Source organism: Conger conger, chromosome 3 (genome assembly GCF_963514075.1).
Source record: "Conger conger chromosome 3, fConCon1.1, whole genome shotgun sequence".
NCBI lineage: Eukaryota > Metazoa > Chordata > Actinopteri > Anguilliformes > Congridae > Conger > Conger conger.
The window spans coordinates 67,122,386-67,259,537 of record NC_083762.1 but is presented as its reverse complement, the minus strand read 5'-3'; the positions used below and the strand labels follow the sequence as shown (position 1 = coordinate 67,259,537).

At 43.1% G+C, this 137,152-nt stretch overlaps 10 protein-coding genes across 19 annotated transcripts in view; 4 read left to right on the top strand and 6 right to left on the bottom strand.

Moving 5' to 3' along the window:
- Nucleotides 1–5,895: 5,895 nt before the first annotated feature.
- On the bottom strand, nt 5,896–28,691 carry LOC133123916 (moesin-like). Its single transcript, XM_061234639.1, has 13 exons — nt 28,431–28,691; nt 20,676–20,759; nt 14,808–14,903; nt 14,144–14,418; nt 13,603–13,686; nt 13,083–13,229; nt 12,724–12,820; nt 11,514–11,677; nt 10,990–11,120; nt 10,467–10,627; nt 9,172–9,264; nt 7,926–8,147; nt 5,896–7,426 (listed from the first exon to the last, which is right to left on the bottom strand). Exons 1-13 carry the CDS (start codon nt 28,440–28,442, stop codon nt 7,262–7,264), a joined length of 1,731 nt encoding a protein of 576 aa, XP_061090623.1. The 5' UTR covers nt 28,443–28,691; the 3' UTR covers nt 5,896–7,261.
- Nucleotides 28,692–31,654: 2,963 nt separating this feature from the next.
- Nucleotides 31,655–42,365, bottom strand: LOC133124954 (probable ribonuclease ZC3H12B). The gene is made up of 5 exons (XM_061236566.1): nt 41,701–42,365; nt 40,724–40,863; nt 38,915–39,149; nt 38,634–38,740; nt 31,655–38,438 (listed from the first exon to the last, which is right to left on the bottom strand). The coding sequence occupies exons 1-5, from the start codon at nt 42,327–42,329 to the stop codon at nt 36,952–36,954; spliced, it is 2,598 nt and encodes an 865-aa protein (XP_061092550.1). The 5' UTR covers nt 42,330–42,365; the 3' UTR covers nt 31,655–36,951.
- Nucleotides 42,366–49,375: 7,010 nt separating this feature from the next.
- LOC133124053 (H(+)/Cl(-) exchange transporter 5) lies at nt 49,376–69,225 on the top strand. 3 transcript variants are annotated; one of them, XM_061234900.1, is made up of 13 exons: nt 49,376–49,512; nt 50,859–51,011; nt 57,116–57,273; nt 57,608–57,707; nt 58,538–58,725; nt 59,093–59,215; nt 59,408–59,614; nt 60,155–60,235; nt 60,583–61,125; nt 62,497–62,683; nt 63,493–63,891; nt 64,238–64,454; nt 65,593–69,225. In XM_061234900.1, exons 2-13 carry the CDS (start codon nt 50,867–50,869, stop codon nt 65,681–65,683), a joined length of 2,439 nt encoding a protein of 812 aa, XP_061090884.1. In that variant the 5' UTR covers nt 49,376–49,512; nt 50,859–50,866; the 3' UTR covers nt 65,684–69,225. The 3 variants fall into 3 exon arrangements, with proteins under 3 accessions (XP_061090884.1, XP_061090882.1, XP_061090885.1); XM_061234898.1 differs by lacking the exon at nt 49,376–49,512 and adding an exon at nt 50,304–50,586; XM_061234901.1 differs by lacking the exons at nt 49,376–49,512; nt 50,859–51,011 and adding an exon at nt 55,467–55,531.
- Nucleotides 69,226–70,848: 1,623 nt separating this feature from the next.
- LOC133124399 (tumor necrosis factor ligand superfamily member 10-like) lies at nt 70,849–88,158 on the bottom strand. The gene is made up of 5 exons (XM_061235570.1): nt 87,884–88,158; nt 81,537–81,686; nt 76,218–76,254; nt 75,578–75,685; nt 70,849–74,578 (listed from the first exon to the last, which is right to left on the bottom strand). Exons 1-5 carry the CDS (start codon nt 88,076–88,078, stop codon nt 74,139–74,141), a joined length of 930 nt encoding a protein of 309 aa, XP_061091554.1. The 5' UTR covers nt 88,079–88,158; the 3' UTR covers nt 70,849–74,138.
- A 2,990-nt stretch (nt 88,159–91,148) lies between these two features.
- On the top strand, nt 91,149–94,195 carry LOC133124265 (guided entry of tail-anchored proteins factor CAMLG-like). 3 transcript variants are annotated; one of them, XM_061235300.1, is made up of 4 exons: nt 91,149–91,460; nt 92,106–92,527; nt 92,619–92,705; nt 92,926–94,195. In XM_061235300.1, exons 1-4 carry the CDS (start codon nt 91,295–91,297, stop codon nt 93,115–93,117), a joined length of 867 nt encoding a protein of 288 aa, XP_061091284.1. In that variant the 5' UTR covers nt 91,149–91,294; the 3' UTR covers nt 93,118–94,195. The 3 variants fall into 3 exon arrangements, with proteins under 3 accessions (XP_061091284.1, XP_061091285.1, XP_061091283.1); XM_061235301.1 differs by having other exon boundaries at nt 92,103–92,527; nt 92,640–92,705; XM_061235299.1 differs by having other exon boundaries at nt 92,103–92,527.
- A 718-nt stretch (nt 94,196–94,913) lies between these two features.
- Nucleotides 94,914–99,641, top strand: LOC133124213 (UPF0461 protein C5orf24 homolog). The gene is made up of 2 exons (XM_061235203.1): nt 94,914–95,422; nt 96,406–99,641. The coding sequence occupies exons 1-2, from the start codon at nt 95,384–95,386 to the stop codon at nt 97,024–97,026; spliced, it is 660 nt and encodes a 219-aa protein (XP_061091187.1). The 5' UTR covers nt 94,914–95,383; the 3' UTR covers nt 97,027–99,641.
- A 1,178-nt stretch (nt 99,642–100,819) lies between these two features.
- Nucleotides 100,820–104,067, top strand: LOC133124266 (pterin-4-alpha-carbinolamine dehydratase 2-like). 2 transcript variants are annotated; one of them, XM_061235302.1, is made up of 4 exons: nt 100,820–100,987; nt 102,073–102,204; nt 103,436–103,516; nt 103,850–104,067. In XM_061235302.1, exons 1-4 carry the CDS (start codon nt 100,886–100,888, stop codon nt 103,943–103,945), a joined length of 411 nt encoding a protein of 136 aa, XP_061091286.1. In that variant the 5' UTR covers nt 100,820–100,885; the 3' UTR covers nt 103,946–104,067. The 2 variants fall into 2 exon arrangements, with proteins under 2 accessions (XP_061091286.1, XP_061091287.1); XM_061235303.1 differs by having other exon boundaries at nt 102,051–102,204.
- Nucleotides 104,068–105,348: 1,281 nt separating this feature from the next.
- On the bottom strand, nt 105,349–109,310 carry LOC133124986 (pituitary homeobox 1-like). Of its 5 annotated transcripts, none has more exons than XM_061236630.1 (4): nt 109,222–109,310; nt 107,449–107,573; nt 106,301–106,518; nt 105,349–105,812 (listed from the first exon to the last, which is right to left on the bottom strand). In XM_061236630.1, exons 2-4 carry the CDS (start codon nt 107,552–107,554, stop codon nt 105,405–105,407), a joined length of 732 nt encoding a protein of 243 aa, XP_061092614.1. In that variant the 5' UTR covers nt 107,555–107,573; nt 109,222–109,310; the 3' UTR covers nt 105,349–105,404. The 5 variants fall into 5 exon arrangements, with proteins under 5 accessions (XP_061092614.1, XP_061092615.1, XP_061092611.1 ...); XM_061236631.1 differs by having other exon boundaries at nt 106,301–106,503; XM_061236627.1 differs by lacking the exon at nt 109,222–109,310 and having other exon boundaries at nt 107,449–107,690.
- A 4,842-nt stretch (nt 109,311–114,152) lies between these two features.
- Nucleotides 114,153–135,160, bottom strand: LOC133123123 (la-related protein 1-like). The gene is made up of 20 exons (XM_061233416.1): nt 134,718–135,160; nt 134,425–134,562; nt 128,913–128,974; nt 128,385–128,450; nt 128,114–128,252; nt 125,242–125,376; nt 124,735–124,887; nt 124,181–124,364; nt 123,495–123,639; nt 123,054–123,228; nt 122,648–122,805; nt 121,848–122,210; nt 121,183–121,306; nt 120,338–120,543; nt 120,083–120,189; nt 119,682–119,839; nt 118,969–119,113; nt 118,657–118,766; nt 118,446–118,573; nt 114,153–118,261 (listed from the first exon to the last, which is right to left on the bottom strand). Exons 1-20 carry the CDS (start codon nt 134,845–134,847, stop codon nt 118,124–118,126), a joined length of 2,964 nt encoding a protein of 987 aa, XP_061089400.1. The 5' UTR covers nt 134,848–135,160; the 3' UTR covers nt 114,153–118,123.
- Nucleotides 135,161–137,033: 1,873 nt separating this feature from the next.
- The window catches only part of LOC133123124 (histone deacetylase complex subunit SAP30L-like), a 7,264-nt gene continuing 7,145 nt past the window's right edge, over nt 137,034–137,152 (bottom strand). The window contains exon 4 of the mRNA XM_061233417.1: nt 137,034–137,152. This exon is cut by the window's right edge and continues 2,853 nt beyond it. The gene's annotated coding sequence lies outside the window, so the exon portion shown is untranslated.

Here is a 137,152-nt window from a genome sequence, read left to right as displayed (position 1 = left end):
TCGCTGTGCAATTTAATCTGAGGAAATGGTCTTCTGCGTTTTGATGTGGGATTTGTGATGCTAGCTTTGCTGCGGTCCCAGGGCAGGGTCAACTCTATTTCAATTCAGTCAGGTCAGGAAATTGAAAGTAAATGTCTTTTTTTTTTTTTTTCTTCATTGAACATCATGCCAATTTGTCAATCCATGTACTGAGTTTCAATTCATTTCCTAAATTGATTGAAAAGTAATTGACCCCGACCCTGCTTGGTACAGCACCTCAAAGTTTTGCAAAGATATCTTTCTTCCTTTTTATACAAGTCAGTTTACAGTGTTTTACAGTGGTTCCCTTTGTAAGTAAATTTTTTGAACTCAAAAGGTGTCAGCCCTTTGGGCTGTCGAGTGGCTCCACCTTGCCATGAGCACAGCACGGGTCTCCTCTCAGCTGTGTCACCAGCCAGCGTTTAACAGAAAGTTGGATGCAATTAGTTTTTCAGTTAGCTTTCAGGGACCAGGCTCTTTTCCCACCATTCCCCTCCCTCCATCTCACAAAATTGTGGCATATCGAGATGATCTGATCAACATCGTCTCAACGATCAACACCTGCCATTTCTCCCCCAGATATTCTCAGTAGGGTCCATACTTCTACTTCTGGAAGAATGAAAGCAATTTACAAGTGAGAATGTGTGTGTGTGTGTGTGTGTGTGTGTGTGTCCGTGCGTGCGTGCTATCTAGGCCACAATTTGAATTTGAGTGTTGCGTTCATTTGAAACTTTACGCCTCTTCTTTATTCACAGTAAAGCGCATGTGTCTGTTTGTTTTCTAACAAACACAGTTTGGCAGTTATGTTTTGTTGCCACAAAACGGTTTTAACAGAAAAGTTCACGCCTGTGGGCTAACACTTAAGGTGGGTATTGAAATTAAAAGCGTGTTAAAAGCTTCTGAAAAACAAGTGGTAGATTCCAATGCAAGATTTCAACATCATTATTCAGTTAGTCAGTCCTCTGGATAAAAGGGAAGTAATTCACTTCCCAGTCTGTACTGTACTGTGCTGATGAAATAAAGTTGCGTAAGACTCTCGGTTTATTTTAACCTGTAAAACAAAGTTGTCTTGGCTTGTTGCTGGCATTCTGATAATATCTCAATCGAGCTAAGGGGCAAATATGAGGGAAGTCATTGGCCTCAGTTATTATAATGCACGTGACATTAAAACATTTCTGTAGTTACAATTCGAAGTGCCAGTGGCCGCATGATGCAAGTAAGTACTGCACTGCTACTGAAACAGCCTCACCCATTATACGTGCTACAGATGCGTTAGGATTTCTCAATTTTTATCATTGTTGCATGTGTCTGACACTGGTATGTGCATCATGGTGTTCTGCAAACAAACTGTAATCTCCGACTAACACTAACACCCTCCTCCATTAAATCCATACAGTACGCTTTCAGAAAACTGGAATGAAGTAAAAACATTTTATCAATCTGATATAGAAGAGATAGACACTACCCAGAGGATTGTTGTTTATGCTGGTTTCTGCTCCAAGCAGTTATTCAGGTCTCACTTTAATGACTTGTGTATCAGAGCACACTAACATGTTCACCCAGGACACATTCCTGTCCAATCACATTTCCTTATACTTATGTTGACATGTTTTATTTTAACCAAAAAAGGTGTGAAACCTGTTTGTTGAAACAAGTCTGAAAGCCATTGAACCAATGTGGTTTGTTGATTCCCTTACACAGGTTATTCCCCTCTTCTGCATATTTAGAAGATGGTGGCTCCACCATCCTGCATATAATTCTGTTCTATTTATACACACGCACACGCACACACACACACACACACACACACACACACACACACACACACAGACAAGCCGTGTTTGCCCTTACAAATTGTAATGTCTGACTTTCCTAAAAAGAGGTCAGTGTGGTCTTCTGTTCTAGGCCAGCAGACACCTGATTCAATTCATGAAATAATCATGTTTATTCCAGGTCTGGACTTGCTGAATTGGATGTATTTGTGTTCGGCTGGAAGAATAGGCTGCACCCACATTCGGCATTCCCCAAAAATGTTCTTCTGTTTAAGACAGCCATCTCATAATGTAGTCCTGAAGTGCCTGCAGTTTTTTGGCATGTTTCAGCGGGAATAAGTCATTTATAAGTAATTAATTGGCCAATTACTTCACACGTCTTGTTTCCAACTCTAAAACTGCAGCCCATTCTGGACTTATCTAGGTTATCTGGCTTAACAAACCTAATTATAACAATCTGTGGGTATATTAACATGAGTCCTCTTCCGCTGCCTTTAGCACCTCATCTGCTGCTTGTCTTTGTCTTTGCACACAATGTTTCCCATTCGTTACACACAGTAGCATGGAAAATTAACTGCAACTGAAGTCCAACATGAACAAGGAGAGAGACTGTGTGGGCGCGCGTGCATGTGGGGGAGAGAGAGAAATAGAGGAACACAAAAATGAAATTATACAGAATGTTCTATAAAACGTTTATAGAACATTCTGTTTACTATTGATGTGCAAATACGTATGTCACATGTACTTTCCAGCATAAGCAACAAGAGTTGTTGTGTTGTTTTTGCGGTTTTAGTGCGTAATGTTTATTTTTAAAGATGTCTGTCTGTGTATTGTTTGTTTTTTTCTGTTAAGATGTACAAAGTAAATTCCCAATAAAGGGTTCATTCATTCATTCAGAGAGTGAGAGAAGGGACTACAAAATGTATGGCAATTATAAATATATTTTGTTATTACAGTATATTGTGATGCGCACATACACTCAGTGAGCACTTTATTAGGTATTTATGACTTTTTTGAGACTTCTGCTTCTGTAGCCTATCCACTTAGAGGTTTGACACATTGTGTGTTTAGAGATGCTCTTCTGCATACCACTGCTGTAATGCGTGGTTATTTGCGTTACTGTCATCTTCCTATCAGCTTCAACCAGTCTGGCCCTTCTCCTCTGACCTCTCTCATTAACAATACGTTTCTACCCGCAGAACTACTGTTCACTGAAGAATTTTAAGGTTAGAATGAGGACTTGGACAAAGGAGAGGTGATTCACATTAACCTCTTGCAATTAGGCTATGAGACATTTTCTGCAAATTGTATAGCAAGATTTTCATTTTCATTTTATTTTCATTTCTTACTGTTTATGAATTATAAAGAAAGGAAAAGGGCCCTGTGCAAAAGTTTGGGAACCTTTTTGGATTATTCTTTGTTACTTGAAAAAAAGATGACTACTAAGGCCCAGGCCCAGATTACTTGTTAGGGAGTCAGGTGAGTTCATTCCAGGGCTGAACTTTTTATTCTGAAGTAATTTCATGCCTTCTAAAGTATCCAACTGCAGTGGTTGTTCTGTCTGGTGTTAACAACCATGGGTTGTTGTCCCCCTCTAAACAGTTGTCCAAGGATTTCATAATGAAGATCATTCATTTCCGCCAAGAAGGAGGTTACAAAAACTCTCTCAATGTTTCAAACTACCTATTTCCACTGTCAGAAACATTATTAGAAAATGGAAGATAAATGGAACAGTTGAAGTCAAGGCAAGGTCTGGAAGACCAAGGAAGATTAAAATGGCCCAAGACCTGGTGAGAAATGCTCAGAAGAACCCACACCTCAATGCAAAAGAGTTGCAAAAAAAAGTAGCAAAGACGGGCCTAGCTGTTCACAAGACAACATACTTTAAACAACAAATAACTACATGGCGGCGTTGCCTGAAGGAACGACCTCAACACAAAGTTAAGTGTCTGAAGTATGCAAAAGAAAATATTGAGAAGCCTGAAGCCTTTTGAGACAATGTGCTTTGGCTGACGAAACCGAAATGGAACTTTTTCGCCACCACCAAAGAAGGTATGTTTGGAGAAAAAAGGGTGAAGGCTTTGTAGAGAAGAACACCTTGCCAGCTGTGACGCATGGAGGTGGATCCATTATGCTGTTGGGTTGTGTGGGAGCTGGGGGCACAGGAATTATTGTGCATCGCAGGGCACACACACCATTCACTCACACACTCATACCTATGGGCAATTTAGACTCTCCAATCAGCCTAACCTGCATGTCTTTGGACTGTGGGAGGAAACCGGAGTACCCGGAGGAAACCCACGCAAACACGGGGAGAACATGCAAACTCCACACAGAGAGGCCCCGGCCAACGGGGATTCGAACCCAGGACCTCCTTGCTGTGAGGTGGCAATGCAACCCACTGCACCATCCGTGCCACTGATCTCAAACATGCAATTGAAAAATTTTATTGAAAGACTTAGTAGGTGGGCGAGTGAATGGTGTGTGTGCCCTGCAATGGACTGGCGACCTGTCCAGGGTGTATTCCTGCCTTTCGCCCAATGTATGCTGGGATAGGCTCTAGCCCCCCTGTTCAGGATAAGCGGGTTAAGATAATGGATGTATGGATGGATGGACTTAGTTGGCTACAAGAAGCTGTTAGATTTGCCTGAGGAGGAGTTACAAAGTACTAACTGACAGGGTTCCCAAACTTTAGCACAGGCACCTTTTCCCTTTGTTATTATTTTGAAAAAAAATAAAAATAAAAAAAAGTAATCTTGCTTTAAGATTTGGAGAAATATGTCATGTTTAACATTTTACCATTTAGAGGTTAGGTTCACTTCTGTTTAATATTAATTGTAAATGGCTTTTTGACCAGGGGTGCCCAAATGTTTGCACACTACTCCATGATTTACCAGGTCGTTTGTCATTGCTGAGCTGACCAGTGCATTCTTGCTTCTAAAATGTACCAAACAGTTGATTTTTACTGTTCAAATACTTACAGACGGCCCTGTACATTTACACACATACTGTACACACAGAAAAATCTATCTACAGATGCATACCCCTACAAATACCCACACACGTACATACTCTCACACACAAACATAAAAATATCCACACAGAGCTAATCTATTCTACTCCATTGGAATATCACTTTTCATTTTACACATTTATCAGCCACATACATATTGTATATACCACTCTTTATAAGATTTGCTTTATGTATACTATACTAAGCAAAGAGCATTTGTTTCAGAGAAGGAAGCAACAATCATTGTATTTTGCTTTCTTAGACATCTTTGTTGCAATCAATCACAAATTTGATGACAATCACATTTTCTGCACTACCCATTCACAGTATCAGTACAATATCATGTGGTACCATATATTAGTGTTTAAGAAAATTTAGTAGCCTATATTTAGTCTTCATCTACACATGATTAATTTTCAGCTTCTTTAGACCTTGGAGTTACATGCCTTATCACTGGAAAGAAACCAAAGCAAGCTTTGAGTTAGAATAGGAGATGTGGTCCAACATTTCAATGTTTATTTTTAGAAATACAGTGGCTGATGGAGAACGCATCTGCTTTTCGGATCTGACTGTTTCATTTTCAAGACAGTGTTTTCGCTCAGTGTTTTTCCCCATTTCCGGATTGAAATCTGATCGTAGAAACTTTGGTAACTATAGTGCATCTGTCAGATTACCAAGGTGTCTAACTAAACTGCTGCATCTGCAATGTGTTAAAGTAGGCCATTCGCTCTTTCACTGTATGGAGAAACAGAAGTACCAAAAGAAACAGGCCAGAATTCACTTTCTTCAGCAAAAACTCTGAACTTTTGTATCATGATGAGAATGAGGAGGGGTGGGGGGGGGGGGGGGGGTTGATATAAGTGGCACAAAATATCAAGGTCAAACAAGAATACTTCTGTTACAGTATTTAAGGCGACTTTGAGAAACAAACAAAACCTGTTCAAAACCATGGAACTGTGTGAGGAAGAAGAAACAAATAACCACAACTGGGCCATCTAGTGGTTGTATAAACCATTACAGATACTAAAAACTATGTATTGAAGAAAGTTGCTCTTGAAAACATTGACTCAAAAAGGTACTCACATAAACATCTGACTTTATATTTTGTTAACATTTATTAACATTTTAATACATTTTAAAACATTCTTCAGATGGCCATTTTGTTTTGTTTTTCAATGCATTGTATGTTTTATAATTGAAAAAAAGCTCCATGGTTATCTCCAACATTGGTTCGATCAGAAATCTTTGCTCACAGAATCATAGCCTTTTTTTCTGAATGAAGATCAAAAATAAATAAAAATGGAAACCAAAGATATGGTAATATAATGTAATTATACATCTGTAACTTAAAACAGCCATTTTGTACGGCTATTGACTAAACAGTGAATACAAGAATCACAGAAATTAATCTAGGCCTGAACTGTTAAGTCAATTCACTCCCAATACTGAAAATTCTAACAACTGTTTTCTTCTTATGTGTGCCTTCATAATGGAAGAAAATACAGTGCCTGCTTTTAAACAGGACAAAGTTTTTGAAAGCCAATAATCAACATGAGGCAAAGTAAAAATGCATGGGGCATGGGGCCCTCCAATAACAGGGGTCCTCCATGAAGCTTCTGATACGGAAATGGGTAAACATTCCATTCATAACCAAGGGCATGTCTAATCTGTGCACTGTTTCAGAGCAACAGCAAGGTATCCATGCAATCTAATGAACACTTTCTGAATCAACAAGTGTTTTTGCTGTAGTTGTTCAGTACATATTCTTTGAACAACTGACACTGTTGCTGAATAATTTTATATATTTTTTAAACATTGGAATTTCAGAGAATGCTACAATCTGCACAACAACTAACAATAACAAAATGTTATGGAGTAATCTCTCGATAAAATGGGCTAAATGTTAATTATTTAATTTTACTGTAACTAGTTATCTCCTGAGTTTTCGCAATGCTTCCAATAACAACATAAAAAACATACCTGAACCGCAAAACTAGAAGGTTTCTTTCCTTAATATTCGCCTTCCTATTTAAAACAGGAAGTTAAAATTCTGAGAATCCTAAATGATTTGGGTAACTGTTTTCTTCTTACTGTCTTCAGCAGTGTATAAAACACAACCAGAAAAGTCTGGTATAGAAAGCCAGATCCAATTGACTTGTCCTAAGAAATACTGACTGTTTGCAAAAGCTATGTACAAAGGCATACAGTAACTGAGTGTATGTTTCTCACTCGGTACAGCAGTTCTGTTTTTAGCTTTTCCAGACAAGGCTTAAGTTCAAACGGGTATTACCAGAAGGAATATGCACTTACAAATCAGTACCCATCCTTACAAATGGGATGAGTCAATAGAAATGACAAAATATCAGGAGAAAATGTATACAGGCTTGTTCTGTGGATACGCATGTGATGGGTGCAGGGCGCACGTGCCCCGCCCTCTTCCCTGAATGGTCGGAACGGATCACATGGACTCAAACTCGTCGATGCGTTGCTTGGTGTTGCCCTGTCGGATCTGCCTCAGGGTCTTGTACTTGTCCCGGCCGGCCCTCACGTTGTCGGCGTGGATCAGGTCGTTGGCCGTCTTCTTGGTCTCATCCCTGGCGTTCATCAGCTCAGAGCTCAGGGCCTGAGAGGGGACACAGGGACAGAGTCACGTCTCCTGCATTTCCACATTCAGGCATTTAGCTAATGCATTCCTTATCCAAGACAATTTGCAAGCAAGTGCGTCTAGCAAGACTTGTAGTAATATACATGAAGTCACAGACAATGTCCACAGCTGTAGGGAGGACAGCAAAAAGAAGCACAAAGACTATAGTTAACTGTAAAGCTGGATGATCTTTAACGGTTATGAAATCGACCATTTTGTTCTAAGATGGCCCTTTTTTAATGGTTAAAAATCAGCCATTTTGTTATAAGACGGCCCCTTTAGGTACTCCACCAGAGACTTATTGAAGACCTTCAGCACAGCTTTGACTGATTGGGTTCAGCACAGTTTAACTGTGATTGGTCAGTTGCTAAAACTGCAACTATTCACTTTCGGGTCACTAAGCACAGCAGTGATTGGTCAGGTACGTAAAGCTGAGCACAGCTGAGGCGGCACAGGCCTGGCGGCCAACGCTCCTCACCAGCAGATGTTTCTGAAGGCGTTCGTTCTTCTCGGCCTCGGTCATGCGCTCCTCCTCGCTGCGGTCACGGAGGGTTCCGGCAGAGCTGAGCTCAGCGCTGGCCTCGGCACTGCTTTCGTCGTCCTCGTCGTGCTCGTTCTCGGGCTCCGGCACGTGGGCCGCCATGATTTTACTCTTCAGCTCCTCTTTGGTCTTCTCCAGGTCCTCCTGCACCATGGTGGCCTGTAGAAATCGCACACAAAGCAGGAGGTGAGCCACAACCACAGAGATGGTCCACACCCACATTAATGACTGTGGTGGGAACACGGACCTACATCGCTCACCATAGAACACCACACCTACAGCGATCACCAAAGAGACAAATAACACTCACTTATCACCCCCACATCAATCACCATGGACAGAATTACAATGCACACATCTATCACAGCATGGAACAGCCACACCTATGTCAACATAGAGAGAAGCCACATATATGTCAGTCACCAGAGAGAAAGTATACCCAAGCAAAAACCACACAGAAATCACATCCATACCCATTACCAGAGGATCTACTGAGTGGTATTTCCATCACCGGTTAAGTGCCGCTACTGTACATCTCAGAGTAGACACAGCTCTCAAGCTTCAAGTCCCATCTGGGATGAGAACTTTAAAGCTTCTGATTAGTGGCTAAAGACTGCCTGACCCTCTTACTGCATGTGGAGAGACGCTGTGCTACAGCTGGTTATCATGCTGAGTGCAATATTGGTCGCTTGTAACTCTCCCCAGATGCGGAAGAGTATGGGAAATATCACGCCAGCCACACAGCGAAGTGAAAATGGGTCTGTTCTAACCAGCGTAATACACGCTCCGCGGCTGTTTGATAGGCGTCAGTCAAGCCAAGTAAATTGCATTACCGTCGTGCTTTCTTGTTTGCACTCTTTCTGTGGTTTCTATTTAAACTTTTCCATAAGTTTGTTAAACCTGGACAGGGAACTCAGGAGAACGATCAATTTTCGGTATGACATGCATTGCATGACTGGATGCATTTAACAGTTTTATACAGTCTAATAAACATATACGTGAATTCCTTTGTCATATTTTGCAACATTACCGTATGTAATGGTCACGTTGCTCTGGTTTATCAGAAGTCTACACTGTGCTCTCTTATCTACAGTGTGTCCCTGCATTAGCGATGTCACCCTGCTGTCTTCAAGGCTCCAGAAACTCCGCCCCTTTGAGGGATACGACGACGGGGTGTCATTACCTTCCTCTGCCACTGGGTGGCCTCATCTTCCTTCCTCTTCTTAGCATCCTCCAGCAGAGAGATCTTGGAGGTGAGATCAGCCAGCTCTGTGGCCTGTGTGGACAGTGAAGGAAAGCTGGTTTAAACACTGTTGATATCCTGAGTGATTATACATCACAGATCAGCGCATGGCAAGAGACTCGCACTGTCTGAGAATTCTTTGTGATTTTAACTTTAACACTGTCATGAGCTTAAGGAAGACTCACTGGTTTCCTAGGAGTTAATAAACATCAGTATGTTGTATGGCAAACTCAAACTCCACACTTGGATGGATGTCTTATGATTGTATTGTAAGTAGGCATTTTATGCCTTCAAAATAAAATGTGTAGACTCCACCAGTCAGTCACAGCAAAAGCCAACAGGATGAGCAGGGTTTTGTGATTGGGTTTTGAGATCCCAGCTGGCATTGGTAACATGAATGGTTACTATGGGCTACGGTTCCATTAATTAATCTGATTAAATAATCACCATGGGATAGTAAACGGTATCATTAGCCATATCATCCCCCCTCCTTTAATCAATTTTGAATCTGGCTGGTAATCTGATCCTGTGTAGCATCATTGCTGTTTCCCGTTTTATAGCAAGACAATGCTGGCAGCTGTAGCTCTAGGCGTACTCTTTCCTAAAAATCGAAAGCTTGTATTTCCTTAAAAACGTTGCTGAAGTGGTTGGACTGATTAGCCATGTTACTCCGCTGAAAAAAAATAGCTCAAGCTATGTTTTGAAACAGCTGGTAGCTGGTCATTTTAAGATGGTCATAGCTGGATTTTACACCAGGGTAGGCATGTTACTCAGTCTGATCAGCTATGTTGCTCTGATTAGCCATATTACTCAGGCAGATTAATGGTAAATGGTAAATGACTGCATTTATATAGCGCCTTTATCCAAGTGCTGTGCAATTGCCGCTTCTCATTCACCCATTCACCCATTCACACACACACACTTACACACAAACGGCGATTGGCTGCCATGCAAGGCACCAACCTTCAGGAGCAATTGAGGATTAGGTGTCTTGCACAGGGACACTTCGACACAACCAGGGTGGGAGCGAACCGGCAACCCTACGACTGCCGGAACTAATGCCGCCCCCATGATTAGCCTTTGTGTTCTGATTACCCATGTAACACCAGCTAATTAGGATGATTAGCATTGTTACTCTGATTTCCCATGTTACTCAGGCCAATTAGCCATGGTAGCTCTGATTAGCCGGCATGTTACTCTGCGAGCTCAGTGGCGTGACAGGGACTGCTCTGTACCAGGTGCTCCTGGTTCTTCAGCTGGTTCTCAGACTGCTGCAGGAGGGCACTCTTGGCCTCCTCCACGGTCCGGCGCTCCCTCTCCAGCCTCTCTGCCTCTTCCTGAGCGCGTCTCCTCTCCTCCTCCAGCTCTAGTGCCCTGCGTGTCTGCTCCTCCAGTTCTGCAGGGACATGGACGCACACACAAGCACACAGACACAAATACACATCAATATACACATCACTATAGCTGCAGGCAAAGTAGTAGTAGTCGTAAAATAGTAACAGTAATTGAAAAAACAGTCCAGTATTTGTAGCAGAATTACCAGAATGCCCTGCATAGGCATGTGTTTGACGGTGAAATTGTACAGTAGTAAAAATAAACAGAAGCTGTGTGCAAAGAAAAACTATTACTATTTCTAGTACTCAGTCACCACCTGCACATCGCTCTTGCAATTCGTTGTTATCTGCATTATTATATTATGTTTTAATATTACTTGCAATCACTAACAAGCCTGTTAAAACTATTAGCGTCATTGCTAACCTATCTGAGCTTTCTTTGTCTGCTCCTCGATCTGCCTCAGCTTCTCCATCAGCTCCTCCTTCTCACGCTCAATCTTTTCTTTCTCCTTCTCGGCAATCTCTCGTTTCTTCTTCTCATTCTCCAGCAGTGCCCTGCGGAGGAGGGGAGGAGGGGAGGAGGGGAGGAAGGTGATGAACAGGAGGAGACCTAGGAATAGACATCACTGTTTTTTTGTTTTTTTTGGCCTTCACAAATCAATTGAGTCCACTGAACAGTGAAATGCCACCTTGTATTTATATAAATTTTCACTTTATTTTAATGCCAATGCCAAGAGACAGAAAAAAGGGAACCGTGTTGTGGAGATTTCAATTGAAATTCCCAATATTTGAAATGCTGAAACTGTACTCGAAAAGGTTTAGGACGTTCACTGGACTGACTCCAGGCCAGGATATCTGAATGTCTGCAACTGAACCAACTCAGCCACTGACAACAGAAACCAAAAAAAAACACATAAAAATAAGATATAGAGATATAAAAAGGCTCACTTCTCCATCTGTCTGTGGTGCTTCTCCTCGCGGGCCTGCGCCTTCATCTGCTGCACCTCGATGGTGTCAGGCTTCCTGCGCCGCATGTACAGCTCGTGGTTCCCCATGCACAGCGCCAGGATGCGTTTGTTGATGCGCAGGCGAGGGGCGTAGAACACAAAGTCCTAAAAGCACAGGGAGGCTGTGTCTAACTCCAATTAAGAAGAACCGGACTCCCAATTTACCAGATTTGTTTTCAATTTCAATCCTCCTCTCACCTCCTTTCCGCTTCACTGTGTCTACCTTGCTCGCTTTCTCTCTCCCCCGTCCCTTTCTGTCACTCTCTCTTTTTTCTCTATCTTTCTCTCCAACTGTCTCCCTGTCTGTCTTACTATCTCTCTCTTGCACTGCTTATCTGTACTGTCCTAGTGTGGTACAATGGGAGGGACAGGGAGGCAGAGGGGTGTGACCGCACGGCATAAGACCCCACTATGTGTCACTCACCACTATCCGCTAACGTGCTACCCCATCAGCTAACGTGCCACCCTGTTAATCTCTGTTAATTCTAAATATCCCTGGAAACAAAAGGGGGCCATTCAACCTAAAGAGCATTTTGCTTTGTCCTTGAGCAACACATTAAAGAGAGCAATTCCTTTCCTTTCATAAACTCAAATGTTTTTCCTTATGTTCAGTCGTCAATGAATTCAGAATCATGGATGAGAATGCGTTAATCACAGTTAAAACCGAAGCACACAGTGCTTAGATTGAATAACCCCCAGAGGTTGCGTCTGTTTTTCTACTGTGTTACATTATTTATTTTGTTCATGATGATTCAGAAGAAACTATCCTAAGCTGAATTTTTTTTAAAGAAAAAACATTTACCATAAATACACTATGATCTAGAGGATCAGAGCACCACCTGCATTTAATAAGCATTATAAGCAATTAGTATTAGGTTAGAATAGTAAAAAGTACGAGCACTACCCATTGTTGTAGAAGTAGGGGAATAAACATGAATGAACGTAAAAAATGAAATCATAGTCATAGAAGTCAAAACAGAAACAGTATCGTTTCCGTGCACAAAGATGGTATTTGACATTAAAACATTGGACCTTTCACATGGGTGAAACAGCAGACACAAACCGTGAGCAGTCCTCTCCTCACTCCACTACACTATGGCCAAGTCACTTTTATATCACACAGCAGTGGACAATACAGGGGGTTTACCTACCGGCGATTTCTTGTCAATCGGTTTGATCACAAACTTCTTGTCATTGAAGGAAATGTTTCTAATTTCACTCCAGGGAAATCCAATTTTTGGTGTCATCCTGTTTCAAGAAGATAGGGAATACATGAACCCATAAGAAGCCACTGTGGGGTACAAACGCAAAGGCATTTCCATTATAAATCCCCTAGCAATGCAATTTTTATTATGTAATATATTTTATCCTGGCTGGAACGGCACAGGAATCGCATGCGATGTAGACATCTCTTTTCTTACTGATCTCCTGCCCCGCTGGCAGCTCAGTTCGGGAGCCTCCAGGGTTGAAGGAGAGCGCCCATCTCCCTTCAATCCCAGGATGCACTCACTTGTCGGACTGCTCATAGATGTTCAGCCCCAGTGCGTCCACGCCCAGCCACAGCTCGGTGCCTTTCTTGTTCTTGATGTTGAAGTAGTTCACACCGTACATCTCCAGGTCCTGAGCGATCTTCAGATACTCCACCATGGTGTCCTCCCTGCCCACATGGTCAATTATTAGGTTGACTTCCAATTTATCAATAAGAAAAAAATGAATTAGTGATTCGGACAAATGATTATTCAGGTATATTATGGAATGACCTCCACAGGCAGAGCAGTCTTTTGGTTATCAACAGGTGCTAGATACTGTCCAGCTTTTAGGTAAAGTAGGCATTAGGTACATTTTGGAGGTAGAAAAAGGCAAGCATTGTTGGGCTGAATGGCCTGTTCTATGCTATGCTGGTACAGTAAATCAGTCAAACAATCAATCCAATAATTCAAAATGTGTGTGTGCGCATGGTGCTGTGTGTGTGTGAAAAAGAGAGAGAGAGAGAGAGAGAGAGAGAGAGAGAGAGTAAATTTTTGACATACCTCAGCATGCCCTTGTGTTCCTCATGCCACACCTGAATCCTCTCCTCCCATTGCTCCTTATTCAGCTTGTGCTGTTCCAGGACCCTGCCAACAGGTGGCGCTGTTACATCCAGTACAGGCACACATCCACTTGCACATCCCATCACCACAAAACACTTCAGAAATATTACCATTAATACCCAGAGCACACCTTATTGTGCATTCAGCAAGATAGTTACAGCTCAATAGGTTCACACCACATTGAGCTCTCATTGGTAAGTAAATGAAAAAAGCACAATAATAATGTTGAGAGAGGGGAATGTCCACAGATTCAACCGCTACATAAGAGACTGACATATGCTTTTATACCTCTCAGGAGGAAATAACTCAGAGACGTATCAGTCTCTATTATGTAGCTGTATTGAGCTTTACCACCCAAATGTCGAGCAGTTGTAAGGTCAGTTACCGTGGTATTGCCCGTAAGACTGTGAGAAGAAGGGAGGGTGATGTAGGACTGAAACACTAGGCAGTATTCTGCAGGGTCCAGGTGCACATTCCCTACCTCTGGGGGAGCAGCTTGTCGCTGGACAGGTATCCGGAGGAGTGGAAGTCCTTCTTGTAGTCGCCGTACTTGGCCTGGACGGCGTAGGAGGCCAGCAGTACGGCGGTTTCTGGGGGGCAGTAGATGTCATCGTTGAGGATGGCCTCCTTCACCTGCAGGAAAAATAGCCTCTGGGTGGCCTCCTGAATCAGCTCCTCAGACACGTCCTCCGGGTAGAACTTGGCCCTGAACTTAAACAGCAGAGGGTTCTCCTTCCGCACACCCTGGGCTGTGACCTAGGCAACGGAGGAACCAGAGGACAGGAGGGGTTAAATGTCAAAGGTGAAGGGTGATGGAGACAGATCAGCACTGCAGCAGCAAATCATGACCTTGGAATTATAAAGTTATATCTGCTTTCACAGCAAAACTGAAAAGTAGGGCAGTTCTTCATAGATCAAAATGACAGACACCCTAAAAGTACTCTGAATTTAAAATATCAAAATCCTACCAAATTGCCTTATAAACAATATTTATGACACTATTTTTTGTCAAAAATGTCAGTTATAAGTTTTAGAAATGTTAACATGTTATGTATAATTGAACAAATGATATTGATAGAACTTCCTCTCCTCTAATATTAGCTGCAGATCATGTAACCAAACTACCTGCCCGGTAACACCCTTACCTTCTTGTTGAGTTTGAGCCATGTGGAGAAGCCCTTGGTGTCCTGGTACTGCAGCCCAAAGAACCACACCTCACGGAGTCCGATCGTTTTCACAATCTGAACCAAGACACAGTTCAAAATTATGTTTAATTCAAGGGGAAAACAAATATAGTGTATTTGTATCTATACAGACCACAAACTTTAATCTGCCAACGCAAAATTCTATGTGTGTTTTTTTTCAGTTTACCAATAACATATCTTTTCTCTTGAAAATATGAAATAAAGGAAGAATGCTGACATGTAAAAAAAGAAAAATACATATTTAGTATATTTAAGCCGTGGTCATCACCTGGTTGATAAGGGAAAGGTTTACCACACTCTGTGATAAACAGAGTGCAAACTGAAGGGGTAACACATAACAAATTGATGACCCTCGGTTGCATGAGCAGGGTAGGGTTGGAGGTGATTTGGGGGGTAAGGGTAACTGGCCCTGATGGTCCAGGGAAAAGAGCAGTATGTGCCCCAGACTGCCACATTTGGGAGGTTTGGACAAAATGGAATGCCATTTGGAGAGTGCATAAAGGACCTTTGTGAACAGCAGACTCATTCTAAATGTTTTATGTCAATGCTCATTTTGGACAGTGGGCTATTTAAAGTGTCCTTTCTGTTTCCGGTCATTTTTTATTGGCTGGTCAGCTAACAGTGAGGGAAGATTACATCGTTCACTTTTTATATATTAGCCATTATATCCATAGATATTTACTGCAGCTGAGAGCCTACAATCGAACACTAAGTAGGATTTTACTTTTAACATACACATAACTGTGATAAGATTTACAAGATTATACATGTTATGTAACTGTCTTCATATTAAATTCACATTACATTTTTAGTACATTGTTACATTAATTGTAAGGACACTCAATAACAATATTGCCCTTGGGGAGTCGTAGGGTAGCTGTTTTTTTGTTTTCACCTTAAAATAAAAAGTCACCTCAGACTTAACTGCTTTAATGGATCAATTAAAGGCTGAGTCACAGTGTAGACAAGCACACCCCATTGCCCTCTAAAAGCCAAGAGGGAATGCCACAGCCTTAATAGATAACCACATGACGTACTTCAACTGGAAGCCTCAAAGTTTACTCGCCAGCTGGAGACTAAGGTAACTTTATATCAAATCCATAAAAACACTTAATTAACAGCTCACTCGGGCCTGTATTGCCAAACCCTGTTTCAAACCACCACAAACAGTGTGCGATAAAGGTTTTGGGTTGTGTAATGACAGATTGAAGTGTGCATCTGTATACTGACTTCTCATATGTGTAGAATTTATGTGCTGCCTAGTGTGGCTGGTTAAAATGGGACCTCCAGCACAAGAACCATCCATTATTTATGCTGCACACTACAGCAAAACTCTTGCCTGTAATAACTGGTCCCTCCCGGGATATATATCAGACATACTCTCCTGAATAGTTTCTCCACATTATATATAATGTTACATTTTCTCCAGCAGCTAGAGAATTAAAGCACTTAGCTTACTGCCTCCTCTCTGTTCTGATTGAGATTGACTCAGAGGTGGAGGTAAGCTGCAGCACACAATATTAACCTTCAAGGGCTTTGGAAACATTTCGTTTTTCCATTGTCCAGAAGAACAGGGGCCCAGACTGCATCTTTTCGGGGAGCGAAACCCTTCTAGAGCCCCAGACTGATTTGTGCGTGTTTGCGTTAGCGTTTCTTTTGTCTGTCTGTACAAAATGGAGGCAGTGGCCCGCAGCAGTGCCCTCAAGACTGAAGCCTGGACGACTGTTTTCACACAGTCCATTTTATAGACTTAGCAGGTTATGGAACTACATTGTATATAGCATATATAGGTATATAAAACATATCGCATGAAAGGGTTTATGAAACTCATTCAACATGACTCATTCAGTGTGGACGCGTAGAAATGTCATTATAGATCTGCACAAAGAGAGCATATGCTCTGCTTGCAGTAGCGTTGACGTACAAACAGGTCCATGCTTTCAGAATAACCAGGTCACAAACACGCACCATGACCTCAGCAGCCGCTAGACAGTGTGTACATTAACAGTCTGCCCTCTGTGTTCTGTTCAGGACGATATAATGTGATTCATTGGCCTGTTTCTCTTACACCCGCAGCAACACTGACCCAAATTCTGTTCCGCCTCAATGCACTTTCCTTATTTTCTTTAGTCGCAGTGACAATACACCCATAGCGCTAAAGCAATGATCTCACCCATTATACACACAATGTGCATATCATATGGTATATCTATTTAGTACTATCCCCTGTAGCTATCTAAACATTTGATTTATGTTAACCCAGATTTAACAGAGGGGACACTATTTTCTTTATTTCTGAGCAATGGCTGGAATAATCTGATTCCATTCTCAACAATATGACATTTCAATGTGGTGTCGGAATTTCCCTTTCATAATGACCTGAACTAAAAATCTGTACTCAGTGACAATGGTTTTCTGTATTGCTAGAAGCAGAGAGAGCAGGTAAGGAAGTTGTGATTTTTAAGGCAAAACAGTCAAAAGTGACAACAGAAAACCAGCCAATAAAATCCCACCCCAATGCACCGTTAACCTACATTACCACACTAAGAGTGTGGAACCGGAGGAAAGACACACCCTCCGGTTACATGCAGCGATTCCCATTGGCTAATCACCATGAGTGGCAGGATGAGGAGAGAATGAGATCATCGAGGTCCCAGAACAAAGTCTTTATTGTGTGGGAAAGTGCATAAGCCTGCCAGTAGGCACTGTGAGGCCCACAGGATCACTACCAGACTGAATGATGCAACGGCCGTGAAACAGCTGGACCAGTTCCCCCACACCCACCACCAGACTGGCCTTGTCTGCCATTCCAGCTACTCCCAGGCCCCAGGTCCCTGCCCTGGTAAATCTATTCCGTTCCACTGTCACGGCTATTATTACATTATACTAGGCAAGGCAATGCAGGTTTATTTATATAGCACATTTCATATACACAACTCAAAGTGCAAGTTCAAGTACTTGGAGACAGGATAAGAATTAGATTATTCATTTATTCATTTCAACACATTCGTTATTATCCAAGGATGAGCGCAGAGTTGTGGAACTCCAAACATTTTTTCTCCCCTGTTTCCCCACTATAATTCCAGTCCTTTTAGTCATTAAACTGGCATTGAGGGTTCATCTTTAATGAACGACTGGAAAAGCAACAGTGCCATACATTGTTGCCACAAACTTCACTGACTAAACTGTTGACCACATGTTAATATCAGTAGATGCTACATTTTCTGGTTTTGTTATACCTGTTACATGCTTACTTCACAAAAAATGTTCTTAACAAATCTGTTCTAAGCAATATAAGTCAAAATTTGGGTCTTAAGCGCAAAAAGGTCTTAGTTTTTTTCCTGTACCACACTGTGCAGTAGGAGATATCCAGATGAGATTTAAAACCAACATCCTGTCTCACTGAGGTCAGAAAAGATCCTATAGGCTATAGCACTCTTCCAAAGAGTAGAGGTGTCCTGGTCAAATTCACTCTAAAAGCTGACTCTCTACAACAGATCACTTACACTTCAGCCTCTCTATATCTGATTGGCTGCTTTTCCATTCCCTTCCTTTGATCTCCAAGCTGTTACTGCTAAACAGATGAACCGAGTTCACAGTTGACCTACCGAAGGTAAACAACGATGTCTTGAGTTATAACGTGTACTTACAGCCACGGCACTAGGTGTCTGCAGTGTGAATAAGCTGCTGGGAGACGGTTGACACCCTTGGGACGGTTCTCTGAGCTATCCCAGCTGTGCTCCTGATTAAACAGCAGGGCTGACCGATAATTTAATAAAATATTGCTCACCGAAAATGAATTTAAGTTCAATAATGTAATAAATCAGGGCTGCCCGGCCCTGTTCCTTGAGAACGACCATCCTGTAGGTTCTCACTCCAACCCTAACAAAGCACACCTCATTCAACAGCTAGAGTTCTCATTGACCTGCTACTTAATAGAATAAGGCTGAATAAGGGTTGAACTTAGCCAAATTAGGGTTGAAAAGAAAACCTACAAAACAGTAGATCTCCAGGGGCAGGGTTGGGCAGCCCAGTAATAAATCAACAAACAATGTACTAACTTGACAAATTATTCCATTATTGAACTTTATTACATTTCTGTTGGTACTTAGAACAATTATAACATTATTAATTGTATATACCTTGCTTTAAACCACTAACACACCCAGAGCCACAGCGGAAAGCCAAACTGGCTCAAGTGTTACGAATAAAATCAGGAGTGTCACTACCTGGCTGCCATGAAAGCCTGTGGGCACTGCCACCCTCCAGAGCCAGGGTAAAGACACGGCAGCTCCAAGATATTAACATACACATATCCTATTCACAGCAGGGGAAAGTGCTACATCAACACTGCTGTGCTTCTAAAAGACTAACCCTTTCCAGATGCAGAAAATAACCGCAGAGACAAGAAAGAACACTCTTTCGCTATAAACGTTAACATACACACAGCTGCCAATCCCCAAGTGTCTATACACACACAGCTAATAGCAACACGTCTTATTTTAATGAATTACACACACTAGTGGTAACAGACTAGTGGTATAATGAAGAACAGTTATACAGGAGTAATTGTACAGAGTCAATGGAGATGGAATGTAGGGGGGCCTTCTCTTAAATGTTGCAACGTGTAAATGTTGCAATAACAAATACGTCAGCAGAATCTTGCTCTGGGATTCGATCAAAACCAGCAAAGTTAAATTAAAGTTATATTCAACGCAAAGAAATCCCCTCCCTGAGAAGTGCAGCGACAGTTTAATTCTGAATTAATGACAATTCATTCACGGTTATTCAACAAAAACAGCCAAACCAATTTGAGATAAGTGTCTTGTTACAGTACGTAGATCATCTGAAAAGGGATTAAAAAAAACATTAAACTGAAAAGCGCTTTTCTGTTAATATCATTATAATTCTGATTGAATCCAGGGGACTGTGCAGTTTTGAAGTCACCATGGAGACAAAATGTTTCAAAATAATCCCCCTTTCCTAGTTTCTATAAATAGCTGTTTATCGTCCAACAGCAGAATGCAGAGTGAGATTAGGGTCTGGGGCGGCTGCATTGCTCAAACATTATTCACATACATGAAGTCAGTTTACACAACTTTCTGACTTCACTCTCCAGTGGCTATTAAACCTTTACACCACATGGATTTTCACCACTTATTGTTGAAAACTGTAGCAAGTTATCTTATGTATTTGCTTTGAAAATGTTCTAGAACAAAGGAACATTCTCCAATTCATAAAATAATGTAATTCCAACAATAGCATGATCATTACCTGTGTAAATTGTCTGATTTAAGAAACACTGGCTTGTTTTTGGCACAGCCTTTTGTTTCATTACTTCCTGCCTTTTCTCAAAGTCACACGGCAAAAGCTCCAACAATTATGAGCAATTTGCAATGGTTATAAATATTTATGAATATACAGACCCTTTGGCATGCATGACCTATTGGGTCAGTTTTATTTCTCTTTTAATATGGCTGTGATTGAAAAAATTCTGTTCAAATTTCATGGCAATTAATTATTCTTAAATTATATAACAAGATTGATTTAGCACTGCCCATTCAATCCTCCAAGCAACCTACTGACCTCATAAGTGGCACACTGTCTAAAATGAGGTTATGGTTATGGTTATATGGTTCAGGTGACCACTGTAAGCCAGTGTCTGCTGAACAGCACTGCCATGACACAAGTCAGATATCAGTGGCATGCATGAAGTTCCTTATTCCTGCAGCTTTATCCAGTATCTCACACTTTGTGTCACACACAACCACAGGAAGACACAGTCACACACACACACAGAACACATACCTGGTCAAAGAGCTGCTTGCCAGTTGTGCTGGGCTGAATGGCAAACTCCAGCTCGGCGTCCATTGTGGTGACTCGTACGCTGATCTAGAGACAAAACAAAAATGACCAATTAAGTGCAGATCGGAACCAGGGACAAATGCGCTGAAAACCTTAGAGGGAAGTATGGTTCTAAGTCCTAGAGTGAGTATTACCACAGCAACACAGCAAAATACCACAGCAGAATTCACAAGATCAGGCTCTTTACTGGCAAAATATTCCACAGACTTAATGCCTTCATAATACCTCTTCTCTTTCCATGTGTACACATACATGCAAATTGATCATAACATCAATCAATCATCTGTATTTGATTTGGCATCCCTTAAACACATTTGCTGACCATTTTCCATGCTATTATTTGCTCTGAGAGCCTAGTGGTTAAGGTACATTACTGGGACGCGGAAAGTTGGTTGTTCAAGCCCTGGTGTAGCCACGATAAGTTCTGTACAGCTGTTTGGGCCTTGAGCAAAGCCCTCAACTTGCTAACTCGTTAATGTAAAGCAGATATATATGGGTTTTTCGATGTTGTAGTGAATGAGTCCTCTCCTTAATCAACACAGGACGTTAACGCAACAGAACTGGGTCACAACGGAACCGGCACACAATTGGCAATGAGCATTCCGGTTTGGGGAATAAAGGAAAGGTGGGGATTAAAACATGCTATTCTTTTCTCCATCCGTTCAGCTCAGTTGCCATTTAGGGATCATGGGATATGTTTTCCCTTTTTTCCCCACATTGACTCTATTGTTTTGGGGGGGTTTTCTTGGAATTTTTTGAATTCACATTCTGACACTGTGATAAACATATTCTAAATGGTGTGATGCAAAAAACAGACAGACAGACAGACAGACAGGAGGACTGACTGATTGACTGACTGGCTGACTGATAGATTGATTGATTGACTGATTGAGTAAAAAGGTTAGCTGGAAGGCCATAAAGTTGGAAGAGTATAAAGACTGTGCCCAGGAATAAAATGGGCTTGGATTTTTGGACATTGTCAGCATGAGAGAGGGGTGGTCGGTGAAAACATCTTTGACCATGGGAAAGAGAAGCCATATTCAGTCCCCAGTACAGGCCTCTGCCTATCCTCTGAGGGGATAGGGGGCTTGGAAGAGGAGGGGGTTCCGGTTCCTTCCGCGGCCCAGAGCACCGGAGTGAGTAATGACTTCCTGAATCTCCACAGACACGAACAGATTGAGAAAGGCACACACACCTCTGAGGCAGTTGAAGGGTTAAAAATAATAGCGAACCACCAAGGACTGCTCAGTTACCACACTGACTCAGGCCGAGAGCTCTCAGCAGGAGCCAAACCCTCACAAAGAGCACGGCTAAATGTCAACCTCCACACCCCTCCAACCTCACGATTAGCTCCCTTAAAACACAATCTTGCAGTGCCACTGGACAAATGAAAGGGTTTTCTCTGATATTTTTAAAAATGATGAAATATTATTTAATAGGTAATACAAAAATATGTAGCGAGAATTATGTGACTTTCAGATATAACAATAAAGAAGCAGTTTTCTGATTTTACCCAGCCCAGTATAGCACTGGTGCTAATTATAGAATGCTTAATTATAGAATTCTCCAAAAGTCCTCTAGTCCAACTGTTTTTATCCTAACCTGAGGAGCCATTTTTCAGCAATATCTTTTAGTACTATTATGTATTAATAAACTATTATGATGAACTGACGTAAAAAAAAATTAAATGTGCAGTTCGTATAGTATTCGAAGTGGGATTGGTTTTAATTTAAATTATTTTTCTATCATGCATTGCAACGGTAAACTTGTAGTTGTAATATTTATTTACATCCTACTAATAAATTCTCTATTTTGTTATGGAAGGAAAAAGCAGGTAATTATGAGTTAACATTCATTACTTCTGAACAGGCTTTCTCTTTTATTTAGCTGCTACATTTTAATGTAGTTCTAATTCACTGCCGTTTCATTAATTCTGGCAACATTTGAGCCCATTGGTTATTCATATCCATTATATTTGAACACAATTACTGTTCACCACAGCAGTCTGAAGGCTTCAGGCAGTTTTCAGTCCCAACGGGGTACAGGGACATTCAGAACAAAGAGGGACACAATAAATTTGCTCTCACATTCAAAGGTCCATCCAGACCACACATACACACACACAAATGCACACACAGTATGAGATGAAGTGAACTAAAAGAATACTTACAAACATTTTACGAGTTTTTTTAGTAGCTACTTCTCAGCTGAATTACAATGGTCCTCCACAGCCTTGCACCAGGTCATATGAAAGCGCTTGCAATTATTCCCAAGATTACTCTAAAGGAACCCACCCCCACACTGCTACTTACTGTCAATTTCATTTCTCCCCTCCAATGGCAGGCCAGGGTTGGCTGGGATCAGTCCCTGGAAAATGCACCTTGACCCCAGATCTAGGAGAAGTTCAGAGCTAACCCCTTCCGCAAAGAACAGCACTCCACAAGATCTGTGATCAAATGGAAGCACTTAAAGGTTTGTGTGTTGCAGAAAACATCTGCTTTGAGAATTCCCTCATTTGTACTATGATATCGTACTGTGTTTGGATGGGGGAGTTAAGTCCACAGACTCCCAGTGGAATATGGTGTGTGTGGGGGAAGGCGGGGGGGAATTTCCATAAACACAAACAATATCTCAATGTGTGATTGTTTATGATTGCAAATTTTGCTGTCAATTATAAAACATTGTGCAGCAGTTGGGAAAAATGGAAAATGCTAAACTTTGTCATATTTAGAAATGGAAGTCAATGAACTCTCACAGAGCATAATCCTCACTCACTGGCCTTCATGCCCAAAGGCGGTGGCCCGATTTCAGCCAACCTGATACGCCATGAAGCTGTCCAATGAGGCATAGAACAGCATATCCTTCCCTAGTTCAACTATTAAATTAATCTACTCCCTGTTTTACCCCATGCATCACATGAAACTATTAAATTAAGATCTGGGTTTATGTTCATAAGTAGGCTACTCATGCCCTCTTGATATCATAAACTTTTCCAACATTAACTAATGGAACTGAACTTTTGTAGAGTTTACGGCACTGTCCAATCTTCTATTTATAATGTAAATGAGATAATAATGAGCAATGATGTGAGATATTCTGTTGCCACAGTGACACCAGTGTGTTAAACAACAGATTATGCAAGTTCTTTGAATAGAGCTCCTTTACTGTTGCATAGCAAACTATTCATATTACAAACAACACCCTGGCATGATATTCAGCGGTCAGCAGAAAGGCTTGAACAAAGGGTTTGAACAAAGTTATAATATGACTATTGCTCTTTTCATAGTCCAGATCTGAAAAACACAATCCGCTATGAAATAGCAAATACTAGCAAAGCCAGCTGTGGGGTATGGTAGGGTTTTGTGGAGTGCGGGGGAGGTGTTCCAGGGTGTCCCGTTTGGTTGCTTAGGGTTGTGTAATTTTCCAGCCTATCAGCAGCACAGCAACCTGAGATACCATTCACTCCAACAAAGCCACTTCCTTCCTCTCATAATGTCATTTCCTGTCGTGGTCAGCTCCAGTGAAAATAAGGTTACAAGGTTAGCCTTCAGCCCTCGGCCTCTACACATCTTTAAGATTTCCACTTACTGTTAGTGCAATATAGTACCTGCAAAAAAATACCACTTTCGTACACTACAGTATATGGATATTGTGCCTTTACTCTGCCAGTATACAGTATATTCATTCAAGTCATCAGCTTGCAGGGTGCCAGACAGAGTCAGCTCAGAATGATGGTTTCTGGCAAAACTATATTCATCTCCACATGAACATGGAAAATACGAATGAGTCCCTCTGCCTGGAACCGGGGTGTGGCACACAGCAAGGGTGGGGCTCTGGAAGCTCTCCATGGGCTATTATTAGCACAACCGCCGAGACAATACAAAATTAGAACATTATGACGAGAGGCCCATGACTCCATTTTAAATCATTGCGTTCTTTTCTGACTGCAGGCACAAAGAGTACATAAGAGCGAAATTACCATAAATGGTCTCCATGTGTGAATCACAATTTACAAACTCTGGGACAATTCAACTGCTTTCCTTCCTCTCAGATAGGTAACTATATAATAACAAGTCTATCCCTGTAACAAACTATTAATGCTACAGGTATATTTGACACATCTGTGACAATGATTAATATGATTCACAGCAAGGATATGGCTCCAAAACCATAGAAAAATCATACTGAGCCAATATCTAAAAAAACAGATTCAAGCATACTGTTCTCACAAAAAGACCTCTCGTGGATTTCTGGCACACTAAATATCAGTGATTTGCCAACACTCAAAAACACCCACTGCCAAAGTTTTTCCTCCAATGTTTGACACAAGAAAGAGCAGTGGAAACAAGGGTGTTTTTTGTCCAAGGATAAAAATGACCTTACTTGTTTCTTTACAGGTACCACTGAAATTCACCTGAGAACTGACCCTCTGCCCTTCTAACAGCAAGCTCACTTCCGTAACCACTAGACTGCAACATGAACCGAAAGAGTCTCAATCAGAGATGTCAAAACAGGTCACTGACCTGTACTCCAACACAACTGCAATAACCCTAATTCTACCACAATTCTACAACTCCAACTCGACTTCAACAACACTGGCTGGAAGGATTCTGCATCTTCCATTCGTAGACAGAAGAATTTCATTCAAATGTACAATTTCGAAATGTAACATTTTACAATTTTAGGTTTCAGTTTAGTGCATATTTTAATGAAAGGAGCAAACATTTATACAGAACAACTTGCTGCGTCAAACAATCCACACCGCAATTTTTGTCACAATGAATATGTAAAATAGAGAACCACACACACCTATATATACAAACACACACTTGTATATGCTCTCTCTCTCTCTCTCTCTCTCTCTCTCTCTCTCTCTCTCTCCCTCACACACACACACACACACACACACACACACACAAAAGGCAGCTGAATTGTTGTCTTTCCCCCATATTATACTCCCTTTTCGTGGAGGTCCGGATGGTTCACATAATTTGCCTTTTAACAGAGGCTACCCCCTGGAGCTTAGTGTTCTTCCAGCCTGTTAATCTGGGCTTTGCTGTGCATTTTCCCCCACAGGACTAAGTCCCTGCTAACATTCCACTGCCTCCACAACGCTCCCTATTGTTGTTTCTCTCACTTACCCGTAGGTGTTCTCTCTACAAATCACTATGTTTTTGGTACCCTTTTGCAGTCTCAGGTTTTATACTGTACAGTAGATTGTGTGACTTCAGACAAGTCAGTGGTCTACAGTATATTACTTTCGGATCTTTACAATTGCTTTGCTTTGACTGATGATGTATTTTGTGCCTGGTTGTGAAATAATAAAGCCCACCGCTTGGCCCTAATGTGGAAAAACAAAGAAGATTAAATGAATACACTGAATTAAGGAGAATTAATTATTTATTGGATCATATATTGGCTAAGTGTGTGTGTGAAGAGTTGTCGATTTCATCCTTTAAAAAAAAGAAATATTTTGGGGGAAGCTCCTACTTTGTGGTTGATTCATCAGCCTGATTCAATTTGAGCTGTTGACCCAGTTAGCATAATCTTAGTGTGAATTAACAAGGGCTTTAATATTTCAATGCATCATTTTACAGCTAAAAATAGGGTGGCTATAAATAAATATGCAAGGAATAACTTCCATTCAGAAAATATGAAAGTCAACTATTGTCATACAAATATGCTATTTCTATTCTATTGATTGATAGAAGATGGAGTGGCACTTACAGAATGGAATACTACCAATAAAGATATGATGTGCTTGTGGTGTTGTAAATGGTGAATGGCTGGCATTGATATAGTGCCTTTATCCAAAGCGCTGTACAATTGATGCCTCTCATTCACCCATTCTCACAAACACAGACCAACGGTGATTGGCTGCCATGCAGGGCACCAACCAGCTCGTCAGGAGCATTTAGGGGTTAAGTGTCTTGCTCAGGGACACTTCGACACAGCCCGGGCGGGGGATCGACCCAGCAACCCACCGACTGTCAGACGACTGCACTTACCGCCTGAGCCAATGTCACACCAATGTTGAATGGCTGGCTCCCATTTTAATCCCAGTGACTCACTCATGTTATTTTACTCTGGTTAAGTGCCTAATGGCAAGACAGTCTTGTTTATATCATCAATTACACATTTATCAGAAGACAAACTATAAAAAGACACACATGCTAAATGTTGGTACAAATGAGTCATAATTTTAGCACAACTGTGAGACTTCTGGTTTGGATGATATATTTACTTGTGAGATTTGTTCAATTTACACCCAGCTTTGGTGGACCTGTGTGTCAATGTCTTAGCAGCAAACATTTCTTTGGTGGGGTCCCCCTAAATGTCAAATAATGGTGCTCGCTGTGTGTCAGGTAACCTGGAGCCAGGAAAGAGGCTGACGTAACACTGGGAGACTTGAGTCACTCCACTGCACTTTCCTGGAAAACTCCATAAAGGGCTAAGAGGAAATGTCTTTTTGCGCTCGGAGTACCACAAAGTTTTTTTTTAGAATCTCAGCAAAGACCGAGCTGATTCATTTTAGTTTGGAATTAGACGGCTATGGAGTCCTTAGGGAGTATGAGAATGTGCTGAGATCTTAATCTGCTTCATAACTGCTGCAGTACATAAATTGACCTGTTTGCCTTGAGAATAAAATCTCAGACCCAGTGTCACCACAACACCAAAATAAGGATGAAAAAGTAAAACAGGAGAAAGGTGTGGTACTGTCTTAGTTTCCTTATTCCATAGGCAAGGCACTCACACTGTTAGAAATCTGTACTGTTGAACCATTTTGCTTAATTTCTGTGCTGTACTGCCTCCCAGATATCAAAAAGATCAGTTTCATTCCTGAACCTAACATAACAGTCAATTCATTCTCTTTTTTAATTCTTTTTTTGTTTTTTCCCAACAATGAATTAACATATTAAATAATAAAATGACACCAAAATGACTTCTATACTGCAACAGCTGAATGCTTTTTGCTTTAAACTTTTTCTTTTTTTTCATTTGATGACTTTGTTAGAAATATGATAAATAATACATTAATAGACGATACTGCTGAAGACTGCAATGAAAGTATTTTTTTTAACCATTGCCCACCTTTAATTGAGTATAAAATGTTGGTGGGTTATTATTATGATTCCGTTTTTATAAAACATGAGCAATGAAGCACCTTAGAACAGTACTTCAATTTTCAGTAAACCTTGTATGAAAGTATGGGAGAGGGTTCACTTCTATTATGAATTGTGTCAAACTGAGAGCTTGCGGGCGCACCCTCTGTATCCAATCACGTTTCAGGAAAACGTTTTCTCACACCGAAGTTGAGCATCCTTCAATATAGTCGTCATTGCAATAATAACAGATTGAAACTCAGTACAACTACTTTATTTGTTATATAAGCATAATTTACATGTGTTACTTTTGGCTACTTTGGCTCACAGTGAGCACTCTCTAATAATAATAATAATAATAATAATAATAATAATAATAATAATAATAATAATAGAGACAGAACCCAGGTAATGTCCATGACAAACCATTAGGCTACATTTACATTAGTCCATAGACACGAATATTTCAGTAGGCTACACGGGGAAAAAATGTTGCAAGACCGCCTCCTGCTATAACGGTCTGAATAAGATAATCTCTTGTGGACGAAAACACGCTGGGCAAAATAATAACTAAATGGGTGCGGTATGTACTCACCGTTTTTGGCATTTTAGCTGTCCTTTAAATATCTCCTCACAACTTTCAGAAATCGGATGATACTGTGGAAACTTCTCAAGAATTATAGCCTAACTTCTTCCCATCAGTGTCGCCCACGCGCATACAGCCGGACAGCCACAGCCACTGCAAGAAAGCGGCTGCGATACTGCTCTGTAAAATCGAACCGTACACTTTTAATTCCACTGATATATGTCGCACCCTGGCGATGAGCGTGGGGGTCCTGGGCCGATTTCCTGTTAACGGAACTGTCTGAAAAGCCACACCCAGGCAACGTGCAGCAGGCTGAAGAATTGCGAGCTTGCCGACTCCGCCTGTTATTTCAATGAACTCCCAGCCAGTGATGACAAGTGAGCCATTGAGAAGTTCCACGATTGCTTGTATTGCAGCGGGATATCCCTACTAGGCTATAATGTAACGTTATGCCGTGACTGTTAGAAAGATGTGTAATTTATCATGTTTTCTATGCGCCTGGAACTGACAGAATGTGCATATTATAGAATATTTATCAGTTTGCATATTTTAGCTTCACAAAACATATTATAGGGAAGGGGTGTGCGTGTGTATGACATTAATTTTTTTAATGCTTGTTTCCCTCTTTCCTGGTATAATGTGAGTATGCGTAAGCCTTTATCTGGTGATCATTTGGAATATTTCACACATTGGGTTACTGTATTAACGCAGTGGCGTCTGCAATTGCCTAGTTGTGTGTACCCAAAGTTGAACTTGATCGCTGCAGCACTTACAAAAAGGAATTCCCCAGAAAAGCTGGAGGTAATACATCATATCCATTTTTAGACCACAGTAATTATCATCCAGCTGTTGACTCAAACTCGCGGCATCTCGCCCCTCCCCGCCATCTAGCGGTTCCCTTCATTTCCTGATGACAACATAATCGGGCCCCACCTATCCCGAGGTGAGTTCCACTCGCCTTTCACTGGCCCATGAGTGCAAGTGGTGCGTGTGGCCATTTTTGCAAAATGTGAGACTAGTATTGATGTTTCTCTTGGGTATGTGCCTCGTTACTTTCCAGTGAATCCCATTTTTGCCTAGTCTCTTTTTAGGGAATCAGGAACACTGACCTTACCGGAGGCTAGTGAGGCCGACAGTTCTTTGGATGGTTCTGGGATCTTTTGTGGATTAGTCTTTTGTCAGATGATCTTCTTGGATGAGTTGTCGCTGGGCAGGCCGGCCACTGTTGGGAAGATTCACGTCTCCATTTGGAGATAATGGCTCTCATTGTGGTTCGGTGGAGTCCCAGAGCCTTAGAAGTGGCTTTGTAACCCTTTCCAAACCTATATATCTCTTCTGGATTTCTTTTTCATTGTGTGCTTGTAGAAACTTTGTGGTGACTACTTTGCTCTGATAGTAAGGTTCAATAGTTCAATATGAGTGACATTCAACAGGGTTGGGCACAATCAAGCCTGACTGTGTTAAAAAAAACACTGTACCTTAGTCCTACCTCCTGACCCCCCCCCCCCTTTTTCCGATAACCCCCCCAAAAAAATTGCACTTATGATGACTGTCTGGCGACCTGTCCAGGGTGTATTCCTGCCTTTTGCCCAATGTATGCTGGGATAGGCTCCTGCCCCCGTGACCCTATTCAGGATAAGCGGGTTAAGATAATGGATGGATGGATGATGACTGTGTTTAGAACAGCACTTCATGTGTATTTTACTAGTTATGGATGTGATGCTTTAACTTGTGGAAGAACCTATGCACTTTAAGTCGCTTCGGATTAAAAGCGTCTGCGAAATTACTAAAATGTAAAAATGTAAAATGTAATCAGCTGAATATATCAATTAAATGTTTTTCTGGGTTAACTCGGTTTCCCTTTGTCTAATATTACATTCTTTCTAAAGATCTGAAACCATTCAGTGTGGTAAATATGCAACAAGGAAATCAGGATGGGGTTTTCACAGCCCTGTACACACACACATTTTCCTATATTTCTTCCCTGTAATGTTCTCTATCCCTGCCAGATCAAAACTGGAAGAAATTAATTTATTTAAATCAATCCATCAAATCTTCAACATTCTTTGTCTTATTATCAGGGGAAGCAGATACTAGACAGGAAGTTGGAAAAAGAAGTTGGGGAAAAAAAACACTCAAGCCAGGGCCAATACCTAAACATTTCCTGTTATTGTAACTTTAAATGCACCATGACGTCAGACTCGGTGACTGCGCATGCAGACTGACAGACAATTCCTTTTTAATCCTTCAAATGTAGCCCTTTCCAAAGAATCTCCGCTGCACTTCCACCATGGTGTTAGTTTACAATTATATTATTTTCATTTGGCTTTGAACTTGGCTGGTTCAAAGATCTCCCAGATCCAGTTTTCCTACAAAATAAAATCATTTTGAAAATGTTATTTCCTCTGGAAATGGCTATATTAATTTACTGAAAGTGAAAGTTTGTGTTTTCTTTTAAAAATTCTAAAGCAAGCCTACAATAGTAAACTTTGGTTACATAAGTATGTTCAATATCAGCTGAAACCAGGCCCTCCACAGGATAACTAATATAAAACAGATAAGCAAAAGAAAGAGAAGAAGGTACAGCCGGCAACATTAGACATGCAATAATGGGTTAAATAATCAATCAAATAAAATTCATACTCAACCTAAATAATATGGCTCCTGAACTGGGCATGAACAAGTTTTTAAATCTGTTGTGTGGCGAATGTGTATTTGAAGACAGACATGGCCTACATTGAAGGCTTTTGTCAGAAGAGACCAGCATACTGTAGCAAATAGTCAATATGTAAAAAATGTTATTGAATGTTGTTTTTCTTTAAAGTACACTTTAAGTTAAATCTGTGAAGCATTAATAAAGCCCTGCATTTCCAAATTACACCCTTTTTTAAAGTTTATGCATTGCTGAACTGAAAAAGGTCCAAGGTGTATCACACTGCTGCCACCAGTTGGGCAAAAGCAGCTGGTACACTCAACAACTAAACCTGATTCAAGGACCAAAAGTCAAGTGCTGCTGTGTAAATGCAAACAACAGTGATTAGTACACTCATTCAGCTAGCTCATAAAGGAGAGTGTGAGATAGCATGCTTAACTCTGCCCTCTGCCTGGAGCTAAATAATATATTTTACTGAATTAAGGGGGATGACTCACAGATATCCTAAGACAACCACAGAGAACTATACATGAAAGTTGCAAATAAAGCATTCAGCAAGTACAAACAAGAGCCCCACTAGTTATGTTTACAGTTGCACTTTATTGGTTTGTCAGTGTAATATCTAATACTTGCGTGGAACCAAAATAAAACATTGATTACAATTAATTTTTAAAGAAAAACTTGTGTATTATTGGATAACCTTGGTTGAGGAAACACTGTTGAGCCAGTGAAGGAGAACATCACTATTGGCATGGTGGAAAAGATGTTGGCATGAATTCAGAATAACGTTGTTCCGCACTGAAACATATATATTAAAAATAATAACAACATAAAAAAGCCACTTTACTTTTATCAGACGAATGTTGGCAAAAGCCAAATAAGCTTTCCACGTCATTTTTACAAGGTTCTCTTTAACAACGACACAAAATTTGCAGATGCCTGTATCCAGGACATTTTGTATTTACTTGCAGAGTACACTAAGAGCCAAAATCACATCTAAGTAGGTCCGTCATGCTAGCTTTAACCCCTACAGCGTCACGGACCACGGCTGCCATGCATTGCTAGCATAAACTCTGCTTCGGGTTCCTGGTGCAAATGTGCCATATTTCCTATGTTCCATCAGGGTATGTTTGAATTAACAGCAAAAATATTCACAGTCTACCACCACTCTGTTTTTTTATTTTTACTGTTTTATGTTCCATCTGGACACTTAATTACACCACTGAACTGACTGATACATTCAATTAATTGAAAGTAATTAGCAAACAAAGGTAACAATGAGTGTTCCGGAAACATCTCCTGCGCTCCAGTACTGTGAATGCCCGCCTCTGGTTTAGATGTTCTGTTTGCGTTGCTATAATCAGTCCAGATGGAGTTACTCGATGCAGTCAGATGACAAAGTAAATTGTCATCACCCAGTGCATGCAGAGCCTGGATGGATTCCCTTGTAACCAACCATTACCCCTGGTTTAAAAGTGGTTTGGTTTAATCAGATTAGACCCAGTTACTTATAACAGGGCAATAACCAGAGGAGCCCCATAGTGTAAGTAACATGCCATTATCCTCTTGTTGAAACAGGATGGGTTCCCCAGTAACCCACATTTGCTTACCAGCAGAAACATTCCTGGAACTACAGTGTTGTTGGCACCGTCCACACCCCATTAGGATCACTGCACAAACATCCCATTCATTTTGGAGAAATGTACACAAACAGACACCCCTTTGTCATTGAGACTTACATTTTGTTTGAGTCCACAGACCCAAAGAGTTTGTATGGTTTTTTTACGGCTGTTTTTTTTGTTTTTCCGTTGATTCAAAACAATTTTTAAAAAGCTTTCTGTTTCATTCGACAAAGAATAAAACAAACTATTGCAGCTCATTACAACACAGACTAAAATATAGTCAACTCACCAGTGTGACGTTTAAGCACAGCGTCAAAAAGTACATTACAAGACTGCTAAACACAAATTACAGCACACACTAGAGATCTGCACCCAAGCTATGCAACTACAAATCAATTTTCATTCAGAACAGCAAACGGTAAGAACCCAAGTCAACAAAGTATACAAGTTTGTCACAAATCTCTTATAATACCTGAGAGTTGCTTAAACTGGGTACACATCTTTAAGCAAAGAGTGCGTAAAAATTTGGTGAACTTCAATGTTGCTCTGTTGTGATCGTGTTGAAATACAACTGATTATCATTTCAAATAGTAAAGATATTTGAAAAATTATAATAGGCCTGTACAATAACGATATCGATAAGATTTACAGGTGTAACGACTCCAAAAATATATTATTTACCATGGCATGCCTCTACTACTACAGTTAAATAACTAAAGTCAAAGAAATGTTGACAATTCCAGATGCAGATAACCTCAGGTATATCACAAAATGGCTGTATGCTCAACCATGTGACACTCATTAGGTAAACAAATTACAAAGGCTTTTAGCCACACATTTCACGCAAACACAGATGCTGACATCTTTTGAGACAAAAGATTCTGAGACAAAAGGCTTGCACTCTGCACTTACAGTATTTTACAACGTTTAAGGCAAAAATATGTGTCAACGACGAGAGGCAAACATTTAAAGTCCAAGTCCCATCAGGAAACTATGCATCGCTGGTTTGGTACAAATACGAATTAGAGCATAACTAAAACATAAACGCTCAACTTTACTCTGCTAAACCTATTCAATTATGAATGGACTTTAAATACACCTATGAACTGACTCGAAAACAAGCTGCAAATTCCTGAAACTTTCTAGATAATTGTCTAATAAAGCAAAATAAGAAAACATTTATGCTCATCATTTATATTTTTCATGTCTGTTTTTCAGGAGTGACATCACAGAACAAAACTAGAGGACTTTCCATAGGAGAGGGCAGAAACTAAATCTAAAGCACTTCATATTTTTACAGGATTGTCAAATTTTACTTGTTTTCCACTGTGTATTTATGAAAATTTCAGAAAATGAATGAGACTTGGACTTTAAAAAATGACCTCAAATAGTTCCTTCTGTTCCCAAAAAGGGTGTGGCAATCCAGCAATTTTCACAGCGTCTGTAGCTACAGTATCCAAGCGGACAAATACATCTGTGGGCATGCGCGTGTGCATGTGTGTGTGCATGCGTGTGTGTGTGCATGCGTGCGTGTGTGGGCAGGGGTGGGGTGTGGGGGAAGAGGAAAGTTAAGGTAAGCACAAATAAAGACGCAAGCCTGTTTTTGCTAGATCAGGGAAGCGGTGGAAAATGCTACCATTGCTGCGGGTAACCACACCAACGTCACAGGGATGTTCCCACAGTGAACGTGTTTAGCACTATTACTTTACAGCTGGAAAGAGTTGTGTTTTTTTAGCCAAACATCCAGTGAGAATACAATAATGCTATTACAGCTAAACGCCACAGTTCAGTGCATGTCCATGTAGCAGGTTAAAAAGGACTCGGGTCTATAAACACAGCGCCCAGTAAGAAAAGGTCCTTTGGGCTACTTCCAGTGACACACAGTGTCACAAACATTGTTGCATTTTTTTTTCCCATAAAGGTATTCTATATACTGTATGATACTGTACATTTCATAAATATATATTTTTTTACAATCAAGAAATAGATACAATTTGTATCAACAAACAAAGGTCGTTTCTGGACATTTGAGGCTTTGCTGCGTGCTGTAATGAAAGATCATTACTGTGGGGTCAAATGCGAAAATCATTTCTCAAAAGTTTAGCAGGTGAATTCACAACAAATTTAACCATGCAGCATAAGTCACAGATATTAAAATACAAGTAAGATTTCTGAAAACACTATACAGTAGGGCTGCACAGAAATGTCAAATATGTGTACATTTATCAAACTGTTTTAATTTGAAATACTTTAAGACCTTCATCAATCATAATACATTTTGACCCTTTGCAGATAGTGCAGAAGGGAGGGAAAAGGGATATAAAACAGGCAGGAAAAGACAGAAAGACAGCAGCATCGCAAAAGCCTTTTGCCAAATGCCAGAAACAACCCATGACAGCAGCCCTGCCCAACCACTGCTCCACTGGGGGAGACATGGAGGCAGTGTCTCTCCTTCACATGAAGAACCAACAGGCTGCACGTGGCCCTCACTCCACTATCACAAAAAACTCTATCAACAGTGCCCTCCATAATGCTTGGGACAAAGACCCATAATTTATTTCTGTGCCTCTGGCACTCCATGATTTGAGATTTGTAATAAAACAAAACACATGTGGTTAAAGTGCACATTGTCAGATTTGAATAAAGGGCATTTTTATGCATTTTGGCCACTTTCCTGTGAAATATTTATTGAAATAGTTATGAAATAATTATTTTTGTATCTGCTGCATATCTGGCAGCAGCATGGTGGTTTGAGGCTGATTTGATACCTTGGACCCTTGATGACTTAAACCCATTTAGCTAACCAATGTGTTCCTTATAAACACTGGTGTAATTTCTACATGGTGAAACCATGATGTGTAAACATTATTCAAATCTGACAATGTGCATTTTGTGATCTTTTTTCTTACAAATCTCAAATAGAGAGGCAAATAAATAAATTATGGGTCTATGCCCCAAACATTATGGAGGACACTGTATATATGAATACTGTATATATTAAAGGCCTCTAATCAATTTAAACTCAATGTGCTTTGTCCTTAGCTTCGAGCAATAGATTAATTGATTTAAGCTTGTTTTAAGTAATATATTTTTGGTAAATTTGGAAACCATGTCAATGTCACGTTTCCTAAAACCGTAGTTAAGGAAAAAGTGCACCATGGTTAGATTAAGTGGAGGCCTCAGAGACAGCTCTCAGCTCAGACTCTTTCCTCATTACGGACATTCGTCGGTTCAAATAAGCCAACGTGACGATGTCATCACGCAGCGTTACATAAAGAAAACTGGCCTTTCAAAAGACGACAACGTTCAAAAGAATCGTTCTGTCATGGCTCCAGGACATGAGGCACACAACGAGTGGCAAACCTTCAAATGGCCTTTCGAATACTATAAACAATACAGACAAATATACTGTAAGTACAACTGCACATGACACTACCAAACACACCTAAGGAAAAGTCTAATTTTAACATTCAACCCCTTCAAGCAAATATCAACATCAGAAATAATACAAACACGATTGCTGGGTCTAAACATGACGCAGCTGATTATCTGTTTTGGCATAATTTCAGCAGCTTCAAATACCCATTTACAATGGCAGCCTTTGATGTTCTTTTAATATGAATATTGATTCCAATTTAACTGTAGCATTTACCAAAAGGCAAACTGGGCTTTGACTGGCTTTGTTCTTTTTCTGCCATCATATATTGTCTAAATTATACACATTTTTCCACGTTCCTGCTCAAAACAGGCAGGTTATGCAAGGAAAATTATTGAGAAAATATTTCTACACACTGCTAGTGCTTAACACTTTAAGAACTGAAAAGACCTCTTCAGCTGCAACACTCAATACTCAAAATGAATAGTGGTCGACAACGATGTGAGGTCATGTAAATATAAGGCCTTTTACAAGCGGAAATCCCATGCACTGAGGTACGCACTTCCGAACGTCCAAAATTATATTCACCTTTTCCTTAAAATCTCACAAGGAAAAAACTTGAGAGTCAAGTCGCAAAATATATATAAACAACAAGTGCTCATGTGCATGTGAAGGCAGGCCATAACACTGCACGCTTTTTCTGGCTTAGTGCACTTAACACATTTTTTTTGTAAAAACAAAACAACAGTGGTTTTGTGTCCAGTAAATATATAATATTATACTTTTTCCTCCCTTTCCTTCAGCGTTAGACAGAGACATGGGGCGTTAGCGGTCTCTGGTTAAGAGCAGGACGGAGACGGAGACGGGGAGGGCCGGGGCTCAGCGGCCGGAGCGGAGCCTGCTGACGATGACGGCGGCCAGCTGCTGGGGGTCGGTGACGTGGGGGTGCTGCTCCATGACCGTGTGCACCACCTGGGCGGGGAAGATGTTGCAGAGGTTGCGGTAGGTCTGGTACTGCTGCTCGGGCACGCCCTGACGCTCGGGGGGGTCGGCAGGCCCTCCGGGAGGCTCCTCCCAAGGAGACGGGCAGCGCCAGGTCTGCTCCATCTTTTCGGGCATGCTGCGCACCATCACCCTCTCGCAGCAGGGCTGCATCAGGGCCCCGCCCAGCGGGAAGGGCTGGCGGCAGGCGCAGGGCTCGGGGGCGCCCCCTACGGGCAGCGGGTCCCAGCTGGCGTGCTGCTCGCGGCACAGCGGAGGCCGCCTCTGCCTCATGACGTTGCCCTCGTACAGCCGGGAGTCCGAAACGCTGTCCATGCGCGTCATGCCCAGGGTGCGGCCGGGCTGCGCGGGGCCCGAGGCGGGGGAGGAGGAGGAGGGGGAGGAAGGCGAGGAGGGGTGGACGTTCTGCGGCAGGGGGTAGTCCCCGGGGCAGCTGGACCGAGCGCCCACCAGCGGGTGCTGGATGTGGGGGGCCAGGCGGGCCAGCTTGCGCAGGCAGGGCTTGGGCTCCTCCGAGCCGTAGCTCTGCACGCGGGTCAGCGCGTCGTGGTGGAAGCCGTGCGCGAAGGCCGGCAGGCTGCGCTGGGTCTGCGGGGGCGGGTGCTGCTGCTGCCCTTTAGCGTTCTCCTCCAACCCGCTGTCCAGCGAGCCCATGTAGATCTCCCCGCCCGCGTACCGGACGGCGGGATACGAGGACTCTGCGGCGGATTGGGTCTTGGGGTAGGGCCTGGGCTCCTCCTCCATGCTGTAGAAGCTGTCGGTGGCATGCATGCTCCCCAGGCTGACGCTGGAGAAGTCGCTGAGCATGGAGTAGTAGCCGTGGTCGCTGCTGGAGTCGTACTTGGGGAAGGGCTGGCCGTAGCCCAGGGGGGCTCCGTGGGTGTTGGTGACCAGGATGGGCGGGTACTGAGCGCCGGGGGTGTGTTCGACGGAGCCGCAGGAGAAGTGGCCGGAGCCCGGGACGGGGCTGCTGGCCGAGCGGGTGTTCAGGGCCCCCGGCGCATGGCTCTTCACTGGGGGCATCGTGGGCACGCTGAGCGCCGTCACCAGGGACGGGGCCGATCCCGCGTCAGGCCGACGGGCCGCCAACGACCGGTCGTCCGCCTCGCAGGCCATGGCGGCCACCGCGCGGATGCTGGGGTCCGACTGACGCTTGGGGGCCACGCGCTTGGCCTCCGACCCTGGGTCCCCCTTCCCGCTCGCCGAGGGCCCAGAGCCACTCTTGGACAGTGCCCCTTCGCTCATAGTCTTCACCGCTGAAAGTTTAGCAAACGCCCGCAGCTCGTCTGCCACTGAACGCTGCGGCTGATTGGCCCGCTCAGGGTGGTAGTACTTGCACTTGTGTCCATAGGTGCATTTCTTTCCTGTGAAAAATAAGAGGACAACCTGGGCGTAACTGCAGAGAAACTGTTTCTTCAGAATAATATCCTAGATCAGCTCTCCCAATCAGAGACGTGTTATGCATACAGGCCAGGGTATTCAGTAAATGTCAGTCACACAACTTGTAGAGGCCTTCAGCATTTAAAAAAAGAATAAAGATTCTCCGTATGGTCACTCACCATAAGGACATGGCTGTTTCTTGTGTTCTGGGACGACCGGCCTTTTTCGGAGAAAATTCTCCAAACTTGGACCATGTCTTCCCAAAGGATCGTCTGGAGGCATGAATCTACGAAAAGAGAAAATCTGGGTTTACACTACAATCAATTAGGCAGGAAAGCATTTACAAGACCTGCAGTGAGCTGAAATACAAATTTCCCTCATTACAATTTGATATTACACTTGCTCATTTCACATTTGACTCCAGAGCAGTGAAGTGACACGGCCACGTGGCTTGACTCACTTGTCATTCACGAAGGAGTACATAAGGAGCCGTTCCTCGATGAACTTCTTCCACTCGGGCTTCTCGTTCTGGAGGTCCCTGTAGTTGTCGTTAGATACGATGATGCCGTCCGAGTCGCAGGCCAGCTTGACGATGAAGCGGTCATCATAGCACACCACCCTCCTGCCCTGGACCCTCCGGGAGGGCGTGAACACCAGAATCTTCTCTTTCTCCAGCTTCCTCAAGATTTCTTGATCTGACAACCCATGGAACAACAAATCAGGTGTGAATTTGTGTGTATATACCGATGAGCCAAAACATTATGAATGTCTAATATGCTATTAGTCCTCCGCATGCCATCAAAACAGCTCTGCCAAGGTATGGACTCAACAAGACCTTTTAAGATGCCCTGTGGTATCTGGCACCAATATGTAAGTCCTGAAGTTGTGAAGTGGAGCTGCCATGGATTGGACTTGTTCCAGCACATGCCACAGATGCTCAATCAGATTGAAATCAGTTCTGATACTCGCCTGCCCATTGTAGGGTGTGATGCATGGCGTCACATTCCTCCCGTAACCATCATTAACATTTTCTGCGATTTGTTCCACAGTAGCCCTTCTGTTGGTTCGGATCGGACAGGATAGCCATTGTTGCCCTTACACATCAATGAGCCTTGGGCTCCCAACACCCTGTCACTGGTTCGTGGTTTGTCCCTCCTCGGACGACTATCAGTAGGTACTCACCACTGCTGAAACTGCAGAAGCACCCTACAAGCCTTGCCGCTTTGGAGATGTTCTGACTCATTGACCTGGCCATAACAATGTGGCCCTTTATGCTCAGGTCTTTACGCCAACCCATTTCTCCCGCATATCAATTTTGCTCACCATCTAATATATCCCAGACCTTGTCATGCGCCGTTGTTATGAGATAATCAATATTATTCGCCTCATCTGTGAGTGGTCGTAATGCCATGACCTGTTTCAATAAGCACCATGCAGTATTAGCCACTGGGATCCGCATTTTTTTTTATTACTTAACATTTTTTAAATAAACCATTTTTGGAGATGCTCCGCTCTCACATTTTTCCTGCACTCCTTCCAACAATAGTTTTGGCACCTGCCCTTCAACCCACTCTCTTCCTCTTGACAGTTATTTCAAAATAAAGATGGCAGTCTGACAAGAGTCTCTGTACAACCCAAAAACAAGCAAGAGCTATGAAATAAAATCATGGTTGCATAACTACGCTTACCTTTTAGAACCCAAAACTAGTGTTTCCTCTTGAGTAAAAGAGTGCTCTCAGAATATGAATCTCACATTCATATCAAGCACACTGGATGACTATGTACACTATGTACAGGAGCTGAACTGTACATATAGAAGCAGATGAGCTTCAGACACCATGGAGGACCTGGGTTGCCAAAGGCCTGCTTTAATGTTCAGCCTAATTTACACAGCCTATGCCTACAGATTTCCTGCTGATGTTCACAGGTGTTGTTTTACTGCTTTTTAACAGGTGTTCATTTAGTCGTAACTGCATGAAACTAGGGAGCACAATTTTGTTTTCAGGATCTCATGCCAAGTCGTGTTCTTAACGACTTAACCCAAATGTTTATTAGATTTAAAGTCATGACCTACAGCTGCAGACCGCATGTGGATGAAGATGTTTTACTGTGCTCTGATATAGGAATAAACCAGCGTTCGTGTACAACTGCGGTTTCCAAACTTAAGTTAGAACAACATACTAAATCAACATACTGTAAACAGCAGCCCTTGAGGTGTTGGATAACCCGACACAGAAGCGGATGCAGCCGCGAACTGCCTCTCTGGTACCTGTGATGGGGGCGTCAGGCCTGGACTGCTCCTTCCTCCAGGCTGGAACAAACACCGTGATATCTTTGTGCCCCTTCTCCAGGAACCAATCCACTGCCAGCTGGATCCCACGGCAGGAGAACACTTCTTTGTTTCCATGGCTATGAAGAATGAAAAAAACATACAGTGGATTAATAAAAAAGGTAGATGAAAAGAAAAACCAGCGCAGAAACAGCAGCAGCACAGAACATTACCCAGTAATACAATACAATACAAACAAGTTATTATTGGGGGCCAAGCAGCAAACCCGTGTAGGCACACTGTGTGTTTCTACCTTTTCTTATTATTGGTCATCATCTTTTTCTTCTGTCTAGGGTGTCCATGGCAGTTTTGAAATTTGGTACAATGATTGGGCACAATCCCATGATTCTTTTCACAAAGATTCATGTCTCCACCTCGAACGCTCTAGCGCCACCAACGGGTCAGATTTGGAGGTACGTTTATGCATGTTTTGAGCGGTATGCCCAATTTTATAAAATGAGAAAGCTGTTGAATTCCTTGGATCAAGCCGAGTTCACCGTACCCATTGACGTCAATTTCCTCCATATTAGATTTTCCGCCATACTGGATTTTCTGAAAAAGTTCACAGGCCACAAATTTTGTTCAGTACAGCCAATCAAAGCCACCAAACAGGAAGTGAGGGCATATCTCAGTAATGCTTTGATGTGTTGATACCAAACTTGGTATATGGACTCAGGACTCCTTCCTGAGGATGTGGAAAAACATTTGGCGACATGGCGACCCTGCCCTGCTTGGCCCCCTCAACCCTGCTTGCAGGTGTCATTATTAGTTTTATTATCATCATTATTTTAGACAGGGAGAGAATGGGAATCAGAGTAAAAGCAGAAGGAGAGCGATAGGGAAATAGAAAGAGAGAGATGGGGAGGGTGCAGGAATTTCAGCTGTACTGAAAACTGGGCTCCCAGGCAGAGGCCTACCTCATGGCCACGTTGGAGCCATCGACCACGATGGGCCGCAGGTTGTCAGCGTTGTCCACAGAATCATCCTCCAGTGATGCCTCGGGGCTGCTGATCTCCTTACAGGTGGCTCTGGATAACCCTGCTCCACCCCCAGCCCCCGGCCCACCCCCAGCACTGCCCCCTGCCCCGCCCGCCGAGCTCTCAGGCTCTCCCTTACTCCCAAGCCTCACCAGCTCGGCCAGCACGTCGTTTATCAGAGCATCGGCCCCCAGCTTGCCCAGCACAGCCTCCACCTGCTCCCCGGGGTAGCCCAGCTTCAGGGCAAAGTCCATCTTGGCCTGGTAGCCGCGGTCGGCGGGGGGTGACGGGCGAGTGTCGTCGGAGCGGAGCTCCTGCAGGGTGCTGCTCTGGGAGAAGCTGGGCCGGTCCAGGCAGGGGGAACGGCAGAGCTGGCGGTGGGGCTTGGTGGAGATCAGCCCCTCTCTCCTCCGGCCATGGCCGGCCTGTTCCTGCCCCAGTTCCTGCTCCGTCTCGCTCTCCGAGCTGGAGCCCTCCTCTGGGCCCGACTCGCTGGCGCCCCCTCTCTCCCTGGAGGACCGCTGTCCCTCGTCCATCGTCAGCTCCTCCACCCGAGACCAGCCGGTCATCCCGGGCCGCCCCCTCACCTCCACCTCGCCCCGCCTCTCGGCATGCCCCCGCAGACGTCTGCGCAGGCCCGACGTCACAGCCCCCGTCCCGGCTCTGAGGGAGAGTGAAGACGCAGCCTACCGTTCCGGCTGCACAGGAGAGAGCAGATTCAGTCCCTCCCGTCCCGACAGAGCAGGAGAGAGCAGATTCAGTCCCTCCTGTCCCGATAGAGCAGGAGAGAGAGACACTGAGCGACCCTGAGGGGCAGGAGAGAGACAGGAAGGGCCAGGGAAAAAGGGGAGAGAAATGGGGAGAAAAGGCAGAGTCACTATGAGAAACAACTTCTGGAAATGCAAAAAAAGAACCATTTCTGTACAGTGTATATGAATGGCATGAGACATCGTGTTGCTCTACAACATCACAGCATTACAGAATTGCGCAGCAAAGACCAAGTTTTTAAAGCTGTTTACAGATAATTATAGCTATTAACTATTTAATCAACATTACATAGTTAAGGTAAAAATACACAGGTTTCGATAAATATGCAGCAATATACCCCCACTGAGTTTGCATAAACAAGCCAGCTAAATAATTTAATATTTAATTCTATAGATATTAAATAAGGTAGGCTGATTCCGGTATGCGACCAATACCATATGCACAATGCCGCAAAAAGTGAGGTCTGTCCCACGGTCCTGAAGGGGAAATGATACGAGAGCAGACTCCACAGATTCAAGCTCGTGACACGCGTTGCTAAGCAACCGAGCCTTGTCCTCGGCAAGCAGCTTTTAGCGGAGTCACGACTTCTGCCAAAACGCGGAAATGCAGCGCAGAAAAAGGTACACATACAAAAATCATCGTCATCAACAGAGGACTCAGAGGAACCTGGAGTTTAATTGGAGGTGATTGATGTGTACGACTATGGGCAACAGACACACCACAAAGAAATAAAACTAGATTAATCAAACGTGAGAGCTGTTAATCTCCTCTGAATTGCTCTGACCTTAAGAGCATAGGCTACGTTCACAAAGGCCTGCTGTACAGCAGTGTGCGCGCACTTCTAGCTAACGTAAAAAATTACAGAGAAGGCACCTAAGAAGGAAAAGGCTGAAATAGGTGATATTTTAGATTGTGTGTGAGAATCAATGCTGCTACGCAACCTCAACCCTCCAAACTGGTTTTCAGTCTTAATTAAACCGTATCATTTGGGTATTGCTGAAGTTTTATGCAACATTCTATCTTTTTACTGCAGAAAGTTTGCAGTCATCAGAAGACACAAGGTTGTTAAACGTCTCCTGGTGAATGCTGCAGGGACTAACTTTGCATGTAAATGAATGCAGAAAATCCCCTACTGTCAGAATGTAGGCCCAATACAAAGCAAGTTACAAAAATATAAAAATATATGGCTAACTCATCCAAAGAAATCAGCTGACTATGTGCCATTTAAAAATATAAAGGTTATATTGGTCACTTCTTTTTGATAACACTGAAAACACGGAATATAAATATTAGTAACTCGCATTGCTGTCATTTAAATGAAAAGTGGAAGGTTGTGGCAAATGAAGCACCCGTCAATCTATTACGTACCAAAATTGCAAGCCGGAGTGAAACCATGTTCTATTTACTTGCAGTCAGTTAAATACTGCATTTAAATATCAAGTAGAAACATCTTGACAATTTTAGGTCTGAGATTCAAATGAATGCATGCACATTTTTCTTTTCTTGTTTCATTAGGCAAATGCAGGTTATGCAGTATTTTATGTTCATGGCCTTATTTCTACTTGAAATAAAAAAGTTTTCCTTCAGAAGGAAAACTTTAAAAACCTGCTTGTTCTCAAGGTAATGATTTGATTACCTTGGTCGATCCCCGGTCTAGCCACAATAAGATCTGCACAGCCGTTGGGCCCTTGAGCAAGGCCTTTAACCCTGCATTGCTCCAGGGGAGGATTGTCACCTGCTTTGTCGTATCAACTGTACGTCGCTCTGGATAACATGCCAAATGCCATTAATGTAAAATGTAATGATAAGATGATAACCATTTTCAAAACCATTTTTTTTCAAAACCAATAAGCAAACTAAATATTATTTCAGGTTATGACTTGTGAAAACATGGGCAGGGAATTCTGCACTCAATGATTTCAATTAACATAACGCTACTTTAAATATTTGGCATAATGCCTTTATGAGATGAACCTATTTTGCTTAAAAAATAACTGAAATGATAATGAGCGAATGAAAATTCCCCCTGAGGATGTCTGGTTCGTTTAGCCTTTTTGTTTGTTATGCGCCACTCCTAAAAATAATAAGTGGCCTCATATTTATTTTAGAAACAGAAAATGATATTACGAAACTGAAACTTACACCAAAAAAGTCACCAAAATCTAAAGAATATGATTTCAATGTTTAAATATAGTGATGAACTATATTCACTATAAGAGGGTCATACAGTGACTCCAACTGGAAAACTGCTTTTCCCACTACTTTTCTTTTTTAAAAAGCATTTGAATTTTCACAATTGTATCTTTCAGTAAAAATAAGGGGAAGGAATGTTGATTTGGACCTTGTTGTTGGAGTTGTACCTTATAGAGCATTTCTAGCAGAGAGAATTACCAGCACACAAACAGTAAAATGCAATTACGGTGCAAACAACAACGATGTGGAAATTACAGACCCATCATTAGCTCCTAGTATCACTGACTGCATGGGCAGTTTGTAAATGTCAAACTGTGGGCGTAAGCGGAGTTCACTATAGCTGTTTCACTCGCAAAAAAAGGCTCTCAACAAACTGAAAAGGTTCAGGACTACACCTCCACAAAAACAATAACAACAAAAGGTTTATTTCAGTGGGAAAAGCAGCACCGGACTGAAGCTTACCTTAAAGGAAGCCAACAATAACATGGCATAACATATTGCCTAGCACTGCAAAAAGCCTCACTGATGCTAGAAATCTAATGTTCAACTAAACATTCAGTAATAAGAAGTATATCTGGTATATACCAGTGAATAGTGCTTTGGGACCCACTGCCCATTATTCCACAAAACAAGGAGACAAGGAAAGAGCAGCAAAAAAATTTACATAAACAGAGAAACACTGTAAGCCAGTTATTGATTATCTATGCTTCTTTATAGTAGCCTTATTTGTTCATAGATGAAGCATTTTGGTTTTGATGAACATGCAACAGTGTTTCCTGAATTAATTTGATACAATTTTAATCCGATAATTGGTCTTACTGGACACCCTGCCTTATGTCATTTTTATCTTCACAATTTCACAAACGCAACTGTAGCCACAGGTGAGAATGAGGCAAAAAAATAACAATTACTGGTCTTTTCTTATTTATCGATAGCTTACCAAAACAGCAGATCACAGAGTCTGAAACAAGCAAGAGCACAAAACGATCTATGACACTTGAAGACATACTTATGCAATTTCTTTTCAACCTCTGCACCTCATACAGCAGCCATGAGCACATCTAAATGTGTGCTCCAAGTGTGAACATAAAGGGCACGTGGGATCACACCAAGTCTCATGCTTAAACCGTGAAGCGGAGAGGCACTAAAGAAAACAGAAGCAGATTTGAGAGTTATGATTCTTGATTCCCTATAGTTGTGAAGCTCTACAAGGTTACTTTCAGTAATTTACCTGTGCATTCGTGTGCAGTCTGTGTCTCACAGCGACTAGTGGTGCTTCAGCCTCTCGCTCAGCTGGCTTCCATAAAAGTTCAGAATCAGTTTACCGACTTCATGGTTGCATAATAAAGCGTGTGATATCTGTGCTAAGCACTGTCGACTACAATTAATACATTGTAATTCCATTATAACAATTATTTTAGCAACGACAAAAAAGGTTTCTTACTGGGAGGCAATGTTACAGGTGAGTGATTCGATTATTACAACCAGGGACCCAACAGCTAACTACTACTAGTATCTAGGCGAAGGTTGCCTGAATCTATCGGCCTGCCACTAAACACGAGGAAAATGACGTAACTGTGATCCATGCATGCGTAATATCCCTTGATCGGACATCTCGGAAGGTAGGGTGAACTTTTAGAACACCTGTCCAAATTTCCAGATTCAGTATTGTGATATGCAAAGATGAAGGCCTTAAATTGGCATAATCCATGTTTATTTTGGCTATGCACTAGCTGTAGTTTTCGAAACAGTGTTATACCAACTGCTGTATTGTGAATTAGCCATTTCAAACCTGCGAGCCAAAATAATACAGCAAGTTGGCTGTCTGACTACAACTTTCATCACATGCCTGGCTGTTCCCATCTGTGGTGTTAGCACATAAAACAAAAGCTCAATGCCAGATTTTTGCAACTCCATTTAACGTTTGATATTGGCCTTCAAACTGCACACCCCACTTCACATTTTAAGAGGAAGGAACTGGCAGCTGTTTCAGATGGCAGGCTGTTTCTTCCTCTTCTTCCTTTTTCTTTTTTTGAAGTGACAAATAGCTGTTACTTGAGATCGCTCATGTGAAAACACACTGACTATCAGCTATATCGTACATATTAGCATTTGTTGCAAGCGCCGGGTAGCTGTTACAACTAGCTAATTATAACTTTGATAGCTAACATTAGCTGTTGACGGCTAATAGATATAGCTATCTAACAATAACAGGCAAGCCACTTAAAAACAACTGCGGCTAACGTTAGATTATTTGCAAGTTGGTTCTACAGAAAGAGACTGAGCTGGGATTGCAAGCTATTTACACTCAAGTTATCGTTAGCGTTAGGTCGTTAAAAGCTTCGTTATCGTGGCATTATAGCCAACGAACTAACGTTAACTTAGCTTGGGTACGCTGGGTAACGTTAGTACGTAAGACAATGCTCGTTATTAGTTATCACGACTCATGCGTTTCCGAAGTAAACCGCGTAAGAGTAAACGAAAACTTCTTACTTTTGGATTTTAGCAATCACCTTCCTCGCCCTCTTCGATATTCACTCTGATAGCGAGGCTGCCGCAGTTTGACTCAGCGGAACCGTAGCTGACCCGCACCCGGAAAACACGTTCAATGTACGGGATGGAGTGCTGCAGCAATGTGGGCCTGCACTCGCCAGCACGACCATATTCAAAGCCATTTGTGGAAAAGCTATAAATGATTTAACCGCACGGGCAAAAAAACTGGCGAACCTTATCTGAAGTATAAGCTTAGGGTTGATGTAAAGGCCAAGTAGTTTCAATTAACAGGATATTTTAAAATGATCATTTGATTTATTTCCAGGGCATCGGAAAAAATCCTCCAGCATCCTTTTCCTCCATCATCCTGCCTCCCACAGACCGTATCTTAGCAACAGGTCTGCCGCCCCCTGTCGCCGATGTCATGAAAAATAAGTTCCACTGAAAAATTAGTTTCCCTTTATTGTTATTGACTGCGTTTACGTCACGACTTCGTGTGTTTTAAATGGCGATTTATATATTTTAAAAAACAAATTCAATATCATATCACTGAATCTACCATATGCCGTCCTGCAAGTGCTAAATCATCGATTAACAAGTAGACCAATAAACCGAAAATAAGCGCATTAGCAGAAAGTTATATTACACTATATTGAAATCAATACGTTTACAATACCATTGTATTTCCCTTTTTATAGAAATTAAACTGATGTTATTTTTTACTTCGCCAACATGGTGTGTGTACTTAAGTTAGTCGTACAGACACAAGTCATAAGATTTTGATATTGTACGCTGTTTTTAATATTATCAATCTAGAAAGTGCATGAGATTGATATCACCACTGATCAGCTTGTGGGGTAACCAAACTGCTGATGATAAGTCTTCGATGTACTACTGAGACGCTGTAGAATGGTTTGCTGTAAGACAGCAAAACTAAATTCCAACATATCTACTAGCTGGTAAACTAAAGTTAACGTTTTCTATTACCCTGGGATTTTATTAGCTATGGTATATTAAACGCCGACTTATGAAGACACATGATTTTAATAAATGATCAATGAATAGCTACTATGCTGACATTATACTCAGCTATAGGTGCTAACACGTATAAAATTACGTTGGTGACATTTTAATTAGATTGCTGTAAACAGCTAATTGGTTTACCATCTGAGGTTTAGCAGGATGGAAGTAAGCTAGCTAGCTATATCTACATAAGAAAACAATAACAAATGTGATAACGTAAGTTCACGAGATACCTTACCTTATTTTCATTTAGACTCTAGGGCAGCTTTGGAATTTGCAGCTGCACTGGAAGGAATCTATGTGGTTCCCTCTCGATCCCTGTACACATAGACTACAGACCTAACTTAGCTGATATATAGAAAAGGCGGTGCTGTTTTGAAAGGGGCTTTCCAAATCCATGGGCCTGGCAGGAGCTATCCGGTGCTGTCTGGTAGTCGAAGTTCACAGGAAAGAGTTCGTTCTGTAAGGACTGAGGAGTCCAAAAAAAACCCCCAATAACGCTTCCTGTTTTTGACTCGTCGTCCAAATTTTAGGACTGTATGTTCCACAATAAAAGCTCTTGCTGCTATTGTACTTCTACAGGCGTGATAGGCTTTTAAATGTTTTAATTATGTTGCTGTAATAGCTATTGTTAACTTAATATAACAGTATGTATGATAATAATGATCTAAATCTATGTTAAAAAAAAAAAGAATGCATATAAAACGGGTATTAAACTTTGTGCCCTATTGCATTTGGAAAATATATGGTTTTGAACCATTATTTAAAATATTATGAATGTTAGTGTAATTATAAATGTCATAATAATAACAATAATAATGATTATTGTTATTATTATATGTCACATAACATTTTGATATAATTATGGTTTTAGGTTCAAGTGCTACGTGTTCTCTTGTGTGTCATGTAGCTACTGAGGGCCTATACCCTGTGTCACATAAAATGCCAGTGATAATGATAATACAATGAATAATGAATCAATAGCGTACTAAAATCATGTTATTTATCTGTTGATGTCACGGCAGTGATGTGAACTTTGTGAGCTTGTAAAGCATGTTTTTAAAACATTTTTGTTCCCCTTTTATTTTGAAACTCAGTCGAGAAACTTGACCGGAAGTGAGATTTTCATTGGGGCTCACTTACACTGCTGCTTACACTCTGTCCAACAGAATTTTAAAAGCCGTATCACAAGACGTCGCTAGAGCTAGCTAGCTTAGCTAACTACCGTCTCCATCGTCACTTCAAACTCTTCTCTTTAGCGCTGGTTAACAAAAGGTAGATTTGCATGCTTCTTCGTTTTTTAAATGTTATCCATGTATCGAAAATATGAGTTTTTAAATAGTAGCGTCAACGTTACTGGAAAATATTTAGAGCGAAGTAACGTGGTTCAGAACATTTAGACTGCAATAATACAAACGTAAGGGCTGCAGTTTCCTTAAGATCTCTGAATGTAGCCTGTCTGTGCATTCGGCGTAGCAGGCCAGTGTGTAACGTTACATTTATCGTGAATATCTGCATGCTCTGTGAATATTTCAGGATTTCTCTAAAGGAAATTCTGACTATAACTTAGCTAGTTGACATTAACTGCTCAGCGAGCTATATTTGAGAAAATTCGTTTTAAAATGGGCGGTAGCTCCCTAACCTATATAATTGACTGCAAATTATTGTTACGGTAGCCTAACGTTAGCTAGCTATTAGCGACGATGACATCTGTCAGTTCCGTCGTTTTTAAAGTGTACTCTGGGATCGACTAGCTATGTAAGTAAATTTGACAGAGCTAACGTTAGCTATCAATCATGGCCATATAATGTAATTAGCTGTCTAACTAGCTAATTGATATCACGGTGTATGGAGTCGACGCATTCACACCTTTTATATTAGTATTATATTGGTTGCTAGCTCCTCACGATATAACGTTTGTAAATAAATTCCCACGGTTGAGTTTGCTGAACTATTTGAGAAATTGTTGTATGAGGTCCAGTTGTGTTTTTTTTTTTTTTTTTTTTTTTGGTAAGGTTAGCAATAGCTAACTCGAGTGGTTTTGTGAAGTTTGCCAATGTCGGTCAGTAGGTCGCAGTCCGTTTTCATTGGAAATGCTACAGTATGTTAGCATAGCTAGTTAAGTTCCCGTGGTTTATGACAAGTTTGTCAAAGTATGCGCTTGCTGGCTAGCTGAGTTACCTAAAATGTGAATGCTCACCGCTCGCTGGTGACTGTCAAGCTTCATGTAGCAATTTATTTAAGATCACACAAACAACCACCGTGACGGACATTGGCGTCACGTGTCTCTCTGCCACTCGCTCTGCATCTTGACTTGAAGAGTACTGAACGATGCAATGCTCTCCAAAAGTATGAGACGCTAGATAGAAGTTTGTTGTTTTTGCTATATTAAGGCATTTGGGATTGAGATGAACATGAGAGAAATTCATGTTTTGATTTCATATTTTGATCTTAAATTTAATTTAAAATTAACTGGAATTGAAGTTGACCTGTTGTAGTGTACAGTGCACTCGTAATATGTGTAGTTGTATATGCTTTTACTTTATACCGTTATCATTTTAATGATATGCGCTATTAGCAAGGTCACGAAAAGCTTTAAAAAAAAATCTTTGCACTTCCAGGGATCAGGATGGACAATTCGGGGTACTGCAACGAGAGCTTCCACAGCCTGCAGAGTGGCACCAGTGACGAAGACATGGTGGAGATAGCAGGCGCCACTCTAGATTTCTCCAGCACTGATGACGTGCCACCCCTGGACCGTGACTATTGCTCAGGTACCAGTAGAGATTGTACGGGCTGAGAAACAGAATGATTTTATCCAGTTAAGTTCATTATAGTGCATAGTATTTGTAATTGAAGGGTAGCCTTGAAGTGCCTTGTACATTTCTTGGTAGAACTAATGCAGCGGGTCCCTGGAGTTCAACAGCAATGAGGGGAAGCCAGTTGCACTGCATCATGCAGTGCCCTGTCTCAACTTGTGATGATGTGGCTTTATACCTTCGTGCATATCATTAGGGCGACATTGGCTCAGGCGGTAAGAGAAGTTGTTTGGCAGTCTGGCAGTCGGAGGGTTGCCGGTTCAATCCCGCCCTGGGTGTGTTGAAGTGTCCCTGAGCAAGATGCCTAATCCCTGTTTGGTAACTTGCATGGCAGCTAATTGCCATTGGTATGTGAATGGGTGAATGAGAAGCATCAATTGTACAGTGCTTTGAATAAAGGTGCTAGATAAATGCTAGCCATTTACCATTTACTTGTTTGGGTTTAAATACTCTGTTGCTTGTCCAAGTTTCTCATTCAAATGTCTGGTGGTGATAAGGAATGTAGTGTGGGGAGTCAGGGGACACACCATGTACGGGTCATGAAACAAAACACTGATATCATAGTCATCTAGTTCTTGTATGTGTTTGAGTTCAGATAGTTAGCTTTTCTAGCATGGTGTCTCTGTTGATAAGGTGTAATGAGTATTCTGTATTTCAACAAGAAGGCAAGTTACTGCTCTTGGAAAAGAATGGGAACCCGGTCAGATGAGTGATTCGTTGCACTGGGTTTCAACAGATATCAGTGTAACAAGCAGGAAACACTCTGTGCTATAGTCATCCTATGCAGGGCCACTAGTTTAATTGCATATTGTGACAGCCAGCAACAGTTGGCTAGTGTATTCACATTTGTTTCGAGTTTCCCCTTTCCTCTTTTTTCTGCTTGGAGGTACAAGTGGTTGCATTTTCTTTTTTTACTTCCTCTGATTTTTATTTCCTTGTTCTTTGAGCCTCGGTTTCTAATCCTGTTTGGCTGTTTTGAGAGGAACCAAAAAGAAGGTTCATGGCACAACGGAAAAGTCTATCCAGACTGAAAACTGCTCATTTGTGTGCACACTCCTCAGGGTCACAGATTAAAGCAAGATAAGAAAAGGCTGCTTGGTTGCTTACATACTGAGATGTACACCCAATGAACTCGGCTATTGTGGGTCCACTAGCCGCCTCTTTGCAGTGACCTTAGATTAAGTTTTAATGAGACCTTGTGTAAACCTCCGAGTGTGTTTTCTGTGACGTCCTGGAGGTGTGAGTGTGAGTGTGTGTGTGTGTGTCAGGAGCGTGTGAGTTTCTGTGCACCACTGGACTGCGGAGTGTTGGACTTCATTAGCATTCTGATACAGTCGGTTTGAGCTGCGCTATAATGAACACGAGGCTGTGAGAACAGGGTGAGAAGAGTGTGGGATTGACCAGCCACAGGGGGAGATGGGAAGATCCCTGTGCTGCTTTTTATCTCTGTTGTAGACAAATGGCTTATTACCTCTGGAAGACCAGGCCAGGGCATTCAGACCTGCCGAGGGACTGCAGATGAACCTGTCTGAGCAAACCGTATACAGGCTGAATGATCCGACATCCATTTTAAATATGATATATGCTCTGTCCCTGTGAAATACATAGGCTCCTACATGCATTATTAATTCTGGGGCAATGTAAGATGGATGCTTGAACGGCCATGCTGTAAAGCACAGTCTGTCCCTATAAAATAAATAGTAAAAAATTAAATCCTCTCTGCTTACTATGTTAAGAGTAGTTGTTGTTAGTGTGTAAATCTGCCAAATGTTGAAATTGTTATTGTAAATTGAGCCCTGTGTGCTTGCGCAATTGAAGCCTGCCCTATCCCTCCGAATTGGGGCAGCTAGTCTTGGTCAAAGCTTCACAAGGGACTGGTTGTGACGTCAGTGTATTCTGGACCATACTTAGTGTGGGACACAAATGTCCCCTTAGGGCAAATTGGGTTGCAACCGGCTTGCATGCTATGGATGGTCCTGTTGATTAGATGCTCTCACTGTAGGAGTAGAGAGTACCTATTTGTGCAGGGTAGTGTCATCTGTAGGGGTACAGTTATTCCCCTACTATTGTCTTCTTCCCCTACCCGCTTCCTCCTCAGTGTTACTCTGGGCCACATGGAAGACGATCATCGCTTGCAGCTACTCTGCTATCCACCTTCATCTCCGCTCTGGGCTGCAGTTAATGACCTACATTTTTTTCACTCCGTCTCTCTGAAAGGTGGTTTCCAGCATTTTGCCTGCGCATGACCAGCCCCCATAGGGCCATGGTCTCTGAGCACATAAGCGCAGACCTCAAAGATGTGTAGGAGCCACAGAGAGGAAGAACACAGTGGAAAAGGGGGTGGGTGTGTGAAAGGGATGTGAGCAGTGAGAAGCAGAGCGAACGGAAACTTGTGGGTACTTTAGGAATTCCCCCTCGCTTCGTCCAGAGTGGGATCTGCAGTGGTGCTCCTACCTGACATTGGGGCAGAACCTCCGTTGTCATGAAGCTAAGCTCTCTTCAAGTTATGACATTTAGGCTTGTTTTGTAATTTACTTTTTTTGGGGTCCAGTGGTGGTGAAATGGTCCATTTTCAGGCTATCCAAATTGATGTAGCTTTTTATCTTGCTTGCCATAGCACTGAGCAATCTTCACATCTGCCAAATTCACTCAGATTTCTGTGTGTAAAATACAAGCAGTTTTCCCGAAAGAGCTTACATTTTTACAAACCATGTAAATACAGTTGTAGTTAAGTACCTTGTCCAACGGTACAACTTTAGTGGACCTTGTAGGATTTGGACCTCAGCTTCAAGTCCATTCCATTTATGGTTGTACTACCCCGCTTAGCTGTACTGTGTGGGGTTTGCTCATCTGGACGTCATTTCTCCATGCCTGTTCACACGGTTTCCCCTTTAGCTCCCCTTGCTCTAGAACCCTGGCCGTGCCCCCCGCCGTCTACAGCTCCGGTGCCTCGTCATAAATTATTCCTGAGAACCCTAGGCTCATCGAGGTCATCTGGTCTCTGGCGTAAGCAGCCCCTTCCCTTGACGGAAACAGGAAACGTCACCAGACATAGGGTCAGGGGGTGGTCAGCCTTGGGTTGCAGGACCAAACCCAGCTCACATGGCACTTTCTCAGGCTCTTTCCCTCTCCTGGGCGCACCTCACCCTCCAGGTCGCGCCATAGCCAAAATGACCGCATGCAGCACCCTGGATTTGGAGGGGGGTAGGAATGGTAAATGGTCTGTACCCAAAGCACTGTACAATTGCTGCTTCCCATTCAAACACACACATGTCATGCAAGGCACCAACTAGCTCATCAGGAGCAATTGGGGGTTAGATGTCATCTTGATCGTACCAGCATCCCTCCGACTGCCAGACGACTGCGCTTACCTTCCGAGCTAGTGTCACCCCGGAAGACGAGAGGAACCTTTTGAGGTGCATTTTTGTCTGTGACCTACCCGTTGTCTCTCTCACTCTCAGCTGGTGACTGCAGTGGCTAAGCTGAGTTCATTAATCACTGGGACTAGCTCTCAGCTTTGGCTCTCTGTTTGTTTTCTCATGTCTGTGCAGTAACATGAAGCTATTAAAAAACGAACAGGCTTTGCCGTGTCATGGCGAATGCTGCAGCAGTGAAATAGGAGCTGTCTGTATCTTACATTTGTTTTTGCCTGTATCCACTTTGTCTGGCCCGCTTGGCATGGTGCCCTTTGTGTTAATGGGCTTTGCCAGGGCAGTTGGGATGTTGGGTTACAGTACACATGACTTTGGTGTGCCCACGGCCCTGTTTCCCTAGCATCGGTCAAGTCAGACATCAGACGGACTGACAAATCGACTGATGGAGGCATATTTACCAAAGACCCAACAAATAAAATATCTTAACTCTCTGGTATGTCTGTTTTTATCTCCTTGCCCCACCTCAACTCACATTATTGTGCCATAAAGCCCTGCTTTTCGAAGTGCACAGCAAGGGTCACGAGGCACATTGTTAGCCGCCAGAGTTTGTTTTGTAAGACCGCTGTGCTTCTTGGGTCTGGGTGCATATGACTTTGAGCCCTATGTCAACCCTGTCAACGCTTCTCTATCACAACTACACACAGCCTGCTGAATCTATTAATATGCATGTTGCCCCTGACAAAGTAATACCATGATTTAAATGGTTTGTTAATGCTAGGCTATTGTAAATGTAATGTTCTAAGTGTAACCGCTCTTGTGTTGTGAATAGAACCGGCATCTGCCCCATACAACAAAGGCCCCCGTCTTGCTCACAGGGTATATGCTATCTTGTCTCTTGCTTTAATTTGATTGGCATGACAGCCCAGCTTCTCCTCAGTAAAACCAGTCTGACCTGCCAGACTCATTCCTGGAATTTTTTTGCAAGCAGAAATGCTGCTTTCATTATCTACAACAAACACTCTTTCTTTCTCCCACAGCGACAGGGCAGATTACATTTTTCTCAGCCTGTCTTCAATCTTATGCTGATTCATTAAAGACAGAGTGAGTAGAAGTTATAAGTTTGAGGTGACTGAAATGTATTGTGGTGTTTTGTCACATTCTTGTTTAAAATAGAACAGTGTGAGATCTTCTTTTGCTTTGCATTTAATTTGAATTTCTCTGTCTGCTCATTAGCACCTGTTAAGGCCTGCTGTCTCCTTATCAGATTTGCATGCTACAGTATATGCCCATTTTGTACCGCAGTTAAATACAGTCACCAAGGAAACGTGCTGGCTGCTGCCTTAGTTCCGTTACTGTATCAAAAATGTCAAGTCAAATGAATGGGCTCTTAATTGAATAATTAGGAGCAGACTTTGGCACATATTGTCCCAAGCGCATATGGGCCATCGTTGCGCACCCCCTTTGTGGGCTCTGTAGGCGCGTATGTCGGCCAACTGCATGCGTGTGCAGTCTTGCGGTTTCCCGTAGGAATGCGATCTCAGCTGTGGCTCCCTCCAGCTGCTCTTTCTGGGGCTCACACGCTGTACTGTGTGTCCCATCAGCTTTTTTACTTTGTCTTGTTCCAGGCTTTGAGCCTTACATCATAAAATAATGTGTTGTTTAGCTAACGCTTTTAACCAAAGTGACACAGTTGATTAGACTAAGCAGAGGACAATCCCCCCTGGAGGAAATGCAGGGTTAGAGGCCTTGTTCAAGGGCCTGACAGCTGTGCGGATTGTATCGTTGCTACACCAGGGCTTGAACCTCCAACCATCCGGGTCCCAGTCATGTACTTTCATGTACCTATAGCCACTAGGCTACCGGCTGCCCCCACTTGAGTTATGAGATATTGCCTTATACACACATTTGCAGATTGCATATATTTTTCCGACTTGGATGCCATTGATTATACAGGCGGAGGTGGTTTTCGTCTTGGTGGGCCGCCTCATGTAAATAAGCCATTGTGTCATTGGAGCTGCTCCCCTTTCAGCTCAGGTCAACACACAGGGCTTTGGCTATGCCCATTCTGGTTAAGCCTTGACAACAGCACTTGAATGATTTCACGGTGTCTTCACAAGCAGGGTGCCTGGAAAAGTTCAGTGTGGGTGTTTGTTTATTTTCCTGTGGAATGTCTTGCGTCTCTTGAGTTGTTTGTGGTACAAAGAGCGAAAATAGGCTGCTTCATCAGCAACATGATCAAAGTCCCCTCTTACAATATCTGTGCCATTTCCTGTTTGGGTTGATGTTTAGTCTTTGAGGCTGTTATTGGGTCTGGCTCCCAGCCATTGTGTATGTGTCATGTAACTCAACACGTCAGCAGTGCTGTGGTTATTCTGGTTTGGCTCATGGAGCACCATTGTACTCCGGTATACCCAAACTCATGTCGTTATTGTGTGGCAGCTCTCATTGTCTTAGTGTTGCCAATAATGTGTGTGACATTCTTGTGTTCGTTTTTATCGGAAATAACAACAATTGAGTGTTCAGAAACTCTCCCGAGGTGTAAGAACACGAGTGTTTCACGGCAAGAATAGGCCACCCAGCCCACCCTGGCTAGTCATTTTACCATTGCGCACGCATAGCTTGTGCGTGCGTTTGTCTTCAACCTGACCCTCTCCTCCTCCTCCTCCTACCCCTCTCGCCACACAGGCTATGGTTCCCATGGCAGCGGGGGGGACATGTTGAACGGGGGGCCCAGGCTAATGGACCTGCTGGACGAGCCGGTCCCTGGAGTGGGCACGTACGAGGACTTCAACACCATCGACTGGGTCCGGGAGAAGTCCAAGGACCGCGATCGGCACAGAGAGGTACGCAGGTGGCCGGGTTTACCAGGACTCTGCCTCCGTCTTCTCCTGTCTGTAACTTGCTGCCCCAGAGGCCGCAGTTTATAAATGTTTCACAGACGTGCTTCATCTCTGCTCAGTACACATCTTTAGCTGTTTTTTGCTGTCGGTCCTCTCTTGTATCTTCTGACTAAAATAACCTCTCTCTCAGTATTGTCTTCAACCAACCAGATATTGTGTTACGCACAATGTGCTGAGGTCATTCTCCTTGTTCTCAGAACGCCCTACTCTGTGTCATCACTGTGTCATCGCTGTCTCATCGGTGTCTCATCGCTGTCTCGTCTGTGTTTGTGTGCAGATTGCCAGTAAAAGCAAAGAGTCGACGTGGGCTCTGCTCCACAGTGTCAGCGATGCCTTCTCCGGCTGGCTACTCATGCTCCTCATTGGCCTTATGGCTGGTCAGTAGTAGGGAAGGCCCCACCCACTGCCACTGTCACTCATTACAGGGTTGCCTGGGGGATGGGGGAGGGACTCGATTGCACATAATTTACTTTTACATGTCACTCAATCACTCAATCACTCAATCACTCATCAGGTTATATAATGTTATAGTCATCCAAATTCACTTGGATTTGATTACATTAACGCCCAACGGAAAAGTGATCTATTCTAATAGTGGGATAAGTAATTTACACAGACAGAGAACTGAATTTCCATGTATTAACTGTAATCTATTTAGTCTTTTTCTGCATACATCTTCTGATTTGGCACAGGGGCCAAGGGTGTGGCTCTAAATTGGTCCACATATTGGTTGGAAATGAGTGCGTTTGTGCGTTTCCAGCCTCATTACCAGATGTGGCCAGCCCAGGTGCTGGAGAGCCATGTGGTCTGCTGGTTTTTGTCTTTTCCTTAAAATAAGCAATCAGTGCAGGCCCAAGGCAATTTAGCAGTGTAATCATCCGCCGTAACGGATAAATGAAGAAAGTTCTGAGTAGCAATGTTTTTTATTTTGCACCCCCTTTTTTTGTTAAGGGGCTCACATTGCGCCTACGTGCTCCACACCTTTTCTTTTTGTTTAACAACGATAACTATTTGACCGTGTGGCTCTCCTGGACTGAAGTTGGAGACCCCTAATCGTTATGGATTAGGGCTGTAAATCTGTATTCAGAACATATTCTGATTTGTCATGAAGCCCAGGGCTTCCCTTCTGAACATATTGTCCTGAAACTTCAAGCCTCATCACAGATTGTAGCGGCTGACATTAGCCCTGACATTCGCTGTCGCGCAGGGGCCCTGGCGGGAGGAATCGACATCTCGGCCCATTGGATGACAGACTTGAAGGAGGGCGTGTGTCTCAACGGCTTCTGGTTCAACCACGAGCACTGCTGCTGGACGTCCAACGAGGCCACGTTCCAGGAGCGCGACAAATGCCCTCAGTGGAAGACCTGGGCAGAGCTCATCATCGGGACCACTGAGGCGAGTCGCTCGGTCTGCGCAGTCCGTCACGTGACCTCATTTCTTATGCTGTTTCTTGTCCCTCGTGTCTATTAACTATGACCTCAGCCCTCATTGCTTGAAAATCGGAGTCACCGTCACTTTGTCTCATTCCTATTCAAGGTGGCAGGGGCAAAATTTGAAGGGCATGGAAGGCCCTCTCTTGATGAGAAGCAGTTGCTGCAATTAGGCTGCTTTAGTCATGAATACAAATTATTATTATTATTATTATGTATAAAGCTACAGACATAAAATAACGAAAAGAAAGAAACAAATACTATAAAAAATAATAAAATGAAATGTTTTTACATTACAATGTGACATTTGCCATTCTGTTTGTATCCTGCAGGGGGCGTTTGCGTACATCATTAATTACTTGATGTATGTTAGCTGGGCGCTGCTCTTCTCCTTCCTGGCAGTGTCCCTGGTCAGGGCCTTCGCTCCGTATGCCTGTGGCTCTGGTATCCCTGAGGTAAGACCTCACCTAACCCCAACCCAGCCTAAAGTATAGGACTGCAAATCCACTCTCAGCCTCTCAAATGAATAACTTGACTGCTGACCCACTCTGAAACTGCGGACAGAAATTAGCTCTACAGGGAACCACATGAAGAAGTGCCAGTGCTTATTAAGTGGCTCTCCCCCCCCCCCCCCCCCCCCCCCCCAGATTAAAACCATCCTGAGCGGGTTCATCATCCGCGGTTACCTGGGCAAGTGGACCCTGGTGATAAAGACCATCACGCTGGTGCTGGCCGTGTCGTCGGGCCTGAGCCTGGGCAAGGAGGGCCCCCTGGTGCACGTGGCCTGCTGCTGCGGCAACATCCTGTGCCACCTCTTCACCAAGTACCGCAAGAATGAGGCCAAGCGCCGTGAGGTAGGCCTGTGCTTCCGTATACAGACTGCAGTGTACCGGCATTCACCCTGTACGCACTGTGGCAGCAGGAAGACCCTGGGTTCGAATCCCGGCTTGTGGAGTTTGCATGTTCTCAGTGTTGGTTTCCTCTGGGCAATCCGGACTTGCAGGTCGGGTTAATTGGAGAGCCTAAGTATGAGTGTGTGAATGAGCGGTGTGTGTACCCTCTGTTGGATTGGAGGCCTGTCCCGGGTGTATTCTCTTGCCCACTGCATGGGGGGGCTCCCGCACCCCCCTGACCTTGTCTGGGAGTAAGAGGGTTGATACTGGATAGATGGACGGACAATGTGGCATAATTCATGTGCAGGTTTGGTATGTGGTTTGGATTTTTAAAGGAGCCATTGATGCTGCACCCTTTACTGTTTGAACCGTACGCGTGCATTTGTATGAAGCGTGGTTGTGGTTCTGTCTTACTCAGCTGACCTGCTGGCCATGTTTCCCTCCCTCCCTCTCTTTCTCTTTCTCTCTCCCTCTCCCTCTCCCTCTCCCTCTCTCTCTCAGGTGCTATCTGCCGCAGCTGCAGTAGGGGTGTCTGTGGCTTTTGGGGCTCCCATAGGAGGGGTGCTCTTCAGCTTGGAGGAGGTGAGTGCTGCTGGAGCCTGGCCATGTCCTCTTTTACCGTGGATCACCTCAAATGGCTTTTAGCTGTGTATGACCTTTTACCCCTGTTTGTTGTGTTATAGTCGGTTCTCTTCCTCTACCCTGTTGAGTATTACTTCCTTGATCACTGTGCCACTTAAATATGATCAGTTGTATCTATACTTGTGCCTCTGGCTCTGTGGATATTTCACAGTTTGTTCTTTGAAATGTTTTTCAAGTACTTTATTATCCGCTGTAAACACACTGCATATCTTTGTATGAAATGTGTCATTCCTCTGACCAATAAGACTAAGGCAGCGGAATCTGTGAATCATTGTTCCATACTGCAGGTGAGTTATTACTTCCCGCTGAAGACGCTGTGGCGGTCCTTTTTCGCCGCCCTGGTGGCGGCATTCACGTTGCGCTCCATCAACCCATTCGGCAACAGCCGGCTGGTGCTTTTCTACGTGGAGTTCCACAGCCCCTGGCACCTGCTGGAGCTGGTGCCCTTCATCCTGCTGGGCATCTTCGGGGGCATCTGGGGCGCCCTGTTCATCCGCGCCAACATCGCCTGGTGCCGCTGCCGCAAGACCACGCGCCTGGGCCGCTACCCCGTCCTGGAGGTGCTGCTGGTGACCGCCGTGACGACCGTGCTGGCCTTCCCCAATGACTACACGCGCACCAGCACGAGCGAGCTCATCTCCGAGCTCTTCAACGACTGCGGGCTGCTGGACTCGTCCAAGCTGTGCGACTACGTCAACGTCAACACCAGCAAGAGCAGCAACGAGCTACCCGACCGCCCCGCCGGGCACAACGTCTACACCGCCATGTGGCAGCTCTCCCTCGCCCTGGTCTTCAAAATGCTCATCACTGTGGTCACCTTCGGCATGAAGGTAGCGCCACGCACCTGGCACTCTCACACTGGGAGCAATTTATGCATGGTTATGGTCTGAGTCAAATGTGTAATCATTTTGGATTAGTCATGGCCATTTTCTGTATTGTCATGTTTCAGTTCGCTGCCGACATTTAACTGATTAAAAATCTATTGTTAGAACCCCCGTCATAGGCCGTACAAGCATGCTGCAATAGCCTGGACCACAGCCAAAACGATAAGTCAGTATAAGCACATTAACTAGATATCTCACTGCACAACAGGGGCATTATTTCAGGAAAAGGCTTGGCCTTTATGGTTGCACAAAAGACCGATAATATAAGTGTATCACCGGTAATTATTCCTAAGTCCAAATATTTCGAAGGCATGCCACTGACGAGGGATGATTTCATGAAAATGGTCACTTTAAACATCAATACCAAGCAACAGGAACAATATAGGCTACCTGTAGACGGAGTTGCCCGCTAATACTCGACTTTGGGATTCATTTTAAAAAAAAATGTAAAAATGTTAACCGGTTGAGACATTGCCCATTTCGGTCAAGTGTCCGTTCCTGTTAACTGGTTAATCGATTAACCATGCCCATCCCTACTTTGGATTCAAATAATTTTCTATGCTATACTGAGCTTGTGTGGTATTGGCACCTATGAAATACTCTCAGAAAGTGAAAGCCCTGCCTTCTGGTCCTCATGGTTGGCTCAATTGCACCAGGCAAGATTCAACGATAACAGAAAAATCTTTGAATCCAAAACAATTACATAGTTGATCCAGGTCTGGTTATGTTACAGACATTCAGGACTGTGTTGGGGGAGAGAACTTGAACCTCGGTCTCCAAATATGGTTGTCTGACATGCCAGCACATTGATGACCCACAAATTAGATTGGTTAACAAAACAACCAGTTAAGACCCGGAACTGTCTTTCATCACAATAAACTATTCTGGGCCAGGAACTGCATTTGGTTACAATAAGCTATTCTGGACCAGGAAGTTATTTTGATTTCAGTAAGTGTGGAAGAGGAAGGGCCTAGTTAATTACAGTAAACCAAATACTGTGTCCCATGAAGGAAAGCTAAATTAGGCTTTTTGATCAAAATACTTTTCTTGTTATTCAAATGGCCTTTTTGTCAGTCAATTATGATCATTTTGAGGATTGCGAGTAATGAACAATCCACATTGTCAGGATCCACATATATTGTATGTTGTTTTTGTATTGCTCCACTACACTACTGTACGTTCTCACAGTCTCTCTCCCCCTCTCTTTCCATCGATGACCATGTTGGAAACGTGTTGAACATTGAAATGTACATATTTGAACCGAAAATAAAATGAAATCAATCAAATCAATCTCCCCCCCCGCCCTCCTCTCCGCAGGTCCCGTCGGGCCTGTTCATCCCCAGCATGGCGGTGGGGGCGATTGCGGGCAGGCTGCTGGGGGTGGGCATGGAGCAGCTGGCGTACCACCACCACGACTGGCCCGTGTTCAAGGGCTGGTGTTCCCCGGGCGCGGACTGCATCACCCCCGGGCTCTACGCCATGGTGGGCGCTGCCGCCTGCTTGGGTAAGCGCTTTTATGTCTTTCCTCATTTCATCCTAGCTTTGTAGGTCGCCAGCATACGCACATCCAGTTCAGTAAGGTGCTGGTCTGAAAAGCACATTGATGGACATGGGGCGACATGGCTCAGGCGGTAAGAGCAGTCGTCTGGCAGTCGGAGGGTTGCCGGTTCGATCCCCCCGCCCGGGCTGTGTCGAGGTGTCCCTGAGCAAGACACCTAACCCCCAAATGTCGGGGCCTTGCATGGCAGCCAGTTGCCGTCGGTGTGTGAGTGTGTGTATGAATGGGTGAATGGAGAAGCATCAATTGTACAGCGCTTTGGATAAAGGCGCTACATAAATGCCTGCCATTTACCATTTACCATGGAAAGAAGGAAGCTTTGTAGATAATTGTTTTAGGAACATACTGTTTTGTTTGAATTAATTGTTTGGCAGATGCAGGGATGAATCTTATGGCCAGGCAAGGCAGGCAACTGGCTGGGGCCCTGAGCATTGGGGAGCCCATGAGGGCTTAGTTTTAGGAGTTTTTGGTAACATGATGACTGTGGAAGTCAGTTAGAAGGAACCCATGGATCGCCTGCATTGTTGACAGAGATTTAAGTGGTCGGGGGAGAGGGCGGATTTAGTCTAGAATCGCCTCTGGGCGGACGCCTGAAAATTCAGCTCTGTTCAAGACAATGTTTGCGTTCTTCTCACAGTGCAGCCATGGGTACGGGGTAGTTCTACTGGAGGTCTTCCAGCCAACGCCCTCGGCGTCATTAGTTACTGTCTCCGTAGTCGTTCTAGTGTTCTTGAAAGTTCCTTCGCGGTTCGCAGGCGGGGTGACGCGGATGACCGTGTCTCTGGTGGTCATCATGTTCGAGCTGACGGGGGGTCTGGAGTACATCGTGCCTCTGATGGCGGCGGCCATGACCAGTAAGTGGGTGGCGGACGCTCTGGGGCGAGAGGGGATCTACGAGGCACACATCCGCCTCAACGGCTACCCCTTCCTGGAGGCCAAGGAGGAGTTCAGCCACAAGACGCTGGCCATGGACGTGATGCGGCCGCGGCGGAGCGACCCGCCGCTCTCCGTGCTGACGCAGGACAGCCTGACGGTGGAGGACGCCGAGGCGCTCATCACCGAGACCACCTACAGCGGCTTCCCCGTGGTGGTCTCCCAGGAGTCCCAGCGCCTGGTGGGCTTCGTGCTGCGCAGAGACCTCATCATCTCTATAGGTCAGTTCAGTGAGTGAGTGAGTTGGGTTAGGGAGTGAGTTGGGTTAGGGAGTGAGTTGGGTGAGGGAGTGAGTTGGGTGAGGGAGTGAGTTGGGTGAGTTGGGTGAGTTGGGTGAGTGGGTGAGTTGGGTGAGTGAGTGAGTTGGGTGAGTGAGTGAGTTGGGTGAGTGAGTGAGTTGGGTGAGTGAGTGAGTTGGGTGACTGAGTGAGTTGGGTGACTGAGTGAGTTTGAGTGGGTGAGTTGTGAGAGGTTGTGAATTGAGTGAGTTGGGTTATGTTGGACAGTGTGCATTGAATGGCCACTAGTAGTTGATAATCCTGTCTGTTGTGCCCCCTCGCCCCCCAGAAAACGCACGCATGCGTCAGGACGGCATAGTCAGCACGTCCCGCATCTTCTTCACCGAATACATGCCCCCCCAGCCACCCGACAGCCCCGCCCCCCTCAAACTGCGAGGCATCATGGACCTCAGCCCCTTCACCGTCACCGACCACACCGCCATGGAGATCGTGGTGGACATCTTCCGCAAGCTGGGCCTCCGCCAGTGCCTGGTCACTCACAACGGGTGAGTCGGGCAGGGGAGGGTGTGTGTGTGGGGTGGGGGGGGATGTTGTTTTGTGGTTAATTTCCAAACCCAATTCCATTGCATTGGAAATTGGAAATTGGAATGTTCAGTTAAGAATTCAGTTAAGTTCAGTTAAGAATATTCTAGTTACGTTTGTGATTCATTTGTTGACGCTTTTATATAAAGTAACTTACAGTTGATTATTCTAAGCAGAGGCCAATCTCCCTGGAGGAATGTGAGGTTAAGGGTGTTGCTCAATGGCCCAACAGCTGTAGCAGTCTTATTGTGGCTACTCTAGGGCTTGAACCACCAACCTTCCAGGTCCCAGTCAAGCACCTTAGCCACTAGGGTACAGGCTGCCCCTAGTGGGAGCTGAGGGATTTAGGGCAGTGGTCTCCAACCCTGGTCTGCTGGTTTTCGTTGTTACTCTGCACTTAATTAATCAATTAGAGCAGTCGATTACAGTTAACTCACCTCACCTGGTTACCTTAGCCTCAACAGGGTGCTGATTTTAAGGTGAAAACAAAAACCAGCAGACCCATTAGCTCTCCAGGACCACTGATTTAGAGGGAGTGCTAAGGGCTAGTGGGAAACCACACTGCTGCAGGGAAAAAACCCAAGAAAAATAACCTTGAAATGAGGCTATTCATGGTGAATTATGAATGATTTACAATATTATATTTACTGTTTTTCATACGCTTTTGTGGGATGTGGCTGTAGCTTTTTTGTATTTTTTCAGACCTGATTTTCATCTTCAGTCATTTTGCTTTTTTATTCTATTATGACTAGCATGGTTTCGCTAACCATAAACACATGTGGCTTGGAAAATTTAAGCCAATTGTAATTGTGGGTTTTCTTAAATGTTCATTTTATGATCTTTGAGGATAATTGAAAGCGAGACACTGGGATTCGGCTAGCTACGCGTGTTATAATTCCTCAGCTCTCCCTGTGCTGACAGACTGGCTCTTGTGGTCTTCGCTGACCTGGGAACAGAGCCAGATGGTGTTTCATGTACATGTGCCTACATATGGTTTGAAGCAGCACATCATTTTGGGTTGATTTAGATGACTGTCTTTAATTTGTGGAATTTGTGCCGGTAACACTGACACCCCCCCGATTCTCTTTCTTCCTTCCACAGGCGTTTGTTAGGGATCATCACCAAGAAGGACATACTGAAACACATGGCTCAGATGGCCAATCGGGACCCAGATTCCATCCTCTTTAACTGACCCCCCCTCCCCCTCCGTTTGGGACATCAGCTGTCCCCACCCCCCGGATGTTTAGATATTTATTTCACCTTCAGATCGGCCCATGGAATTGCACTATTTTCATAACTGGAAGGGGCAGAGATTTAGGGAGGAGTAGCGTTACTGAGGAGGAGGAGAAGGTGGAGGAGGGGTATACCCTCCTTAGACCCCCCTGTCTGTGGAGCCCCGGGGCCAGCTTGTGATGGACCTCCCCGGCTTGTTGGGGGGACCGGTGCATGGGGTTTTTGGAACTAGGGTAGAGGAGAACTTTTTTTGTTGCGAAGATACATATCACCACCACGAGAGCTGTGATTTGATACAAATGTGTGCGTCGACAAATCCGTTAACTGCTTGACATGCGCCAACTCTTCAGGGAATCATGACTCTGGCTTTCTGCTGCATGCTGGGAACCAGCCCGGCCTCCCACCGATTCTCAATGCTGCATTCTGGAGGCAAAAAAACGACCGTCCTGTTTAATGTTTCCGCCATTTCTCCTTAGTAAGCAAATGTCCTCCCTTTATTAACATCAGATGCTGGCAGTTTTACACAGTAATGAAGACCCCATAAAGCTGTGCTGATGGACAGTACAAAGACACCACCAGGATGCCTCAGATCTGATTGGCTCTTTGGATGATTCAACTCAACCGGTGAACAAATAAGCATGATTTAAGTATGTGGGGGAAAAAAAATGAATGTGAATCTTATGGTACAAGTCTCACAGAACTCTCCATTTTGGAGAAACGCAGCTTAAATTACACCTCATGAGCTTTGGCATCACATGACCTCTGAGCACATGGCGTGTTTCTTGCATAATGTTTCTGAAATGCTCATGTCCCACAAGTGACACTGTAATGAGATTAACATCTGGTTAATGTTGGTGTGTGATGCAAGGTTCACTTTACCCCATGAAGCTATAATTAATAAAAACCACATTTTTGGTTTGCTTTTTTTCTTCCCATGTTAAAGAAACATTTTAATTAGGGATGCATCTCCCCAGCTATTGACACCCCATATTTCACTGGCTGCTGTCTCCGTGGAGACGAGCTCTAACTGCCTGCCTTGCCTCCCACAGCTTGTGTTAGCCTCGGGCCACTTCCATTTTACAGGAACCTCAGAATTCCGCTGTAGTCGGCTGGAAATTCCATTAAGCTTGGTGAGAGTTTGTTGCAAAATTTTACTGTGTAGTTTAAGCAAGACTTTTTAACAGTACTCTTCCTAGCTGAATTGTGGATTATTGTTGTGGGATATTTATCTAAATCAGCTAAATCTGTGGGATATATAGCTAAATTGGCAAAGACAAACAAACAAAAAGTTAACTGCATAGTGTTTTTGTTTTTTTAAGCTTATTTGCAAATGAACATATTTCACACACTAAAGTGGAAATGCAGTTAATTTTACAGTGCACTAACAAATATGCATGACTCCACCTAAAGTAGCGCTGATTATTTCTAATCCTAAGCCTGCAGGGAGGTCTACTTTACTTTAGCAGGTAATATACCTGAGTGAAAGATCCAGTCGGACTCTTGTAAATGTGTACGACTGCTCTGTATCTCTGGCATGATGAAGGACACAAGGTCTGGTTCTAACTGTGACAGCACTTCCCACTGCAGTTTTGCACTTAAGATCCATTCAATAGCAGCCTCTACCTGCGAATGCCAGCCAGCCTTGTGCTCCTGCCAGTATGTTGCTGTTCACCAGTCTGGCCACTAGGCACTGCTGTTGTTCATCTGTTACTCTCTTCAAAGATTGTGAGTGTTCAAGCAGTGAGTCACTCACTGCTGCTTGAATTGTAGTTTTGGCTCTGTGGTTGTAGCGCGTGTCTGAGACTGTGTAGAGAGCGTATGACTTTAAGGAAAAAATGTATGCAAAATCTTACTGTGAATAATCTCCTCTTTGGGAGCAAGCAATTTTTCCACATAATATTGCGGTCTTATATTTGCAATTTGATATTGTGGTTTGTTGGAAAAAAGCGGTTGAATCACGCAGTTTTCCCTCCATAAATTCACTGTCTTTGCTCCCGAGTGCCACTGCTACTGCCTGTGTCAGACATCTTGTTCATGTTCTAAGGGGAATGTGGACGGGAGGTAAACGTTACCGCCATGAAGCGCCACTTTCACGTCTTTTGTCATTTGCTAAGCCACAACGCTATGTACTGCGCTGAGTTGTCCGACATGATTCCCTTAATCATTGTGTGATCCACTGCCCAGCCCTTTCCTTTAAAATCACGTATCCACGCAGTCCTCTTTGTATTCGTCTTTGGTTCAGGGCCAAGGCAACCCAGATATGAAGTGAAACAAACTTGCACAACCTTTCGGAAGGGACGTGCAATAGAAATCAAGGAGAGGCTCCATGACTGTCATGCCTGGTTAAATTCAATTTCTTCCTCAGCGCTGTAAGCCTTTTTCGCCACTCTGTGTTTGAAAAAGCATTTAAGGGGGTTTGAGTGAGGCTGCGTTTGGCCTGGTCTCAAATCCCTGGAGCCTGGGTGGCTAGGCTAAAGTGCCTATTGTTTGGGTTGATGGCGGCTGCAGAGGCTCGCTTGCCGCCAGGATGTTTCCAGCCCGTTTCCCCGACCGGCCTGGCTCGTTACAAGACCGGCTTGCTCTCTTGGAAAGTCAACTTCCTGTCTTTTTTCAAACGACAACAAGAATAAATAAATAAATGAGATTGTAGTGATGTAGACAGAAATGGAGGGGATACAGATATAAGTGGTGGAAGTGGTGGAAGTGGTAGGAGGAGAGGGCGGATTAAGTCCTGGTCACACCATGAGTAAAGGTCCCCGGGAGAGGAGAGAGGTTAACCAAACAGGCAAGACGGGGCTGTACTCTGGTCGCCGCCCAGTCCGGCTCCCCACTAGCAGCCGGTGTGCTGCCAGAGATTCTGCAGGCTAACCAGATACTCCACTCCTCTTCTCTTTGGCTCTATGCGCTTTTTAACTTCAAGAGCTTTCGGTGTCGGCATGGCATTGAGTATTCATGGGTGTTGCATCGTTCAGGAATATTCAGCAGATGGAATGCATGTGCATTAAGGAGGCTGGGTGATCGGTGTGAAGTTTGTGGAGCTTATCTCTATCTTTTTAGTCGGTGAATTCTGTAGCATGGCTCTGTACTGCAGTAGTTCTGTCACTGCCTCTGGTCCCTGTTGCCATAATGGAGTCACAGCGAGAGGATTCGAACTGTGAACACCCCCAGTCTCTGCAGAACGGAACTCTGGGTACTGCAGTTCGGAGAGATGTTAAAACGTATAGCGATTGTGATACATTAAGCGCTCCATACATGGTATGTTTTTGTCTGTTAATTTTTTTTATTTTTGTCTGGCGATATTTCCATAACAACATTGGCTTACAATGGAATGTGTATTTATTTTGTACTTGTACATAAGAGAAAATGAGATCTGTCGTTGTGTTTGTATCATTTTCAGATTGCATATGGATGCAACCACGAAGCATGAATGAGACTGATCAAAATAATTTATTCCCAGAATCAACTCACATTTACTATAAATTAAAAAAGTGAAGCTTACAATGAGTCTCTGAAATTATTTTCTGTGTGTTGTGCTCGCAGGCATCCGTGCGTGTGCGTACATCTGTGATGTGCATGTGCCTGTTTGGAGGTTGTTGAATCACACCTGGAAAAAAATCTGTCGTCAAAGGAAATCCCAGTAATTTCGTTGGAAACAATGGTTTGGTACAGTTTGGAAGCATCGCCATTGTTTGTGTGTCAACACTTTGACCTTAAAGTGCTATATAACTACAGGAAAGTTTTCAGTGAAAAATCAAGATGACTAAGGGCCATGTGAATATAAAGAAGTAATGTCACCAGTATGTCATCTAGAGACTTTGGTGATGCCCCACAACTTGGCAACAATGACATGAGGGATGGCTGCTGTCCAACTCTGGGAGCAAGCGAGGGGAAGAAGAGGGAAACAATTTGGCAAAAATAAGCAGACCTACCATATGCTAGCATACCATATCATGTCCCAGCATACCATACCATATCACATCCTACCAGTTGCCATCATAGCCTATCACATCCTACCATATGCCATCATAGCCTATCACATCCTACCATATGCCATCATAGCCTATCACATCCTACCTTATGCTAATACCATATCATATCCTATCATACCATACCCTGTCATATCCTAGCATATAGGGTATGACAATATAATTTAATGTAATGTAATGTAATATCCATCAGTTATCTTAACCCGCTTATCCTGAACAGGGTTGCAGGGGGGCTGGAGCCTATCCCAGCATACATTGGGCGAAGGGCAGGAATACACCCTGGACAGGTCGCCAGTCCATCACAGGGCACACCACACCACACCATTCACTCACACACTCATACCCACAGGCAATTTAGACTCCAATCAGCCTAACCTGCATGTCTTTGGACTGTGGGAGGAACCTGGAGTACCCGGAGGAAACCCACGCAAACACGGGGAGAACATGCAAACTCCACACAGAGAGGCCCCAGCCGACCGGGATTCAAACCCAGGACCTCCTCGCTGTGAGGCGGCAGAGCTACCCACTGCACCATCCGTGCCACCCCTGTAATGTAATATGCCATCACAATATACCATGTCATATGCTATAGTACCATATGATATTACATCCTACCTCATGCTATCATACCGTATCACATCCTATCATACCATTCCATGTCATATCCTAGCATATGCTATCACAACTCACCATGTCATATGCTATTATATGCTATAGTACCATACCGTATTATATATCCTATCCTATCATGCCATACCACATCACATTGTACCATATGCTATGATACCATTCCATGGTATGGAGGCTGTCCAGTTGTAATGCCAGAGGCTGTGTTCATTCGGGTTAGTGTTAGATACAATCAGTCACCCGTCAGACATGGGAATGGGGTATCAGGTACAGCAATACTTTGTGTCTGACCAGTTCTCCCTGTCTAGGATGTTCTGAATGCCAAACCGGGTTGTCTGTGGGAACCTCAACAAATCATCAAGAGAAGTCATGAGAATTTGATTTAATGTCAGGCCAGACCTTTGTGTTACATCAAGACGGTTGCCACACACACAATACTTAATCTGAGAACAAGCCATTTATTGTTGCAAATGACACCGAAAAATCTGGCAGAAAAAAATTGCACTTGAAAAAACATTCAGAAAACAATACATATGTTTATGCGCTGTACATTCATTTCTCCAAATTAAAACATTCATGGACAGTGTCGGAGTCATAGAAAAGGGACACTTGTAATTCAAAAGCTCTAGCGAATTTGAGCAGCACCTTCTCAAGAAGCCTGAAATAACGCAGTGGCTCCTGGTGTATTTTTTGTTTTGAGCTAACTCAGATTGTATTGACTGGGAACAGAATTGTGATTCATAACAGATTATTTTTCTCTAATGTGCTCAATTTCAGCAATTTTTAAGTGAGAAAGAAAAACCCCTAATGATAAACCACATGTAGCACATGTCCTATTCTTTCTAAAAACACCCGCAAAAAGTAATGACAAGTTATAACAACAAAACGGATGCCTGGCAGTATTTCCTTGGTACCAACCATCGCCACAACTTGTGATCCATTTTGTATTCCTCTTGGCCCAGCTTCTGTGCTCTGTTCTGTCCAAAATATCTTTGCACCCAAGAGTTCATTCAGTCTTTCATTGGAAAGGTACCAGGTATTTTCATGGTGCATCACTCATTTTCATCACTGAAATATTATTTTTCAAATATTATGTTTATACATGTTATGATTTAGGGTCCAGGTTAGACACCATTGACAATTACACCTGAAAATGTGGGTGAAACCTATAGACTTATAGTATGTGTGTGTGTGTGTGTGTGTGTGTGTGTGTGTGTGTGTTTGTGTTTGTGTTTTAAGATTAAAAAAATTAAAATACAAAGAAACTGCGAACTCAGTTTTAGTTTGCTTCACTTGTGCTTCAGTTCTCTTGTATTAAGTGAACTTTAAGCAGTTTACCGTCGGTGAATGACCTGAAATGGCACAAGTTAAGAACTCAAGAAAAAAATATTTTTCTTCACAGGATAGTAACCAAAGAGTCATAGAAAAGAGTCAAAAGAGTTATAAAAAAGCCATATTTGGCTAAATAAACAGGTGAACAAATTAAGTGAAGTAAAATCAAGCTAGTTTGGACAGAAAGTTCAAGGAGAAACAACCCACAAGTGTCATCTGTGGGAACTTCTACAGCTGTGTCCGTGTGAACTTTCAGAACTGCCCGTGTAAAAAAATGGCAGGATTATGCTCAGCTGTTATTACTGCAGAAGGTGCCTATTCTGATGAATACAAGATTTAGACTAAATAAAAGGCGTTTATTTTTTATTGAATATTGTGTGGAGTAAAGCCTTTGACCAATAGTATGTCATATTTTTATCTTTTGAATTAAAAAAATCAAGCCCTTGTGATTTTTGAGTGTGTGCACATACATACATGCACACACACACACACACATACACACTTACATAGCGATACACTTGCTTACAGTTATACTGTTGCCAGATGTTTCCTCATGGGATATTCAATTAGTTCAAAGCTGACTTGAGGAAAGAAAGAGGAAATTCCTTAAGGATTGGGGGCAAATTGGAAACACCTGCTCAAAGCCACTTAATTTTTACCAAGAATACAGCAATACAGTGAGCTACACAACAGCGGCAATTCCCCTGATCACATGACACTGATATGAAGAGAAGAATAGCCTTCTGACTGTTACAACAGATTGTGTATGCTTACCAGATACTCAGCCATTTCCTTAAAGGCTGTTGCATTTACAATATAGGGGGAATGCCCCTACTGTACTGGTCGTCCTGTTAGCACCCAGAACATCTGTTAGTTAAGAAGCAAAGAGGAAAAAAGTTCACAGTACCTGAGTATCTGGTGCGCCTAACAAATCTGTTGTTTCTTCTCAGTGGGCCCAACCCCTCTCATATATTTTATGCTCGTATATTTACAATATTGCTAAGGAGGGTCCAGCTGAGGAGCACTTTCACACCGGGTGAAACAGCTGCACGTGGGGGATTCTGGGAAATCGCTGCGGATCAGCACATTTAAAATATACACAGACTGCTGGGGCTCAGATTCAGATGATATCAATTACAATTTGCTTCTTCCAAAATTATTACCATCCATAATGGGAAACAGACACAGCCTTGCACTGAGAGTTTCTTTAGTGTCCCTGAATGTCACACAGTACATATATAATATTTACATAAACATTCCCCCTGAGAAAAGGCAGAGGGAAGAATACAAAGAAGGGGGAAGAATCCCTAAAAAGAATGGGTCCGCTGGTTGGTTAATAGCTAATTTCGCTTGTGAAAGCAAGACGAATGCTTACAAGAAACAAAAGGCAATGGGGAACACTAGGTGTGACAAAGCAAACAGCTGTGTGTCAGTCTAGATTACAGCTCTCTCTCTCTCTTCATATGATGACTCAGTTTGCTTGACATTTCCAGTCAGCCACCTGTAAGGAGGGGCATGCTCTTTTGAGCTCTCACTTGTATCACAGATCTCTTATTCACGTGTATGTGCGCACGTGTGTGTGTCTGTGTGTGTGTGTGAGTGCGTTTGTATGTGTGAGTAAATGAGAGAGAGGGTGTGTGTGTGAAAGTGAGTGTATGTGTGTCTGTGTGTGCATGCTTGTGTACTTGTGTGTTTGTGTGTGTTTGTGTCTCTGCGTGTGCGCTTGTGTACGTGTGTGTTTGTGTATGTGTCAGTGTGTGCATGCTTGGGTACGTGTGTGTTTGTGTATGTGTGTCTGTGTGTGCGTGCTTGTGTACGTGTGTGTTTGTGTGTGTATGCACATGGCCCTGTGTGAATAACATCTCAGTCAGCAGTGCTCTCCTGTTCCAGCTCAGTATGCTACCGTGCAGGTTGGGCCAGACCAGATAATGGCAGAATAGAATGCCGGCCCTCTTCTCAGTGAAGATTCCTGAGCCCACTGCGGTGGCTGGTAGTGCCGCATATTTCTCCCCGCTTCTGGAATCTTCATAGCATTCCTGCTCTCTTTTCGTTTCCTCGTGTAACATGCTACATTAAACTCAAACTATCTCGCCCAGTCCATCTCCCTGCAGGGTAGTGTTGTTTGTCCAGGTTACTCCCCCTTAAACACAGGACTGTGGTACAGTCCATCCATTCCAGCCCCCTTAGGGTAAACGAGCAGCATGTTTGCTACCATTCCACACCAGTGATGTGATCCAACTCTCAGTTACATTCCGTCCGTCTTTAAACAACAATGTGCTTTGTCCTTTCTCTTTCTTAGAAAGAGGCTTCATCTGGATACGCAGTATTTCCTTCCACCATAGAAAAGTGTGACATTGAATAAGGGGCGAAGACAGGTGTGCAAACAGCATCCCAAACGTTCGGACGTGACAACTCTTCCCCGTTCCTCCCGCCCCCGAGGGTTCAGAGCTGAGGTCGCGGGGTCAGGGGTCACAGGTCTAGGCGGAAGGCCCCGAAGTAGCTGGAGGACTGGTCGGCGTGCACGGAGGAGGGCGAGGAGATGGAGACGAAGACCTCGTCGCCGGCGCGCAGCTCGAACAGCCCGCCCTGGTACACCGAGTGCAGGGCGTACTCTGCGTCGGGGGCCCAGCACTTGGTGCCCACGCCCTTCAGCAGCTGGATGGGCCGCAGGTACGAGGTCTTCTTGTACACGCACTGCACCAGCTGGTGGCTGACGCTGGACTCTTCCCCCTCGCGCGAGGCCGGGTAGCGGAAGTAGACCTGCGAGTACAGGAAGTAGCGGCCGTCCTGGGGCACCCGCAGGTGGCCGTTGCTCAGCAGGGTCATGTTGTGCAGGTGGGCCCCGAAGCTCTGCGTCCCCCACGACCGGACCGGGTGCCGACACGACTGGTGAAGGTCCGGCTGAGGGGCTGGGGAGAGAGGGAGGACAGTCAGCTTTACTATCCCACAATAGGGAAATTCATTTGGCTCCGACACGCAGCACAAAATAAAGCCAAAAACATTAACACAGAGTACACAAGAGTTCAGACATTCAGAGAGAAGAAGAGAGGTGGAATAGGGAGGAGAGAGGAAGAGAAAGAGAAGTAAACAGAGGTATCGGAGAGGAAGGAGAGAGGATGAGAGGTTGAATAGAGAGGAGAGAGGAAGAGAGGGATCAGAGAGTGAGGGGAAAGAGAATTAATAGGTAGGAGAGAGGATAAGAGGAGGGAAAGAGGAGGCAGGGAGAGGGGGATGAATGAAGGAATGGAGGAAAAGAGAAATGTGGAGAATACGAGATTACAAGACAGCAAAGCAGAAGAGAGAGACGGTGAGACAGAAGAAGCCAAACATGAAGAAGAGAAGGAGATGGGGTTCAGAAAGAGGAAAAGAAAGCAAAGGGGAAGGCCAGAGCAATCGGACACAGGAGAGAGAGGTAAAGGAAGGGCTATTCAAACAATGTCACATTCCTCAACCAACAGTACTGTCAGATAAGGAGCTTGTCTCAAACTGCACAAAGAAAAGCCCTGCTATACCTTTTGTCTTGTTTAGCACGGGAGATACACATTCTCAACTGAATTGGATGTCAGATTCATTTCTGTAGCATCCACCAAAGCACTATGCTGATTTTGTAATTTTTTCTGGAGCCACAATAATGACCTGTAATTAAGCTTTCATTTAGATACCACATTGATCTTTGAAGTATTTATGACTACACCCATGTACTCTTACAGTAAATTGGGTAACTGAGATTTGTGTAAATACACTAGTATTTTGGCTTTACTCCATTTCCTGATGTTAAACAAAGATTGACCCTCTTCATTGTCAGGTGTGCATAGTAAAAAGAGAATTTACGGTGTATATACACACACACACACACACACACACACACACACACACACACACACACACAGACACACACATGTACCTACCCTGTAGGCTGCTTTCTTGGAGAGTTAGGTGGGCAGATGGTCTCTGTGTGACCGCAGTGACGACCTTTGACTCTGATATGTTGAATGTACGAGGTAAGGATCTTGCTTCTGTTGTACAAGGAAAAACAAGAATACTGAATTCAGGTCACAAATTCAACAGTGATCTACAACACCCTATGATTCATACTAAATAAGCCTTTCATTCTTGAGCTTTTAATGCCACTTACTTTGCAGCTTCGCCAGTTAAGTACAGACAGCAAAAGGCAGGGATTGCTGGCGCTTAATATCATTCAGGAAGGCATGTTTACAAAACAGTGCTGGTGATTACACTCTTCGGCCTGCATCTCCTTGGTTTGGGAGTATGAGAAGGATATAGTGATGAAGTGCTTATCTGGCCAGGGAATAGGAAGGATGGAAACTCCATCTGAACTTCCTGTGTCTAGTCTGGCAGTCATCCACCTAGCAAAGCGCTATAGTCATTTTTCACATTGGAGCAGTGGAGACCCACATAAACGAGTCCTCTGGGACAGGCTGTAAGCCTGTAAGGCATGAGGGTAAACTGGGTAAAACCGTTTGGGAAAATTGCCCTCTCCGGTGGGACAGTACGGTTGGCGAGGAGGGGAAAGGGGTCATGTTTTACCTTGAAATGTCTGCTTCGATATGATGTTCTCAGTCACCTGTAAGACAAAACGCCCCATTTAGAAAAAGGTACAGGATCACCAGAAAAACGACTTATCCGGAATACGAGCAGTAAAAGAGTAAAAGGAGTATAACAAGGAAAAACAATACAACTGCATGGCTAGTTGAACCTGAGAGGACTGGGGAGTGAACGATACTTTTTCTTTTGAAAAATGAGGAAATTTCAACTTCTTCCCGAGGTCTTTTCAGACACACATTCTTGCCTGTGAAAGTACAGGTGTTGGACCGCAGCCATGACTGAAGGTTGTTAATGAATGCAGCCACACAACTCCCCCTTCTGGGACTATAAATCAGAGGACGCCTCTGAGGACCAATCAAAACACCGTCAGTCAGCGTCGCCGCGGTGACAAGAGAGCTACGTTCAGGTTTCACAGTCAGACATCATTATGCTTAAAATGCATGCCTACGGCAGGCAATTTATTATTCCCCCTCATATCTCATCTGAATTTGAAGAAAAATGATTGAATTAGCCCCAATCAGTTACTTGACCTGAAGTTTCTGCTAAAGTTATGAGCTGCAGCTGCACCATGCACATGTATCACGGTGAGAAAGATTAGGTCTGATATAGGAGTAAATCCTATTTTTTCTGCATAAGGCTGTTTAGAATTGAAATGGAAACTTCAGTCTCAACATCAAGTTCATTTTTAATATGGCTAAATTAAAACATCAATCATGAAGCTAAAAATCCCTGAGTGGCACCCTGCTGAAAAAACTGCTCAATCTAGGTTTTGAAACAGCTGGTAGCTAGTTCACCAGTTCAGACCAGCTCTCAGCTCAACATGGTTTAGCTGGTTCACCAATTCAGACCAGCTCCTAGCTTGACATGGTTTTACCAGCTCAAGCTATGTTTTGAAACAGCTGGTTGACTGGCTCATACCCAGCTAGACCAGCCTTATGACCAACTTGACCAGCTCAGTTTTCAAGCTGGTCAAGCTGGTATACCTGGATTTTACAGCAGGGCACTGAGGCAGTCAAACTCACTCTCAGTGTTATAGCAAGTCAGAGGTCTGTTTTAGATGTAGCACTTCAATACAAGTAAGTAAAAAAAATAGCTTTCACCTCCCAACAGTGCAGAACATCAATGCTACAATCAGGAATACAATAGGGCAGCAATGCCACAAAGAAAGCTCAGTAGGCACGCCCTTAGCATTGCCAAAATAAACACTACAATTAGTGAGCAAGGATGCACAGTAATTGTTATCCGGGCTGAGAGAATGCTGGGATTGATTGTGGGTGGGACTCTAGTATGAGGTAATGTTTTTACTCCATCGTGCCTGAAGCGTGGAGCTCCCACCAGGAAAGGTCGCATCCCGGCAGGCCCGGTCATTACTCAGCCCTGCAGCTCTGTCCACCCGGGAAAAGAACCTCCCGCCGCCCGGCTAAGGCACATCTGTCAGAACTGAGACTTAGCACGGCATGAGTATCCCATGGTGCATTGCACTAGGTCACGACCCAAGCGAATAGAAGAGCAGCTCAAAGCGGTGAAAGAGTTGAACAATGTACTGCCTTTAACCTTGATTTGTGGAACGCAGATAAAATCAATGGATATATTTATGTTTTAAATCTTTTTTTCTGTTTTCTTTACAAAAAGTCACATAAAATAGCTGCCACCATCAACGTGCACTGTTTTTAAATTGGCAGCGTTCTATTACGACATAGTATGTCCGAAAATCCATAGTAATTTTTGCTTGTGTACTAAAGAAGCCTTATGTATGCCAAATTATAGTATGTACGTATAGTGTGTAAGTGTTAGATTTCAGTCACAGCCAAAGACTAGGTCTCCACACAGTAAACTCCACCAACAGACTTAGCTTACAGTACAGGGCACACATTAAAATGAAATTCCCAGACAAAATGGCACAGTCCTTTTTCCAACACAGACTCCTCTCAGCATCAACCGCTTAAAAGGAACCTCGCAGCTGGTTTGATTTCAGAAAAGGACTTGTTCAGCCTTGCCGGAACATGGGATCGCCAAAGGGGTGTGTGGGTGGGGGCGAGGAGAAGGGGGAAAGAGCTGCATCATCACCCCCCCCCCACAGTCCGCTTTAAATTACAGGAAGCCACTAAGGTTTCAATGCTGTCAAAGATTATCTGTTTCCTAATGGAAGGATTGTTGAAAGACATTACAGGCAGAGTTCCACATTCTACAGGGGGAAAATTGCAGTCTTTCTTTTTGTTTTCATCTTACAGGCAGTGAATATCTCAGCGCCTGCTCTCTCTGAAGGGGATTTCGAACACGTTGCAGGAAAAACAACTGCACACGCCTCACATTTTTTGGCTTTTCAACCGGCGCGCACTGGACTGCCAGATTGATCTCTCCTAAAATCCTCCCACTCCTAGATGTTTACTCTTTGTGGAGCAGGCCAATTTATACAGTGCTCTTAAACACAAACTACAAATGCAGTGTCTGGCCACAGACACAAGCACTGTGCCCACTGATTCATAGAGGAAATGCGACAGACAGTGTTTTTGTGTTCATGCCGAAAAACAGCATGTTGGTACAGGGTAGCCTTAAATTTCTTCCCCATGAATACACTGGGTTGAGTGAGTGTGTGTCTGTGAGTGTGTGTGAGAGAGAGAGGGTGAGACAGAAAGAGAAAACAAGAGTGAAAGGGACAGGGAAAGAAAGAGACAGAAAGACAGAGAGAGACAGACCCCCCACCACAGACCTGAATTCTCAGACTGGACTGTCCATCAGTGCCTCCTGCCAATGAGTGGGAGAGCTGGACTGTTGGGTCCTGAGATCAGACACATGCACAACACACCCCCGTACCCTTGGGGGACTCAAACACCTTTCCCCTGCCCCTTCCTCACCCCCAGTCACTAAAACATGCAGAGTAAGACCCGGGAGCTGCAGCTGGACAGGAATGCGGCTAGGTCACACCACACTCTGTCGTGTGTGTCTCTCTCTCTCTCTCTCTCTCTCTCTCTCTCTCTCTTCTCACTCTTTCTTCTCTCTCTTCCTCCTTTTTCCTCTCTTTCTTCACCAGTAATCACTTCCAGGTTCTGTAGCAGTTCTTCCCGCTTTTTTTTCACCCCCTCTCGTTGTCCCATTGCTGAAAAAATTACCCCCCCCCCCCCCTCCCCCCATTATTTATTTTTTTATTTTTGTCTCGTTAAGTCGTTTCCCATTTCCACACCAGACAAGGGCAGATTTGTGTTCGTGTTGTTTGCCTCACGGTCGGGTCGCTAACTCAATCTGGGGGTACATTCCACGGCCTGGCCATCGCATCCATTCTCTGTAAAAGTGCCGCATGTGTTTTGAATTAGGGGCCGAATGCGTCTGGATCCCCCGGCAGTAATGGATTGCAGCCTCGCTCTATTAGCACACGGAGCCTGGGTACTGACAGCGCAAATATACTGTAATGGCGGAAACAATGGAGGTGGGGAGAGGGATGAAGGGGTCAACAAAAGAGGTGCAGAGGGGGACGGAGGGCAATATTAGAGGTGGGGAGAGCAGTGAGGAGGGTCAACGAAAGAGGGGGAGAGGGGAACGAGGGTCAAACAAAAGAGGTGGAGAGAGGGGCCTACCACAGAGGTTTGTAACTCTGAGGCTACAGTTTCATCTGCCAGATTGGACACTGCCACTGTACTGTTGAGCAATGAGCTTCAGTAAAATATCCAGCTCTGCTAATGGATTACATGCACAAAAGCATAAGCCACCCTGGTGTAAAGTCCAGCTATAACCATCTTGAAATTACCAGCTACCAGCTGTTTAAAAGCTTGAGTTTGTCAATCCATGTTGAGTATGGAGCTAGTCCGAACTGGACAACCAGCGACCCGCTGTTTCAAAACCTAATTTTTAAATGTGAATGTAAGCAGGTTTGGATTACACAATACCAGAGCAGAGTCTGGGCAGGCACTGCATCCACAAAGCCTGATCCAGGAACAGCTGAAGAAAGTGTAATCCTGATTCTTATCATTCTAAGGAAAATGGTTAAACTGACCTGTGAACTACAGACCAGGGGCAGTGCAACGTGCACTGGCTCGCCGCCATATAACTAATGGCAAGGGTTCAATAAAAGTTCTTGTCTTGATAAGATAGAGGCACCATTTATGTGAAGAGGAAAGGTCTGATGAAAGATACTGTATCAAGGGCCAGCTGGGAAAAACAAAGTGAATCTGTGTACACATCTCTTCCTTGTTCCTTGTTCTCAGTTTTTACAGAAAATGAGAGTTAAGTCTACAAGCATACAAATGAAATGTATGGACTTACAGACACAATAAACTACAGTATACAGTATAAACAATGCTTTTGTGGAAGTGGGGAGAATGGTTTGTTTATTCATATGTTACATATGAGATTTATCAATATCTTTCCAGTAGACATTTACATTTACATTTTTGTCATTTAGCAGACGCTTTTAATCCAAAGAGACTTACAAGTGCATAGGTTCTTCCACAAGTTAAAGCATCACATCCATAACTAGTAAAATACACATGAAGTGTTGTTCTAAACATATAGTCATCATAAGTGCAATTTCTTTATTTTTTTGGGGGGTTAGACAAGAGGGATAGGGATATCAGAAAGGGGGGCGGGGGAAATAAGGTAAGGTACAGTTTGAAAAGGTTAGACAACTTGAAGGTTCCCAGAACACTCCCAGAAACAAAGGCAAACATTTCCAGCATTTAAATTTGCCGCAGTTTCCTTGATGCTATTTTCAGTCACAAGAAACATTTACAAGAAACATTCATGAAGTTGTCTTGGGAAGTTGTTCAGTGAGTCCAGTAAAAAAAAAAAAAGATTTGTGGACAGACAATCATGGTAATATTGTGAAGACATTTTGTGATGAATCTAGCATTTCAATGCTTTCTTAAAATGTTGTTGATAACTTATCCACATTTTTGACAAAGATGTTCTCAGAACCACACTTATAACCATTAGCGGATACCACCTGTCCAGTATGTTTGTATGTGACATCTGGAATGTTATTTTAGTGATTTTGACAGAACTTGTAAATACACTAGGACCTCATGTATGTCAGGTAGAACATTTTCCAAGGTTTTGCCTCAGCTGAGATTGACACCATTTAGCCACAGTTCTGTAGTATTCCAGTGAAGGCATCCAAGTTTACTATGTGCACGCTAAATGTTGTGTGCTCTCATAAGCCAGGGAAGACCACAGTCAAAATGTATTAAGCAACTGAACACTTAAAACACTGCCAAACAGCTAAATCCTAAGTGATAGCTGAGATGGGCAGTTTTTGAACACAGGATATTATGTAAAATAAACACCACCCAGGCGTGGTAGCATGCCAACCTTGGATATGTAAGCCTTGATGCCTTCTGCCAGCTTCATGCAGGGCTCTCCAAAGAGCTGGGCCAGGTTCTCTGGGATGTCCTGCTGTTTGTCCAGGGCATTCAGCAAGCTCAGGCACTTCAACTCCTCAGTGACACCCTGGTTCTTCACCTGTCAATCACAACACACACCCACGGCGGTTCACTGTAAAGGCCAGCTGGGATTAATTTTCATTGAGCGAAACCAATTTACCAAAACCAAGCCTTCTTTTTAATGGAACAAGCTTTGCTCGTCCTTGGCAAGCAATTCATGTCTTAACCCTCCTATAATGTTTGAGGTCAACTTGACCCCATTCAGTGTTTGACATCTCTTAAAACCCAGTTAACGTTTTTCATCTTGATACTATATGATTTTTTCTATTTTCTATTTTGGTGGGATTAAATAGTAAACATGCAATAAACATAATGCTTTGTTTTCAGAAATCCTGTACCAACTTTCCATGTGTGTTTATTTAAACTGTTGGGGTCAATTTGACCCCAAACATAAAAGCGGTCATAAATTCTTACCATAATAGGAGGGTTAAGCAATTATTTGCAAGCATTTGAAGTCTGATAAATTGCTAAAATATGGTTAACAGTAGTAAAGCCCTTCAGACAATCCCACACACATCCCACACAATTCAGGGCAAAGTGTACATTTTTCCACAGAATATTGGCTTGTAAGCTGTGTAATACATTCATTAATTTGCATTAATGTAGATCACATCGTGAGACATCAACAGAAGTTCACCTGGAGTAATATGTGCAAGTGTATTCCTTAAGTTTCTGTTCTGGCCTGCCTTTTCGCAATACAAGGAAAACAGCTACCTAACCACCTTTATACAGCCTATGCCAGAAACTGCCTACCTGTCTCTACCTGTTAACACAACCAGTTAGGACCTCCTGCAGCTATTTGACAGCAGCAGCAGTGCTCTTTTGCTTTGCAGACAATGGAAAACCCAAATCAAGTTGAACCTTGCCCATTATTCTCTTCCTGTGCTACAAAAGAGACATCGAAAATCACTGCAGTTTCAAATGTGAATACAGAGCATCAGTCAATACCTCATCTAGGCCAATGAAACATATTAGATCATAATGAAACTGGACACAAATCATTGTACATGCCTGCTGGGGGTTTGTGGGGGGGGGAAAGGAAGTGGCACTGAGGAGAAACAAAGCCCCGTTTTGATCCGTGGGACACAGGAATCCAGAAACAATACTCTTGTGTTACCTTCGCCTCTGGCAGCAGAGCGGCAGAAAAGCTGTTGAGCTTCGCTCCAGTGCTGAACTGCATTTTTCCCCAGATTAAGAACAGGTAAGCCAGGCGTGTAATTAAATCTGCGGTCAGGCTAGGTAAGACTACCCCAAACTGCCCTTGGGTGCTGACGGGAAGGCCCCGGGGTCCTGCACGCATTTCTTTCAGGTGAGAAACTGGTGCTGGTGTGGAGGGAAAGTACAGAGCTACGCTAAATCCCCTTTAAACTAAGGGTTTTGACGGACATATAGTTCCAAGCACTTGCCAGGCCAAAATCGGCCTGACAAGGTCCTCTGACTTTGGGACTGTGCTGCACTGTCCATCAGACCTGGGTCAAATACATGAACTTCTTAAAAAATATTCCACTACATCCCAGACAATTCAGTAAAACTTTCAAAACTCCAGTCAAATTGTAAGAAAGAGGAACTCTGTATTGACCATTCTACAGGAATTCCACTGGTGTTTAAGGACTAGTACTGTCAATAATGATTCAGGTCTGCACTACATTTATAACAGACACAGTAAGACTAAGCCCTTTCAATGTCAATTTCTGCATACTTTGCTGGATTTTTATAAGTAGTACCAGACCCACTCATGAAATCATACAGTATCTGTAGGGCAACGTGCCATGTTTTCCCCCAGATATAAGCCATAGCAGTACCTTAAAAATGAGCTAGTTCGGCTTTCCAAGTTTATGGCTGTAGGTGGAATAGTCTGAGAGGAAATGGCCAATATGAAAAGAATAATGGAAATACCTAGATTCTCAATCAGTGAGGGCAGAAGAGCTGGGGGATAAAGGTTAACGGAAGAGGGAGAAATCGAAAGCTTTCTTTCACAGTTCAACAGTTAGGTTTCTGTTTCCTGACACACATGAGAGTGAGAGCTCAGTGCTCCTAGGCACATATGAAGCACAACAGGTATGCTGAGAGGAGCAAAGTACTGGGCGTTTTCCTGGGAGGCTGATACTTGTGTGTTCAAATCAACACAACCTTGCTGGCACCAAATCATGTGCTGCTCAAATCAACCCAACTGTGATGGCACCAAATCATTTGCTGCTCAAATCAACCCTACTGTGCTGGCACCAAATCATGTGCTGCTCAAATCAACCCAACTTTGCTGGCACCAAATCATGTGCTGCTCAAATCAACCAAACTGTGCTGGCACCAAATCATGTGCTGCTCAAATCAACCCAACTTTTCTGGCACCAAATCATGTGCTGCTCAAATCAACCCAACTGTTATGGCACCAAATCATGTGCTGCTCAAATCAACCCAACTTTGCTGGCACCAAATCAGGTGCTGCTCAAATAAACCAAACTGTGCTGGCACCAAATCAGGTGCTGCTCAAATCAACCCAACTTTGCTGGCACCAAATCAGGTGCTGCTCAAATCAACCCAACTTTGCTGGCACCAAATCATGTGCTGCTCAAATCAACCCAACTTTGCTGGCACCAAATCATGTGCTGCTCAAATCAACCCAGCTGTGCTGGCACCAAATCATGTGCTGCTCAAATCAACCCACCTGTGCTGGCACCAAATCAGGTGCTGCTCAAATCAACCCAACTTTACTGGCACTAAATCAGGTGCTGCTCAAATAAACCCACCTGTGCTGGCACCAAATCATGTGCTGCTCAAATCAACCCAACTTTGCTGGCACCAAATCATGTGCTGCTCAAATCAACCCACCTGTGCTGGCACCAAATCATGTGCTGCTCAAATCAACCCTACTGTGCTGGCACCAAATCATGTGCTGCTCAAATCAACCCAACTTTGCTGGGACCAAATTATGTGCTGCTCAAATCAACCCTACTGTGCTGGCACCATCCATAACTTTCCAGTAGACTTGGGTCAATTAATTTATTTGAAAAGCATTTAGTCCTTTACATGGCAGTAACACCTTGCAGTTAGCTGCTAGCATAAAAAGCCCCTCTCTCTCATCAGTTTTAAGGCAAGAGTTCAGCACCATATGCAAGACGTTTAAGCTGGAAGGCTGAAGGTCATTGCATGACAGGGTACTCATTAACATTGCTGAAAGCCTGGGCCAGCTTTTTCGCAGAATGACTTGTGTCGCTTAACAAGAAAAAAGCCCTCCTCTTTTGAACCATGCTGTAACTGAGTCCACAATGGAGTTTCAGCGGAAAAAGTGTGGTTACATCTGAGCTCTCCTTCTACCAAAGTCCATGAAAACACTGTTTTTCTTGGCTCCGTTCGATGTCATGGGGAGCTCACATTTGCTGGAGCGTAAACCGAACTGAGGTCTGCACTGCAGTGAAGTCATATTTACACAAAAATATGCCCGCTGATTAAGACCTCTTCAGAGCTGCACACGAGCCGTGCAGTGCACACTCAGGAATAAGTTAATGCTGTAAAAACAATTACGGGCATTCTCTTATGCATAGAATGAATGAACAGGGAGAGAGAGAGAGAGAGAGAGAGAGAGAGAGAGAGAGAGAGAGAGAGAGAGAGAGAGAGAGAGAGAGAGAGAGAGAGAGAGAGAGAGAGAGAGAGAGAGAGAGAGAGAGAGAGAGAGAGAGAGAGAGAGAGAGAGAGAGAGGCAGTCAATGCACAGCCAATGAACAATGCTAATCTATCTCCATTACAGCTCCATGTTCCCTGCATGAGATCTTTAGTTGTGATTTTTTAATTTTTGTAGTCTAGCAATGATGTCTGATTGTGATCAGTCCTGGGCTGCTCGGAGATGCTTTTAAAGGGCAAACTGGGGAAAACAGTAATGGTAAAAAGTCAAAGATGGCAGATACAGTTGCTGTACGTCTTTGATCTGCCAATATAACAAGTTTTATGCCTTTTTTTTGTGAATCCTATGAGTATGCATACAACATCCCCCAAGAAATATGCATGCGTTGGCTCTCATTTCTGATCTGACCATGATATCCTACAGTAAATTTGTGCTCTGACGTACAAAGCAAAAACTATGCCTATGACCCTGATAATTCAGTATGTGCAACACAAAGCCTGCTTGTCTGCTGATATTTAACATCACTAACATTGTTACTTGAATGTGATCTGACAAATTTAAACCAGATTTGCATGCAGAGTTCCTAAACCATGCATTTAGAGAGAGAGAGAGAAAGAGAGAGAGCTCTCATAATCATATTTGGCTTATGTGATGAATCAGATCTTATTATGTGTCCCTGTTGGATTAAAGTTGGCCAAAACAGTGAAGAGATATTCATCATCATCTATAAGCTGTAGAACACAGTTTAACTAAACCAACCATAAGTCATGTAATAGTAAAACATTATTTTATAAAATATTCTCCCATTAACATCATACCATAAGGATATATAAATACACATGTAAACCTCTTGCACTATGAATTCCATTTTAGAACACAGCCATCTGGAGAATAATTTTTTAATGCTGCCAGTGAATGACAGCTAAGCATACCAATATTTCTTTTTTCCAACAAATGGCCTGTGCTTGAAAAAAAGAGCCATGATCAAGTACCATCTTAAGTGTCAATAAAGTTCCTCTAAAACCTGATCCAGTAACAACTTGTTTTCGGTTTCAGGTTCTTTGCAGGACCCAGGCTGTATAGAGCTTGTCATTCAAATAATGTTCAAGTAGAGTCCCAAAATACCTAAAGTGGTCCTTATCTTCACACACACAAACACACACACACACACACACACACACACACACACACACACACACAGCACAGACAAAACATGCTCTCTGTGTGTCCAGAATACTTGCACTGCATATAACCCCTCTCTCCTTTTATGTCCCAGGTCTTGAGGCATTCGCCGTGATAATGGCACTGATATGATTGTAACTTTGCCTATCACTGGCTGCTGTTTGCCCACCATGTGAGGTGCACTTTTGAAAGTCAAGCATCTGTGAATTGACAAAACAGTTCACATAAAGTGACAGTCACATTAATGGAAGTATGGGTAAAATGTATGGGCACTATAGACACAATGTATGGGAATTTGTTTTTCACCCTCATTCGCAATAGCAAGGCAAACTGTACATATCATTAAATAACTGGTGACACCACTTGACATTTACTTTCAAAGGTTTTTATATTAGGCAGTACCTACCTCTTTGAACAGTTGGTGCTTTTAATCATTGAATTTGTTATATAAACCTCAGACACTAACAGTAATCCTAACATTTGTGAAGCAGGCCAGATGTATTCAAGCTGATTAGTAACTAATGCATACAGTGAGAATTATTTCACTTGCAAGCAAAATCACAGCTTTGGCTATTAGCTTGCTAACTAGTTCTAGCACATAATATAACACAGCTGATTTTAAATTATATTCAACTCTACTTTGTTGACATAAACAAAAGCTCCTGTTAAAGCTCTTGAAGACACTGAATATGCTGTACAAACTGTAATTCCAAGTGGAATTAATAACAATTATGATCAAATCTGGGTCAAATAATTATTTAATGTACTTTAACTCGTTAGACACCAATAGAATTCCTGCAGATTGTTGGCCATTTCGAAAGAAACTTCGAATTTCAACTTCAATATTTAAAAAAGCACATTTTCTTTAATACAATTGTATGTTTTGGTTAGTTAAATAGTTCATTGGAAAGCCTCAGGAATCCACATTTATTTATTTATTTATTTATTTATTTATTTATTTATTTATTTATTTATTTATTCGTTTGTTTGTTTGTTTGTTTGTTTGTTAATTCTAATGAGAAGACTGAGGTTGTTCAAAAGATGCAAACATATGCAGATAATACTTTCGAGATATAAGCCTACTCACACCAGTAAAAATGAAACACTGCACTAATAATATGGACTACAGTTGTTACGGGGCACATACAGTTGTTTATATATATATATATATATATATATATATTCAAATTAACTCAAAAAGCGTCACCATTGCTATACACACAAGTACACTTCTCGTATCGTTACCTATTGATATACAAACACGTTTTTATTGAAGCCAGTTTATTTAGAACACAAATGCATTCTTAGCACCTTATTGTGATAACATTGTGACTGCACCACTGCCCTTAATCACAAAGTACAAAAAAAGTTAAGTTAGGGAAGTCCACCTTTAAAATAAATGTAAACATTGATCTTACCTGAGATATCGACATGTTCAGATAGACGAAGAGTGCAGTGGTCGAAGCTATCTGGAGTACGACCACGATGAGAACAACCATGGCTAGCCACAACTTTGAGGGAGTATCTCGCTGTTTCTTCGTCGGAACCATCATATATGCGGACGATTCAGTACTGGCGGACCTGAAATAATCTTGATTGCTCGGACTAGCCATTGCATTCCAGAATAATGTGTAAAAACACAGAAGATTTGGGGAAAGTCCTTATCGACGACTGCGCGAGACTGTAAATAACCTCGTTCAATGAGTTTTCATCGCGTGGGAGGGAGCACCAACATGGGTTAGTCCTGCACCACGAACTAAATTACCTCTGAGCGAATCAAACTCTAGAGATTGCGGTGCAAGGTTTCAACGAAGATAAGTGTGCCTTCATAACCTCTTCTCAATCCACTTCCTTGTGGGGTAATGAAAACAGAAACAGTTTCTCTCAGTTTCTCTATATCAATATAAAACTAAAAGTAAAGTGTGCGTTCGATAAAGGTTTGCATTAGACGTGTGCCTATTCTGCACACATTTATTTTGTGGCGATCTTAATTTGCCTGTACTCTGAAAGTGCCTACAGTATCCTAAAACCATATCCTAAAATCATGTTATCTTTCTGTAATTGCATATCTTTAGCAGGTTTTCCTGTCCTGTAGAGATAGTCGTAGCCTATATGATCTGGACCTATTTAGAAAGGTATGTGTTTAGATTTTGGCATGGTAAAAATCGAAATGATGTTTAACTTGTGAAATGCTGGAATAACCACAACCACCACAATAATATTGCAGCATTTGTTTGGCCAAATATATATTTTCATGTCTGGAGCCTGTAGACACACATGTTAAGCTTACTGCTCTACTACTCTTCACAAGCACAGCACATGCAATACTGCTTCACGTGGAATTATTTTGAAACTTTCCAGATACATAGCATTATTCTGTTATGAACTGCCCATATTGGAGAAAATAAGAAACTACACTACATATATGGATATGTCCAATGACTTGGTAGACATAAATATGCCTTTTCCTTTGGTTTTCTGTACTCTTGTATTTGTCTGGTCATCATCATCTTTTTTCCCTTTTTTCTTCCCCCACTAACAGCTGCAGCTGTATAAGAAAACTGGACAGGGTTTGTCAACACAGGCCCGTTGGATATGGGAGACAGATGGTTATGCTGGCTGAGTTGGGGCCAGCAACACTCCTTCTACCTCACGCCCTCACACTCCTGTCACAGTTGTTCGATTTGAACCCGCAAAAGGTTCAGCCTGTTCATCAAACCCCCAAAGGGTACAGGCAGTGTGCTTTTTTCTGTCCCAAGGGATGCACCTCCTTTTACCCCAATCTCAATCACTGAGATAGGCAATACAGTCTGTTTTTACAAACCATCTAAGAATTTGCATCCTGTTTCATGACATGTCCAATAGGTGCACAGATCTAGGAAGTGGGATACTCTCAGAGAGTGAATGTTGGATAAATATAAACTACTCTTTTTCTCTAAATGGTCTGTCCATGTGCCTCAGTATCATTTAGAAGGTGGGCCCAAGGCTTTAACAATACATATCTAACAATGACTTTACATTTTATCTAAGTTACCAAAGGAATACTAAAGGGACTATTGGTTGCTGTGTTCAGGAACCCTCCTTTCCTGAGTGACTCTATGGGCCTTAATGAGTTGACTTGTGGGACTCAAGTCTGAGTTATTTCTTTTGGGACAAGCCTAATCCTCTCTCTACTGCAGAGTCCTAACGAGAACAAGGCTCAAACCAGCAACTGCATGTGTCTTGGATTACCTCCTTCTGGAGACCTTATATGCACTGTCTTAATTAATGTTAGGATAAAAACATCTGGTAGGTCAATAAGAGTGAATGGAAGATAAAGCGAGAAAAGAAACTCGGGAAAAGAAAGTAAACACCACAGTTCAGTTGAACATAGGCTGGGAAACAGAGAAATTCAGAATTGCCTGTATGATTTTTCAGCTGCATGATGAAACATCTGGACAACAATATATATCTGGACTACCACTACTGCATTATATATATTATCTGTTCAGCTATGCATCTTGCCTGCATTGAAGGATTAAAGTACATTTCTGACCTAAAACAGTTTAAAACAGACAATTGCATATTGCATTTCTTAACCTTAAGCCATTACATCAGTGACCACATAGCGCTTATCATTTGCATACATAGAAAGGTAGAAGTGTAGGACCTTCTGAGGAAGGGGCCTTATTTTGGAATGCGCACACTACATTGTGCACAGGCCCAGGGCCTCATTGGAGCACAGGGGAATTATGTGCATATGTCTCTGGTGTGGAAAGGAATACATTGTAAATGTTTTGTTAGTGGCGGGAGGTCACGGGGTTTTCATCTCTATCTGACCCCCCACCCCTCCTCCTTGGCAACTGCCCCTGTGATGCAGAGACAAATGGTTCTCCAGATGAACGGAACCGGGTGAAGTAACACATTGTGTCTGCGGCCACACCAGCTGTGTGTCGGCCCTTGAGGACAGCACAGTTTACGAAGCTCCACTGAGAAGTCAAACAGCAAGTCAGTGAAGCCAAAGATCAGACTCTGAATTCCTGCCACGTTAGGTATTGGTGTCAGGGGACTTCTAATACAGCAATAAAAAGGTGATTTAAACCTGTTGAAACCTGCCCAAGCTCAGAATACGCATGACCCTCAATTTGTGATTTAATGCCTTTGTTGCAATTTGTGCCAAAAGTAAACTGCTTTCAGCTCTCCTCTGGCACAGTTAGGATTCCATACGAATAACAGTTAATCCATATAAGAGTGAATTTTATGTGTTTAAGAGCAAATTAGCTACAGCTTGCTTTGTGTGTACAAAAATAATGTGAAAAGAAGATGATCTATACACACCTTTACAGAATACTGGTAATTTCTTCTTTATATATATATATATATATATATATATATATATATATATATAGTCATTTCAAGTGAAGTTCTAGTGCCACCTAGCGAGTGATAATATTGCCACCAAATAATTAAATAACTCGCACTTTCAAAACACCAAAAATACTAATACTATTCAAAAATACTATTCTGTGAATAGTATTCATAAATACAGCAAACATCTTTTATCTCTCTACATAGTTCAATCTGAATGTACATCAAGTAAATCATTCTGCATTACTATCCACAGAACTGGGTCACTGAATCACACGAAGCTGTATTCTTTCGGCAAAGCGTAGTCACGTGCTTTGTTTTTTGACAGAAGGGGCGTCTCAAGAATGAGATCATCAAAGTGCGTCCGCGTCAGGTTTGACTTGTTCCATTGTGCCTAGAAAGTGCAAGTGGTGCTTTTGTAAAACTACATTGAGTATATTATTAGCTAGATACGTGCAATAAGTAATAACGTTTATACGGACATGGAAAATCATGGGGAATTTCCAAACAGCTCAGAAGAAAAGGGTGCTCTATCAGCATCGAAAAGAAGGGCAGAAATCCGGAGACGAAAATTGCTGATGAATTCCGAAGATAGAATGAACAGGATCATGGGATTTAGCGGCAGCAAAAAGAATGATGCAGATACCGGTAAGGTTTATTGTTTTAGACAGCATTTCACATCTACGGGAGAGAAAGTTCCTCAACGAGCCGGAGAAGGTGACATTCTACATAGCTGCAGCTAGCTAAGTTAAGAAAACTAGTTGCACATGATGACAGGAGCAGATACATTAAAGACATGTTTTATCTGGCCAGCTAACAATAGGCTTGTGTGTTTTGCCCACCGCCAGAACCATTTTTTATTTAATTAATTAACAGACCAGCTTGCTGTCCAGGCGCAAACCAATTAACTTTCTGCGCTCCTTTTCTCGGTTTTACGAAAACCTATTTTGGGTATTCTACTGGTGTTAAAAAAAAAATACGTTCGCACGCTACATGCACTTTGATGAGCATATGAATAGGTGCATATTGATGATTTCAATGAAGATATAAATAAATTAATTCCACACAGTGCCCCACATACTAACTGAGACGTGCAGTATATTTATGTTGTATTCCTAAAGCATTTCGCTTTTTTAACGATAGTCTAGAAATGGACCATCCTGTTATATAAACGAGTAAGCACGTTTTATAACCTGCTGCTACTGAAGATGACCGAATAATCTATTTCAGCCGACATTGAGAAGAGTTTTTAAAAGTAACGTCTCAAGTGCCATGTCTTTTGTTCTCCAGCAGATGGTGACAGAAATTCGCAGGAGCCCAGAGTTCAACTAGATCTAGAGAAACCAGAGGCTTGGCCTTCCTCAGTACCCTCCAGCAGATTGTCCCCTCTTTGCGGTGATTCAATAGATGTGGGCAGGAAGGGGTCTCCTCTGCAGGAGAGCAGGGGCACACCAGGCAGCTGTACCGAGGACAGAGGGGCAACAGAGGTTAACCCGAGGTCACAGGGAGAACTGCCTTCAGAGGGATCTCGGGGACTGCAGCAGTACCTGTCCCATTTTGATGAGGCCATGAAGCTACGTGAGCAGCTGGTTGGTGAGAAGCCAGCCCAGCATAACGAATCTGACCCAGAGCCGTTGGATGTCTTCCGTCTTGTCCGGCTCATTGGAAGCATCATTCTCGCAATCTTCGTCCGCGTGTTTGTCTGCAACTATCTGGTGAGTTTTTCTGGTTTATTTTTGTTTATTTCAGTTGAACTCCGTTCCCCCACACTGAACTGCAGATAAAGTGAGGTTAATGCTGTTAAAGGTTCTCTCATCTGCTTTTCAGTCCATATTTGCTCCATTTCTGACCCTCCAGCTGGTGTACATGGGCACTTACAAGTATTTCCCAAAGGTAAGTAGCAGCATGGTTTCCAAACCGCTTCTAATCGGTTTATTTTAATGTAATAATTTTTTTAAAATAATATGCAATGAGACTGACTTGGCATGCAGCGAGAATAAGAGGAGACTGACAGAATGGTGTGAGCAAGGGTGTTGAGACTGACTGTTTGTTTAGATTGTGAGATTGAATGTAGTCGCTCTCCCGTGAAGCTGTGCCCTTTCTCCCTCTGCAGAGTGAGAGGAAGATGAAGCCCACAGTGCTGACTGCCGCCCTTCTGCTGTCTAAAATCCCAGCCGAACTCATCAACCGCTCGATGGACACTTACAGCAGAATGGGCGACGTCTTCACCGATCTTTGCATTTACCTCTTCACCTTTGTTGTGTGCCACGAGACGCTCGTCCTGTTTAATTTAGAAGGCGCCTGAGGGGTGGGGCTGACAGGTGTCACTCAGTGGATGATGCAGTCAGCCACACCCTTTTTTCTACCCATTCCACAGAGAGCCTGCTGAACCTCACACCTGTTACAGCGGTGATACCCACACCTTGCACCACTCCCCATCTGCCACATCTGTAACTGACGTGGCTTCAAACTGACGTTTGAATAAGTAAAGACATTCCGTTTTCCCAAATCAAATGTTCTCGATTTCTTTTTCTTTCATCTTTTCCTAGCCCCTCCCGATGGGTGGAGCTAGGGACAAGATTGGAATGAGCCCCTTGTCTGAATTGGCCGCTGATGTATATCCAAACAACTCTGCATCTCTTCAAGCACTACAGTGACCGGCACTAAATTACAGCAACTCTTAGGGTAGAGGGTTCCTCGAGCCTGGTGCTGGAGAGCCACAGGGTGGGCTGGTATTCAGTGTTACTCCGCATTAATAAAATTAAAGATTTTTTATTTCCTCACCACAGCTGGTTTCTTCTGGTTTTAATGTGAAAATATAAAACAGGAGACCACGTGGCTCTCCAGGATTAGGGCTGGTGACTATCTAAGACATTAGCATAAAAATATACTTTAATCTCATTTTAAGATGAACTGAAGAATGCAAGATCAGTTAATTGCTACTTCGCTTTACATGTTGTTTAATGACTAAACATATGGAGTCTCTCTTTTATTGCAGTATAAAATGTATTTTGTCTGGTAAAGTTATTTTACCTTGTTAAAGACTTGACTATGCTTAAAGCTGCACTGAATGTGTGTACATATCTTCTCTCTGATTTCATGGTTAGGTTTTTGGAGCTGGTTTACTTTATAAATGTGCATAAGCTTCAGGGGAGGGTGTAACTGTGTCCTGTCAGTGTTTATTTCTTGTGTTTTCATCCTCTCTGTGCCCTGTGGGAGCTGTTGAAGGGGTTCATGGTAACCCAACATCATACTCCCAGTTTACACTGCTTGTCATTACTTTTTCTTTCATTATTACATTGTTAAAAAAATACAATAATACAAGTAAAGTTAATGACATTTTTATTGTATCACAATTTCTATATTAAATATAATCGCAATGATTGCTTTGTTAGTAGAGAGCTTCCTTTGTTCTTGTTTAAACTAAATATCATGACTGGAATGTTTTAATACAAATATTTTATATTTGTATTAATTTTTTCGTGTTCAATTTTTGGTGAATATTCCTGATTAACACAATACACCTTAATCATTGTGAATGGAATAAACAATATAGGTGACACGCTTTATTTAAATTCCTCCTCAGCAATGTCGTTTTTCAAATGAACAAACCTATCTTGGAAACAACTTGACCCCAAACAACATTGCACTATAAGTCATCTAAGATGTGACTTTTTATGGTGTATTAACAGAGACAAAGGGTAAGCAATAATTACTGTCTACATGAGGGTCTACTTACGGTTTTAAAAACTTTTAGGTACGGAAGTTTACTTTCTCCCACGATTTTGAAATAAAGTGTTTGATAGCAAGTATATTTCCATATTGGAGATTTTAAAACTATAGCTGGGTGTGTCATTACGCATTTCAGCTCTCCGGGTTCAACATATCGCAGTTTAATAGCTACATTTAGCACATCATATTTTCTATGGTAGGTCGTTTGTCATCTAATACTCTCACACCAAACTACCAATCAGTCAAATACATAACAAAAAATCTAGTAAATGTACTGTTTTGTAGCACTGACGTCAGCACTCATTTTACGTAATGCTAAATGTAGCATTGACTCGGTTACATTGTAAATGAATGTCCGGGCGACTGGAGCTATCACGGGCCTTTTCGGACCTCACCATGGGTTGGTTTCAGTATAATCCAGCAGTAATAGCGTCATAAAATGAGGTTCTATCTATTGCAACTTTCGTTTATTTTTCATTTACCCCCGTTCTTTTTGTGGTGTGAGCGCCGAGAGCCGAATCAGCCGCACGAAGCTGATTAAAATTTTAGCGTTTATTTGATCTTGGTACTGCCGCAATTCCCAGCTGGTAGGTTGCGCATGCGCACTATTTGCTGCCGCTTTCCTGCCGTTTTATTAATTTTTAATGGAAATGGCTGCCTTTCTCATCTAAAGCCCTCTGGTACGGGGAAAAAGCACAAACCGAAAAATCTAGTCAGTGGCTCGATTGTCCTGGTTTTCTTTAGACACGCTACAAAATTTTCAGGCCGACCGCTTGCTGCTCTAATCAAGAACAATGAATCTGCTGTAGAAATAAAAGGATGGAAGATATATCGTTCTTATGTTTAACCCTTTGCATTCCATGATCCAGACAATCGAGGTATGGTCTTTTATTCTTTTATGGATGGTGTACGTAATGCAAGGTTTGTGTGTACAGCAATTGTTCTGCATTGCTTTTTTGCTCAGATGAGAATAGTTCTCCTATCAGGGCATTTAATTTTCCTTATGTAGCTTAGTGCTAACTATGACGAAACCAGACGCCTATTTTGTTTACACTTTCAGCTTATTGCAGAATGAAGGCCATTTTACTAACGATAAGACATGTATTCGCTCGATTTTAGGATAATACACGTAGCCTATATGGTATAGAGTCTTGCGTATAGGCGCTAGGCCGATAATGTAATTTTATGCGCAGTAAGGAAAAGTAAAATAACATGGTTAGCTTGCGTTACCGCGTCTGTACATAATGTCCTGCATGTAGCCTATTTTTAAACGACTGTCATGCGTTAACGTAGTTATTAAAATGCAAATGTTTTGATTTCGAGTCTTCGAAATCCTCAAAATTGCATCGCAGGTACAGTTTGCAGCGACATTATGTTGCGTTGCAAACTATACATGATTGTTTCAGCTGAATAATGTGGATTTCCTTGGAAGTGACGTTGGCCTACACCGTCTCCTTTACATGTGCAGATATATATTTTATTATAATATATTGTTTAACAGTAAATCTGCCGTAGCATACATATTCTGATGCACAGCCTGCTAATTAGGACAATACATAAAAGTAATTTAGTCAAACCACACGTGCATTTTATGTAGGTCTATTTATTTTTTTCTCAATAATATACATTAATGAAGATGGGCCACTTTTGAAGTACAGGTAAGATAAGGTATTTATGCAGTACAAGCTAGATAAACTACATAGGTTTTTCTATAGCTTTGTTCAGGTGCGTGCCGCAGGTTGACCACTGACCCACTTTTCTGGCGCTTCTTGCACACGTGTGTGAAAGATTTCTTGCTTGTAATCAAGACAAAAGATGTCTGTGTTCTTTATTTATTGATTAATATATTTGTCTTCACCAGAGTAAAATGATGCGTGGGGTGGGCAGCAGCGATTACTGCATGAGTGGCCGCGCCTCCTGTCTGGGCGAAGACAGCGCGCACCATGCCAGTAGCCACTATGACCTGTGCACCTCACAGTCCAACAAGTTCTACCCTCCTGCCCCACCGCCCCCCCTTCAGCTTTCCCTCCCACCACTGCCCCCGCTACCGCAGAACCCCCTGAAGTCCATGTCATGTCAGAGGCAAGATTCCCGCAATGAGCTGCACCCCCAGTCCATGGTGGGCAAGAACCCTGAGCAGCCAGAGGACTCCAAGAAAAAGAAAGTTCCGGGCCGATCGGGAAGGAGGGGCCGGCCTGCGGGGACCACCAAGTTGGCGGGCTACAGAACCAGCACAGGCCGGCCACTGGGGACTACCAAAGCAGCAGGGTTCAAAACCAGCCCCGGCAGGCCCCTGGGCACCACCAAGGCGGCGGGGTACAAGGTGAGCCCCGGAAGACCTCCTGGCAGCATCAAGAACCTCTCGCGCCTCAATAAACTGGGCTTCAGCGCCTGCAGTGGAGCAGCTTTCCCCTACACTGCCATACCGAAGAGGGGCCCCTGCGAGGCCACAGTGCCCGAGGAGAAGGACCCCACCCAGTAAATTAGACTTTCCTATTGGCTGAGAGCGTGGCGTTGCGCAACCTGCTCTGAGTATGGGGGCATCTTACTTTACTAACTCCTGGTCAGAAAGGGAGGAGCTATCGTTTGATTGGCATGTACATCAACCGTGTGTCTGCCTCAGCCAGTCATGTTTTTCTTACAAGTATACTGTACCTGAAACATGTAAAAAACAAAAAAAAAAGAAAGAAAGAAAGAAAAAAAAATCTGTAGTCATTGTTTTTGCATTAGAAATATGTTGCCACAGGACTTCCAGTAGCTAATTCACATTCTCGTTTCATTGCAAAGCTGTGTGTTGCTGCTGGTTTATTTAACACCCTAATTTATTCGTTTTCTGTGTCTCTTGCCTGAGCTGACTTTCAGTTACACACTGACATTTGCATAATTACAAACTTAGTTCCCAAAATAAATAAAAAATATTTTCACATCTATATTTTAGAAAAGGCAAAGACACCTAATTGAAGTTCAGCTCCATGAATTTGAGGAGACAGAAATATGTAGTTTATGGGAAGTCGATTTATTTTCTTTTCTTTTTTTTACTGTGGAGTGAAATGGTGATCACGTATATATTGTACACCACAAGGAGACCCATGTTATGCCCCATATTTGAGGTCAGGGAAGCTCCTAACTATAGGAAAACAATAGAGGAAACTTATTTCATGCTTTTGTATCTATTCTGTCACTTCGGGGGTTAGTGAATGACCAAATGGCAGGGCATAGTGAGTTTGCATTCATCTTTGTGTGTGTGTGTAAAAAACACTTATGTACTTAAGTGTGTTGTTCATGTTTTAACCTTTTGTTATATATGTGTTTTCTGCACTAGAATACAACCACTGTTTCTCCCTCAGGAGTAATGATGCTCTTGGAGAATAGCAGTGCATTTTTTAATGTTTTTAAATAATCACAGAAAAATACAGTAATCTGAATACTCGCTTTATTTCACTTAATGGCCTAATTTCCATGCACCTTCAGTCCTGTGGCATCACTTTTGAGTGCAATATGTCTGGTGATTTCTTTTCTTGTCTTACATACAAATATTCTTATTGCTGAAAGCTTTGTACATTACTATGGGCTTTCTCCTCAAATAACTCTTCTAACCATTTTTTTTTCTTGTTGTTTTGTTTTGTCTTTGTAAAGGGTTAACAGATTTGTGAATGATAAACACACTGCAGAATAAGATCATTAAAAATCCTCATTAAAAGTTTAAACACCTGTAATCTGTGAAACTCTAGCTTTCACAGTGTAGTTGCCTCTCAACCAAAGAATCCGGTCCTATCTGCCTTCTCCTCGCCTTGCTGTTCTCTGCATGGTGGTTAGGAGAGGGCTGTCGAAATAGCTGGACAAACCCTTTAGCTCACACAGTTCATTACTTTTCTTAAAGGGTTAACAAAAACTTTTATTCCTGTGGTCTTGAGCATTTTGTCTTATTTATATAATTGATACACACAGTATTGTTGAAAACTTTTAAGGCACCTGTACAGTTTTTAGTCATTTGAGCTTTTAAAAATTCTGGCTTGTAATCATTGACATGAACCCTTGTGATGTGGAAAAGTAGTGTCCCTTTTATTTTGGCTTTTCTGTTGAGCTGCCTTTTCCTGTGCTTGTAATTAGCAGTGTCATACTTGATACAGAATGCATATACACATATATATTTTTTATTAATATTTGTCAGCAGTCTTAAAGGAGGATAGGCTTTGTCTTCAGCCTGACATTATGTTCTACAAACTGGTTTATTTTAATTTGCTCTGTGTTTCTTCCTTAACCAATGATACTGAACACCTACTGTTAGCAGAGTGTCAATATTAACCATTTGTCAATATCATCTAAGATCAGCTGTGATTTGTCTTTCACGGAAACACAACTGCTTATCAGATATACAATATATTGATAATCATATGATAATCATATGTATTGGTTTACAGAAGTAGGTAAAATTTTGAACAATCTACAAAAAAATAATGAGCATTTACACCTGGGGTTAAATACACAATAGCCAAAAAAAAGTAGACATTCCTGCTATTCTTTCACTTTTAGGAACTCTTTTGTGGTGTTATAATGTGGTGTACACAGCTGATCAGGCAAGGCCTGTTGGCAGTCATTTCAAACCTTTTTTACAGTTGATCATTTAAGAATTTAGCTCCATGTCTTAACAGAAAACTGAGACATGAATAAGCCTCAATGTATGTGAGCAGAGCTAAAATAGACTTTACTGGCAGTGAGGCAATGTAAGGTAATGTTTCTGCAGAAACATTGGAAGTTGTACTGTGAAAATGATGTGATATTATTTGCAAGACTATGTACTTTTTAAACGTTTAACAACATCCTTTCTCATATTTTGACAATTCTTGCAGTAGCCACTGTTTACCACCAGTTTTAGTTCCTTTCCTCCATTATGTTTTTATGTTTCCGGAACAGACACATAAAAATTTTAACTCACACTTTGTATCACTCTGATGGGACATAGTTTGAAATGAGGTCCAGTCATCACAATGGTCTAATCACACAGATAACATTTGAACATGTATTTTTGTTTATTTTTTTGTGCATGACTGTAAAATGTGTAGAGAAGTTGTGTAATAAACTTTACATGGACATGTAGACTGTCGTTTCTTTAAAAAGTTATTATCTGGATCATAATGATTAAAGCACATTATACTGCATAAGCATAAAAAGAACACAAGTAATCCATATTTATTACAGAAATTTGGTGTATTGTGTAGTGTAAGGTATCTGCTAAACTGTGATACACTGCAAAGGAATAGTTAATGGTCCCACAAGTAAATGGACACACGTATGAAATGAATGGTAAATGTCTGCATTTATATAGCGTCTTTATCCAAAGCGCAGTACAATTGATGCTTCCAATTCACCCATTCACACACACACTAACAGCGATTGGCTGCCATGCAAAGCACCAACCAGTTCCTCAGGAGCATATGGGGGTTAGGTGTCTTGCTCAAGGACACCTCGACACACCCAGGGTAGGATCAAACCGGCAACCCTCCGACTGCCAGACGATACCTCCTGAGCCAATGTCGACCAGAAGTGTGACTGTTACTCAATTCAGAGTCTGTCTTTTTAGGGATCTAAGGCTGCCCTTCTAAAGTCCAAGTACTTAAACCATAATGCATTAATTTCCATTCATTCACATTGTACTTCCCAATAAGCATATCAGGACAAAGTTGCAAATCATGAGACCAGTTTCCAAATGAAAGAAACTGTATTGTACAGAAATGTACAATTGATATTTACATAAACCATGTCAGTTGACTAATTGATGTGCCTGCAATACTGGTTGGCCAGTTTCAAGCTACTTCAGAAGTTTGTATTGTAAGTTTGAATAATTGTTTTGCTCCAGGACAATAGCTATATTCTTGCATTATTTAATGTACGACATAATGTTAGTCTCTCGTTCCACTTATGATTGTGCCACTGACCCAGTCTATTTATTAATCTACAACAACTATCACTATTCACAAACACCTCTTACTTGTTACCTGCTCTATTTTGCCATTGAGAAGAGGGCCGGATGGATTTTCCACACGAATAGGCACCGACAATACCAGGAGCACATGCAGCTACCTTCCAAGGGATGGGCAGTGCATTGAAAAAAGGTAATTTACACAATTGTTAACAATCACTGTGAATAAACGTCATTGTATAATATGCGATATTCAGCAAGAAAACCAAACGACGGAAACTAAATTAGTTTACTTTCGCCCAGCAGGCAATATAAAAGGCAGCCATAAAGGGGTCCTGATGCACGATCGCTTAAATTCGCGCACACAAGTTGTAGCTACAGTTCTTACGTGACAGTATCGGTCAGCTATTCTGATTGTGTTATGTTGTGGTTAATGTTTACACCTAGGGCCAGCAGCAGGGCACATTTTCCTCTTTCTAAACTTTGCAATTTGCTACTTACCCGAAGTTCGAAGTCGAAAATGGTGAGAACATCTTTACATTTACAAAAGCATCGGTTGTCAACTTGTCATTAAGTATAGGGTTGATCGCGTAGCAGCCCGTACAACAGCCTGTTAATATTCCTATTGTTCGCTATTATGTCGGAATTTGAAATTAGTTTCCTTTTTCACAAAATTCTATTTTGTTCGCTATGTACACATTTAAGTACAATCACTTCAGACTTGAAGAGTTAACGTTTTGCACAGACCAAATTCCAAAACAGATTGCACTACAGTCTTAGCACCAAGCATTTTATTTATTTAATTATTTATTCACTCACTCAATCACTCACTCACTCACTTAATAAGCAAACGGTCCTCCAACTAACAAAGCTCATCCAAGTGGTGCTCCATGTTGCCACCTCCAGTTGCAAATCTTAGAAGAAGGTCCCCACCCAACATAAGTTCAGTTAAGGCACTTCTGTAGTTCTAGTGCATGGGGAGTGCATAAAACCTGCTTGTATTTATAATTATCCAGTGGTTTGTCCCAAACTCCATACAAAGCATGAACTGACCCTTATGCCACAGACATAAAGCATGTGGTCATGTTTTGTTAATAATAAAAACCTAGCCCTTTTAAATATGTGATATGAGTTAATGTAGTCCGCGGTCATCTGTATCCTCATCTGTGTTGGTTTTCCAACTGCCGTTTGTGTGGAATTCAGGACATTTAAATAAACATTACCACCACTGCAATTACAGAAGTAGTATGGTCAGTTTGGCAAATCAGTCGCTGCAAAAAAGTGAAGCATGAAAGAGGATCATAAAACTAACTTGCTTAATATTGGCTACGAGCGATGGCTACCCAGCAGTTAGCTAACTATGTCTAACTTTGTTTTGCTAGATGTTCAGATGACGCAAGGAATGTAGAACGCTATACAGTTTTATTGAATAGCTAAACCCAAATGGAAATCAGACAGATGCTGAAGCTGTGCTGAGACCTTGCCAGTGGTATTTTTTATAAAGTCATCAGACATGGGCCAGAATAAGTCATTGGCAGAATCCATGAAGTAATCCTAATAATAATTTATCATCTCTGTGTTAAAAGGAAATGTATTTTACGCCACCAGGCATCAAACTCCCATTGGCTGGAGCCTGCAGAGAGGGAGGGGCTCTTGATGAAGCTGAAGGCCACTGGTTGGGTGGAGGTGGAGGGGCGGGATGCCCTCTATAAGGAGCTGGACTTCAAAAGCTTCAACGAGGCGAGTCACACAATCACTTTGCTCTTGAAGTCAAAACACTTTTCACTTGCCCAAGCTTCTCATAATGGCAAATAGCTGCCAGATTTCAGCTATGTTCTGAAATGTTCTGGAGAGCCACATTCACATAACTGCTACAACAGCTATATCCTGAAAGGGAAAAGCAATGTTAATCTATTCATACATTCTGGCAATGGCATGACTTGTGTAAACACCTTATTCTGTTAAACATAGCTTAAATAAGCCATTGTCCCAGCTATGAGTAACTGGTTTAAGACATGGGCATTTTCCAGAATACCCAGTGCATGCAAACAGTCATTGTTGCATCACTGTATCAGTTTAGCTGTGATTGGGTGATTGTTGCACCACTGTACTCAGCTCTGGAGGGCTGTTGTATCCGCGTTTGGTGTGCTCTGATACTTGGAGTAATGCACCTGTGGCCCTATCAGGTCCATTCTAAGAGAGCCACCGTAACAACACGACATCAACTCGGCTCTGCTATAACTGAGCAGTCTGACATTATACAAATACCAGTCTCTAGAAAAAGCTTGTGTAAGCTTGTGTCGTGGATCTGTTGTCACATTAATCTATGTTAATATATCACTTAGGGGAATGAGAGGCAATCCTGAAGTTCCCTCTTGGACAAATAAAGTTACTCTATTCTGTCCCTAAGTCTTCATGGCAATGAGCCATGTTATTAAATGAGCTGAAGAACACATTTCATTTACACCGGCTCCTTGGTTTGACTCACAAAGGTTAGGTATCGACGCATCAAATCTCTTTCAATTACACTTAATGAGTTCAGTTATGTGATTTTGAAGCATGGGAGCTAAATGCATTGAATCCTTGAGAGTTTTTTTTCTAGTAGCTGTGGAGAATGTCTGGAAGTCTGGTGTGTGTGTGAGCATGGGATTTTGCTTTCACCAATTACCCTGGCTCAATTAGCTGATTATCAATTTACAAGAACCAATAAATCCAACAAAAAGTCAAATATCAGGATGATATAGCTAATTAAATAATAAAGTTATGTATGAAAATGGACATAATCCCCCTTCCCAACCCCTGCTTTATTAGAGTAAATAAAAAATCCTGTAATGATGGACATACAGTGAAAGACCCCACCCTCTCCCCCGTCCCACCTCAGTGTGGGCATGGTTTTTTGCAAAGGAGACGTGACTCTTCACTTTGAGGTGTGGTTCTTGTCTGAGGCGTTTTTTCCCCGATTTCTTTGAAGGCATTTGGCTTCATGTCCCGAGTAGCTTTGCAAGCAGAGAAGATGAACCACCACCCCGAGTGGTTTAATGTTTATAACAAGGTAATAACACAATATATTTGGTTTTATTCTTAAATACATAAATGTACTGGTTACACTTGCTGTGATGTTACCATTGATGAAAGGTTGATATGATGTTAGTGCTTTTCTTCTTAACCTTTTAAATTGACAGTGCCAGTACTTCATCTTGCAGTCATTGTTGTGGGTTCATTTAATGTGAGAGATCTTTGATGCAGGATTATCATAAGGTTAAGAGGGGAATTTGTTTAATTGTGTTATCATTTTGTCACTAGGTGTCACTCTAACATAGATGGAGGATCTTTCTGCAGCTTCAAGATTCAGTTGTTTAATTTGGTTTCCTTTTGTCATTTTCAGGTTCAAATAACCTTGATAACGCATGACTGCGGAGGATTGTCAAAAAAAGACATCAGACTGGCCAAGTTCATTGACCAAGTGGCCCTGACCATGTAGATTTAACTCAGTGGCTCAGGCTACGTGGCACTGTATTTACATTTGTATGCTTTTGTTCCTTCCTCAGATTTGCAGCTGGATATATCAGAAAATTATATAATAAAATATATTAAAATGTTCAATTTCTGAATTTCATAACTGAAGCATCATTTTTTAAATCCGTATGATTTAAGTTAGTGAATGTATATTCAACACATTCAACTTTATTTATACTTTAATCAATAAAGTGCCTTAACTTTGTTGATTTCTAAGAAATAATTACAGAATTAATAAGTCATTCACAGAATTCAGAGTGGAAGACAGCACAGATGTAGTAAGGATTGGCTTTGGAGGCTGTCTGTTATTTTGCTGTGGTAGCACTTCTAACCGTGAACACTTGTGGATCTGCCCCTGCCAGTCCCCCTATTTAGGAAAAGTCATCCTGAGTTTTTATTTAAATTTCATTAGCTAAAATGCTACTTAATCATTACGTTGATACCATATTCCTAGCTGGTTGTATGTTGTGCAGAAGTTATACTGCAGTTAGTCCACGCCCCAGCCCGCGAAATGCATCCCACACCGTTCTGGAACCAACAGAACTGTTCACTATTGGCACACTGTTGTCTCCATTTTTTTCACCAACCTGTACCCTGAAAATGGGACCGAAAAAGATATGAATAGCTGACCTGCCAACCAGTTTACGTTACCTGTGCTGGTTTCTGACTGCTGACTGTTCACAGTAACACATTCCCCGTAACACAAGTGTTACAAGCACATCTTCCAGTTTTTATTGTTAATTTGTCTGAAATGGTTGTGGAGTGACATTCAGTGAGATCAGATTGCTCCGGTAAGCCAGGTTGATGCAGGCAGTGAAGAGAAGTGCCCGTCTGGAGTACTACAGGCTGACTGGATTTTTGTTTTTATTGATATCAGGACATGCAAAACGGGTAAAACAGTCTCTATACTCCGTATTTGTGGATGATGACGAATGCTTTTCTCTGTAAACTGGGATGTGATACCTCTGCGTGTTGGAACATACAGGTAATGTCATAAATATGTATACAAATGAGAGGAGTGTTGATTTTACCATTGTAGCCTGTCCTACTGTGACAAGTGTCAATATTGGCTGGCGGTACTACAAGGTTGTGAATAACACACAGTTTTGGCCAGGGTGGGAAGATTCTATGTTACATTATGCTAGCTGAGGAATGATGACTCATCTGGTTGATTGTGGACCTGCCTGAATTCTGCCTTCTCTTGGCCTATACTCACTGCCTATAACATATCTGGTCACAGCTTTGATACTGCAAAGCTGAATTCTGATGGAAAATAGGGGTATCAAAGATGTTTTAAAAATGCTTTCCACCACTGTTCAAAGTGGCCCCCATAAATCCACAGTCTACAGTCTAAGTACTCCCCTGTCCAGAATGCCCTGAGTAAGCCTGCTTGTGTACTGACAGGCACACAGATCAGTAGAGTCTCAGCGGAGTGTCGCGGTAAACGCCGCGCTGAAGCTCCGCGTTACGTCATGGTAAACGCCGCACAGCGGGACGGAGGAGGTGTCCGGGGAAGCAGGAGAAGACGCGGCTGGACTGAGGTTGCTCCACTGCAACACGGCCGTGGCGGGAACGCTGGGCCTGGCAGGCAGAGCGGAGTGTCCCGTGCTGGGGGGTAGACTCATAAGGGACAGGGAGGCGGGGAAGGGGAACGTGGTTTGGGATGGGTGTGGGCTCATATTGCCGCTCCAGTTGTTGTGTGTATAGGGCCGGTATATGTCCTCATTGGGCTGTGCCAGACTGCCAAGCTGGGGCAGCCAGCTGCTCTTCCACACCACTGCCTGGCTACGCTCATTCTTCCTCCATTTAGCTCTGCGATTTTTAAACCACACCTGCCAGGGAACATGGGCCAGTAACACTTAGTTTCCAATTATGACTATATTATGCAGTAGACAACCGTATATGCTGGACAGCAATGTAGTATAATGCGTAAGGAACTGGCCTTGTAATCGGAATAGAATCAATAGCCAGGTGTGTTAATGGATACTATGCACAAGTTGTGTAATAAGGATAAGAACTGTAAACAATAATAACAAATAAATACAACATAATAAAACCATTAATAAGATAAGGAAGAGCAACAGCCTGTATGAAATGAAGTGGAAGGCCCAGATTCACAACTGTGGACAAATACAGGTCCACAGTGACGAGAGGACTCCGGGATGCTGGCCAGGTATAAACTACTCTATAGCCCTTTGCTCAACCAAATGGTAGACCACACTTGAATTAAAAGACATCTAGTTAAAAAATGATAAACACCCTTCCACATTGTTTCACTGTATAATCTGCACAGACATTTGCCGCGGGCTTGTTTCCTCACCCGAACCTTGGCCTCTGTGAGATTTGTGGACAATGCGATTTCCTCCCTCCTGTCCATATCAGGGTAAAGGTGTCGTTTAAACGTTCGCTCCAGCTCTTGCAGCTGCTCGGTAGTGAAGTGAGTTCTCCGTCTTCGCCGTTTCCTCGGTTCGGGGTCTTCTCCACTCCCATCCCTTCCAAAGGGCTCCATGCCATGTCCCTTCTCTTCAAATGAACATGCTAATCATAATTTTGTTGTTACAGCTTTAGGAAAGTTAAATAGGCCTCTCCAGTATACCATCCCCGCCCCCTTACCTGGGTTCTACTAGCTACAACACTCAATTTAGAAACTTTGATGAAACAACATATTGCACGAGCAAAATGCGTGCACGTACGCACACACAGACACATGCATGTTTTATAGGTCTGGTATATATCTCAGTCTTTTCTGACTTTAGATTTCTGTCCAGATTGACAGACTTCACTTAGCCTTTGGTGCACATTTCTGAGTTGCAGGAGAATTCTGCTGCTTCGCGGGTAGTAAGAGGTGGGATGTCTGCTGTTGTACTCCTAATCACATGCATAACCTGAGTTGATTCCATACAAATCAGTGTAAATATATGTTCAAATAAATAAATCAATAATAGCTGTTAAAGGTAATATACCATTAATATAAACAGCCTATCTCATTAGAAATCCATATTATCGAAAAAAGACTAGGTGTATGTTTAAATAAAAGTAAATGGCAAAACTCCCTACAAATGCCTGTTGTTATTATTGAGATCACGTGCCTTGGAAAGCATTTTCTGTATTCCAATAAAGAAATGCAAAATTGTAACACACATTGTTATATATTAATTAATAATACATTTATATTGAACGTAAGAACGGCAAAAGTTCCACTGCCACTACCACATGCATATAGCCATTGTTTATTACTATTATTATTATTATTATTATTATTATTATTATTATTATTATTATTATTATTCAATTGGGATACTTTCTTTTTTATTAAATCTAAATTGGGATACGTTTTGTTTTGCAGTACTCTACATTTATATTTTTATATTAATCATGAATTGCAAGGACGATCAAATAATTTAAATCTATAATCCTATCCCATGGTTGCCTATATTTTTTTGTAATTTATTTATTTATTTTTTCTACCTGTTATGTTGGTGTCCGATGAGTCGCCGCTTGAGTGCTCCATTCCATGTATGCTGCTCGAAGTTCGCGCAAGGTGAAAGTCGCTGGGCGATTTTACGACTTCCATTCCACCTTCAGGAGAATATCTTTGAAATAACATAGTTAAATAAAGTAAACCATCGCTCCTTTTTAAGCTTTACTTTCAAACTTTGTGTTATGGCAAAATCACGCAGGAATCTCTCTGTACACTACTGTCACTTATCTCCCTCTCCCACGCAACTGAGAACTCTGCTTCCGCTGAAGATTCATATTGCTGAATGGAACACCCATTAAGCAACTTCGTACCGCCCGTCTAGAGCAGTCTGTCTATTCTATAACTTTATATTGTCGAAGTGTAAAGGGTGAGGTAGAAATGTATTTAGTTCCCGAGGTTTATTGCAAAAAGAAGGACCCACGAAGAGGTCTTGCAGCGTGCTTTGTGCGGCGCACATTCTTTTCTCTGTCCAGAGAGGCCATTATGTCCAATTCGTGAAACTGTACATTTATATAAAAAAAAGAGAGGAAATTTAATTGAGAGAACAAATAGTAATTACCTTGTATCACAGGCAATTGGCAGATGCTCTTATCCAGAGCGAAATACAATAGAGTGCCAAACCATAACCAGGGACAAGTGTGCTGAAAACCCTAGGGGGAAGGCTACAGTTTCCAGTGCTCAGGTGTGTACATATAGGTGTGGACAATTGGTTTAGACAACCCCTTTAGAGGACAAATGTATTCATCAGTGTGAACATGGCCTAAAATTGACAATATAAAAAACTATTAATTTGTAAGTTGAAGAAAATTGATTGAATGAAAGACAGGCTGGATTTTATTTCATTAATTTAGTTTGCTAATGTTTACTCATGAATGAGCCTGTGCTGTTGGCATCCTGAGGAAAACCAGTATATACAACAGCCATCAGTCTCGCTGTGTCACAATAACTGGTCTGCTTATTTTTGTTACAATAACCACCAGTCTCTCTGTGTCACAATAACCACCCGTCTCTTTGTGTCACAATAGCCACCAGCCTTTCTGTGTCATGATAACCACTAGCCTCTCTGAGTCACAATAACCAACAGTCTCTCTTTGTCAAAACAATTGTCACAATAACTACCAATCCATCTGTGTCACAGGAACCACCAGTCTCTCTGTGTCACAATAACCACAAGTCTCTTTGTGTCACAATAACCACCAGTCTCTCTGTGTTACAATAACCACCAGTCTCTCTGTGTCACAATAACCACAAGTCTCTTTGTGTCACAATAACCACCAGTCTCTCTGTGTTACAATAACCACTGGTCTCTCTGTGTCACAATAACCACCAGTCCTTCTGTGTCAGAATAGTCACCAGTCTTTCTGTGTCACAATAACCACAAGTCTCTTTGTGTCACAATAACCACCAGTCTCTCTGTGTTACAATAACCACTGGTCTCTCTGTGTCACAATAACCACCAGTCTTTCTGTGTCAGAATAGTCACCAGTCTTTCTGTGTCACAATAACCATCAGTCTCTCTGTGTCACAACAACCACCAGCCTTTCTGTGTCAGAAAATGTCCCCTCTTTACCTGTTTGCAGGCAGTCTGATCTCCCACAGGCTACAGTTTAATTCACATCCACCCCTCCTCTTAAAAACAACAATTTTGTCTATGTGTACATGTCTGAATGGATGTCTGTGACTGTGCTTTGAATATTCAAACACACCTGCACACACCTTTTTTTAGAGTGCTTAATAATTTGGGTAAAAAATGTACCTACTTTACAAGTGCCAGGCTGAAGTTCTGTCCCCTTTGGTGAGATTGCCCCTGAACTTCTCCCTCTTAGACAAGATGATCCCCTGAAGCTCCTCCCTTTGATATGAGATCATCTCCTGAAGTTCCTCCTCTTAAGTTGAAATAACCCTGCTTTCAAGTGATGTCGGATTGTCATACATCACAGAATGCATCATAACTCGGCCATCCAACTGGTTCACGTTGCTTTGTGGTCAGACATTTGAAAGAAACATTATGTGGCTGCATGTTAGTTGCTGTTACACTGTTTACATTCTAGGGTAGCAATTGTCTAGCTAGTTATAGCAAGCAGGAGCATACCACACACTAATGGGTTTATTGCATGACATTTCTTATGTTCACGGAGGACTCTATGTTTTGTTCAACCTTGTTTAATTATATTAGTGGTGTTTCTTTTCTTGACATCAGTAGATAGCTATATCAGGATTTCCATATTATAAAAAAATCTCAAGATAATGAGATGAATAACTTGGAATTCAATATTTCCAAAGTGGTTGTCTCAACATCACAAGATAATCAATGGTAGTTATCTGCAGTGGTTGTTGAAACCTGAATGACTTTAATAATTGATAATTAACTTATAATTAACTCATGCTGTGCATGAAAAGGGTTTGTAAGTGGATAAATAACTTTCAGTTAGCATTTGAAATTAAACATCATGACATGTATAATCGGAGTGTCTCTAGAATGGTGTGAAAAACAAAAAACATTCAGTGAGTGGGAGTTCTTCAGACAGAAATGGTTTGTTGATGAGAGAGGTCAACAGAGAATGGCAATACTGGTCAAAGTTGATAGGAAAATGTTAGTAATGCAAATAACCACCCATTACAACCGTGGTATGCAGAAGATGAATCTGAACACACAACGCATCAAAACTTTAAGTGGATAGGCTACAGCAGCAGAAGACCATACCAGTACTCATTGAGTGTAGGCCTATATCATACAATTAAAGCATTTTATACTGAAAGATGGAAGAGACAAAGAAAGTGTGGGAGAACGAGGGAAACAAAACACAAGATGTATGTAGGATGTAGGATCGTGAGATTAGCTGGCGGCACTCTTTGGCACAGATGTGTTTTGACAGGAAGGCCATGCTCTGTTACAGTAGAGAGGACACACCCTGTTTCTGTCTCCCTGAATGCCTGGGGGGCATTCCGTGGTCTGAAAAATGCACTTAACTACTGAACCAAATTCAGCATGACAAAAAAAACTTTGTTTTGCATAGTGAGCCTTTGCTTCTTATGTCCTGAAAAGTGGAACACAACACAATGCGTGTGTGTGTGCATACATGCATGTGTGTGGGTGTGTGTTTTCACAATATTATGTTATAAATTCTCACCCCTGTATATTCACTTGTAATGCTGCCAGAATGTGTACAGAAATTATACAAATTGTCCAAACTATTCACTTTTAAGGAATCTATATGAATGGCACCTGTCTGTGTTTAAAAAGATACAGTATGTGTGAGAATGTTCCGATGAAAATGTTCTGCATCCTCGGGATGGATCTAGCTCTCAATCCACTTCAGGGAAGCCTGGCTCAACTGCTAAGTGCTCCTCCTTGGCCCTTTACAAACACATACGCAGTCCACCTGGACTGCAAACAACCCTTCTTTCACCCCTGTCTTATGTCTTTGACAGGAAGCAGAATGCAGCCCAAAAGCTGTCAAACCAGAGGGTGTGTGAACACCTTTGTGTTCTCAGTAAATGGCATGAACGTGTCAGCCAAAGAGAATCAACACACTACGAATGCATTGTGATTGTTAGCAGATCCACTCCACTTGCTCTTGTTGTTTTTCATGCTTTTCCAGAAAGATAGATTCTAAGAATGATAAAAAAAAAAAATCTATTTGGATTGCAGCAGGTGTAAAGGCTATTTTAACTAATCACATTCTGAGCAAGCCAGCAAAAGGCAAATTTTATTTACATTCGTTTTATGGGTAGAGAAACTTGCTGAACTGCTCTAACTATATCACTCCTGAAGTATGAAGTACTACTAACAGAAATGACTGAGGTGGCACAATAGATGCCCACTTCATTCAAATGCACTTGACTTCTGTTTGTGTGTGTGTGTGTGTGTGAGAGAGAGAGAGAGAGAGAGAGAGAGAGAGAGAGAGAGAGATACTTTATTCATCCCAAGGGAAATTTTAGGAATGGGTCCAGCAGTTTTAGATGGGTCTCAGCAGTGTATTTCTGTAACTTTCTGTCACAGTAAGAATCCCATATCTATGACATCACAGTTCTGTTGATGTCTGCAGTTTGATTGTCATTCAACATCTGATACAATTCAGAAATGTCTAAAGTCTCTCAAATATGTACAGTCGTGTTATGCACATGACATGCACGCTGTTTGTTCTGAGTAATTGACTCATTCATTGAAAGGGGCGTGTTCAAAATAATAGCAGTGTGGAGTTTCATTAGAGAATTCATTAATTCTATGAAAAAACAGGTGTCATTAATTGTCCTCTATTAAGGAAGAAGGGAAGCAAATGTCTCACACATAAAATATATTTCCTTCTGAATTGCTAGGAATGGGCTGTTCCAAACATTGTTCGGAGGAACAACGTCATTTGATTAAAAAGTTTATTGGAGAGGGGAAAACGTATAAAGAAGTGCAGCAAATTATAGGCCGCTCAGCTAAAATGATCTCAAATGCTTTAAAATGGCAACAAAAACCCAAAACACACGGAAGAAAACAAGCAACTACTGTTAAAACAGATCAAAGAATAGTTAGAATGGCTAAGATTCAGCCATTCATCAGCTCCAGAATGAAGAGATCAAAAGTTCAAAGAAAATAACGTAACATTCTGTGGACAGATGAGAGTAAAATTTTTCTTTTCAGGTCTAGTGGTCGTCGGCAGTACGTCAGATGACCCCCAGGTACTGAATTCAAGCCACAGTACACTGTGAAGAAAAATCATGGTATGGGGATGGTTTTCATACTACAGTGTTGGGTTCATATACCAGGGATCATGGATCAGTTTTTAATACATCAAAATACTAGATTATGTTGCCATATGCCAAAGAGGAAATGCCCCTGAAATGGTTAAGTTAAATCTTGAAAAATGTCTTCAGTTTATACAGTAATGTTTGATTTTGAAGAGAAAAATGTTGACTGCCATTTTTTTGAACAGATTAATATTCCTTTTCTTTGCTTCCTGTAAAAGAATAATGCAGACTTGATAAAATTTGTTAATGCTTTGATTTGGAATTGAATGTGTAATATTTCCACTACATTTGAAATATGGAACTAAAAGCTATTAAAAAATAGTTGCACTTTATTCACTTTTTTTAACGCACTGCTATTTATTAGAACACAACTGTATACATGGGAATGTGTCCATTAGAAATATCTGATGATCACGATGATGATGATTATCATTATGAGAGGGCCATACATCCTTTTCATCATCCTGCACATGTTTAAACAAAATGATTTATTTATCATTTAAATTAAATGTCAAGTGTTCTGTACACAGTGGGAAAATCCATCTTTAATCACAGAAGACCTTATACAGTATAATCATTGGTTAATTTAGTCATTTCCATTGAAGCTCACTGACAAGTAACAAGTTCCAACCCTCGGTCTTGCACTGTGCCAATAATTGCAGTGTAAATAGCATAAACCCTGTGGGAGGCACATATAGGACACACACACACATGCACACCATACACACTGCTTGTTGTACCTCGGTTTGAGATCACTTCAAAGTGCCTTTATGGGAGTGTCTGTTAAAAGCACCATTCAAAAAGTTGAATTGAAAAGTGTGTGTGTAAGGTGAAAGTCTGTGTATGCCACTGTGTGTGTACATTTGAATAGATCTACATGTACACATATCACTGGGATTTCCAGCCACTGAAGGAATCACCAAACTAACAGCTTTGTCTCCCCAAGGCCTGAACAGCCTGATTGTGTTGGAGCTTGCTGCATTGAGTGTCATTCTCAGGAAAGGTTCTGCTGTCCGCAGACTCAAAGCAAAGGAAAAGCCTTTCAGGGAGAAGCCATGGACAACACTGACTTCAACACCTGACTTCCTCCCCTTCTGTTCCATATGGACCACCCACATAATACTTCCCTCTCCACCTGAATTTCCAGTGTCTCTCTCCCATAAGTGTCTCTTGCCCACTCTTCTCTCTCCACCTGTATTTCCTATGTCTCTCTCCCACACTCTTCTCTCTCCACCTGTATTTCCTGTGTCTCTCTCCCACACTCTTCTCTCTCCACCTGTATTTCCTGTCTCTCTCCCCCACACTCTTCTCTTTCCACCTGTATTTCCTGTCTCTCCCACTCCTCTCTCCACCTGTATTTCCTATGTCTCTCTCCCACTCTTCTCTCTTCACCTGTATCGTTCCACACCTATCCCTACAAATATACACTCAGTCACCACTTTATTAGGTAGACCTGTACACCAGCTTGTTAATGCAAATATTTATTCAGCCAATCATGTGGCAGCAACTGCAGACGTGATCAAGAGGTTCAGCTGTTTTTCACACCAAATATCAGAATGGGGAAGAAATGAGATCTAAGTGACCATGCAATGGTTGTTGGTGCCAGACAGGGTGGTTTGAGTAACTCAGAAACTGCTGATCTCCTGGGATTTTCACGCCCAACAGTTTATAGTTGGCAGAGAATGGTGTGAAAAACAAAAAACATCCACCGACAGCAGTTCTGCAGGCAAAAATGCCTTGTTCAGAGGTGGAGAGGTCAGAGGAGAAAGGCCAGACTGGTCGAAGATGACAAAGGTGACAGTAATGATAACCACACATTCAACAGTGGTATGCAGAAAAGCATGAACACACAACACATCAAACCTCTAAGTGGATAGGCTACAGCAGCAGAAGAATAATAAGTCTAAAAAACAAGCCAAATAAATACCTAATAAAGTGCTCACTGAGTGTATTTGCTTTTGATATGCATTTTCCTTTTATTTAATCTGTTGTGTTTACACTGTTCCCCTCCTTTCTTGGAATTTGGCAGTTGTACCATTGAAATCACACACACACATATATACATATACACACACAGACTACAGGAAAGAGCCAGCAGCGATAGAGTTGTACTTCTCACAGATAACTGGAAGACCATGGACATCGGATCCCTTGCCCCGTGTGAGACACATGCACTGTACACATTGTAGCTTTAAATGTTTGTTGTAAGAAAGTAAGAGAACAATACAACGACTAAATTAACATGTTTCAAGTGCTGAAAGTTTTTTTTGCAGCAGGCGCACATAAATAAAATGCACACTACATTATTTAATGCAGACATTAATTTACGCTATGCAATATAATATAGCACTGCACAACACAATAGTGCGAAGTTCCTGAATGTTAAAACAAGACTGCTCCCTGGTGGTAGTGTCAAACCTGCGGCGAAGTAAAAGAGTCGGAACACACTCGACAAAACCACGACATCTAGTGGCGAAGTAAAGGACCTGCACGCAGATTTTTGCATGGTCTTGGCAACACAGCGGCCTCTTGTGGTGAATTAAAGGCACTACTTGGCCCTGCGAATGAGTATCATGGTATATGGACTGCAATTACACTCAGTGATCACTTTATTAGGTATTTATTGACGTATTCTTTCGACTTAAGTCATCTACTGCTTTAGCCTATAAATTTGACGGTGTTCAGAGATGCTCTTCTTCATACCACGGTTGTAACGCGTGGGTATTTGCGTTACTTGTCTAGTTAAAAAGAAACAAGTCTTACAATAGTATTTAAGGTTTTTTTTGGTGAGTTTTATTTAAGGAAAAGCATAATTACTAAATTACAAATAACACCAACAGCCAATCACATCAGCCTACAAAGCAGATATGAATATTAAATGTTTTTTTTGTTTGTTTTTTTTTTTACACAAGATCTCATTCAAGTATTTTACATTTGTCCATTAGATTTCGTTCTTTAAGTCTTGGATTGTTTTATGGTGATGGAATATTAACACTATGTTGGATGGTCATTAATTATGGCTTTCTGCCACTTGACGCTCCCACAGCCCAACAGAAAATAAAAACACTGCTACTTTCCTCTCTAGGCCACACCCTAACTACAGCCATAGAGGATAAAGGGCGAACGAGGAGGCATGGAATTCAGAGGAAAAGATTTAAGAGATGAATCACTTTGTGGTTGTGCTACTCATTTGTGTACCGCAGGGCATTTTTACTGAAATAGTATTAATCTTGAGCTTTTCACTTTCTGCATGGATATTTTCAGCCTTGATGGTAAAAAGCACTTAAGACAAGAATGGAACCAATAACAAAGTATTTGTTTCTGTAGTGAGGGCTGTTTCAGGAACACCAAACAGACACAAGACGCACATCTGGAGGCAGGACATGCTGGACATTGGCTCCTTGGTGCAAGTGGTGTTATGGAAGCTTGTTGTGCTTGTTTGTACTGTCGAGTGTTTGTGTGTTTCTGCGTGTGTGTATGTGAGCGTGAGCGTGTGAGTATCAGGAGTTGTCTCCAGAATGTCTTAATATTTGGCTCCAGCTGAAGATTGCTGAATGGAGACCTCATATTAGCGCACGCTTTGTAAACAGATGGGCTTTTAAGAGAAAATAAAATAAAATAAAAGGCTTTGTGCAGATTTCTAATTTCAGTTTCCCTTTGTTGGTCAGAACGTTCCCCTATTTCAACTGAATTCATAAGCAACGCTAAACACATTAGCGCATTCCATTAGCAGAAAAAGAATTTAGAACTCCGCAAAAAGATCTAAAAGCATTAAAAGATTACACACAATTTCTTTTTTTTTGTTTAAAAGAAGAAAAAAAAACGCATATATACAAAAAAGGCAAAGATATCGTTTACCCATAAATCCAAGTAATTATCCCAATATGATTTAAAATGATAAGCAGATATAAGGTGGGTGGGGGGGACACACTAGTCGTGCCTTCAGCACCAGCAGAAGAAGGTGATCCGTGACATCATCCACATTCAAGTATTCAGCTCAGTGATGTCATTCCTCGGGAGGTTACACTGCATTCTGCAGGAGTATGAGGGTACACTGGGGCTATGAGAGGGACTGTAGTTAGGGGGGGGGGTATGGGGGTTCACTAGGGCATGAGAGGGGTATAACCAGTTTTTGCAGAACGTCTCCACACTGTTGCAGAGGTTGCTCCCAATCCTCTGGTCAGCATGATGGTGTGGGATGGGGGACTTCCCCACTGCCTCCAAAAATGTCACAGAAACCCAAAATGAAAGGAAAATGAAAAGCACAGAACTCAGGTCCCCGTCCACCCCCACCTGTCTCCACTGGGAAATGTTTACAAATTGACTTCAAAATAAAAAATAAACTATTAAAAATAAGCATGGATATATTTCTTAAAAAAAAAGAAAAGAAAAAAAAAAGTCTTTAAAAGGAAGAACCTTGATTCTCAATCCTGAGGCTTTAAGCGATGCAAGTTCTGGCTAGGTCCACGTTAGCGCTGGGCTGGGATCAGTTGGTCAGGGCAGGCCCATGTTAGCATTAGCACTGGGGTGTGTGCTTCTAGGACAGGTCCATGTTAGCGCTGGGATATGTGGTTGTTCTGGGCAGGTCCACGTTTGCTCTGGGCTGGGATCAGTTGGTCAGGGCAGGCCCATGTTAGCGTTAGCACTGGGGTGTGTGCTTTTAGGACAGGTCCATGTTAGCGCTGGGATATGTGGTTGTTCTGGGCAGGTCCACGTTAGCGCTGGGCTGGGATCAGTTGGTCAGGGAAGGCCCAGGGGTGTGTCCTTGTTAGCGCTGTGATGTGTGTTCTGGGCAGGTCCACGTTAGCGTTGGGCTAAGATGAGTTGATAAAGGCAGGGCCATGTTAGCATTAGCACAGGGAGTTATGCTTTTAGAACAGGTCCACGTTAGCACTGGGATACATGTGTGTTCTGGGCAGGTCCACGTTAGCACTGGGCTAGGATGAGTTGTTCAAGGCAGGCCCATGTTGCCTTTAGCACTGGGAGTTATGCTTTTAGGACAGGTCCACGTTAGCGCTGGGATATGTGGTTGTTCTGGGCAGGTCCACGTTAGCGCTGGGCTGGGATCAGTTGGTCAGGGAAGGCCCAGGGGTGTGTCCTTGTTAGCGCTGTGATGTGTGTTCTGGGCAGGTCCACGTTAGCGTTGGGCTAAGATGAGTTGATAAAGGCAGGGCCATGTTAGCATTAGCACAGGGAGTTATGCTTTTAGAACAGGTCCACGTTAGCACTGGGATACATGTGTGTTCTGGGCAGGTCCACGTTAGCACTGGGCTAGGATGAGTTGTTCAAAGCAGGCCCATGTTACCTTTAGCACTGGGAGTTATGCGTTTAGGACAGGTCCACATTAGCGCTGGGCAAGGATGAGTTGGTCAGGGAAGGCCCATGTTAGCATTAGAACTGGGGTGTGTCCTTGTTAGCGCTGTGATGTGTGCATGTTCTGGGCAGGTCCTTGTTAGTGCTGGGCTATAACAATTGGTCAGGGCAGACCCATGTTAGCATTAGCACTGGGAGTTGTGCTTTTAGGACAGGTCCTCGTTAGCGCTGGGATTAATTGGTCAGGGCAGGCCCATGTTAGCATTAGCACAGGGAGTTGTGCTTTTAGGACAGGTCCTCGTTAGCGCTGGGATGAATTGGTCATGGCAGGCCCATGTTAGCATTAGCACAGGGAGTTGTGCTTTTAGGACAGGTCCTCATTAGCACTGGGATGTGCGTGTGTTCTGGGAAGGTCCTCGTTAGCGCCGAGAGGTGCGTGTGTTCTGGGAAGGCCCTCGTTAGCGCTGGGAGGTGCGTGTGTTCTGGGAAGGCCCTCGTTAGCGCTGGGAGGTGTGAGCCCTGGGGAGACCGTTGTTAGCGCTGGGCATGTCTATTTTAGCATCAGCACTGTGGACCCCATGGAGATGGCGTAAGATGGCGGTGAGCAGGTCACTGCTGGGCTTTTCTGTGAGTTGTGGGTTTGCGCTCCTCTTTGGGGGGGCCCTGCGGGGGGTGGACGGAGCTGGCATTCGATTGGCCAATAGGGTAAGAGGGGTGGCGGCGACGGCCCCCTTCCTCCATCGGCAGCTATAAGGACAGACAGACAGACAGAGATAGAGACAGAGAGATAGACAGATGTGAGAAAAAGCCATCATGACCTATGAGGTTTTTTTAAATGTAACTGGAACTGCTCCCAGATTTGGAGGGTAGCAAGATAAATAGTGCGAAGTGTGTCTTTAGTTTCTGCTCCAGTCTGCACAACAATACTCACATCCACTCGGAAATCCTCAAGTCGTTTATATTTGCCCAAATATTCCTGCAGTTTGGGGTTGATTTCCAGGTTTTTCGTCTTGGAGTATTTGAGGAATGCCCAAAACTTCTCAAGGCCATACAGCTGGCCTACAAAGGCAAGGAGGAAATGGGTTCAGTAAAACTGTTACAAAACACATTACCGATCTTTAGTTGAGCTGCAGGAATCTCACCAGCTTCATAATCCTTCATGCTTTCCTCCTGGAAGTCCACAAATACGTCGGGTCTAAACTTCTTCTCCAGTCCGTAGCTGAAATATCTGAACAGACACTCTAGCCCGTACCTGCAACACAGAGAAGAGGATGATACGCAAATCTGAAAAGCATATTGACCAATCCCCACAGTTCACACAGCATGCTAACTTCAGTTACTGCGATTCTAACAGCAGTTGTAGAGCGATGTTAGGGCTATTTTGACTGAATGTAAAGCATAGGTGAGATGGTTTCAGACAGCTCGGTTTGATTGACAGCACAGTGCTGGCTCACCTGTACCCCTCCCTCCCATCCTCCACGGCCAGCTGCCTGAACTCCTCATACATCTTCCTGTTGAAGTGGTCACGCAGGAAGAAGGACCAGAAGCGGAAGAGCGTGTTCATCTCCTGAGACTGCCCAATGCCAAGGCGCTTGCGCTCTGCCAGGGAATAGAAAAATTTGCCTTCAACCCTCAAAGGGACCAACAAAGGCGCTATCAGCCCTTAAGGGGACCAACAGACAAGCCATCAGCCCTCAAGGGGACCAACAGACAAGCCATCAGCCCTCAAGGGGACCAACAGACAAGCCATCAGCCCACAAGGGACCAACAGACAAGCCATCAGCCCACAAGGGACCCACAGAAGCACCATAAGCCCTCAAGGGGACCAACAGAGGCGTTATTAGCCCTCAAGGGGACCAACAGAGAACCCATCAGCCCTGAAGGGGTCCAACACACAGGCCATCAGCCCTCAAGGGGGCCAACAGACAGGCTATCAGCCCTCAAGGGGGCTAACAGACAAGCTATCAGCCCTCAAGGGGGCTAACAGACAAGCTATCAGCCCTCAAGGGGACTAACAGACAGGCCATCAGCCCTGAAAGGGTCCAACACACAGGCTATCAGCCCTCAAGGGGACCCACAGACAGGCTATCAGCCCTACAGTATACCAGCAGACGGGTGAAACATAGCAGTGAGATTTTGTTGCTGTGGATAGAAGCGCTTGCCGTACCGTTCAAACAGCGCCGGCGGTACTTGTGGTACACATGCTGGGTGAAGCCGTTCTCTTTCAGCAGCTCGTGGGACGGGTGCTGGAATTTGGGGAGGGACTGGGGTGTGCACCCAAAGTTTCCCAGGGCTGGGGCGCCCTCCGAAGGGCTGGCATTGGAGCTACAGGGGAACAGAGTGAGCCACAAAAATTAGCCAACTAAACTAAGCAGATGTACAGGTATAGCGAGTGTGGTATTCAGGTGCATACAGTGGCTTCAAAAGTATTCAGACCCCTTCAATTTTTGCACACTTTATTGTGTCGTAGATTTAATTTTAAATGGATAAAATTGCCACGTTTGGCCACAAGGTCTGAATACTTTCCGAAGCCACTGTCGGCATACTGAGTGTGCAGTACAGCTGTACCTGACAGACGTGGTTCGGGACCGATGCTCGCGGGAGTCCATTACCCAGCCCACATGGCTCTCCATGGGGGGGTTTGCACTGTGACGCGTTTTCCTCTTCAGTGGAGTCTGAAACACAAATCTGTTAAACCCATGTGTACACACAAACACACACAGTCACATATGCATGTACAGACAGACATACGCACACATACACAGGCACATATGCACGTACACACGCACGCACATACTCGCACACATGCGTGGCCCACGTTACCTTGGCATCGACAGGCCGCCCCTCCTTCACCACAGGGTAGAAGCGGGGTGTCAGTGTGGGGTCCTTTAGCCGTGGGGTGCGGGGCGTTCGGGGGGGGCGCCCGCCGCGGTGGATTGGGGAGTCGGGCACCGTCGTTGGTAGGGAGCGGGCAATTGTGGATGGTTCTGGGGCTCCAAACAGTCTGTTCGCCAAATCATCTGTGGGCACTGTGGGAATTCAACAAAGGAATCAACTCGGATCTACTGCCTCGGCGAGAATTCAGCAACGGAATCTACTCAGATATGCTGCATCTCAGTAAGCAATCCACTCGTATCTCACGCCTCTTAGGAAAGAATCAACTCAGATCCACTGTCTCTCAGTAAGGACACTCTACAACTTCTCAGTAGGAAATTGACTCAAATGCACTGCCTCTCATAAAGCAACAGACTCAGATCAACAGCCTCTCCACACAGATCCACTGTCTCTAAAAGGAACCCACTCAGTTCCGCATAATCTCAGTAAGGAACCCACTCAGATCCAATGCCTCAGTAAGGAATCCATCCAGATCCACACACTCTCAGTAAGGAATCCACATTTAACTAGCAGAATCCACTGCACTTCAGTAAGGAATCCAATCTGATATACTGCCACAGTACAGAATTCACTTCTCATGATGCGCATGATAATGCAATAATGTACAATCTGCAGACTGAAGCTACTATATTTCCCAATCACTGTATCTAGAGTGACATTAGTAAATAGGCTGAGCACAGACATTTGCACACACTGAGCAGAGCATGCAGGTTTCTGCCTGTAACGGCGAACCCTGTGAGATCGGTACCGTCCTCCCCGGGGGCCAGACTTACTCTGGCTGGGGCGTGGGGGTCCAGGGGGAACTTCTTGATGAGGGTCCACGGGCGCTTCAGGGGCAAGGCAGTCAAACTGCTCCCGGCTGATCAGGTGCACCTTCTTGAAGTTCTCAACTTCTTGCTGGAGAGGTCAGACAGAAAGGCGTGGTTGGAACAGGCTGGTTCTACAGGGACAATTCAGGGCTCTATAGGGCTCCCATTTTAGGAGCATCTGCTAACTAGACCTTGGATGAATACATAATTGTTTTGATTTCAAATACTTTTCTACACTCGATTGATCTTGTCTGATGCAATTGAGCCAACCAAGAGAACCAGAAAGCAGGGTTTACAATTTCTCTAAGTATTTGATAGGTCCCAATGCACCAGACAAGCTCAGTAAAGCATAGAAATACATGAGACTCCAAAACTCCAAATTATGTATTTGACCCAGTTCTAGTACTAACCATAAAAATAATGTATGACCTACTAATTGGGATCAATTAGTGTGCTCCTAAAATGTTCAACTCATGTGCTCCTTGGAAAAAAGAGATAATGCTGTCACATTAAATCGGTGCCATTTTAAAGGGTGACTCCCGGCATAAAATGTAAACCCTGCCATCGTCATAATGGGTAATTACCTAGATTACCCAGAGAGATTTGTAAGAGCGTGACCCGGGGCTCACCTTGATGGTGGTGTACTCGGGCTCGTTGCTGTCCTCCCACAGGTCCTGCTCGTAGTAGCAGAGGCCGTCGTTGATGACCTTGGCGAGCTCGGCGGTGAGTTTGGAGCGGGAGGTGTGGTTGCCGGTGCGGTCGCCGCCGGGGTGTTTGCGCAGGTAGGGCGGCGTCTGGGTGACGATCAGGATCTTGTTGACGTCGCGGTCGTCGATCTCGCCGTCCGAGTCCTCGTCCGACCAGTCGGTGAAGGTGTTTCTCCGGCCGTCCATCTGCTGCTCCATCTCCTCGTCGAAGAGGAAGTCCAGCTCCTCCGCTTCGGGCTCCGCTCCTGGGGCAGGGGCCGGCTGGGACCGGGCCTCCTCCGGCTTCTGAAAATCACGGGAGCGACTGTCAATACTGGGCACACATTTGGGTGGACGGGGCAGGCTAATTATAGATAGATCGTTACATTTATATAGCGCTTTTCTAGACACTCAGCGAAGAGGGGGAAAATCGCCTCAACTATCACCGAAATGCACCACCAACATGTGTGTTGCATGGCAGCCATTTTAGGCTGTAATGGTCCACACACCACACACCAGCTGAGGTGGAGAGGGAGAGAGATTTTGTTTTGGACAATTAAATCCGGGGATGATTAGGTGGCAGGTTGAAAGAGCCAGGTTGGGAATTTAGCCAGGATACCGGCAACCCTCTAGAGTCATGGGATCTTTAAAGACGACAGTGAGTCAGGACCTCGATTTATTCAGGTCTGACACTCCAGAGGTGTGAGACTTAAGGACGATTATCCCATGAAGGTGGACATTACCTTGGGTCTGGCAGGCGAAGGGCGTGGCCTCTTCTTCACCTCGATCCAGGAGTCCGAGTCGAGGTCAGGCAGGCTGGAGGACAGTCCTTTGGGCATGTTCTTCAGGGACCCCAGGTCCTCCATCTGCCGCCGCTCTGGAGAAGCCTCCACTGGAGCCACTGATACAGAGTCAGCATGTTACTGCCTGAACACTACAACCCAACACAGCTCTGAACACTCACTGATCCTGTTTGTGTGTCTGTGTGTGTATGCGTGTGTGTGTAAGAGAGAGCATGTACATGTGTATATGAACCTGTGTGTGTGTATCTGTGTGTGTGAGAGAGAGAGAGCATGTGCGCGAGAGAGAGCGAGAGAGAGCGAGAGAGAGCGAGAGAGAGCGAGAGAGAGCGAGAGAGAGCGTCGTCACCTGTTTGCCCTTGGCAGGCTTGGCGAGGGATGAATTCGGGGCAGTCTATGAGCCGGGAGAAGTCGGTTTGGGTGTGGCTGGGTGCAGAGAGGGCAGGGAGCGGCCACCGCTCTGGCTCCACCTTAGCCCTCACCTTCAGGTTAACACACTCCACCACCTTGCTGTCCTTAAGGGCCTGTGGGTTAAACAGATTCACATTCACATTTACCATTTACATTCTCACTCATTTTTACAGTTCAGTTCCTTAAGCTGCTCTGGGTCTGTAGAGAAACAGCCCAATGAAGGCACGTGGACAATTAGACCAAACTAGGAGACAAACATGCCCAAGCTTATAATTATTTTTTAATTGTATTTAATAACTATTTTAAAAAGCCATATTCTGGAAGACGGACTTGGTGATGGGAAAATGTTAAGAGAAATAATTCAGCGATAGCGGCTGACCTCCAGGATCAGGCTGAGGTCGGTGGTCAGCGCCTGCACTCGATGGAAGCCAGCGATGAGGGTGAGGGGCAGGAAACCACCGGCGTCCATCTTCCGCCGCAAGAAGAAGTCCCTCTCCAGATTCCCCACGCTGAAATAGTACTCACTGCAGGGAGACGAATATCAAATAGCACTCACCGCAAGGAGTCTGAAATGGCCCCTATCGCAGAGACAACTAAAACAATAAGCAATGACATAGTGCTCACTACCAGATCTGGCTTCAAACAGTATTTGGTTTGGATTCAAATACTTCCGTGCTCTATTGATCTTGCCTGGTACATTTGATCCTGCTAGGAGGAGCAGTGTTGGAGTTCTTCTGGGATTATTGCATTTACACCAGGCAAGCACATTTAAATGTTGAAAATTATTTGAACCCAGGTCTGCTCACTAAAAAGAGAGAGAACTGAAACAGAATTTCTCTTCGCAGTGAGAACTATCTCCTGCAACTGAAACCGGTATTTCTGCAGGGACTGGAATCTAAAATTATTAGAGAGCAAAAAATAAATAAATAAAATAAATAAATAATAAATCAAAAGCCTGTCATTCCGGACAATGAAGGATATTGAGACTGACTGTGAAATTCATTTGGAAAAGTAGTTACATTCTGCATGCTTACTGATGACCTTTGACACAGGAAGTGGACTCACATTTGCCTCTTGATGTAGTCCTTTAGCAGGCCCGGGTCCACTGTGTACAGTTCACTGTTGCTCAGGTGGTCGTAGTAATACGTCATGCTGTTGCCGCCACTGCTGCTACTCCTGTTGAACTTGTGAGGGTACGTACCCTCCTTCCCTTCATAGGGCTTGTACGCATGCTGGTACTCGTAGTGTCCTGAAACCACACAGACCGGAATTATACACATCACCACGACATGTCATATTAAAGGAAAAAATATATAAGTTCATAGTATCATCATGATTTGTTCCCTGTCAATCAAGCAATTACTGTGTTGACAGGATATCCCTCTCTTTCAAACTTTATCTTGAAAAGGTTTGTGTTTGTGCATTATGTGAAGGCACCAGAACAACCTGTGGGAGGTTAGTGAGCTAAATTGTCACTTCCCCTCCCGCCTCACATACAGTTTAGGCTGTCCTACTCGATGCATTAACGATAGCATATAGCATGCAGTACAGAATAAATTAAGGTTAAGGCAGGATAGAGGCAAAAATGCAAGGTGGTGACAATAGTCTGGGACAGGTACCTCTGCCTCCGCCCCTGCCCCGCCCCCTGCCTCGTCCTCTTCCGCGGCCACGCCCCCTGAATCCGCCGCGGAAGGGGGATCCCTCGCTCTTCACGCTCGACACCTCGTCCTGGTCGTCCCGCCACTCCCGCTCATATTTCCCGCTGTGCCAGTCTGCAACACAGAGAGTTGGTACTGATCTCAGATCAGCCTGTAGAGAGAGAGCCTCTGTACTGATCTCTGACCAGCCTGAAGAGAGAGAGACTGGCTTTGTACAGATCTCAGATCAGCCTGAGCAGAGAGAGTCTCTAAACTGATCTGTACTGATCCAAGATCAGGCTGAACAGAGACCGCCTCAGATCAGCCTGTAAAATTGAAATAATCTGTACTGATCTCAGATCAGCTTGCACAGAGACCACCTCTGTACTGACCTCAGATGAACCTGTAGAGTGAGATCCTGTGTCCTAATCTCAGATCAGCCTGAACAGAAGTGAAAGAGACTGCAGTCACAAAGAGCCGGGCGCTCACCCCTGAGGTCGTTCCTGGTCGCCGTGGGAGTCTTGGCAGGCTCGTTCTGCCGAGCGTTGTTGCGGGAGGCGGAGCGTTCGCGGGGGCCCTCCGAGGCAGCCTCGATCACCAGGGGAACCCACTTGTGTTTGTTACCTGCAGCACAATGGGACAGCCGTGAGTCAGCAGCTCTATTCTCCTTCAATCCCAAAAACAATGTCCACAGCAGTCCTTTTAATGGCCGCTCTGTAATGACATCCAAATGTTATCTGCTTGGATCTACGACAGGCCCTGCCAGCGCAGCAGATTCTGGCTCAAACTGAGACCACATCCTGTCAGATCCGCTTCTCCCCAGACCACATAAGGCTAGTTTAAAGTCCTGTTGGGAAGTTGTGCCCTTTAGTTTATGCTCTGCTGTGCTGGTGCTTTCCTGCAGGGGTCGGTGCTCTACCAGGAAGGCCGCATGGGAAATGACCGCCACTAAGACTGACGTGGCCCTTATCTGAGCATTGAGGGAGGGAGAGAGGAGCAGAGAGAGAGACGGGGAGTGGGAGAGAGGGAGAGAGGAGCAGAGAGAGAGAGAGAGAGACAGGGAGTGGGAGAGGGAGAGAGAGAGAGAGAGGGAGAGAGGAGCAGAGAGAGAGAGAGAGAGACAGGGAGTGGGAGAGGGAGAGAGAGAGAGAGAGAGGGAGAGAGGAGCAGAGAGAGAGACGGGGAGTGGGAGAGAGGGAGAGAGGAGCAGAGAGAGAGAGACGGGGAGTGGGAGAGAGGAAGAGTGAGAGAGAGACGGGGAGTGGGAGAGAGGGAGAGAGGAGCAGAGAGAGGGAGAGAGGGACTAGGAGTGGGAGAGAGGAAGAGTGAGAGAGATGGGGGCCGCATGGGAAATGACTGCCACTAAGAATGACGTGGCCCTTATCTGAGCGTGAGAGAGACAGGGAGAGGGAGAGAGGGAGAGAGGAGGGAGAGGTAGAGAGGGACTAGGAGTGGGAGAGAGGAAGAGTGAGAGAGAGACAGGGAGAGGGAGAGAGGAGCAAGGAGAGGGAGAGAGGGACTGGGAGTGGGATAGAGGAAGAATGAGAGAGAGACAGGGAGAGGGAGAGAGGAGCAGGGAGAGGGAGAGAGGGACTGGGAGTGGGAGAGAGGAAGAGTGAGAGAGAGACAGGGAGAGGGAGAGAGGAGCAGGGAGAGGGAGAGAGGGACTGGGAGTGGGAGAGAGGAAGAGTGAGAGAGAGACAGGGAGAGGGAGAGAGGAGCAGGGAGAGGGAGAGAGGGACTGGGAGTGAGAGAGATGGGGGCCGCATGGGGAATGACCGCCACTAAGAATGACGTGGCCCTTATCTGGGCACTAAGGGAGGGAGAAAGCGAGAGAGGGAGGGAGAGAGGGAGAGGGGGAGAGGGGGGCAGGGAGAGATGGAGATGAGTGATGAGATGAGAAAAAAGTGAAGGGGAAAGAGCTGACATCTCTCAGTTATCTTGCTGTGCTTTTGGCAGTGCCTCCCAGGTGAAGCCAGCGTTCCCTCAGGTCATGCACAGCTCTGGTCCCAGCTGGTGTGGTCTGCCCATAGCACCACGCGAGCCTTCTTTAACTAGTCTAACCTGCTACACAGGGGGCTCGTTTCGTGAAATTTGCGACTTGCGTGCTGAGATATGCAAGATGAGATGGATTTCTCCTGCTCTTTTTGGAGTGTTTCACGTACAAATCGCAGCTGCAAGCCATGTTCGTGTAGGCAATCAGTAATCACTCTCAGCCTCATTTTGGTTTTAGTAACGTACTTTTGTGCACAGCAACAGCTCTACCTGGGCTGCCCATGTGTGTGAGGGGTGTTCAACTTGCAGTTAATTTACAATAATAGTAAAATCATATGGTAAAATGTACCTACGTAACATTTTAATGTAATTTTAATTATTTATTTCATTTGAACCATTACGTCTCCCTGGCACACCTAATAGCCTGTGGTGACACAAATCATAGATACTCCAAATATAGCGTGCTCCCAGATTAACCACAGTAGAGAACAGCCTAGCCTACTTTGTAACAGCCATCAAGTACAACTTGTTGGGCGATATTTACAGTGTGAAAGCCTACCCATTTCCACACAAATGTGTGTTCGTTCTCAGTGCCTTGATGGGAATTTGTCCCAGTTTTGTCAATCAATTGTCAAAAACTACCATGACTTTTGGGAGATCAAGTAGTACGTAGAGGTTTCACTTGACAACTGTGTAGGGGCTCAGGAAACAGTATCAAATCAGTATTTAAAATATGTCGTCTCTTTGGTTTGGTGAACTAAATTTCAGAGAATAGAGGCTATTTAAAGGGCACTTACTTTTCAGAAGTAAATGATTTTAAAAATAATTAAAATATAGCCTACCTCTTTAGTATGCAGTCGTTAGAATAAATGGTATCGGCTACATATTATTAAATACTTCACTGTATGTAGCAATACTTAAAATAAGATGAATTAGCCTACATATACATATAGCCCTACTTTAAAAATAAACTTTACTGCAGCATATACTAAACAAAAATAAATAAATAAATAAAAAAACAACATTTATGTACCCTACGCAAGGGGACCCTTGAAACGAGATAATGTCATGCTCCTGTTAGTGACTGCCCTAAGATTTCTGTCAAGAAGGTTACAATTCAATTAATTATTTCATTAACTCCATAAGTAACTAAAGGGTGGGTGCGATCACGGAAGATTCCTTCTGGAAATCACCTTTTTCATGAAACGTGCTTTGATAAGATATTATGATCTGCGAGTGAAAATCGGGAAATGCACTTTGATACGATATTGTGATCTGTGAGTGAAAATCGGGAAATGCACTTTGATAAGATGTTGTGATCTGCCGGTGAAAATCATGAAATGTATGGTGGTGTGCCAGGACTTGCCTCTCCTTCTCTGCGCTTTGTGAGGTCCATCGTCTCTGCTCCTCTCCTCCACCACCACCTCCTCCTGGTTCTCCTTGCTCTCCTCCTCTCTTTCCCCAGCTCTCTTTTCCTCTTTCTTGCTGATGGCTTTCTTGGGGGCCTGGAGGTTCCAACACAGGCAGAAATGTTCCTGCACCTAAACAAACACTCTCACGCGGTGTTGACACGTCAGTGAGTGGCCTGTACACACAGCAGTCGCACTGTGCCAATATTTATCAGCAGCACTGCTTACCTGCATGTCTTTAGACGCAATCTCTCCTGGGGTCGGCCAACTGTTGGTATCAGCAAAATCTCCAACCTGGGGAAGGAGGGGTGGAGGGTAACATTGTTAAGTTCCTGGTGGTTAGGCTTTGGGCTAAAATAGAGAGGGATTAGGATTTAGAGAGTCTGGGTTGTGAATAGAGAGTAGGGAGTAGAGTATAGGGGTTCTACACAGGGATTAGGGATTAGGCTTTAGAGAATCTGGGTAGAGAGTAGGTGGACTATAGGGGTTTTGTATAGGTACTAGGGATTTTTAAAGAGTTTGAAGGGTAAGCAGAGGGGTAGGAAGTAGAGAAAAGGGGTTCAATATAGGGACTAAGAATGAAGTTTTAGAGAGTCTGGATAGTAAGTAGAGTAGGGCAAATAGTACAGGGGTTCTACACAGGGACAAGGTATTTAGTCTTAGAATCTGGGTAGTGAGTAGAGAGTAGGGAGTTTGGAGTTAATATAGGGGCTCTTAATAGCGACTAAGGGTTAGGTTTGGGCAAGGGAGACTCACCTTCCCGCCTCTCTTTGGTCGTGGGGCTCCAGCTCTCACCACCCTGGCTGGCAGAGACTCCTCTGTGATTAAAACACAGACGTGTCAGAGCATCCCGCAACCCAGACACATTTGGCAAACAGAACAAACACAAACAGCACTCTCTGGGACTCACTTTTGGGATTCAGCACCCAATCACCAGCAAATTGTTTGAGTCGAGCACACGTCTTTCTCCATTAACACCACAAAGTGCCCATTCACTGCTCTTCCGTCACTACCACAGGGAGCATCAGCACTTCTGAGCCTGGGCTGAGGCAGAGCATAAGTCGACTCTTCCAAAAAAGGAGGGCCTGGGTCCAATGTGCGCATTACTCACATAGTGTCCTCACAGACACAGGCTGTAATTAGTTACTTCTGTATTAGGCTGTAATTAGGTACTTCCTCCTCAGCTGCTTCTAACATGGCGGCCAAATCTAGAGCAAAGAGCAACTCTGCTGTCGCAACAGTCATATTTCTGACACGATTACAATGCAGATTTACTCTGCATTTCTGAGGCCAAAACTCTGCACACTGGTTTCTTAGACAGCCTCTGTGGCACTATCCGGTAAGGATCAGACCAGCCAATTGGCTGACTTCACCTAACAGACTGAGGCTACGAAGAAGGTAAATGGAATGGAACCTAACTAACTAACGCTATACTGACAAGAGATGTTAGGCTGGTGTGGTTATGGCTCTAACTGGCTGGATAATTCAAAGTGGTGTGCTGTGAAAATCAGTATGACTTTCGGCAAACACAGTTTGAATTTGCCAGACATTCATAGCCATAACTACACCAGTCAAAATTACTCAATCTTAGCCATCATGACAGGACTCAACTTGCCAAACGCTCTTGGGTCCTTAAATTACTGACCGGCTAAAACATCAAAACACTATTTTTCCAAGTCTTCTGACTGAAAGGAAACCACAAGAACCTGCAGACTGCAGCCCTCCAAGACAACATTTTGAGGTGACAGCAGTAAGTCTCTGTTGTCATAACCACACCAGTCTGAAACGGATAGTCTTTCTTTCTCATAACCTAGTCAGTTGGGACTCCTTGCCAAATTCATGCTGATTTCATAGAGTGACCCCACCATCCCGGACACAGATAACAGCCCACCTTACAGCTGGCTGATGCACGTGGTGAGTGTTGGTGATGTTCTCTAATTATCACTTGGCTCTACTCTGCTCATGCTGTGAAATGGCAATGCAGTGGTTCAGAAAAGTGGGAATGACTAGGGCTAATCTGTGGATGTCATCTGACAATGTGTAAAGCCAATGCAGTTAAAGAGGCAGTGAAAACAGGTTGTGTTCACACGGTCTCTGAACCTGATTGGGGTCTGCTTGGTTAGGCCTGATACGCATTGTAGGACTTTAGCCACTGTTTGGCTCTGGCCTTCAAGCAACACATCATGTGCATGTTTGCTCTTAGGTAACAAGACAAACACAACACCCACGTAGGTTAAAAAGCCACTCGCACAAAACAGCAGTCTCAAAAACAGGGGAACCTAAAGTGGTCACGAAAGACATATACACATAAACACCCATACACAAACACAAACAAAGACAATGATCTGTGAAGACTAGCCACTGCATTCCAAAACCTACAGATGAGACTGAACCATTAGTTGCAAAAATATTCCACAAGATCCATATGGACTATGCATACCAATGAAAATCCAATCAAAAACAGATAAAAATAATAATAATAATACATTTTAAAAAACCTTTTACCACTAATTTTGAACTCCCTGCCTGAACAGAAGTGAATACAGAAGTTGAATACTTGCAAAACTGGGGGGTTCGAGGTGTGACAATTTGAATATTCTCTTGCAGCCAGAATACTGAAATATAATATGAAAATGGCCCACTAATGAACCAGAATAATATCCCATTGGAGCATGAATGTGGGAGCCCTGTAGCGTAGTGGTTAAGGTAAATGACTAAATGACTGGGACACACAAGGTCGGTGGTTCTAATCCCAGTGTAGCCACAATAAGATCCGCACAGCTGTTGGGCCCTTGAGCAAGGCCCTTAATCCTGCATTGCTCCAGGGGAGGATTGTCTCCTGCTTAGTCTAATCAACTGTATGTCGCTCTGGATAAGAGCGTCTGCCAAATGCCAATAATGTAATGTAATGTAATGTAATGTAACTTGCGTTTACATAGTTAAAGATGGAAACAGGAGCAGGAACACACCTCTGCCTTTGTCTTTGGTTTGGTTTGGCAAGAAATTGCATGGAGCGCAGGTACTAGTTTGGCTTCACTGGGCAGAAGCTGGGCAGGGTGAGCAGAGCTTCAGACTGTGGAGGTCATGAGGGCTCAGGTCCCTCACTGGCCAGGGCTTCGGTGGCCTTGTGTGTTGCATAGGCGGATTGACAGCATTACAAAAGGATGGGGTCTTCCACAGACAGACACAGTGCTCTTATATGACATCCAGGCAGCAGCCAAAGCACCAGGACCCCCAGAGGAAAGCGCCTAAGCCTCATATCTGTACATTTCGCAGAAAACTGCTGCTATTCCTGGGACAGTAAACCAGTTAAGTGAACCTACGAATTAGACATTAATTACTCTGACACAAGACATTAAACTCGACTCTGGCAAATTCATAGCCAAATCAATGAATACGACAATACGCTAGCAAAAAAACCCAAGGCAAAAATGCGTTTGCATTGCAAAGCCTCCTGGAAGACGACTGAGAAACCCAGGACACTGTATCAATGAACCCAGTATACAAGCGAAATGTGGCAGACACTCTTTACACTACATGCTCATAGGCTTAGCCAACGTCCTACTCACACAGAAACAGGTCAGCTACAACAGCAATCATTATCACATCCTAATAAATACAATCACAAGTCATTCAGACATAACTGCATGCCTTATCAAAACAGGCATTGTCTGAACTACAGCATCATGAGATAATTAGCTCACTTATCGTTCATGAAACTGACACAATTGCACCTGGCAGTAAATCCAACCAATGAGCAAAATGTCGAGATCATTAACACGGAGGATTATTTGCCTGACGTAAAAACATAAAAAACAAGTAAATTCATCGCCACGTGTTCTACAGTCTTTTGCAGAAAATTGGTTACAGTCGTATCCAGGAAGCTGTCTGACGCTCACGTCATGCAAGCATCCCATAGTCAAACATGGGCATGTACGTCATCTCCTGCTGGTTACCGACTTCCTGAACAGAGTTCAGCAGAAATGCTACTAACTTACTGTCACCAAAACACCCGGCTGGCAGCACGATGGGTACCTCAAATCATTGACCAGTCTCACAGACTGTAACGTCTCTTTACAGACTATAAAAAACGTGTCTGGGCTTAAGACTGAAGAATTAGGGAAACTGTGACTGTTTGCAAGGCACAGGAGCATTGAGTTGAATCCAACCATAAAAACAGTGGAGAAATCTTGTGTCCATTTCTGACTTGAATAAAACAGGCGAGGCAACGTTTAAAATTAGAGGCCAACATTTACTGAAAATAACATGCTGCATCAGTACAAAGCCCATGTGTTTGCAAAGGCTTCGCCAAATGAATGCTGGACTATTTTTGCTCGTTTTCCCCTCATAGTTGGTTTATATTCTCTTTAGTGAAAAGCATTGGGTTATTAGTAACATAAAATTTGGCAAACATTGCATGAGAGTTTGCGGCAAGGACCTTTTCTTTTCACTTGAAGCCGTGAAAATGCACAGTCATTATGCGTTTAAGGGTGGGCTACATCGGCAGGCATTCCGTTATCATGTGAGAACATCAGTGTCTGCTACATGACAGCACGCAATATCACACACTAAAAGCTTTATAATTCCACGTGTGCTTAACATTGCTCACGTACCCTGAAATTACCCTGCCCTCACGATTCCTGCTTTACACCAGATGACCCCAAATCTGAAAGATCTTTGCTCAAGAGGAAGCACTTCATTTCACACTGAAAACATGCAACGTCTACAAAAGTATTATTCTTAATACGATTTTATAACGCATTCTATTTTGTTAAAAGTATAGTGTAAATACATTACTTACGTCGCTGATTCCAGTAAAGCTCGCTACGCCACCCCCAGAGAAGGACATAAATAACCTATTCTGAACGGACTTTTTACGGCCTCACTTCTTATTGGAGAACCGAGCAGCAGAATGTAGTGCAACAAAGCACGTTTTGGTCACTAAGTGGTTAATAGTCATAGCAATACCTCAATGTCACACGTCATGTACCACTCGATACAAATAATCGATTGCAATTCTGCGGGAATCGCCCAAGTCGCAAAGACACCAAAGCTCACGTGGGCGAGTTTTCACAACCAAATTCGAACAAGCCAGAATTGACACGTGACATTGCGATCAACTAGCTAACACACACAAGCATAACAAACCCTCTTTCTGGCTAGCGGTACGTTAAATATTAACACGATGTACTGACCGCTTGCCATGTGTAGCTTGTAGGCAGTTTGACAGGAAAATTCTAGCAGCATGAAAATGTTTAACGTTACACTCAACTCTGTGATAACGTAGTAACCGTAGAAAGTATGTTGTGTAACTTACACCAGGCCAGACACTTTCATTAGCTATCCCAGCCAATGACATACACATATGTCAAACACAAACCACCCTCACTAGCTAGCTAACTAACTAACTAACTAGCTAGCTAACGTCATGAAACTGACAAACTATAAGAACTAACATATATAATTATTAAAATAACGTAGGACACTTCATTTTCAGCTAAGCATGCAAAACTAAAAGCAACAAAAACCATGCAAAATGCAACGGACAATTCAGTGGTAACGTGGGATTAGAATAACTGCCTAGCTAGCAATCTATTGCATTTTGGTTCGTTAGTTGACAGCAGCCATGGCTTTCATCTGTTTACGAATGAGTCTAGTCAGTCACGACTTGTTTTGACCGATGCATAGCTAGTTTCATTCATATCGCTACCTAGTTATTAAATTGATTCCAGCTCTTGCTTTCTAAACTTCTACTACTACCACAATTTCTATACGTGCCCTTAATATAACAATTCCGAAAACTAGCAGCAGTACACTCAATCTCCAGTGATCAATATAGCTAACGTTAGCAACACAGCTAGCTTTTTGGGGCCTGACTACTTGTTACTCAAGCTTGTTACTCAAGCAAACGTTCATGTATATCGTTAGCTACACAACCATTGATCATGTGTGCACTAGCTAAATAGCGTAGCTTCGTAAAACCGTAGCATTATGTCATTCTAGTTTAATAGCTAAGTTAGATATTACGATGCCAAAATTCACAAGATAAACGTTATCCATCGAACCACTCCCAACAATGTCAACTGCTGGCTAGCTAATTTGCTAGAATACCTTCGAACCCACAATCGCTAGACTCGGTCATTGGTAGTTATAGCTAGCAAAAGTAACACAGAACTAGCTAGCTAACTAAGTTAACTAAATTGTTCGGCTTGCTTCTCGACTTTACAATACACTGCATTGGTCAACGTTAGCAACAAAGGGTACACACCTTGCCGGGGTTGTCCGTTCACACTAACCACGGGCACAGGATTAATTTTCTTAGTCCATGGGTTAACCTTCGGAGGGGGTGCCACGGCCAGGTCTTTTTGACTGCATTTCCCGTCTTTCTCCGCTTGGGCGTCGATGTCTGCGAGATGAGAAGACAGTGAGTGAAAATCACTTTCTTTTCAAACCTTCTGCGCTGCGCGACTGTTATTCCCGTCGTTAGCCTGTCAATTGCTTTGCTCCTAACTGAGAGCCCCCCTTGCGCTGACTCGCCTCTTTTCTGAAATGTGTCCTCACCTGCGCTAGACGTCCGCTTCGCCCCATTCTCCATGCTGTCATCTCTTGGATTTGTACAGCTTGCATGTCCATGCTCCTCCGGTTTCGTTAGAGGATTGCCGGGTAAGAGAGTGTCCACCTGAGTGGCCATTTCCCCTTTCCCCCCTCTGTCTAATCCTCGCTAGGCGAGCTTGCGATTGCTAGACCAACGTTACCCCCAAATTCGCCTTCAGCCTGGGACGGGGAACCGAACTGTGTTGCACTTCGCAATTAAACGAATTTTTGCCCTTTCTTCACTCAAAATCTACACAAAATTAGCGTCAATATACAAATGAGAATGTTCACTTGCATTTAAAACATATCGGTGAAAGAAACACAAGAGCACCCCTTTAAAATATCGAATATAATTCTACATACAGCAACAATATGGAAGTTCACCACGCGACGGACGGGGGCGCGCACGTAAGCGTACGATGACGAGCACGCAGCGTGAATGCGTCTGACACAAGGCCGCACGGCTGCTGAATACGTGCGCCTTTGCTGTACTACCCAAGTGTAATGCAGCTATACAGCGTTCAGTGACTATGGTGCTCGAAGTGTTGCACGTGTGTCCCATGCGGTTGCTTGCGAAAAAGTCTATTTATTGTACTCAAAATTACAAGCGCCCAAGCAAGTGCACAAATAATTACACATGCACAGCTATCCAATGGTCGTTTAAAGATAGTTAACCCACACTAAATAATAATAAATATAAGTCAAATGGGATCATATAAATAGTAGGCTATGTGTGGTGTGCAGGCTAGTTTAACTAAATGCATGCAATACATCTCAAATCTGTCACTTAATTCAATGAAACAACATTCTTGGCATTTTCTATTTGAAAATAACCTTCCACAAGTGTGACTTTTATCAAAACCACATAAACGGTGTTTGGGAATCAGATAGATCAGCTCAACCAAATACTGCATTTGGTCCATAGTGTGGATTTGATCATGAAGCAAAATTCTTGAAATTATGTAGACATTTCCTCGCAAATTGATATGAATTGTCAGTCAGAGAGAAAGACAGAGTGATCGTACTGTGATTTATTGGAACATCACAGTGGCAGCATTCTCCCTGGAGTTTGTCCTTTCAGCTGCAGTCAGGTCCTTGAAGTCGGCCGAAGGATTCCATGACTTTAATGTTGTGGCCATGAATTGGTACAGGAAGAGAAGCAAGAGTCGGATTACTCCTGCACAGGATATGACAGACACCTGTAATGTGTCTACAAAGTGCATCTTTCAGTGCTTTCAGTCTGAAGCTCAAGCGGTGGACTGCAGAGTGAAATGACGCAGTGTATGCGTGTGTGTTTTCTCTTGAATTGACAGAAGATGTTGCAGTGATGCAGCAGACCTGCAGATATTATTGGGCATTCCAGATTAGTAGAAAATTTAACATATAGTTTTTTTTTAAAGATTATGGTGTAAAACAATCAGGTTTTTCCAAAGCATGTAAATGTATTGCTTTATTTATATGATGTTTTACGTGTTGTTTTCTCTAAACATAGATTATAACACATAGTTGTGTTCATTATGTAAATTAATCTATATTGTTGGTACAGAGAGAGTCATAACCGCTGCACTACGTATGATCATTTTGTATGATATGCATTAATCATAATTATAATTTCACTGCTTGTTTGCCCTCTGGTGGCCATTCACTGCTACAACTGTTTGTTTGTAGGGAAGTGCCATAACATTAGCTTGACTGATATACAGTGGGCCAGTATGTCAGTACCTTGTTATTTCCATCAGCCTTTGTCTCCTGGAAGCAGATTGGTCCCGTTTGTCTCTTCCCCACATGTTGTAGTGGTGAGAAGCAGCAGCAGAGGCCATCCTGACCCCTGTCCAAATGCATACATTTCATCCTAATCTGGGCATTGGATATTTCTAGGCTAAATGTCATTGATTAAACAATAGATGTTTTGTGAGAATGTTCATGCATTTCAGTACATTTCAGATTTATGCATAATAACTTTATACTTATGAGTGGCCCGAATTAGCAACCCAATTGAGGTTGTAAGTAATTATTGGCCTGCTTGCATGCTCACATTTGTACAGTAAGTTGTGATGCATTAAAGCAGATACTAAACAGCTTATGTAATTTGTATCAAGAATAAAATCAGAATTCTGTACACCTGATTTCCAGCATGAATCATTGTGATAAATGTACACATTTTAATAGATTGCAATGCCATATCTAGAGGTGCAGATATTGCTACTAATGAGAACATCTCAGTTTCTAAACGAATCTTAACTATTACCAATAAAACATAAAAAAACAGCGCAATACAAAATATTTTCTGTGTACAGATCATTTATTGAAAGCAATAAGCAGCCATATGTACAAACATAACTAATACAGTAAATAGGTCTGAACAGCAAACATGCAGTGTACATTATACTGCTACATGTTGT

Excerpts from the sequence above, each read along its gene's own strand:
- LOC133124053 (XM_061234898.1), top strand. Across the intron at positions 61,126-62,496 it reads TGGTCACCTTCGGCATGAAG|GTCCCGTCGGGCCTGTTCAT; the intron begins GTAGCGCCACGC and ends TCCTCTCCGCAG. Across the intron at positions 64,455-65,592 it reads TGCCTGGTCACTCACAACGG|GCGTTTGTTAGGGATCATCA; the intron begins GTGAGTCGGGCA and ends TTCCTTCCACAG.
- LOC133124265 (XM_061235299.1), top strand. The coding sequence starts at position 91,295 with ATGGAAAATCATGGGGAATTTCCAAACAGCTCAGAAGAAAAGGGTGCT. Across the intron at positions 91,461-92,102 it reads AAAGAATGATGCAGATACCG|CAGATGGTGACAGAAATTCG; the intron begins GTAAGGTTTATT and ends TTTGTTCTCCAG. Across the intron at positions 92,706-92,925 it reads CTTACAAGTATTTCCCAAAG|AGTGAGAGGAAGATGAAGCC; the intron begins GTAAGTAGCAGC and ends CTCCCTCTGCAG.
- LOC133123916 (XM_061234639.1), bottom strand. Across the intron at positions 13,230-13,602 it reads GAACACAAGGGCATGCTGAG|GGAGGACACCATGGTGGAGT; the intron begins GTATGTCAAAAA and ends CCATGTGGGCAG. Across the intron at positions 7,427-7,925 it reads GCCTTCAGAAACATCTGCTG|GCCCTGAGCTCTGAGCTGAT; the intron begins GTGAGGAGCGTT and ends GTCCCCTCTCAG.
- LOC133124266 (XM_061235302.1), top strand. The coding sequence starts at position 100,886 with ATGTTGTGGTTAATGTTTACACCTAGGGCCAGCAGCAGGGCACATTTT. Across the intron at positions 100,988-102,072 it reads GAAGTTCGAAGTCGAAAATG|GCATCAAACTCCCATTGGCT; the intron begins GTGAGAACATCT and ends TTACGCCACCAG. Across the intron at positions 102,205-103,435 it reads ACTTCAAAAGCTTCAACGAG|GCATTTGGCTTCATGTCCCG; the intron begins GCGAGTCACACA and ends ATTTCTTTGAAG.
- LOC133124399 (XM_061235570.1), bottom strand. The coding sequence starts at position 88,078 with ATGGCTAGTCCGAGCAATCAAGATTATTTCAGGTCCGCCAGTACTGAA. Across the intron at positions 75,686-76,217 it reads ATCGAAGCAGACATTTCAAG|AAGCAAGATCCTTACCTCGT; the intron begins GTAAAACATGAC and ends CTTGTACAACAG. Across the intron at positions 74,579-75,577 it reads CCAAGAAAGCAGCCTACAGG|CCCCTCAGCCGGACCTTCAC; the intron begins GTAGGTACATGT and ends CTCTCTCCCCAG.
- LOC133123123 (XM_061233416.1), bottom strand. The coding sequence starts at position 134,847 with ATGGCCACTCAGGTGGACACTCTCTTACCCGGCAATCCTCTAACGAAA. Across the intron at positions 119,840-120,082 it reads TCCCGAACCACGTCTGTCAG|CTCCAATGCCAGCCCTTCGG; the intron begins GTACAGCTGTAC and ends GTTCCCCTGTAG. Across the intron at positions 119,114-119,681 it reads CCGCCGGCGCTGTTTGAACG|AGCGCAAGCGCCTTGGCATT; the intron begins GTACGGCAAGCG and ends ATTCCCTGGCAG.
- LOC133124213 (XM_061235203.1), top strand. The coding sequence starts at position 95,384 with ATGTTTAACCCTTTGCATTCCATGATCCAGACAATCGAG. Across the intron at positions 95,423-96,405 it reads CCATGATCCAGACAATCGAG|AGTAAAATGATGCGTGGGGT; the intron begins GTATGGTCTTTT and ends TGTCTTCACCAG.
- LOC133124954 (XM_061236566.1), bottom strand. The coding sequence starts at position 42,329 with ATGACCGGCTGGTCTCGGGTGGAGGAGCTGACGATGGACGAGGGACAG. Across the intron at positions 40,864-41,700 it reads GGCTCCAACGTGGCCATGAG|CCATGGAAACAAAGAAGTGT; the intron begins GTAGGCCTCTGC and ends CATTCTTCATAG. Across the intron at positions 39,150-40,723 it reads GCCTGACGCCCCCATCACAG|ATCAAGAAATCTTGAGGAAG; the intron begins GTACCAGAGAGG and ends ATGGGTTGTCAG.
- LOC133124986 (XM_061236627.1), bottom strand. The coding sequence starts at position 107,587 with ATGTTATTTCAAAGATATTCTCCTGAAGGTGGAATGGAAGTCGTAAAA. Across the intron at positions 106,519-107,448 it reads ATCGGACACCAACATAACAG|CATGTTCATTTGAAGAGAAG; the intron begins GTAGAAAAAATA and ends AATTATGATTAG. Across the intron at positions 105,813-106,300 it reads TCACAGAGGCCAAGGTTCGG|GTGTGGTTTAAAAATCGCAG; the intron begins GTGAGGAAACAA and ends GTTCCCTGGCAG.